This window comes from Melanotaenia boesemani, chromosome 5 (assembly GCF_017639745.1).
Source record: "Melanotaenia boesemani isolate fMelBoe1 chromosome 5, fMelBoe1.pri, whole genome shotgun sequence".
Classification (NCBI taxonomy): domain Eukaryota; kingdom Metazoa; phylum Chordata; class Actinopteri; order Atheriniformes; family Melanotaeniidae; genus Melanotaenia; species Melanotaenia boesemani.
This window is the reverse complement of record NC_055686.1, coordinates 30,785,977-30,930,155: the sequence shown is the minus strand read 5'-3', so window position 1 is coordinate 30,930,155 and position 144,179 is coordinate 30,785,977. Positions and strand designations below refer to the sequence as shown.

The 144,179-nt window shown below is 38.3% G+C and overlaps 5 protein-coding genes and 2 long non-coding RNA genes across 12 annotated transcripts in view; 4 read left to right on the top strand and 3 right to left on the bottom strand.

Moving 5' to 3' along the window:
• Positions 1-781: 781 nt before the first annotated feature.
• LOC121639934 lies at positions 782-2,932 on the top strand. The gene is made up of 3 exons (XR_006010280.1): positions 782-814; positions 2,068-2,325; positions 2,825-2,932. It is a non-coding gene; the product is annotated as an uncharacterized LOC121639934 (long non-coding RNA).
• A 17,422-nt stretch (positions 2,933-20,354) lies between these two features.
• Positions 20,355-20,954, bottom strand: LOC121639923. The gene is made up of 3 exons (XR_006010268.1): positions 20,768-20,954; positions 20,543-20,695; positions 20,355-20,471 (listed from the first exon to the last, which is right to left on the bottom strand). It is a non-coding gene; the product is annotated as an uncharacterized LOC121639923 (long non-coding RNA).
• An 18,694-nt stretch (positions 20,955-39,648) lies between these two features.
• Positions 39,649-43,440, bottom strand: LOC121639868 (E3 SUMO-protein ligase ZBED1-like). 2 transcript variants are annotated; one of them, XM_041985447.1, is made up of 3 exons: positions 43,277-43,440; positions 42,312-42,826; positions 39,649-41,683 (listed from the first exon to the last, which is right to left on the bottom strand). In XM_041985447.1, the coding sequence occupies exons 1-3, from the start codon at positions 43,279-43,281 to the stop codon at positions 40,662-40,664; spliced, it is 1,542 nt and encodes a 513-aa protein (XP_041841381.1). In that variant the 5' UTR covers positions 43,282-43,440; the 3' UTR covers positions 39,649-40,661. The 2 variants fall into 2 exon arrangements, with proteins under 2 accessions (XP_041841381.1, XP_041841380.1); XM_041985446.1 differs by lacking the exon at positions 43,277-43,440 and having other exon boundaries at positions 42,312-43,097.
• A 6,703-nt stretch (positions 43,441-50,143) lies between these two features.
• On the top strand, positions 50,144-54,326 carry LOC121639903 (cartilage intermediate layer protein 2-like). Its single transcript, XM_041985503.1, has 9 exons — positions 50,144-50,243; positions 50,367-50,400; positions 50,503-50,526; positions 50,833-50,853; positions 50,961-51,002; positions 51,154-51,325; positions 51,496-51,605; positions 51,736-51,910; positions 53,999-54,326. Exons 1-9 carry the CDS (start codon positions 50,232-50,234, stop codon positions 54,096-54,098), a joined length of 690 nt encoding a protein of 229 aa, XP_041841437.1. The 5' UTR covers positions 50,144-50,231; the 3' UTR covers positions 54,099-54,326.
• Positions 54,327-70,053: 15,727 nt separating this feature from the next.
• LOC121639857 lies at positions 70,054-133,913 on the top strand. 3 transcript variants are annotated; one of them, XM_041985414.1, is made up of 27 exons: positions 70,054-70,551; positions 84,144-84,201; positions 84,364-84,459; positions 86,494-86,547; positions 88,977-89,155; positions 89,302-89,447; positions 89,960-90,023; positions 90,915-91,153; positions 94,713-94,871; positions 96,364-96,489; positions 96,604-96,747; positions 98,399-98,584; positions 98,730-98,789; positions 98,870-98,954; positions 113,558-115,534; positions 115,723-115,894; positions 122,528-122,694; positions 122,792-122,840; positions 124,572-125,093; positions 125,180-125,216; positions 125,321-125,364; positions 125,466-125,577; positions 125,684-125,783; positions 130,072-130,149; positions 131,258-131,331; positions 131,644-131,758; positions 133,108-133,913. In XM_041985414.1, exons 1-27 carry the CDS (start codon positions 70,448-70,450, stop codon positions 133,199-133,201), a joined length of 5,241 nt encoding a protein of 1,746 aa, XP_041841348.1. In that variant the 5' UTR covers positions 70,054-70,447; the 3' UTR covers positions 133,202-133,913. The 3 variants fall into 3 exon arrangements, with proteins under 3 accessions (XP_041841348.1, XP_041841349.1, XP_041841350.1); XM_041985415.1 differs by lacking the exons at positions 89,960-90,023; positions 90,915-91,153 and having other exon boundaries at positions 70,056-70,551; positions 96,364-96,747; XM_041985416.1 differs by lacking the exons at positions 89,960-90,023; positions 90,915-91,153; positions 94,713-94,871; ... (1 more) ...; positions 96,604-96,747; positions 98,399-98,584 and having other exon boundaries at positions 70,064-70,551.
• LOC121639860 lies at positions 108,093-113,547 on the top strand. Of its 2 annotated transcripts, XM_041985424.1 has the most exons (4): positions 108,093-112,029; positions 112,129-112,177; positions 112,346-112,546; positions 112,689-113,547. In XM_041985424.1, the coding sequence occupies exons 1-4, from the start codon at positions 108,258-108,260 to the stop codon at positions 113,224-113,226; spliced, it is 4,560 nt and encodes a 1,519-aa protein (XP_041841358.1). In that variant the 5' UTR covers positions 108,093-108,257; the 3' UTR covers positions 113,227-113,547. The 2 variants fall into 2 exon arrangements, with proteins under 2 accessions (XP_041841358.1, XP_041841359.1); XM_041985425.1 differs by having other exon boundaries at positions 112,346-113,547.
• A 9,818-nt stretch (positions 133,914-143,731) lies between the features above and the next one.
• The window catches only part of LOC121639883 (zinc finger BED domain-containing protein 4-like), an 18,098-nt gene continuing 17,650 nt past the window's right edge, over positions 143,732-144,179 (bottom strand). For both annotated transcript variants that reach the window (XM_041985471.1, XM_041985470.1), the window contains one exon: positions 143,732-144,179. This exon is cut by the window's right edge and continues 551 nt beyond it. The gene's annotated coding sequence lies outside the window, so the exon portion shown is untranslated.

Below are 144,179 nucleotides of genomic sequence, written 5' to 3'. Positions count from 1 at the left end.
ATAGCTTAAAAAACACACACTGCATCACAGTTTCAGTGAATTACTGTTATACAGTAAGTTGCCATCTTTGTCAGAATTTCACCAAACACAGGTTCAGGTTTTTTTTGTTTTTTTTTTAATGGCAAACACTTTCATCTTCAGAAAACAAACAACGTGAATATCATATATTGGTATTAATGAAACATCTAAGCACTGTTTTTGAGATAACATGTTTGTGGTCAGATTTTACTAACCAATTTACAGCAGTTGTATTTGGAATATGTTTCATTTCTTAGGATATGGGATAACATAAATGTCAACATTTTAGTAAATTGCAATGTTTACTATTCCTAAATTGATGGTGCATCAATCTGTCAGTTAAAAAAAAAAACACATGTATATAAAGCACACACTCTGTGAGAGATGCTAATGATTTGCTAATATGTCACTTTGAAGATTCTTTGGATTATTCTGAAAAATCTCTGAGAGTTATGATTCCAGGCATAGAAATTGTGGCCCAAATTATTTTCGAAGATTGTTTTTGCAAAATCACCTCCTTATTTTATCTATTATCTAGCTCCCAAGAATGCAGAAAACCTTCGACCAGCAGCACAAGACGAGACCAGTATCACTCTGCAGTGGAGTAAAATCAACAACAATGTCAGCTTTGTTCTCCAGTTTAATGGTACAGAGACAAACATCACTGCACCAGATGGAGATGGACCAGTAACTCACACAGTCTCATCTCTCACTGCTGGGACTGAATACACATTCACTCTCTTCTCTGTGTTTAAAAACATTAGAAGCAGTGGACTACAACTTACTGCTGCTACTGGTATGAAATTCAATTTAATACTTTGTTTTTATTTTGGATCGTCAGTGTTTTTTAACAGCAGCCACTTTCATCTTCAGAAGAAATACAACTCGAAAAACAGATGTTAGGTAGTCATAAAATATCTAAGCACTGTTTTTGAGATATCATGTTTTGTGGTCAGATTTACCTAATTTACATCAATTGTATTTGGAATAAATTGGATTTGTTAGGGTATGGAATAACATAAATGTCAACATTTTAGGTAATTGTAAACTTTACTATTTCTAAATTGATGGTGCATCAATCTGTCAGTTTTTATAAGCAAAACAAAAAAACACATGTATATAAAGCACACACTCTGTGAGAGATGCTAATGATTTGCTAATATATGACTTTGACGATTCCTTTAATTATTCTGAAAATTCTCTGAGAGTTATGATTCCAGGCATAGAAATTTAATGTGGCCCAAATTATTTTCCAAGATATTTTTTCCAACATCACCTCTTTATTTTATCTATTATCTAGCTCCCAAGAATGCAGAAAACCTCAGACCAGCAGCACAAAATGAGACCAGTATCACTCTGCAGTGGAGTAAAGTCAACTACAATGTTAGCTTTGTTCTCCAGTTTAATGGTACAGAGACAAACATCACTGCACCAGATGGAGATGGACCAGTAACTCACACAGTCTCATCTCTCACTGCTGGGACTGAATACACATTCACTCTGTTCTCTGTGTTTGAGAACATTAGAAGCAGTGGACTACAACTCACAGCTGTTACTAGTATGAAATTCAATTTAATACTTTGTTTTTATTTTGGATCCTTAGTTTTGTTTTTAACAGCAACCATTTTCAACTTCAGAAAACAACTCGAAAAACATATGTTAGGTAGTCATAAAGTATCTAAGCACTGTTTTTGAGATAACATGTGTTTTGGTCAAATTTACCTAATTTACATCAGTTGTATTTCGAAAAAAAATTGGATTTGTTAGGGTATGGAATGACATAAATGTCAACATTTTAGGTCATTGAAAACTTTACTATTTCTAAATTGATGGTAGGCACCTCAGTCAGTTTTAAATAAATAAAGCATGTATACAAAGCACACACTCTGTGAGAGATGCTAATGATTTGTTAATATGTCACATTGAAGATTCCTTGGATCGTCTGAAAATGTTCTGAGAGTTCTGATTTCAGGCATACAGATTTAGAGTGGCCCAAATTATTTTCCAAGATTGTATTCACATCAACTCTTTCTTTCATCTCTGTCCTAGCTCCCAAGAATGCAGAAAACCTCAGACCAGCAGCACCAAATGAGACCAGTATCACTCTGCAGTGGAGTAAAGTCAACAACAATGTTAGCTTTGTTCTCCAGTTTAATGGTACAGAGACAAACATCACTGCACCAGATGGAGATGGACCAGTTCCTTACACAGTCTCATGTCTCGCTGCTGGAACTGAATACACATTCACTCTCTTCTCTGTGTTTGAGAACATTAGAAGCAGTGGACTACAACTTACAGCTGTTACTGGTATGAAATTTATTTTATTACTTTGTTTTAATTTTGGATCATAAGTTTTTGTTTTTTTTTAACTGCAAACACTTTCATCTTGAGAAAAAATACAACTCAAATAACATATGTTAGGTAGTCATAAAATATCTAAGCACTGTTTTTGAGATAACATGTGCGGTGGTCAGATTTACCTAATTTACAGCAGTTGTATTTGGAATAAATTGGATTTGTTGGGGTATGGAATAACATAAATGTCAACATTTTAGGTAAATCAAAACTTTACTATTTCTAAATTGATGGTAGAGACGTCAGTCAGTTTTAAATAAACAAAACATGTATATAAAGCACACACTAAGTACGATATGCAAATGATTTGCTAATATGTCACATTGAAGATTCCTTGGATCATTCTGAAAATGTTCTGAGAGTTCTGATTTAAGGCATACAAATTTAATGTGGCCTAAATTATTTTCCAGAATTGTATTCACATCAACTCTTTCTTTTATCTCTGTCCTAGCTCCCAAGAATGCTGAAAACCTCAGACCAGAAGCACAAAATGAGACCAGTATCACTCTGCAGTGGAGTAAAGTCAACAACAATGTTAGCTTTGTTCTCCAGTTTAATGGTACAGAGACAAACATCACTGCACCAGATGGAGATGGACCAGTAACTTACACAGTCTCATCTCTCACTGCTGGGACTGAATACACATTCACTCTCTTCTCTGTGTTTGAGAACATTAGAAGCAGTGGACTACAACTTACAGCTGTTACTGGTATGAAATTTATTTTATTACTTTGTTTTACTTTGGATCAGCAGGTTTTTTGTTTGTTTTTGTTTTTTTTAACAGCGAACACTTTCATCTTCAGAAAACAAACAACTCGAATAATGTATGTTAGGTAGTCATAAAATATCTAAGCACTGTTTTTTAGATCTCATGTTTTGTGGTCAGATTTACCTAATTTACAGCAGTTGTATTTGGAATAAATTGGATTTGTTAGGGTATGGAATAACATAAATGTCAACATTTTAGGTAATTGTAAACTTTACTATTTCTAAATTGATGGTGCATCAATCTGTCAGTTTTTAAAAACAAAACAAAAAAACACATGTATGTAAAGCACACACTCTGTGAGAGATGATGATAATTTGCTAATATGTCACTTTGAAGATTCCTTTGATTATTCTGAAAATTCTTTAAGAGTTATATTTCCGGGCATACAAATGTAATGTGACACAATTTATTTTCCAAGATTGTTTTTCCAAAATCATCTCTTTATTTTATCTATTATCTAGCTTCCAAGAATGCAGAAAACCTCAGACCAGCATCACAAAATGAGACCAGTATCACTCTGCAGTGGAGTAAAGTCAACAACAATGTTAGCTTTGTTCTCCAGTTTAATGGTACAGAGACAAACATCACTGCACCAGATGGAGATGGACCAGTAACTCACACAGTCTCATCTCTAACTGCTGGGACTGAATACACATTCACTCTCTTCTCTGTGTTTGAAAACATTAGAAGCAGTGGACTACAACTTACGGCTGTTACTGGTATGAAATTTATTTTATTACGTTGTTTTAATTTTGGATCATCAGTTTTTGTGTTTTACTGCAAACACTTTCATCTTGAGAAAAATACAACTCGAATAACATATGTTAGGTAGTCATAAAATATCTAAGCACTGTTTTTTAGATATCATGTTTTGTGGTCAGATTTATCTAATTTACAGCAGTTGTATTTGGAATAACTTAAATTTGTTAGGGTATGGAATAACATAAATGTCAACATTTTAAGTAATTGCAACCTTTACTATTTCTAAATTGATGGTAGGCACCTCAGTCAGTTTTAAATAAATAAAGCATGTATACAAAGCACACACTCTGTGAGAGATGCTAATGATTTGTTAATATGTCACATTGAAGATTCCCTGGATCGTTCTGAAAATGTTCTGAGAGTTCTGATTTCAGGCATACAGATTTAGAGTGGCCCAAATTATTTTCCAAGATTGTATTCACATCAACTCTTTCTTTCATCTCTGTCCTAGCTCCCAAGAATGCAGAAAACCTCAGACCAGCAGCACAAAATGAGACCAGTATCACTCTGCAGTGGAGTAAAGTCAACAACAATGTTAGCTTTGTTCTCCAGTTTAATGGTACAGAGACAAACATCACTGCACCAGATGGAGATGGACCAGTTCCTTACACAGTCTCATCTCTCGCTGCTGGAACTGAATACACATTCACTCTCTTCTCTGTGTTTGAGAACTTTAGAAGCAGTGGACTACAACTTACTGCTGTTACTGGTATGAAATTTATTTTATTACTTTGTTTTAATTTTGGATCATCAGTTTTTGTTTTTTTTTAACTGCAAACACTTTCATCTTGAGAAAAAATACAACTCAAATAACATATGTTAGGTAGTCATAAAATATCTAAGCACTGTTTTTGAGATAACATGTGCTGTGGTCAGATTTACCTAATTTACAGCAGTTGTATTTGGAATAAATTGGATTTGTTGGGGTATGGAATAACATAAATGTCAACATTTTAGGTAAATCAAAACTTTACTATTTCTAAATTGATGGTAGAGACGTCAGTCAGTTTTAAATAAACAAAACATGTATATAAAGCACACACTCAGTACGATATGCTAATGATTTGCTACTGTGTCATTTTGAAGATTCCTTGAATCATTATGAAATGTTCTGAGAGTTGTGATTTCAGGCATACAGATTTAGTGTGGCCCAAATTATTTTCCAAGATTGTATTCACATCAACACTTTCTTTTTTCTCTGTCCTAGCTCCCAAGAATGCAGAAAACCTCAGACCAGCAACACAAAATGAGACCAGTATCACTCTGCAGTGGAGTAAAGTCAACAACAATGTTAGCTTTGTCCTCCAGTTTAATGGTACAGAGACAAACATCACTGCACCAGATGGAGATGGACCAGTAACTTACACAGTCTCATCTCTCACTGCTGGGACTGAAAACACATTCACTCTCTTCTCTGTGTTTGAGAACATTAGAAGCAGTGGACTACAACTTACAGCTGTTACTGGTATGAAATTCAATTTAATACTTTGTTTTTATTTTGGATCATTAGTATTTTTTTTAACATCAAACACTCGCATCTTCAGAAAAAAAAAAACATTAATATTACATGTTAGGAATTAATGGAATATCTAATCATTGTTTTTGAGACAACATGTTTGTGGTCAGATGATACTAACCAATTTACATCAGTTGTATTTGGAATATCTTTCATTCATTAGGATATGGTATAGCATAAATGTCAACATTTTAGTAAATTGCAATCTTTACTATTCCTAAATTAATGGTGCATCAATCTGTCAGTTAAAAAAAAACACATGTATATAAAGCACACACTCTGTGAGAGATGCTAATGATTTGCTAATATATGACTTTGACGATTCCTTTAATTATTCTGAAAATTCTCTGAGAGTTATGATTCCAGGCATAGAAATTTAATGTGGCCCAAATTATTTTCCAAGATATTTTTTCCAACATCACCTCTTTATTTTATCTATTATCTAGCTCCCAAGAATGCAGAAAACCTCAGACCAGCAGCACAAAATGAGACCAGTATCACTCTGCAGTGGAGTAAAGTCAACTACAATGTTAGCTTTGTTCTCCAGTTTAATGGTACAGAGACAAACATCACTGCACCAGATGGAGATGGACCAGTAACTCACACAGTCTCATCTCTCACTGCTGGGACTGAATACACATTCACTTTGTTCTCTGTGTTTGAGAACATTAGAAGCAGTGGACTACAACTCACAGCTGTTACTAGTATGAAATTCAATTTAATACTTTGTTTTTATTTTGGATCCTTAGTTTTGTTTTTAACAGCAACCATTTTCAACTTCAGAAAACAACTCGAAAAACATATGTTAGGTAGTCATAAAGTATCTAAGCACTGTTTTTGAGATAACATGTGTTTTGGTCAAATTTACCTAATTTACATCAGTTGTATTTCGAAAAAAAATTGGATTTGTTAGGGTATGGAATGACATAAATGTCAACATTTTAGGTCATTGAAAACTTTACTATTTCTAAATTGATGGTAGGCACCTCAGTCAGTTTTAAATAAATAAAGCATGTATACAAAGCACACACTCTGTGAGAGATGCTAATGATTTGTTAATATGTCACATTGAAGATTCCTTGGATCGTTCTGAAAATGTTCTGAGAGTTCTGATTTCAGGCATACAGATTTAGAGTGGCCCAAATTATTTTCCAAGATTGTATTCACATCAACTCTTTCTTTCATCTCTGTCCTAGCTCCCAAGAATGCAGAAAACCTCAGACCAGCAGCACAAAATGAGACCAGTATCACTCTGCAGTGGAGTAAAGTCAACAACAATGTTAGCTTTGTTCTCCAGTTTAATGGTACAGAGACAAACATCACTGCACCAGATGGAGATGGACCAGTTCCTTACACAGTCTCATCTCTCGCTGCTGGAACTGAATACACATTCACTCTCTTCTCTGTGTTTGAGAACTTTAGAAGCAGTGGACTACAACTTACTGCTGTTACTGGTATGAAATTTATTTTATTACTTTGTTTTAATTTTGGATCATCAGTTTTTGTTTTTTTTTAACTGCAAACACTTTCATCTTGAGAAAAAATACAACTCAAATAACATATGTTAGGTAGTCATAAAATATCTAAGCACTGTTTTTGAGATAACATGTGCTGTGGTCAGATTTACCTAATTTACAGCAGTTGTATTTGGAATAAATTGGATTTGTTGGGGTATGGAATAACATAAATGTCAACATTTTAGGTAAATCAAAACTTTACTATTTCTAAATTGATGGTAGAGACGTCAGTCAGTTTTAAATAAACAAAACATGTATATAAAGCACACACTCAGTACGATATGCTAATGATTTGCTACTGTGTCATTTTGAAGATTCCTTGAATCATTATGAAAATGTTCTGAGAGTTGTGATTTCAGGCATACAGATTTAGTGTGGCCCAAATTATTTTCCAAGATTGTATTCACATCAACACTTTCTTTTTTCTCTGTCCTAGCTCCCAAGAATGCAGAAAACCTCAGACCAGCAACACAAAATGAGACCAGTATCACTCTGCAGTGGAGTAAAGTCAACAACAATGTTAGCTTTGTCCTCCAGTTTAATGGTACAGAGACAAACATCACTGCACCAGATGGAGATGGACCAGTAACTTACACAGTCTCATCTCTCACTGCTGGGACTGAAAACACATTCACTCTCTTCTCTGTGTTTGAGAACATTAGAAGCAGTGGACTACAACTTACAGCTGTTACTGGTATGAAACTCAATTTAATACTTTGTTTTTATTTTGGATCATTAGTATTTTTTTTAACATCAAACACTCGCATCTTCAGAAAAAAAAAAACATTAATATTACATGTTAGGAATTAATGGAATATCTAATCATTGTTTTTGAGACAACATGTTTGTGGTCAGATGATACTAACCAATTTACATCAGTTGTATTTGGAATATCTTTCATTCATTAGGATATGGTATAGCATAAATGTCAACATTTTAGTAAATTGCAATCTTTACTATTCCTAAATTAATGGTGCATCAATCTGTCAGTTAAAAAAAAACACATGTATATAAAGCACACACTCTGTGAGAGATGCTAATGATTTGCTAATATATGACTTTGACGATTCCTTTAATTATTCTGAAAATTCTCTGAGAGTTATGATTCCAGGCATAGAAATTTAATGTGGCCCAAATTATTTTCCAAGATATTTTTTCCAACATCACCTCTTTATTTTATCTATTATCTAGCTCCCAAGAATGCAGAAAACCTCAGACCAGCAGCACAAAATGAGACCAGTATCACTCTGCAGTGGAGTAAAGTCAACTACAATGTTAGCTTTGTTCTCCAGTTTAATGGTACAGAGACAAACATCACTGCACCAGATGGAGATGGACCAGTAACTTACACAGTCTCATCTCTCACTGCTGGGACTGAATACACATTCACTCTGTTCTCTGTGTTTGAGAACATTAGAAGCAGTGGACTACAACTCACAGCTGTTACTAGTATGAAATTCAATTTAATACTTTGTTTTTATTTTGGATCCTTAGTTTTGTTTTTAACAGCAACCATTTTCAACTTCAGAAAACAACTCGAAAAACATATGTTAGGTAGTCATAAAGTATCTAAGCACTGTTTTTGAGATAACATGTGTTTTGGTCAAATTTACCTAATTTACATCAGTTGTATTTCGAAAAAAAATTGGATTTGTTAGGGTATGGAATGACATAAATGTCAACATTTTAGGTCATTGAAAACTTTACTATTTCTAAATTGATGGTAGGCACCTCAGTCAGTTTTAAATAAATAAAGCATGTATACAAAGCACACACTCTGTGAGAGATGCTAATGATTTGTTAATATGTCACATTGAAGATTCCTTGGATCGTTCTGTAAATGTTCTGAGAGTTCTGATTTCAGGCATACAGATTTAGAGTGGCCCAAATTATTTTCCAAGATTGTATTCACATCAACTCTTTCTTTCATCTCTGTCCTAGCTCCCAAGAATGCAGAAAACCTCAGACCAGCAGCACAAAATGAGACCAGTATCACTCTGCAGTGGAGTAAAGTCAACAACAATGTTAGCTTTGTTCTCCAGTTTAATGGTACAGAGACAAACATCACTGCACCAGATGGAGATGGACCAGTTCCTTACACAGTCTCATCTCTCGCTGCTGGAACTGAATACACATTCACTCTCTTCTCTGTGTTTGAGAACATTAGAAGCAGTGGACTACAACTTACTGCTGTTACTGGTATGAAATTTATTTTATTACTTTGTTTTAATTTTGGATCATCAGTTTTTGTTTTTTTTTAACTGCAAACACTTTCATCTTGAGAAAAAATACAACTCAAATAACATATGTTAGGTAGTCATAAAATATCTAAGCACTGTTTTTGAGATAACATGTGCTGTGGTCAGATTTACCTAATTTACAGCAGTTGTATTTGGAATAAATTGGATTTGTTGGGGTATGGAATAACATAAATGTCAACATTTTAGGTAAATCAAAACTTTACTATTTCTAAATTGATGGTAGAGACGTCAGTCAGTTTTAAATAAACAAAACATGTATATAAAGCACACACTCAGTACGATATGCTAATGATTTGCTACTGTGTCATTTTGAAGATTCCTTGAATCATTATGAAAATGTTCTGAGAGTTGTGATTTCAGGCATACAGATTTAGTGTCGCCCAAATTATTTTCCAAGATTGTATTCACATCAACACTTTCTTTTTTCTCTGTCCTAGCTCCCAAGAATGCAGAAAACCTCAGACCAGCAACACAAAATGAGACCAGTATCACTCTGCAGTGGAGTAAAGTCAACAACAATGTTAGCTTTGTCCTCCAGTTTAATGGTACAGAGACAAACATCACTGCACCTGATGGAGATGGACCAGTAACTTACACAGTCTCATCTCTCACTGCTGGGACTGAATACACATTCACTCTCTTCTCTGTGTTTGAGAACATTAGAAGCAGTGGACTACAACTTACTGCTGTTACTGGTATGAAATTTATTTTATTACTTTGTTTTAATTTTGGATCATCAGTTTTTTTGTTTTTTTTTTTTAACTGCAAACACTTTCATCTTCAGAAAACAAACAACTTGAATATCATATATTGGGTATTAATTAAATATCTGTTCAGTGTTTTTGAGATAACATGTTTGTGGTCGGATGACACTAACCAGTTTACATCAGTTGCATTTGGAATATCTTTCATTCCTTAGGATATGGACTAACATAAATGTCAACATTTTAGGTAATTGCAAACTTTAAAATTTAAAGTTGTTTTAAAAATAAACACCTGGATGAAGGAGAATTTTCTAAAATTAAATGAAGGCAAAACTAAGGTTATTCTGTTCGGTAGCAAAGAGAAGAGGGTCAGCATTGGTAAACACCTGGAGACTCGGGCTCTTAAAATCACCAACAAAGTTCGTAACCTTGGAGTGTTGATAGACTCAGACCTGACTTTCAGCAGCCACATCAAAGCTGTCACTAAGACAGCTTTTTATCAGCTCAGAAACATCAACAGAATTAAAAGTTTAGTCTCCCAAAAATACCAAGAGAAACTCATCCATGTGTTCATCTCCAGTAGGCTGGATTACTGTAATGGTCTTTTAACAGGACTTCCTAAAAAGAACACTAAACATCTGCAGCTCATCCAAAACGCTGCTGCTAGAGTTTTAACCAGGACTAAGAGATCTGAACACATCACACCAGTTTTGAAATCTTTACACTGGCTTCCAGTCAGTCACAGAATAGATTTTAAAACCCTTCTGCTTGTTTACAAATCCCAGAATGGTTTAGGCCCAGAATATCTCTGTGATATGTTCAGAGAATATAAACCTAGCAGAGCTCTTAGATCCAAAGACTCTGGTCAACTAGTCCAGACCAGAGTCCAGACTAAACATGAAGAAGCAGCATTTAGCTGTTATGCTGCAAACAAGTGGAACAAACTGCCAGTGAAGATTAAACTTTCCCCAAATGTAGACATTTTTAAATCCAGGTTAAAAACATTTCTTTTCTCATGCACCTATGCATGAAATCTGCGCAGAAACTTCTTAACTTATCTTGCTTTTAATCATTTTAATGTAATTTCTTATTTTATTGTCTTTCCCCACACTGGAATTTTATTTCTTGCATTTTATCTGTTTTATTTCATTAATTGCATTTCTTTTAATCTTTTTAATCTTTTTTTTTTCTTTATTATTGCTTTCTGCACTCTGCTGAAATGTTTTATGTAAAGCACTTTGAATTGTCTTGTACATGAAATGTGCTATACAAATAAATTTGCCTTGCCTTGCCTATTCCTAAATTGATGGTGCATCAATCTGTCAGTTTTAAATAAACAACACATGTATATAAAGCACACACTCTGTGAGAGATGCCAATGATTTGCTAACATGTCACTTTGAAGATTCCTTTCATTGTTCTGAAAATTCTCTGAGGGTTATGATTCCAGGCACAGAAATTTAATGTGGCCTAAATTATTCTCCAAGATTGTTTTTCTAACATCACCTCTTTATTTTATCTATTATCTAGCTCCCAAGAATGCAGAAAACCTTGGACCAGCAGAACAAAATGAGACCAGTATCACTCTGCAGTGGAGTAAAGTCAACAACAATGTTCGCTTTGTTCTCCAGTTTAATGGTACAGAGACAAACATCACTGCACCAGATGGAGATGGACCAGTAACTTACACAGTCTCATCTCTAACTGCTGGGACTGAATACACATTCACTCTCTTCTCTGTGTTTGAGAACATTAGAAGCAGTGGATTACAACTTACGGCTGTTACTGGTATGAAATTTATTTTATTACTTTGTTTTAATTTTGCATCATCAGTTTTTTTTTGTTTTTTTTTTTAACTGCAAACACTTTCATCTTCAGAAAAAAACTCGAATAACGTATGTTAGGTAGTCATAAAATATCTAAGCACTGTTTTTGAGATACCATGTTTTGTGGTCAGATTTACCTAGTTTACAGCAGTTGTATTTGGAATCAATTGGATTTGTTAGGGTATGGAATAACATAAATGTCAACATTTTAGGTAAATCAAAACTTTACTATTTCTAAATTGATGGTTATCACGTCAATCAGTTTTAAATAAACAAAGCATGTATATAAAGCACACACTCAGTACGATATGCTAATGATTTGCTAATGTGTCATTTTGAAGATTCCTTGGATCATTCTGTAAATGTTCTGAGAGTTGTGATTTCAGGCATAAAAATTTAATGTGGCCCAAAATATTTTCCAAGATTGTATTCACATCAATTCTTTCTTTTATCTCTGTCCTAGCTCCCAAGAATGCAGAAAACCTCAGACCAGCAGCACAAGACGAGACCAGTATCACTCTGCAGTGGAGTACAGTCAACTACAATGTTAGCTTTGTTCTCCAGTTTAACGGTACAGAGACAAACATCACTGCACCAGATGGAGATGGACCAGTAACTCACACAGTCTCATGTCTCACTGCTGAGACTGAATACACATTCACTCTCTTCTCTCTGTTTGAGAACATTAGAAGCAGTGGACTACAACTTACAGCTGTTACTGGTATGAAATTTATTTTATTACTTTGTTTTACTTTGGATCAGCAGTTTTTGTTTTTTTGTTTTTTTTAACAGCAAACACTTTCATCTTCAGAAAACAAACAACTTGAATAACATATGTTAGGTAGTCATAAAATATCTAAGCACTGTTTTTGAGATATCATGTTTTGTGGTCAGATTTACCTAATTTACAGCAGTTGCATTTGGATTGAATTGGAATTGTTAGGGTATGGAATAACATAAATGTCAACATTTTAGGTAATTGTAAACTTTACTATTTCTAATTGATTGCGCATCAATCTGTCAGTTTTTAAAAACAAAACAAAAAAACACATGTATATAAAGCACACACTCTGTGAGAGATGCTAATAATTTGCTAATATGTCAATTTGAAGATTCCTTGGATCATTCTGAAAAGGCTCTGAGACTGATGATTACAGCTATACCAGTTTAATGTGGCCTAACTTATTTTCCAAGATTGTATTCACATCAACTCTTTCTTTTATCTCTGTCCTAGCTCCCAAGAATGCAGAAAACCTCAGACCAGCAGCACAAAATGAGACCAGTATCACTCTGCAGTGGAGTACAGTCAACAACAATGTTAGCTTTGTTCTCCAGTTTAATGGTACAGAGACAAACATCACTGCACCAGATGGAGATGGACCAGTAACTTACACAGTCTCATCTCTAACTGCTGGGACTGAATACACATTCACTCTCTTCTCTGTGTTTGAAAACATTAGAAGCAGTGGACTACAACTTACGGCTGTTACTGGTATGAAATTTATTTTATTACTTTGTTTTACTATTTCTAAATTGATGGTAGAGACGTCAGTCAGTTTTAAATAAACAAAACATGTATATAAAGCACACACTCAGTACGATATGCTAATGACTTGTTAATGTGTCATTTTGAAGATTCCTTGGATCATTCTGAAAAGGCTCTGGGGCTTATGATTCCAGCTATACCAGTTTAATGTGGCCTAAATTATTTTCCAAGATTGTATTCACATCAACACTTTCTTTTATCTCTGTCCTAGCTCCCAAGAATGCTGAAAACCTCAGACCAGCAGCACAAAGTGAGACCAGTATCACTCTGCAGTGGAAGAAGGTCAACAACAATGTTAGCTTTGTTCTCCAGTTTAATAATACAGAGACAAACATCACTGCACCAGATGGAGATGGACCAGTAACTTACTCAGTGTCATCTCTCACTGCTGAGACTGAATACACATTCACTCTCTTCTCTGTGTTTGAAAACATTAGAAGCAGTGGACTACTACTTACAGCTGTTACTGGTATGAAATTTATTTTATTACTTTGTTTTTATTTTGGATAATCAGGCTTTTTTTTTAACAGCAACCACTTTTATCTTGAGAAAAAATACCACTCAAATAACATATGTTAGGTAGTCATAAAATATCTAAGCGCTGTTTTTGAGATAACATGTGTTGTAGTCAGATTACCTAATTTACAGCTGTTGTATTTGGAATATATTGGATTTGTTAGGGTATGGAATAACATAAATGTCAACATTTTAGGTAATTGTAAACTTTACTATTTCTAAATTGATGGTGCATCAATCTGTCAGTTTTAAGCAAACAAAACATGTATATAAAGCACACACTCTGTGAGATGTGCTAATGATTTGCTAATATGTCACATTGAAGATTCTTTAATTATTCTGAAAATTCTCTAACAGTTATAGTTCCGGGCATGCAAATCTAATGTGGCCCAATTTATTTTCCAAGATTGTTTTTCCTAAATCACCTCTTCATTTTATCTATTATCTAGCTCCCAAGAATGCAGAAAACTTTGGACCAGCAGCACAAAACGAGACCAGTATCACTCTGCAGTGGAGTAAAGTCAACTACAATGTTAGCTTTGTTCTCCAGTTTAATGGTACAGAGACAAACATCACTGCACCAGATGGAGATGGACCAGTAACTTACACAGTCTCATCTCTCACTGCTGGGACTGAATACACATTCACTCTCTTCTCTGTGTTTGAGAACATTAGAAGCAGTGGACTACGACTCACAGCTGTCACTGGTATGAAATTTATTTTATTACTTTGTTTTACTTTGGATCAGCAGGCTTTTTGTTTTTTGCTTTTTTTTTGTTTTTTTTAACAGCGAACACTTTCATCTTCAGAAAACAAACAACTCGAATAACGTATGTTAGGTAGTCATAAAATATCTAAGCACTGTTTTTTAGATCTCATGTTTTGTTGTCAGATTTACCTAATTTACAGCAGTTGTATTTGGAATAAATTGGATTTGTTAGGGTAGGGAATAACATAAATGTCAACATTTTAGGTAATTGTAAACTTTACTATTCCTAAATTGATTGCGCATCAATCTGTCAGTTTTTAAAAACAAAACAAAAAAACAAATGTATATAAAGCACACACTCTGTGAGAGATGCTAATAATTTGCTAATATGTCAATTTGAAGATTCCTTGGATCATTTTGAAAAGGCTCTGAGATTTATGATTCCAGCTATACCAGTTTAATGTGGCCTAAATTATTTTCCAAGATTGTATTCACGTCAACTCTTTCTTTCATCTCTGTCCTAGCTCCCAAGAATGCAGAAAACCTCAGACCAGCAGCACAAAATGAGACCAGTATCACTCTGCAGTGGAGTACAGTCAACAACAATATTAGCTTTGTTCTCCAGTTTAATGGTACAGAGACAAACATCACTGCACCAGATGGAGATGGACCAGTAACTTACACAGTCTCATCTCTAGCTGCTGGGACTGAATACACATTCACTCTCTTCTCTGTGTTTGAAAACATTAGAAGCAGTGGACTACAACTTACGGCTGTTACTGGTATTAAATTTTTTTTTATTACTTTGTTCTAATTTTGGATCATCAGTCTTGTTTTTTTTTTTAACTGGAAACACTTTCATCTTGAGAAAAAATACAACTCGAATAACATATGTTAGGTAGTCATAAAATATCTAAGCACTGTTTTTGAGATAACATGTGCTGTGGTCAGATTTACCTAATTTACAGCAGTTGTATTTGGAATAAATTGGATTTGTTAGGGTATGGAATAACATAAATGTCAACATTTTAGGTAAATCAAAACTTTACTATTTCTAAATTGATGGTAGAGACGTCAGTCAGTTTTAAATAAACAAACATGTATATAAAGCACACACTCAGTACGATATGCTAATGATTTGTTAATGTGTCATTTTGAAGATTCCTTGGATCATTCTGAAAAGGCTCTGGGGCTTATGATTCCAGCTATACCAGTTTAATGTGGCCTAAATTATTTTCCAAGATTGTATTCATATCAACTCTTTCTTTCATCTCTGTCCTAGCTCCCAAGAATGCAGAAAACCTCAGACCAGCAGCACAAAATGAGACCAGTATCACTCTGCAGTGGAGTAAGGTCAACAACAATGTTAGCTTTGTTCTCCAGTTTAATGGTACAGAGACAAACATCACTGCACCTGATGGAGATGGACCAGTAACTTACACAGTCTCATCTCTCACTTCTGGGACTGAATACACATTCACTCTCTTCTCTGTGTTTGAAAACATTAGAAGCAGTGGACTGCAACTTACAGCTGTTACTGGTATGAAATTTATTTTATTACTTTGTTTTACTTTGGATCAGCAGGTTTTTTGTTTTTTTTGTTTTTTTGTTTTTTTTTAAACAGCGAACACTTTCATCTTCAGAAAACAAACAACTCGAATAACGTATGTTAGGTAGTCATAAAATATCTAAGCACTGATTTTTTAGATCTCATGTTTTGTGGTCAGAATTACCTAATTTACAGCAGTTGTATTTGGAATAAACTGGATTTGTTAGGGTATGGAATAACATAAATGTCAACATTTTAGGTAATTCTAAACTTTACTATTTCTAAATTGATGGTAGACACGTCAGTCAGTTTTAAATAAACAAAACATGTATATAAAGCACACACTCAGTAGGATATGCTAATGATTTGCTAATATGTCACATTGAAGATTCCTTGGATTATTCTTAAAAAAGGTTCTGAGAGTTGTGATTAGGGATGAGCCGATCCGATATTCAGCATCGGTATCGGACCGATAATGTACAAAATGCTAGGATCGGATATCTGACAACAAAAATGTAATATGTCCGATCCGATTCATTTGGCCTAACTTTGTTTGGGTAAACTCGGAGAGACGGGCTGGTGAGCGAGCAGGCCGCAGTACCTGTCATGTGACGAGTAGGTAACGCATCATGGGTAGCACCTAGCTAGCGCAGTGTGGACCTACTTTAAGCTTCCTGATGCGGGAAGCAAAACAGCGGATTGCAACCTGTGCAGAACGAGTGTTTCCAGGGGTGGGAGTAGCAAAGCCGATTTCAACACTTCGAACTTGATAAAACATTTACGTAAGCACCACGGAAAGGAGTTTGAAGAATTTACTCAGACAATCAGTGCAAAAAAGAAGAGCGCGCCACAACAACAAACGCTGCAGGAAACATTACAGAGGCGCGAGAAACTTGCATCAGAGAGCAACAAAGCTAAGATGATCACAGAGAAAGTGACTGAATTCATTTTGCTGAATGACCAGTCCATTTCCGTTGTGGAAAATGTTGGGTTTAGACGATTAATGGAACACATGGAGCCACGGTACGCGTTGCCTTCCCGACATTTCATCTCTGACACAGCTATACCAAACAAATACAAACAAGTGTGCGAATTCATCTCAAAGTGCTTAGAACATTGAATGGTGGTGTGACCCTGTAATTGCTGCTAAAAGCTAATAAAAAAGCAGCAGTGTTACAAATCTTTATTTATGGTGTGAGCATTTCTTCCTTTTGGGGATTGAAATATTTGTTTCATAGTTTGATGCATGATTTTTAGATGGCCCGGTTATGTAGTACATCCATAGAACTATATTAACACTTATTTAAAAAGAAGTATCGGATTGGAATTGGTATCGGCAGATGTTCAAATCCAAGTATCCGGACCGGATCGCAAGTGAAAATATTGGGATCGGAACATCCCTAGTTGTGATTTCAGGCATTCGAATTTAATGTTACCCAAACTATTTTCCAAAATTGTATTCCCATCAATTCTTTCTTTTATCTCTGTCCTAGCTCCCAGGAATGCAGAAAACCTCAGACCAGCAGCACAAAATGAGACCAGTATCACTCTGCAGTGGAGTAAAGTCAACAACAATATTAGCTTTGTTCTCCAGTTTAATGGTACAGAGACAAACATCACTGCACCAGATGGAGATGGACCAGTAACTCACACAGTCTCATCTCTCACTGCTGGGACTGAATACACATTCACTCTCTTCTCTGTGTTTGAGAACATTAGAAGCAGTGGACTGCAACTTACAGCTGTTACTGGTATGAAATTTATTTTATTACTTTGTTTTACTTTGGATCAGCAGGTTTTTTGTTTTTTTTTTTTGTTTTTTTTTTAACAGCGAACACTTTCATCTTCAGAAAAAATACAACTCGAATAACACATGTTAGGTAGTCATAAAATATCTAAGCACTGTTTTTGAGATAACATGTGCTGTGGTCAGATTTACCTAATTTACAGCAGTTGTATTTGGAATAAATTGGATTTGTTAGGGTATGGAATAACATAAATGTCAACATTTTAGGTAAATCAAAACTTTACTATTTCTAAATTGATGGTAGAGACGTCAGTCAGTTTTAAATAAACAAAACATGTATATAAAGCACACACTCAGTACGATATGCTAATGATTTGTTAATGTGTCATTTTGAAGATTCCTTGGATCATTCTGAAAAGGCTCTGGGGCTTATGATTCCAGCTATACCAGTTTAATGTGGCCTAAATTATTTTCCAAGATTGTATTCACATCAACACTTTCTTTTATCTCTGTCCTAGCTCCCAAGAATGCTGAAAACCTCAGACCAGCAGCACAAAATGAGACCAGTATCACTCTGCAGTGGAGTAAGGTCAACAACAATGTTAGCTTTGTTCTCCAGTTTAATAATACAGAGACAAACATCACTGCACCAGATGGAGATGGACCAGTAACTTACTCAGTGTCATCTCTCACTGCTGAGACTGAATACACATTCACTCTCTTCTCTGTGTTTGAGAACATTAGAAGCAGTGGACTACGACTTACAGCTGTTACTGGTATTAAATTTATTTTATTACTTTGTTTTTATTTTGGATAATCAGGCTTTTTTTTAACAGCAACCACTTTTATCTTGAGAAAAAATACCACTCGAATAACATATGTTAGGTAGTCATAAAATATCTAAGCACTGTTTTTGAGATAACATGTGTTGTGGTCAGATTTACCTAATTTACAGCTGTTGTATTTGGAATATATTGGATTTGTTAGGGTATGGAATAACATAAATGTCAACATTTTAGGTAATTGTAAACTTTACTATTTCTAAATTGATGGTGTATCAATCTGTCAGTTTTAAGCAAACAAAACATGTATATAAAGCACACACTCTGTGAGATGTGCTAATGATTTGCTAATATGTCACATTGAAGATTCTTTAATTATTCTGAAAATTCTCTAAGAGTTATAGTTCTGGGCATACAAATGTAATGTGGCCCAATTTATTTTCCAAGATTGTTTTTCCAAAATCACGTCTTCATTTTATCTATTATCTAGCTCCCAAGAATGCAGAAAACCTCAGACCAGCAGCACAAAACGAGACCAGTATCACTCTGCAGTGGAGTAAAGTCGACAACAATATTAGCTTTGTTCTCCAGTTTAATGGTACAGAGACAAACATCACTGCACCAGATGGAGATGGACCAGTAACTTACACAGTCTCATCTCTAGCTGCTGGGACTGAATACACATTCACTCTCTTCTCTGTGTTTGAAAACATTAGAAGCAGTGGACTACAACTCACAGCTGTTACTAGTATGAAATTCAATTTAATACTTTGTTTTACTTTGGATCAGCAGGTTTTTTGTTTTTTTTTTTTTGTTTGTTTTTTTTTTAACAGCGAACACTTTCATCTTCAGAAAACAAACAACTCGAATAACGTATGTTAGGTAGTCATAAAATATCTAAGCACTGTTTTTTAGATCTCATGTTTTGTGGTCAGATTTACCTAATTTACAGCAGTTGTATTTGGAATAAACTGGATTTGTTAGGGTATGAAATAACATAAATGTCAACATTTTAGGTAATTGTAAACTTTACTATTCCTAAATTGATTGCGCATCAATCTGTCAGTTTTGAAAAACAAAACAAAAAAACACATGTATATAAAGCACACACTCTGTGAGAGATGCTAATAATTTGCTAATATGTCACTTTGAAGATTCCTTGGATCATTCTGAAAAGGCTCTGAGATTTATGATTCCAGCTATACCAGTTGAAATTGGCCTAAATTATTTTCCAAGATTGTATTCACATCAACTCTTTCTTTTATCTCTGTCCTAGCTCCCAAGAATGCAGAAAACCTCAGACCAGCAGCACAAAATGAGACCAGTATCACTCTGCAGTGGAGTAAAGTCAACAACAATGTTAGCTTTGTTCTCCAGTTTAATGGTACAGAGACAAACATCACTGCACCAGATGGAGATGGACCAGTTCCTTACACAGTCTCATCTCTCGCTGCTGGAACTGAATACACATTCACTCTCTTCTCTGTGTTTGAGAACATTAGAAGCAGTGGACTGCAACTTACAGCTGTTACTGGTATTAAATTTATTTTATTACTTTGTTTTTATTTTGGATCTTCAGTTTTTGTTTTTAACTGCAAACACTTTCATCTTGAGAAAAAATACAACTCGAATAACACATGTTAGGTAGTCATAAAATATCTAAGCACTGTTTTTGAGATAACATGTGCTGTGGTCAGATTTACCTAATTTACAGCTGTTGTATTTGGAATAAATCGGATTTGTTAGGGTATGGAATAACATAAATGACACGGTCGGAGACCGTAGTACCAGGAACCGGACCCAAATGCAGTAACACTCGGAGAGATGAGGTAAGATGCAAACAATATTTATTACAGTGATTGTGAGTGGCAAGGTCCAGGTCCGGTGGGTCTTTCTGTGAAGAGACTGAGGATTAGTGTGGGTCTGACAAAGAGCCTGATGATATCTGTTGTGGCTGCGGCTTACTGAATTCCAGAGAAAGGCTAGAGCTGGAGGGGGTAACCGGGAGGTGGTGAGAGTGTTCGGTTGCAGGCAGGGCGAGCAGGCAGGCAGTCGGCTTGGCAAGCAGTTGGTTAATATCCTGGGTGCTGTGGTTATCCAGGGGATCGAGATCTAGAGCTGAGGAATACAGATATTAAAGAGAGTCTTCACTGAGAACAAGACACAAGACTTGGGAAATGGCCTGGTTACCACGCAGTAAAGTGTGACAATCTGGCGAAGACTGGAGCTCCTGCTTGCCCCTAAATAGCAGGGAGTAGAGTTAGATAATGAGCCTGCTGATGTGAGACAGGTGGCAGCAATTGTGGCTCCAGACTCCGCCCTCAGTCCCCATGGTAACCTGCTCACCCTGACCTGCAAACTCAGACACACACCAAAACATGACAATAAATGTCAACATTTTAGGTAAATCAAAACTTTACTATTTCTAAATTGATGGTAGAGACGTCAGTCAGTTTTAAATAAACAAACATGTATATAAAGCACACAGTCAGTACGATATGCTAATGATTTGTTAATGTGTCATTTTGAAGATTCCTTGGATCATTCTGAAAAGGCTCTGGGGCTTATGATTCCAGCTATACCAGTTTAATGTGGCCTAAATTATTTTCCAAGATTGTATTCACATCAACACTTTCTTTTATCTCTGTCCTAGCTCCCAAGAATGCTGAAAACCTCAGACCAGCAGCACAAAATGAGACCAGTATCACTCTGCAGTGGAGTAAGGTCAACAACAATGTTAGCTTTGTTCTCCAGTTTAATAATACAGAGACAAACATCACTGCACCAGATGGAGATGGACCAGTAACTTACTCAGTGTCATCTCTCACTGCTGAGACTGAATACACATTCACTCTCTTCTCTGTGTTTGAGAACATTAGAAGCAGTGGACTACGACTTACAGCTGTTACTGGTATTAAATTTATTTTATTACTTTGTTTTTATTTTGGATAATCAGGCTTTTTTTTAACAGCAACCACTTTTATCTTGAGAAAAAATACCACTCGAATAACATATGTTAGGTAGTCATAAAATATCTAAGCGCTGTTTTTGAGATAACATGTGTTGTGGTCAGATTTACCTAATTTACAGCTGTTGTATTTGGAATATATTGGATTTGTTAGGGTATGGAATAACATAAATGTCAACATTTTAGGTAATTGTAAACTTTACTATTTCTAAATTGATGGTGTATCAATCTGTCAGTTTTAAGCAAACAAAACATGTACATAAAGCACACACTCTGTGAGATGTGCTAATGATTTGCTGATATGTCACATTGAAGATTCTTTAATTATTCTGAAAATTCTCTAAGAGTTATAGTTCTGGGCATACAAATGTAATGTGGCCCAATTTATTTTCCAAGATTGTTTTTCCAAAATCACCTCTTCATTTTATCTATTATCTAGCTCCCAAGAATGCAGAAAACCTCAGACCAGCAGCACAAAACGAGACCAGTATCACTCTGCAGTGGAGTAAAGTCGACAACAATATTAGCTTTGTTCTCCAGTTTAATGGTACAGAGACAAACATCACTGCACCAGATGGAGATGGACCAGTAACTTACACAGTCTCATCTCTCGCTGCTGGAACTGAATACACATTCACTCTCTTCTCTGTGTTTGAGAACATTAGAAGCAGTGGACTGCAACTTACAGCTGTTACTGGTATGAAATTTATTTTATTACTTTGTTTTTATTTTGGATCATCAGTTTTTGTTTTTAAATGCAAACACTTTCATTTTGAGAAAAAATACAACTCGAATAACATATGTTAGGTAGTCATAAAATATCTAAGCACTGTTTTTGAGATAACATGTGCTGTGGTCAGATTTACCTAATTTACAGCAGTTGTATTTGGAATAAATTGGATTTGTTAGGGTATGGAATAACATAAATGTCAACATTTTAGGTAAATCAAAACTTTACTATTTCTAAATTGATGGTAGAGACGTCAGTCAGTTTTAAATAAACAAACATGTATATAAAGCACACACTCAGTACGATATGCTAATGATTTGTTAATGTGTCATTTTGAAGATTCCTTGGATCATTCTGAAAAGGCTCTGGGGCTTATGATTCCAGCTATACCAGTTTAATGTGGCCTAAATTATTTTCCAAGATTGTATTCATATCAACTCTTTCTTTCATCTCTGTCCTAGCTCCCAAGAATGCAGAAAACCTCAGACCAGCAGCACAAAATGAGACCAGTATCACTCTGCAGTGGAGTAAGGTCAACAACAATGTTAGCTTTGTTCTCCAGTTTAATGGTACAGAGACAAACATCACTGCACCTGATGGAGATGGACCAGTAACTTACACAGTCTCATCTCTCACTTCTGGGACTGAATACACATTCACTCTCTTCTCTGTGTTTGAAAACATTAGAAGCAGTGGACTGCAACTTACAGCTGTTACTGGTATGAAATTTATTTTATTACTTTGTTTTACTTTGGATCAGCAGGTTTTTTGTTTTTTTTGTTTTTTTGTTTTTTTTTAAACAGCGAACACTTTCATCTTCAGAAAACAAACAACTCGAATAACGTATGTTAGGTAGTCATAAAATATCTAAGCACTGATTTTTTAGATCTCATGTTTTGTGGTCAGAATTACCTAATTTACAGCAGTTGTATTTGGAATAAACTGGATTTGTTAGGGTATGGAATAACATAAATGTCAACATTTTAGGTAATTCTAAACTTTACTATTTCTAAATTGATGGTAGACACGTCAGTCAGTTTTAAATAAACAAAACATGTATATAAAGCACACACTCAGTAGGATATGCTAATGATTTGCTAATATGTCACATTGAAGATTCCTTGGATTATTCTTAAAAAAGGTTCTGAGAGTTGTGATTAGGGATGAGCCGATCCGATATTCAGCATCGGTATCGGACCGATAATGTACAAAATGCTAGGATCGGATATCTGACAACAAAAATGTAATATGTCCGATCCGATTCATTTGGCCTAACTTTGTTTGGGTAAACTCGGAGAGACGGGCTGGTGAGCGAGCAGGCCGCAGTACCTGTCATGTGACGAGTAGGTAACGCATCATGGGTAGCACCTAGCTAGCGCAGTGTGGACCTACTTTAAGCTTCCTGATGCGGGAAGCAAAACAGCGGATTGCAACCTGTGCAGAACGAGTGTTTCCAGGGGTGGGAGTAGCAAAGCCGATTTCAACACTTCGAACTTGATAAAACATTTACGTAAGCACCACGGAAAGGAGTTTGAAGAATTTACTCAGACAATCAGTGCAAAAAAGAAGAGCGCGCCACAACAACAAACGCTGCAGGAAACATTACAGAGGCGCGAGAAACTTGCATCAGAGAGCAACAAAGCTAAGATGATCACAGAGAAAGTGACTGAATTCATTTTGCTGAATGACCAGTCCATTTCCGTTGTGGAAAATGTTGGGTTTAGACGATTAATGGAACACATGGAGCCACGGTACGCGTTGCCTTCCCGACATTTCATCTCTGACACAGCTATACCAAACAAATACAAACAAGTGTGCGAATTCATCTCAAAGTGCTTAGAACATTGAATGGTGGTGTGACCCTGTAATTGCTGCTAAAAGCTAATAAAAAAGCAGCAGTGTTACAAATCTTTATTTATGATGTGAGCATTTCTTCCTTTTGGGGATTGAAATATTTGTTTCATAGTTTGATGCATGATTTTTAGATGGCCCGGTTATGTAGTACATCCATAGAACTATATTAACACTTATTTAAAAAGCGGTATCAGATTGGAATTGGTATCGGCAGATGTTCAAATCCAAGTATCCGGATCGGATCGCAAGTCAAAATATTGGGATCGGGACATCCCTAGTTGTGATTTCAGGCATTCGAATTTAATGTTACCCAAACTATTTTCCAAAATTGTATTCCCATCAATTCTTTCTTTTATCTCTGTCCTAGCTCCCAGGAATGCAGAAAACCTCAGACCAGCAGCACAAAATGAGACCAGTATCACTCTGCAGTGGAGTAAAGTCAACAACAATATTAGCTTTGTTCTCCAGTTTAATGGTACAGAGACAAACATCACTGCACCAGATGGAGATGGACCAGTAACTCACACAGTCTCATCTCTCACTGCTGGGACTGAATACACATTCACTCTCTTCTCTGTGTTTGAGAACATTAGAAGCAGTGGACTGCAACTTACAGCTGTTACTGGTATGAAATTTATTTTATTACTTTGTTTTACTTTGGATCAGCAGGTTTTTTGTTTTTTTTTTGTTTTTTTTTTAACAGCGAACACTTTCATCTTCAGAAAACAAACAACTCGAATAACGTATGTTAGGTAGTCATAAAATATCTAAGCACTGTTTTTTAGATCTCATGTTTTGTGGTCAGATTTACCTAATTTACAGCAGTTGTATTTGGAATAAATTGGATTTGTTAGGGTATGAAATAACATAAATGTCAACATTTTAGGTAATTGTAAAATTTACTATTCCTAAATTGATTGCGCATCAATCTGTCAGTTTTTAAAAACAAAACAAAAAAACACATGTATATAAAGCACACACTCTGTGAGAGATGCTAATAATTTGCTAATATGTCACTTTGAAGATTCCTTGGATCATTCTGAAAAGGCTCTGAGACTTATGATTCCAGCTAGACCAGTTTAAAGTGGCCTAAATTATTTTCCAAGATTGTATTCACATCAACTCTTTCTTTTATCTCTGTCCTAGCTCCCAAGAATGCAGAAAACCTCAGACCAGCAGCACAAAATGAGACCAGTATCACTCTGCAGTGGAGTAAAGTCAACAACAATGTTAGCTTTGTTCTCCAGTTTAATGGTACAGAGACAAACATCACTGCACCAGATGGAGATGGACCAGTTCCTTACACAGTCTCATCTCTCGCTGCTGGAACTGAATGCACATTCACTCTCTTCTCTGTGTTTGAGAACATTAGAAGCAGTGGACTACAACTTACTGCTGTTACTGGTATGAAATTTATTTTATTACTTTGTTTTAATTTTGGATCATCAGTTTTTTTGTTTGTTTTTTTTTTAACAGCGACCACTTTCGTCTCATGAAAACATACAAAGTGAGTAACGCATGTTAGGTAGTCATAAAATATCTAAGCCCTGTTTTTGAGATAACATGTTTTGTGGTCAGATTTACCTAATTTACAGCAGTTGTATTTGGAATCAATTGGATTTGTTAGGGTATGGAATAACATAAATGTCAACATTTTAGGTAATTCTAAACTTTACTATTTCTAAATTGATGGTTATCACGTCAGTCAGTTTTAAAAAAACAAAGCATGTATATAAAGCACACACTCAGTACGATGTTCTAATGATTTGCTAATGTGCCATTTTGAAGATTCCTTGGATCATTCTGTAAATGTTCTGAGAGTTGTGATTTCAGGCAATCAAATTTAATGTGGCCCAATTTATTTTCCAAGATTGTTTTTCCAAAATCACCTCTTCATTTTATCTATTATCTAGCTCCCAAGAATGCAGAAAACCACAGACCAGCAGCACAAAATGAGACCAGTATCACTCTGCAGTGGAGTAAAGTCAACAACAATGTTAGCTTTGTTCTCCAGTTTAATGGTACAGAGACAAACATCACTGCACCAGATGGAGATGGACCAGTAACTCACACAGTCTCATCTCTTACTGCTGGCACTATATACACATTCAATCTCTTCTCTGTGTTTGAGAACATTAGAAGCAATGGACTACAACTTACAGCTGTTACTGGTAAGAAATTTATTTTATTACTTTGTTTTTATTTTGGATCGTCAGTTTTTTTAACAGCAAACACTTTCATCTTGAGTAAAAATACAACCCGAATAACATGTTAGGTAGTCATAAAATCTCTAAGCACTGTTTTTTAGATAACATGTCTTGTGGTCAGATTTATCTAATTTACAGCAGTTATATTTGGAATATATTGGATTTGTAAGAGTATGGAATAACATAAATATCAACATTTTAGGTAATTGTATGCTTTACTATTTCTAAAATGATGGTAGACACGTCAGTCAGTTTTAAATAAACAAAACATGTCTATAAAGCACACACTCAGTACGATATGCTAATGATTTGCTACTGTGTCATTTTAAAAATTCCTTGGATCATTCTGTAAATGATCTGAGAGTTGTGATTTCAGGCATTCAAATTTAATGTGGCCCAAACTATTTTCCAAGATTGTATTAACATCAACTCTTTCTTTTATCTCTGTCCTAGCTCCCAAGAATGCAGAAAACCTCAGACCAGCAACACAAAATGAGACCAGTATCACTCTGCAGTGGAGTAAAGTCAACAACAATGTTAGCTTTGTTCTCCAGTTTAATGGTACAGAGACAAACATCACTGCACCAGATGGAGATGGACCAGTAACTTATACAGTCTCATCTCTCGCTGCTGAGACTGAATACACAATCACTCTCTTCTCTGTGTTTGAAAACATTAGAAGCAGTGGACTGCAACTTACAGCTGTTACTGGTATGAATTCACTTTGTAAATGTTTCTTTTTTTCACGTAATCATTATTTACTCCAGACACTTTGATCTTGAGGAAATATACACGAATATTCTAAAAAGAAAAAGGTATTAATGAAAGAGCTTCAAACTGTTTATTAAATAAATGTTTTGTGGTCAGATTTAACAAACCAATTTACAACCATTATATATAGAATATTTTTAATACTGTGATATGGAATACAATATGTATCAAAATTTTCATGAATTGCAATCTTTATGATTTCCTAATACATGGTGGTAATACATCAGTTAGATGGAAATAAAACATGTATAGAAAGGACACAATCGGTGAAATATGCAAATGAATGTATTTGATAAATGGCTAATATGTAATTTTTAAGATTCCTTGGTTCATATTGAGAATGTTCTGACAGTTATAACTCAGGGCATACCAGTTATGTGTGGCCAAATATTTTTTGTCAAGATTGTATTTACAACATCCCCTCTTGCCTTTTTTCTCTGTCCTAGCTCCCAAGAATGCAGAGAACCTCGGACCAGCAGCACAAAATGAGACCAGTATCACTCTTGTTGTAAATATTTTATTTTCTATGCTTTCTTATTGTTGGGCACAAAGTTAAAGTAATTTGTAAGCACAAAACAGCTTAATCATTAGAATTCCTATAGAGTGTCAAACAGATAATTGCTTAAGGAAGAAGCTCCCATAAACATAGGAAACAGCTTTGCACAGCTTTGCACGTATTACATTTAGAAAAGGGCTACTTTGGGAAACAAAGAGAGGAAGTTTGGAAAAAGGTGGGATCCTGAAACTTCTGCTGAGACGTAGTGAAAAACAAATAAGGCAGGAGTCATTTAAAAGCCAACACCTGGGTGTGTGATACTATGACCTAGTGACAAAAATGCAGCAGGGAGGGCTATGTTTACTCAACAGGTCCTGGGAAAGACTGCTGAATGAAAATAGGAACCTTTGACTGAGAGACCAGGCCCTGGGAAGAGAGAGGAGGAGCACCGCCCATGCACAATACACATTCATAACATGCATTCACATAGTCACACGCATTGTAACAGTATAAAGAGGAGGATTATTAATCATAGGCAGGTCTTTTTGGCTGAACCTGAAGACTCTGCATTTCCGTTCGGCAGCTAAGGCTAAACGGACCCCCTCTTAAGAGATATGTATTGCTTTCTTTTTGCTGGCTAAACAAAGAATTGTCAATTCTACTCAATCTCTGGTGTTTTCTGCCTGTTACGTCCCACATCAGGAGCATGACTGGGCGCAACACAAAAATACGCTGTGGCAGGTGTAAAAGTTTAACACAACACATTTTATTGACAAAAACATAAATACGGAATAAAACCTGGAACAAAAAGGTAAAGTGTTGGGGTTAGTGAAACTGCTGAAAAGAAATACAAAAGGTTTAACCTAAAACCATATACAACAACCACCGAGTGAAACGAAGGTGTGTTCATAACTTGGGGTGAAAACTAAACCAAACAAAAAAGCAGCAGTTCCCATAAACTGAGTGACATCCGTCACAAACAAAAGCCTAATCTAGCCCAACACAACATAAACCTAATACTTAACACAAAGATAACAAAATGGCTGAACACAAACGAAAGCATAGCGATGCTTAAACCAATACTGAGCGTAGAACAAAAGGTAGGTCCAAACTAAACTGACCGTTCTACCGTCCCCCACGGGGAACACACGAGCGGGCAGGATTTGTCCTGCTGCACACACTCAAACAGTCCGACATCAAACAGACTACCAACTAGCACAGCAGTCACCCAGTAAAGCATTGCAGCCATTTTCCAGTCAAACACAAAGAGAAGAGGCCACCTGTGCTAATTAGCCTCTCTCATCCAAAATGAGGGGAAGCAGCCTGTGCAGCCCGCTTCTCCCTCCCAACTAAACACTGCAGCGACTCTTTATTTCCTGGCTTGCAACAAGCTGCAGTATGACTGGCTGAGGGTTGAGCCAATCAGATGGAAGGAGGTTGATGGGCATCCAATGCAGCCAGTCCGAAGACACATCAGGGCCCATTCCGACATATATAACCATTTTAGCTCCTGCTCCGAAGCAGGGTCTGAACGGGGTTCTATAGGAACCCTCATGACGTAGGTGTTTCGTGACTGGTAGCTACGCCCCTTGCCAGATTTCCGCATTTTGTGTCCCCGCCACATTTAAAGAACACGGTTGCACATACGGACAAAGCCAACAACAGAGCAAGCGATAAATGGACCGACGAGGAGGTCGAAGCCCTTCTGACCGTCTACGCCACAGAGGATTTTCAGAGAGGTTTTGAAGGTTCGCAGCGAAATATAAAAATATTCCTGACGATCAGCTCTCAGTCAGAGAACGCGGGATAACGTGAAGCAGCGCACGTAGAAAACTCACACAAGACTACAAATAAATTAAGAACCACGACAGCCGGAGTGGGACGAACCGAAAAAACAGTAAATTCGACAGCTTGTACCACCGACATGTCTACTCGGGCAACGCCGCAGCAAATGACTCCTGCTTGCGGCAGGAAAAGCCAGTGTGATATACAGAGCATATACACACAAATAGTTATTTTTGCTCTGCTGTATTCACTATAAAAAAAATAAATGACTTTGTAAAGAGTCTAAAGTATTCAGTTTGTGTCTGTTAGATGTGCTTTGGCCACATCTATAAAATATTAGCTAATAAAAATATTGAGCAGTTTAACTTATTAACTTATCACAGCTATGAAATATTAAATAATCCATCTTTTGTCGCTACATTTTAAGTCTTATCCCTGGGTGTAAATTACATTAGTTTATCAACTTTATAATATGCTCCATATCACAGAACAAAGTTTATCATGTTTAACCAAGATCTGGCATCAAATACTTGTGGAGACAAATTACACACCTGTAAACATTTCACCACCCCTTTTTATATTTTTACCTTCATATACGCTAAATCTGTGTGACTATGTCCTCATAATTCTAAACCATAACTCATTCACAACCAACCCTCCAGTGACGGATTACTCCTTCATCTTCTACTGATGATTCCATAAAACACACAAAGCTTAAAGCAGATGATGAGATCTGTATTTTGCACATAACACACAAAAAAAATGAAAAAAAAATTGAAATGATGCATTTTCTATGGAACATTTTCTCTTTAAATGTGTACATCATGTATACATGTATGTTCTGTCTGTCGAACTTCCAGAACATGATGCTTATTATGAAGAGGTGTGTTGTGATTAGCTGGAAGGCAGGAGGTAAAGCATCCAGGCTGGGCGGCATGGCTCAGCAAGGTAGAGCGGTTGTCTCGTAACCCGAGGGTTGCCGGTTCGATCCTCAGCCAAGTCAGGTTCATGTCGAGGTGTCCTTGGGCAAGACACCGAACCCCTAATTGCTCCTGATGGGCCGTGGTCGAGCGCCTTGCATGGCAGCTTCCGCCATCAGTGTGTGAATGTGTGTGTGAATGGGTGAATGTGATGTATAATGTAAAGCGCTTTGGGTATCATCCCAGGTACAGTAAAGCGCTATATAAAATACGGACCATTTACCATTCTCCATCTCCTTCAGTATCTGCAGCAGGTGGTTGTGTTCATGATCTCCAGTGCAGCTTCAGGCGGCCACAGATGTATTGTAATGTCTCCCTGGACATACACAAATTCTCTATCCACTGCTCATCGGTAAAATTGAGAACAACCTTTTCCCACTAGTTATCAGCTTTGCTCGGGACCAGCCGGATGGTGAGGAGGTTCAATGAGCTGCAGCAACATCTGAAACGCAGAACACGAGTTACAATAAACCCGCCGTCTGAAATATTTACTTATTGTAATCTGCTCAACACAGACAGTAGAAAACCGTCTGAAATGTTTAATAAGTTAAACTTACACGTCGTCTCCTTTGTCTGCGGCGTATCTCCTGCCGCTGGATTCTTCATCTTCTGACTTTCAGGAGCCTTCCAGCCTCGACGTGAGACGCCAGGTTGTATCGTCCATCAGTAACATCTCCATCAAGCAGAGCATGAACACTACGATCTCTTCGTTCTCCATATTAGCTTGCCGTGTTGTTTTGTTTTTAGCGGGTTTTGTTTTGTAGTTATGTGGCGCTAAAGTCACACGCCACTGTCGCAGACGTATGCGTCACATCGGTCCCGCTACCGCCCCCAACTCATGTGCGAAGGCAACATGAAACAGTTCCCCTGGAGAAGGGCCGTTCTTAGAACTAGGACAGTTATTAGAACTGTGTTCTTAGAACTTCTCTGTCGGAATGCGCCTAATGAGAGTGCCTTTGTGACAAGCACCCTGTAGTGCTGTTTGAATAGCTGGTGGCCACATCCAGGACGGGGACTTTCTCTTTGCCACCTGGAAAGTTATCTGCAGTGAAGCTTTATCTATATGACTTTTTGGAGATCTGCAAGTTCTGAACAAGTTTTTGGTTGAATGTGACCTGACATATATCATCTGAAAGAAATTACATCAGTTTCTCTCTTTCAATTTCTTTGGTTTTGCTATTTAACATTATGCGTTGACAATTGTAAGATGTTTTGGGGTTTTTGCTTCAAACTACTGACAACATTTCGGCCAATTCACATTAAATAGATTTCTACAGTTTTTACTTACGGAAAATAAATGACAATAACAAGCAAGCGGAAACTTAAGACTCATGCAAATTAAGATGTTGGCTTTCATTTTTAAATACCACAACATTTTAGTTTCAATTTCTAAAAAGTAAGGAATCAGCATTTGGTGCATAAGTAATGTTTAATTTCAACATTGGTGCGTTTGCTAATGTTTTCCACTGGTTTCTCCTATTGTTGGGTGAATTAATACCTCTAATGGCACAAATGTTGTCATTTACTTTGCTATGTGTATAACAAAACAAAAAGATATATATTATTTCATGTAGCACATGCCCATGACTGGTCTAAGCTGTATACTGTATTATAATTCAGACATTGTAGGTAAAAGTAAAATGTTATTACCGAGACCCCTTTTCACTTGTGTTTGTACAAGTTCGTCAACGGATGGGGGAGGTACAGGCGGAAGTCGACCGAGCTTGCGTGGATCATCTGGCCTCAGTGTCCGTGTTTTTGGCATGCCTTTTTCTGCTTCCAATCTACACTTCACCACCTCAGTCTGCAGCGCTTGAATGTGGATATATGTTTTTGGTGTCTTCAATGCAGGGCAAAGTGAGGGCATATCCTCTTCATCTCCGATGTCCATTTTCTCCCTTTGTATAGGCCTTTCAAGTGGAACGTCATCAGCCCAGTCAATTCTAATGAGATTCACAAAACATTCAGAAAACACAATGTAATTACTAGCACACGTTACAATTCCCCACAATGAAGAAAAATACCAAATTCATACTCAAATGCTATTTCTCAGATCATTGATGGCTCCTTCATCAACATGTTGTTCATCATCAATGCTCATCTCAGTTAGGCTTGAGAAAACATCAATAACATCATTATAAATGAGAAATCATCAAGGGGAGTATTTGGTTAAACTGCCTTTGACAAGACTTTACCTCCATTCAAGTTCAGCTAATCCACGAGGCTTTGTTGTGTCTGCTCTTGCAAGTTCCGATGTTGCCTTGTTTCCTTGCCTTAGGAATTAAAAAATGCAATTATGATACAGTCTATAAACAGTGTGTGCACCTATAACAACTTGCAATTCACATAATATCAAGACTTCGAAAGGCGACTCTGATGGAATATTTCACTTCACAAAATATAAAAAAGAAAAATTAATAAATAAATATATATATATCTATATATATACATATATATATATATATATATATATATATATATATATATATATATATATTAGTGCTGGGCAATGCTTAAAATTTTTAATCGTGATTAATTGCATGACATGCTGCGATTAATCGCGATTAATCGCATCGTTAAGTGCAAAATGTCTCTTTCCTTTAAAAAAAGGCCTACAGCTATAAAAAGAAAATGCAGTAAGTTTTGGTTTACAAACACGACATCAGGGATCGCCAACCTGCAAATCTGGAGCTGCAAGTGTCTCTCTGGACCTGCCACAATGCGTCTAAATACGTGGCTAAAGTATTTTTTTAAATCTATCTTCTTGTCATTAGGTTGGAAACCATGGACTTTTTTTTCTTTCTTTTACATCATTTTCCACACATATCTACCATCCTTAGCAGAAAGTCTATCCTCTTTTTTTTATAGAGGTTTTATGTTTTTCTTTATTTTAAAACCTTAAAAATGGAATTAAAAATGTGGTTCTTCAAAAATAACAAAGATCCTATGGTGGCACTTCATTAAAAATATATATTAACTTGCCTTTTTGAAAAGTCTCGTAACATTTGCGTCTCTAAAGTAGTTTTATTTAGCTGACTGAGGGAAAAATGTCTCTTTGGATTGGAAAGGCTGCAGACCCCTGCACTAAACACATAAACAGGTTTAGCAGCAGTTTTCTCTTTAAACAGCAACAGTTAAAATATTTATTCATATATATTTATAAAATCACTTATTTATGAGAATGAAGGATGAAATGTTCAGGATTTACTAAATAAAAGGTAAAAAGTCAGCAGGATGAATCTGTGAAGCTGCTTCCTTCTAAACACAGAAGGAACAATATGTGATGAATATCAGCATTAGGTGAACAGACAGAAAGCAGGATTAGAATCTCACAGCTTCTAGATGGTGAGGAGAGAGAAATATTCACAATATGCACAATAACTTCCATCCATGCACCTTCAGTGCTTCATTATCCAGGTTTCTGGCCTATAATTTCTCTAAACTTTAATTTTCAGTCTCCGCTAAGGGGTTCCCTAAGGGGTTAACATCTCATTCCAGGTGTAGCGTCAGGTCTGTAGATGTAACTATAAACATGTGTGGTATCCACAGAAAGTCCAGAATCTCAGCTAAACCATCACCATCACCCAGCAAAAAAAAAAAAAAAAAAAAAAAAAAAATTAACGGCCGATTAAAAAATTTAATGGCGTTAATTAAGCGTTACGTTAATGCACGATTAACGCGTTAACGTCCCCAGCACTAATACATAGATAGATAGATAGATAGATAGATAAATAGATAGATAGATAGATAGATAGATAGATAGATAGATAGATAGATAGATAGATAGATAGATAGATAGATAGATAGATAGATAGCACTTAGCAAGGGTGTGGTGTGATAACATGTTTGCAGCCTGGTGACCCCAGACACATTAGCTGCAAACTCTAATCTCTTCCATTTTGGGTCAATGTCTACCTACATGCAATGATTCATCAGTATATGCCCAGTATTAATGGAGAAATTAATTTCACAAACAGATAGACAGGGGTGAAAACATCCTGGTAAATTCAAAATATATGAAGATGATGTACATCTTGTGTTACACTTACTCGTCTGTATCACTTGATCCAATGCTTGATATGGTGTCTGCGTGCCAAACACCTCTCTTCATTGGCATTGATGTTTGAGGATCTTTTTCAAATCATATAAAAAAAAAGGGAAAAAAAAAAAAAAAACAGAAATGACTAACTAAAATTGATTGTCATAACTGAAAATGTGAACAACCAAGCAAGCAAATCGCATTTCTGCCATAAGTAGATGTGAGTGTCAACACGTGCAGTATGAATGTAGCTAAGACATACCTGCTGAGCCTGTGACCCTACGTGTGACGTTTCGCACTAAGCATTTAGGGAAGTGAGATACACAGACCAAACCAAACTTTACTCAGGATGTATCCAGAGAAGGAAAAGGATGTGTGTTCATACAGTGAAAAATAAAGTCCTTTGATCATAAAACATAGACACTGTGTTATGATCAAAACATTGACGGCATGTGATAGATGCTCTCTGTCGCTCTAAGTTCCACCCTGATGCCACACACATGATACGCGCACACACAGATGACCACACTTCCATCAGCTGATAGAGAGCACGTCGGAAAACACTTCAACCAGCCAAAAATTTAAAACGTTTTTTTACACTCTCCCAGGAATATTGAAACAGTAGCGGTCCATCAAGGAGCAGCTCCAGTGTTAGTAGGGAACATCATGTCCATCACGCAAAAGTGCACAGATAAGCTAGCGGAATCTGCCGTCATTGTAATAATTTCTGAGTTGTATTACAGCATAGAATAGATCCAGGTTTCTTATTTGTGGGTTTTTTACATATGTTCCAGACCTGCGTAGTGTTGGATGTATTCATGCTTTTATGAAACTGGTTAGCCACCGCTGAACTTCTGCACGAGACCTGTTCCCGGGCAGTGCAGGTCACGTGACACAGACCGAGGACAGCAGCAGTACAAACATCTTTGCCACTTATCCAGATTTTCTGCTTAATTTTTTTCTGACATATTGAAAAAAATTACATTAATGAAGAAAATAAATGGATAAAGTCCAACATATACCACGTTTTACAATCAGTTCCTGTTTCCTTACTTCTGGTCTGTCATTCTTCGCCATATGAAATGTCTAACCTGCGGGCTCTTAGACCCCCTCCCCCTCCCCGCTTCTCTTGACTTTTTATCAATGTGTTTTTATACTCTGAGCTTGGGTAAGGAGGTAATAATGAAAAAAAATGAATATACAGACAGTCGCACGCAATAAATTGTTGGTCCATGGTCGCACTCTGTTACATGTCATCGTCTTTCTTCGTTGTAGGAGAACTACCTTTGTAGTCATGAGAACGCCTAACACGGCGGCTATTGGTCATATCACCGTTTATCTACAAGTTGAGGGACAATATAAGGTTTGTACTCACAGAACAATGTAACAGCAGGCTATACGACCGAGGAGGACCCATTAACCATAAAACTTAGCATTGCACCATTTAAATTACGACCTCTTGGTTTGTAATGTTTGTAGCAATCTTAATATTGTGTTATATGCTGATGATGCTGTTATCTTTACTGAAGCAAAATCTGTTTTAGAAGCCTCAGTGATGTTAACAAAAGCAATTACCTGTGTAGATAAGTGGCTGACCAAATCAAGTATCCTACTAAATTTAAAAAAAACTGTCTGCATGCTATTTTCCAAATGTCTACCATCAAAGGGTTCTTTAAATGTGTTGCTGAAAGGAGAGGAGCTCCAGTGTGTTAGTGACTTTAACTATCTTGGAGTTATCTTGGATACTACTTTATCCTTTAAAAAACATGTAAAACATATATCAAAAATTGTTAATTTTAATATTCACAATTTTAGGTAAATTCAACCATCTTTGCCAGACAATTCAGCTAAAATGTTTCTGCACAGCATGATTTTTTCTCACATTGAATACTGCATTACTAACTGGTCATTGACAAGTATGACAACCTTAAAGGCAACTGAATCACTTTTTAAAAAAGCTTTAAAAGTACTTGATAGAAAATCGTTATCTGTCCATCATTGTCCAATACTACAGAAATATAGTATTTTTAAGTTTTGCAAATTTTAGAAATTTTAAACTAGCCTGCTCAGTATATAAGGTCTTAAGTGGACTCACTCCACCACCCTTGGGTGAGTTTATTATGGTCAAAACCAGTACTAGTGGTAGGATAACAAGAGCCTCTACCAGAGGTGATTGTGTAATACCCTTTAGATGCACTACTTTCAGCCAGCATGTGTTATCAGTCAAGGGTTCAGAAATTTGGAATAATATCCCAGCTGCAATAAGAGTTTCTACCACTTTAAATACTTTTAAAATTAATTTGAAACGATGGCTCAAGGGGAACCAGATTTGTGATCATTGATGTTGTGCTCTTATGTAAATGTTACTGTTCTATGTCATGATTGTGTCTTATTGGGTTGCTTTTCCCATGTCTTATGAATTGTCGTTAATATTTTGATCTTAGTCTGTATATTGTGCAAAGTTGTAATGTCATATGATGTTTTTATCTCTTTGATCTGCCAGGGACTACGGATGTAAAGTAGCCTTCGGGCTAATTCTGGCATATTTACATTTATATGTTCATGAATATGCATTGTCCCTTTGAAATAAACGAAACTAAAACTCGGAGCAATTATTTGATTTCTTATGTCATTGGCCTTTGTAACAAAGTGATTTAAAAACAGTTCGCAAAGTTCTGTAGATGCATAATTAAAATGACAGGGCTTAGGGTTAGTAATTGAGTCTAAAACCTTAAATAAAACTCTTGGATTGGATTGATTTTTTTGTAATAATATTAGAATATAAAGCTGTCTTTGCTTCTTTGACTGCTTGTTGATAGGGTTTAAGACTTTCTTTCTAAGCGAGATAAAATACATTTAGTCTGGACTTTTTCCATCTTCTCTCATTTTGCCTGCAAATCTTTAAAAATTGGGTGTGTTTATTGAGCCTGAGTTGGGAAATTAAGCTTGGATTTCTCTCTTTAAAAGGAGCAACAATATTTAAAATAGAATTTGAGGTTTGATAAAAAGAGCTAAGGGCCACCTGATTACATACACAGCTCAGCATTAGTAAATGATTACTTACAGCATTAATAATGGTTTATTAGTGCCGATCCAAGTAATGTACACCATATAGGGAAGGATTAGTAGATGCATTAGTTAGCTGTATCACTAAAAATCTACACCATTCATAAACAATTACTTGCGACATTTTTAAGGGCTTAACTGACATTGTAATTAATCCTAAGTAATGCATGCATAATGACAAATAATTACATAATTAAAATTTTTTGTTAACACATACTAATGCATTAAGTAAGGTTGAGTAGTATACATTAATTATCTACTTGTTAATGTATTAATGTAAAAACATCAGTCTTAGTCTTACTGGACCTCAGTGCTGCATTTGATACAGTTGACCACAATGTATTGCTTAAATGACTGGAGAACTGGGTGGGCCTCTCTGGCACTGTGCTACACTGGTTTAAATCTTATTTAGAGAATAGAAAGTACTTTGTGTCAATAGGTAACTTTACATCTGAGCAGACAAAAATTACATGTGGAGTTCCCCAAGGTTCCACCCTGGGGCCTCTTCTGTTTAACATTTACATGCTCCCACTGGCACAGGTCATGAGAAAAAACAAAGTTAGTTACCATAGCTATGCAGATGACACACAGATATATATTACAATGTCACCAGGAGACCGAGACCCCGTACAGGCTCTTAGTAAATGCATTGAGGAGATTAATTAAGCTGGTTCAGGTCCTATTTAGAAGGCCAGAGTTATTTTGTTACGATCGGCAGCTATGAATCTGAGCGAGTGGCCATGACTTGTGGAGTCGCCCAGGGGTCAGTCCTTGGACCTCTTCTGTTCAACTTGTATATGCTCCATTTGGGTCAAATATTACAGAACTATAGCATTAATTATCAAAGTTATGCAGATGATACGCAATTTATGTGTCTTTGCCACCAGATGACTGCAGCCCAATAGACTTATTGTGTCAGTGTCTGGAGCAAATAAACACCTGGATGAAGGAGAATTTCCTACAATTAAATGTAGATAAAACTGAGATTATTCTGTTTGGTAGCAAAGAGAAGAGGGTCAGCATTGGTAAACACCTGGAGACTCGGGCTCTTAAAATCACCAACCAAGTTCGCAACCTGGGAGTGATAGACTCAGACCTGACTTTCAGCAGCCACATCAAAGCTGTCACTAAGAAGCTTTTTACCAGCTCAGAAACATCAACAGAATTAAAAGTCTAGTCTCCCAGAAAACCAAGAGAAACTCATCCATGCATTCATCTCCAGTAGGCTTGATTACTGTAATGGTCTTTTATCAGGACTTCCTAAAAAGAGCATTAAACATCTGCAGCTCATCCAGAACGCTGCTGCTAGAGTTTTAACCAGGACTAAGAGATCTGAACACATCACACCAGTTTTGAAATCTTTACACTGGCTTCCAGTCAGTCACAGAATAGACTTTAAAACCCTTCTGCTTGTTTACAAATCCCAGAATGGTTTAGGCCCAGAATACATCTGTGATATGTTCAGAGAATATAAACCTAGCAGAGCTCTTAGATCCAAAGATTCTGGTCAACTAGTCCAGACCAGAGTCCAGACTAAACATGGAGAAGCAGCATTTAGCTGTTATGCTGCAAACAAATGGAACAAATTGCCAGTTGAGATTAAACTTTCCCCAAATGTAGACATTTTTAAATCCAGGTTAAAAACATTTCTTTTCTCATGCGCCTATGCATGAAATCTGCACGGTAACTTTTTTTTTTAACTTATCTTGCTTTTAATCATTTTAATGTAATTTATTATTTTATTGTGATTATGTGTTGATTATGTGTTGATGCCTTTTACTGTTCTAAATATCTGTAATGTCTTTGTTTTATGTAAAGCACTTTGAATTGTCCTGTACATGAAATGTGCTATACAAATAAACTGCCTTGCCTAAACTGCCCTAATGACTGGATGTGTCTGAACTTTCTTCAGTTAAACAAAAACAAAACTGAGGTGATTGTCTTTGGTGCGAAAGAGAAACGATTAAAGGTCACCACAGAGCTTCAGTCTATACACCTAAAAACCACCAACCAGGCCAGAAATCTGGGTGTACTGATGGACTCAGACCTTAACTTTGAAAAACACATTAAGGGAATTACAAAATCAGCCTACTATCATCTTAAGAATATATCAAGGGTGAAAGCTCTGATGTCTCAACAGGACCTGGAAGAACTAGTCCACGCATTCATCTAGGGCTGGGCGATATACGATTTTTTCATATCACGATATTTATTTTCATTTTAGGCGATATCGATATATATCACGATATAAAACTCAAATCACTATTTGTCAAATTTAAATAATCTGTTGCTCATAACTGAGATGTGAAATCATCAAAAGTGAGAGGATTGTTTTGATTTAAATATTTATTTCCTACAATAGGTACAGCATGACAGATGTACTGAAGGAACCTAATGCAACTGTTTAAAATAACTTAAAAAAAAGGTACATATTACAAACTAAAAGTCAAGGCAGAAGCTTTCAAGCTTCAAAAGAGAACAATAACAAAACAGACCACTAAAGTGTTTGGTCTACTCCATTTAAAAACAAATATTAATTCTAAAAAATAGATTAACGTTTTCAAGTTCGAAAGGAGAACAGACATAAAATGGACAAGCATTTGTCAATATCAAATGAATAAGATAGAAATTAAAATTAAATTCTCAGAATCTTTCCTTGTCCTTATATACAGAAGTCTGTTGGGTTGTTTTTTTTAAATACAAAATAAAAGAAAATAAAATAAAGATTTGTTGAAACCCTTAGTGCAAATTAAAGCAGCCTCCAAAGACAATTAAATAAAATGCAACAATCTGATGCTCTAAGGCAATAAATTAGAGAAAATAAAAATCTAAGGGCTTTTCAACTAAGTATAACAGGGGATGAGACACAAAATGGACATAAACACTTGTCTATCAAATATGACAAACTACAGAAAATGAATCTCTCTCAATGTTTTAAGTTAAAGCTTTAAAAAAAAAAAAAAAAAAAAAAAACAAACAAACAAGGACTGAACATAAAATGGAATAAAAACAAAAACATTCTTATTTAAATCTGCAGTGAGTGCACATTGAAGCAGCTTTTAAAGGCAACATAAACAAAATAGACCTAACTCAAATGTTGTCATCTTATGCTGTTGGGCAGTAAATGGGGGGAGGTGGGCATAACAAATCCCATTTAGTGCTTTCAATGTTTGAAGTCAGACAAGAGCTTACAAGTTGCGGGCCAGGAAGACAAGTCGGTCAACTGCTTCAGGTTTTAAAGCTGCCCTGTGGCAGGTCACAATATTACCCCCTGTGCTAAACACCCTCTCAGAGGGGGTGCTGGTCGCAGGGATGCACAAGTAGCGCTTTGCCAGGCAGCTAAGTCTTGGGAAGGTTTTTTCGTGGACTTTCCACCACTGCAGTGGGTCCATTTCACTGTCTGCATCTGGTGCTACAAGCAAGTAATTTTCAAGCTCCTTTTCAACTACTTCTCTGTCAGTGAGTCCGGTGCTGGTGGGGTGTGATTTCTTGAAGAAACTCCCCAATGACTTTCTCTTTTTCTTCTGGGTTGGTAGCACAGCAGCAGCTCCTCCCTCTTTTTCTGGCTCCTCTGCTCTGGTTGAAGTGGACGGGTCCTCATTTTGCTCAAACATCTCAGACACAGCTCTCATTTTGATGGCATCAACCTTTTCTGCATTAATGTATTTTACCTTGAAGCGTGGATCTACCAAGGTTGCAACATCAAGCAGATCATCAGTAATCTGCTCACCATACTTTTCATCAAGGTATGCCATGACTGCCATCTTAATGTCCTTTGTGAGCTGCATTTCCTCTTCAGATGGTTTCAGAATCTGTGTTCTGAAAAGATGAAGCATCGGCTTGACGTATGACACGCTGACGTAGCATTCTCCAGAAAGTGAATCTGTGAATTCCAGTAGTGGATTCAGGGCCCCATGCACAGACTCTAGCACATCTATATCTTGCCAGGAGGGAACCAGATGCCTGGTCTTCTTATCTGCACCGAGGACCTGAGAGATGGCTTTTTGTTGCTCCAGCATCCTCTCAACCATTTTTTGGCGTGAACCCCACCTGGTGGGTGACTCTGTCACCAACTTGTGCTGGGGTAGGTGAAGTTCTTCCTGAGCAACAGCCAAGTCTCTCTTCTTCTTCCACGAGAAACTGAAGGCAGCCACTGCTTTCTTACACACACCCACAGCTCGCTCCACCCTCTTGTCTTTTCCGGCTTTCTCTGTAGATGAAAGGTAAAACAGCAAAAAGCACAAATTAAACTCAAATCAAATTAAGATTTCTGTGCAGTAACAACTTAAATTCACAGCACTTCATTACTTCTTTGCCATGATGACACTTCCAAAATTTAACACATTTTAAATTGTGCTGACACTTTGACCAATCACTTTAACTTAAGGTTATTAAAAGAGGTGACAGTATGTGGTATTGTCCTTATTATCATCATCTTCACCCCCATAGTTAATTTAGCCATTTTCATCACTTTTCCCCCTTTTGTTTTGAAGTGTCTCATTTGCTGAAATGATCTAATGTTCTGTATGGGCTACAGGAAGAAGAGCTGATGGTCTGCATTAGCTAATTGGAATATACTGTGAAGAGAGTAGTCTAATATTTTATCAACTTTGTAGAGAAGACTGAAAAGAGTAACTAAATGATGCATGTAAACATCACCTCAGTTAAGTAGGCCTACATGACGGAAAAATTCACTATATAATGATGCAAGTTTTTTTTTTTATAATCAGCATGTAGGTGATGCAGATTTCTAGCTCTTATTATATTTACATAGGCCTAAAGTACAATTAAGATTAGTACTTAATGTGATGTAAATGTAATTCAGCCCCCCAACTTACCAACAGCTGAGTGAAGTCGATGTCCAAAGCACTGCAGCCGGGTCCAGTTGTTAAGGGATGCTGCTTTCACAATATTTGTCCCACTGTCTGTTGTGATGCAGACTTGTTTTTCTTCACTCAGTCCCCAGGATGCAAGCGCTTCTGACAGACCTAGAGCAATAACTTCACCTGTATGGTCGTCAGGAAAGTAGGAAGTTTGAAGACATTTGCTTTTCAAATTCCAGTCTTGGTCGATGTAGTGGGCAGTGAGGCTAAGGTAGGGCTCAGACGTGCGACTTGACCACATGTCGGATGTGGTGGCGAAGTACGACACACTTTGCAGCTCCTTCTCAACTATCTCTCGACACTGCGAGTAAAGCTTCGGAAGTGCTGTCTGAGAGAAGTGTTTACGCCCAGGGAGTTGGTAACGAGGATCAATTACTTTAATTAGCTGCCTGAATCCCTGGTTTTCTACTGTGTTGATTGGTAGCATGTCTTTAGCAAGACAGTAAGCTATTGCGTTCGTAATGTCGCTATGTCTCTTCGTTTTTTTGTCATATGGAGTAACGCTGGAGAAAGCCGACTGTATGGATTGTTGCTGCTGGGCAGGCGATCCTCTGGTTGTTTTTGATATAGAATGAGCACTCATTTCAGTTAGAGATTGAGCGTGCTCTAGTGGGTGGCACTGCTTCAGGTGATAAAACATGTTGGTGGTATTTCCAGACTTTGTGGGAACATGCTTTCTGCACAGTTTACAGTGCACGCTACTCTGTTTTTTGTCAGACTTTAAATAACCGAAATACCTCCACACTACCAAACTTTTTGGGCCCTTCCTTTCAACAATTTCTTCGGCATTTGAACGTTGATCCGTGTCCTTTTCAGTGACCTCGTCATCCATGGTTGACGGTTCTCCAGACGAACCACTCATTTTTTTCGGCTGCCGCGTCGGCTAGTCGGCTACTGCAGCTCAAACTACACACGTGCTGCTCATTAGCTTCGCCTGTGCTGTACGTCAACCTAACCTGACCGACTATGTTCCCGGAGTGATTGGTTCCACATGGTGCTTAATTCAGATTCAGCTCTATCGCGATAGTCTCATATTACTATTGAGAAAAAGTTATTTCGCAATACATATCGTTATCGTTTTATTGCCCAGCCCTACATTCATCTTTAGTCGGCTTGATTATTGTAACAGTATTTTTACAGGTCTACCTAAAAAATCAATTAGACACTTGCAGCTGATTCAGAACTCTGCAGCTCGAGTCCTCACCAAGACCAAGAAAGTGGAGCACATCAGTCCAGCTCTGAGGTCTTTACACTGGCTGCCTGTTTGTCAGAGAATAGATTTTAAAGTTCTGCTGCTGGTCTATAAAGCTCTGAATGGTTTAGGACCAAAATACATCAGTGACCTCTTGACCCAATATGAACCTGCCAGAACCCTCAGGTCATCTAGTTCCAGTTTCTTACCAGCTCCCAGAGTCAAAACCAGACATGGACAAGCTGCATTCAGCTTCTATGCTCTACATTTCTGGAACAAACTCCCAGAAAGCCTCAAATCAGTTGAAACACTCAGTTTATTTAAATCAAGGTTAAAGACCCACCTGTTCTCTGCTACATTTCTATAGTTTTTATTTAGAAGTCCAAATCTACATCTGGTTCTTTTAAGCTGGAATCATGTTTTAATATTGCCTTTAACTTTATTTCTTGCACTTTATCTATTTTATTTTAGCATATTCCTTCTGCTTTTATTTCATTAATTGCATTTCTTTTAATATTCTTTTTTTTATTTATTTATTTTAATGCACTTGTCTGCACCCTGCTGTAATGATTTATGTGAAGCATTTTGAATTGTCTTGTACATGAAATGTGCAATACAAATAAATTTGCCTTTGCCTATTAAGTCATGCAGCGATTTAGTGTTATTAAACATTAAAGATGTTCAATAAAATTATTCATTTTAATAATTTCATAAAATTATGAATTATTAGTCAAAATATTATATACCTCGAGGAGCACCACCACATAGATAGCTTTGTCAATCTAATGGCTGTGAGGACACCATTAGAGTACTAACATGAATTCTTAAGTCGAAGGGACCCATAACATGACTCAAAGGAGGAGTTCACAATAATCAGACCAGTTTAGGATGAATATGAAATATTTATTACTAGTCTAATCATGCATAAATGAAAAGGAAATATTTACATAGGACTTCGCATGGGAAAATGAATCAAACATTGTAAAATGCAGAATATGGTGTTCAAACCAGAATCTTATTTCACTGTAATGTGTCAGAATGAATGAATGAAATGTACGTAAGAAATTAAACAAAAGTTAATTAACCTGCTGTGTTAATTAAACTAAGGTTCAGGACTGAAAAAAGGATCTCTGAAGGTGGTTTATTCCACGTGATGGTTCATAGGCTTGGGTCTGGAGGCTCTGTCTGCTGGTACGGTCTGGTACCACGGCTCGGCTGGTGGTATTGATGATTGGCAGTGAATGGTTTGCAGTGGTAGGCAGGAGAGAAAAGTCCAGCTTAGGATCAGTCCAAAAAGAAACTCTGTAGAACTGGTTCTGAAGCATTTGTCAGCCTGCGTTAACCAGTTATCCAAACTAAAGATCAAAATCTAGGATCAACATTAAAAATCCAAAAGATGCAAACATAACTAAAGAAAAGAGAAGTATCAGCTGAAAAAGGAATGAACTAAACGGAGTTAATCAGTAATCAATTTTGCATCTTGAATGAAGGCACAAACTTAGTATCTGTAGTGATGTTCTTCACATCATGGCAAACTTAAATCTCTGGCATCATCTCTCTCTCTCTTTTGCGTTCAGACGAAGTGTCCTAAAAAATCCATGTCTCTAGGACCTCTGAGAAAAATCTAAGTGACTCTGGAAAAGAGCCATGTCTGACGAGGATGTACAACTCCAGGGGAGGTTGAAGACAGACCGACTACCTAAACTCTTTGTTCTGAGTTCCAAAAGTGTTAGTTTGATGACCCGCCCCACGAAAGGATGTGGGACCATTATCTTGATCAATAAACAATCTTGTGAGCTGGTTAGCAGATAGCAGATACAGAGGGCTGGTCTTATCATTTTGTAAAGAGTATCAAATTAAACATTTTGTGAATATATCTGCATGTCCAAGTTATTAAAGTCTTAAATGAAACATCATTAAAATCATCAGTGAATCACTGAAAAGACAATGAAATAGTAAGACACATGTTGATAAAGTTTCAGATCACAAATTAATCAAGCTTGTTAATTAAACCTTGTACAAAAATTGATAATGATTATATGCATGTGCATGGTATCAAGATAAAACACATATGTATATATGTATATATTTAAATGAACATTTTAAAATAATACAAGTAGAGTTTTTACGCTTCATACAAAGTTTTGTCTTGTGTTGGGACACACAGAAAGATGCTTTTATTACCCCTTTGTTATGTAAGATAAACATTTCTTGGGGTGTTTCCAGATGTCCTGGCCCATTACAGCTGAAAGCAGCAGAAAGGCCTTGTCAGTTGAAGAAAAACACAAGTTTAGAGAGGAACAGCTTCAAAGTGGATGTTTTGAATGAGGAGTTGCATCTGGGATCCAGACACATTTTTAGCTGGTTATAAGACAGATTTATGTTGCAGAAGAATTAAGTTCAGAAACTTCCCAGATCTTGTATATAACTTAACAAAGTACTCCCCAGTCCAGAATGGACAGAGTCGACCTTTGTTGACCTGTGGAACTGGAAACCAAGTCATAAATCTGAGTCAGACCCCCACTTTGGGAGTGAGAGACACTGTTTATCTGTAAGGAGAAAAATCCTCAAAAATGTTTAATTCAGTCAGGATTAAACAGAAGTTCCATTCTTTATTTTCCAAGGCCGAATCTGCTACAGTCATATGCAAACTAATACTAAGTAATACGTAATATTAGTTAATAATACTTATTCGACATTTAATAAATCCTTAATAATGTACTAACGTTAATTAAGGAACCCGTTTGGAAAAGTGTTACCGAATTTTCTTCTATATTGGACATGTTTGGTTTGTGGCAACATGTAAAAGAACCGACCTACATTCGAGGTCACATTCTGGACCTGGTTATTTCACAGGGTGTTGATATTTCTTCTGTTGCGGTCACTGACTTGGCGTTGTCTGACCATTTTTGTATGTTGTTTGATTTACTGATTACTCTGTCTAACCAACCTGCTCCTCGGTTAGGAAAAGGTACATAAATGAAAGAACATGTGTTAAGTTTGTGGAGGCCATAGCTATGTTACCAACAGCCAGTGCAGAGCCTCCTGGATCATTTCAATCTGAAAATCTTAAATGTAATGGATGCTGTTGCACCGATAAGAATCAATAGCACCAAAAACACCATGGAGAAACACCACTGTGGTCACCAGCCTAAAAAGAGAATGCAGGAAAAACTGAACAGAAATGGTGGAAAAATAAACTTCAAATTCACTATGAGCTGTACAAACAAAGCCTGTGTAACTATAACAAATGGTAAATAACAATGAGCTGTGCAAGGCCAGAGAGCTGCATTTATCTGAAATGATTAACAGGAATGTCAACAATTCTCGCACTCTGTTTAATATGATTGAAAAACTTACAAATCCTCCTATACAGATAAGCCCAGAGCTCCTTTCCACTGAGAAATGCAAATAGCCAACTTTTTTAGCAAAAAAATTTAAACAATTAGGCAAAATATTAATTCCACACAGTCAAACAAGAAAATTAGTCTGTGTCTAAAACCCAGAAATATTTCTGATGTTATGTCACAATTTAATATGGTTTATCCTACAAGAAATCATATGGCATTTGAAATCAACAACATGCACTCTGAACTCTTTAAAAGCAGTTTTTACCTCAGTAGAAAGCAATCAACTAGTGATAGTTAACAGCTCTAATAGCAAAATGATCCCAAAACTAAAACATAATGTCCACAATCACTGGCAAAAAACACAAAAAAATTAAAAAGAACAATTACAATATCTTGGCTGAGGTCTGCACTCTCTAAGTCCTACAGGTTTCTTTTGAGAAGGAATTTTCCAAAATGAACATTTTCAGTGACCCCACACTGTGTGCACATTGATTATAGAACACAATTTTAAAAAAGAAGAATATGTGTGTAAGTGTGGAGATGCATTATATACCGGTTCGCCCTAACCCATCTGAATTCCCATAAAGACCACATTTGTAAAAAAAAACTGACAAGGTGGTTGACCTACATGATCCTGTTTGACCATGCAAAAATGCAAAAATACAAGTTTTTATGTGACCTTAAAAGAATGCAGGAGCCTTATCTCTAACCATTATCAAGTCATTGTGTAAAAAGAATGTAGGTAGGGCTCCGGTCAAAGAAGTGTTTTCATAAAATGTGAAGTTAAAAGTAATTTAATTTGTCTAAGATTCTCCAAGAGTCTATTCTGGATTTGCCGGTTAAAGACGGTCTTTTTAAATTAATTTGTGTAAGTTTGCTTACCAAAAGATCTTTAACAGAGTTTATTTAACTGATTCAATAGGGTGCTTTACTGTAGAAAATTTATTTTTATTTTTTGTGTAGTTGTATGTTAAGGACCGCCCCATGCCATCTGTCTGAGACTGGTAAGAAGAGAAAGGGTTTTTACATTCATACTGAATTATTCTTGATGTTTTCCCTTTTAAAGCATATAAACTTAACCATAAAGTTACAGAACATTTTACATTTCCTGCAGATGAATTGTTTCAATTAACATGATCACTCTAGTTGGCTGGACACAGTAGTGGGAGATCCTCTCCAGTCTTCGGACAGAGTATCTGGGAAAGATCTGACCCAACCCTGTAGGTTTAGAGGCCAGAATGCTATCTGGATTCAGTGTGGCTGCAGCAGGGGAGCAGATATTTAGGGTGGGCGCCCTTTAATATCCTGGAATGAAATCATTTTTGTGTGTTATATTTTAACATTTTTAATTAATTAATATCATAATAAAAATCAGTTTTCCTGCATGAAGATGCAGAGAGAATGAATTCTGCATTAACAATAATAATGGAATTTCTTTGAGCGCCCATCATCTAAATGATTTAGTTCACAGCACTGGCCTGTTGAATCGAGTTGCACCCAGAGTGCAGCAACACAGCCAGAAGAGAAACTCATGTACTTCCAAAAGAAAGTCAAGTTTGGATACCAGAAAAGGGAGAGAAAAACACACAAGAAAAGATAATTGAGGAGCAGCAGCTTCTTTTTAATATCTTAAATAGGAGAGGTGAGAGCACACGAACTAACACAGGTTGAGCTGATAGCGGCAGTTGTCTGTAGGCAACACATTAGGATTCATTTAGAGACAACACAGACTGGTTGCTTTCAGAAAGTCATCAAGTTTATTAACACAAATCATTTGACTGTTATGGTCCTCACAATAAAAGATAATTTAACTTTAACTTTAGCCCTTTCCCAGTGATCAATTCATTACATATTTGGAGTTGATGAAAAGATCCAGACATGTCAGTTAATGAAAACTTCTTTTTTTTTCTTTTTTTTTTAGTTAATGAAAACTTCTTTTTTCTTTCTTTTTTTCTTTTTTTCTTTTTTTTTTAGTTAATGAAAACTTCTTTACAACAGCGGAGTGAACATTCAACAGGAAGTTGGTAAATTATTGCCCAAGACCACCATAAAGAATAGAAATAATTAGAACAGAAATACTTTAATAACCCTCAAATGGCAAATTTGGTAACATTCCAATGACCAAAAATACAACTTTGTGATAACAAATACAGAGGCTTTGCCGACAGGTGAGTACTATAGATAACCAAACCAAATTAAACTATTCCAAAACCACCTTCAAAAGTCTGAGAAATGCTGGAACATCTTTCTTTGGGTGTAATAAACTAAGAGAAGCTGTAACAGCATCACAGAAGGACCAAAACAATTGAAAAGGCTTGAAATGTTTCACCATTTCAACTCAAGCAGCTATGAAATATGTTTATAGTTAATGTGTCAGAAGGCAGAAACAGCCAGAGGACATTTGACATGTACAGGACTCTTCTTAGATTCAACATGATGCTTAAAAGTAATCTGAACTATATTTCAAAGAACAGATTAACAGTGACCAAATGTTTATTGCAAAAGCAACCCAGTAGTAATAAGGTAAAGAAATTGAATATTCCACAAAGGCCAAACCCACCTCTCCTGATCACAACTCAGCTGAACTGCATTTTCATGCTGAAGATGAATAATTTTATTTTTATAACCAAAACGCCTTAATGATTTCCAAAAAAATTACATAGCTGTTACTTACTCAAAGTACAGGTCCTATTGGTCATTTAAACCTGTTCATACTTTTAAAATGCCAGATGTGGCATGGCAGCTGTTTCAAACTGAAAGATTAGGCCAAATTTCTACCTGGAGTTAGGGATAAGGATGGCTGAGTGGTTTAAGTTGTAATCTACTGTTATGTAAAGGGCAAAAAGGTAAATGAAAATAGTAAAATAATAGTAAAAAAAAAAAGGAGGGTGGGGGATCATCCTACTTACATCACTAAAGCTTGAGGACACCAGACCTTTGTTAGAAAATTTTTTACTCCTTAAACAGGTTTTTCTCTTATCTGATGCAAGCATATCTCTCAAACTAGCATAGTTCTGTGTGAAACAGCAGGTAAACAAGTAATAAAGTGACCAGTAAAGAATGTTTGACATGCAAAACCTGTCTCCAACCATTGTTTTTCAGTCCACAGGAATGCAAGATTTTACTTAAAATTCTCTTGTTGCATTATTATGCAGGACAGATGGGTGGTTCATGCTCATATAAAAAGGCAGAGGTTAAAGGAAGAGCTGCATCATTCTGAGGAGACAATCTCTTGAGTCTGTAGAGAAGAAAATACTTTTTTAATCATTTGCTTCATTTTTCACTCTTTAAACAACCATAGAAGGTGTGAAGAACCTTTCTTCTTAAGCCGCCATGATCAAACTGGTAAAATTTGACTGTTTTAATTTTTTTAAAGAATAGTTTTATTTTAAATATGAGAATTTTTGTCATTAAATGTGGTTTCATGTGGTGATGTCAGTCTTTTTCATCTCCAATTGTCTCCCACAGTTGAGTCTTGCCATCGTAGTTGGATTGTTCTCTGGTAGGTGCATCCCACTTACTACTTTATTTTACTTTACTTGACTTACAGCTTTACTTTCAGCATGTTCTCTGACCAGAGTATCATCATGTTAATCTTTTACAGGCTCAGTAAGAGCAGATGATATTGGTAAGTATGTATTTTTCTGTCCGCATGAACAAACTTTGTAACTTCTTGCAACATGTCAGTAAAATAAAACTTTTCAGCTCTAGCATTTCCTCTTGTGGAAACACTTCTAGATTACTTTTAGTCTTTCGATAAGTTTTTTAGTCTTCATTTTGTACAGAAAAGTCTGGCGCTTTGTTGAGTCTGTGGAATCTACAATTTTTTATATGCTTCTTTAAATATTAAATTTCTGTAGCACAGGAATATATTCTTTCTGATTTGTGTACCATGTTGACCAATGAATAATTGAATTGTTTCTTTGTCCCACAGACGCTCGTCCAATAGCACCAGGTCAGAGATTAGTTAGGGGAAAATTTTGATGCTTAAAAAAAATTAAATCATTTTGAAATTTTAGTGATTTTTTGTAAAGTGTAGAAACTGATATTGCTTTCTTTCAGAACGCAACGAAGGTCTGACATGCTACCATTCCAGTCCTGTCTGTAAGTACATCCTTTTTTTTTTTTTTTTTTTTTTTTGCCTTATTATTTATGTTCCATTTATGTAAGGTTCTGCATAATTTCCATCAGGGTACAAAGTTACACAGCAGTTGCTATACACCTAAATGATCTCAATGTAAATGTTTGGTTCCAGATTGCTGGACAGAGTGGTTTGACAGCGATAATCCATCCAGACAAGGAGACAAGGAAAGCTTTTCCAGACTTCGCAGAAAATATCCTGGAAAGATCTGCCGTGAACCCATCGATATGGAAGCCAAAACTCTGTCTGGCAAGATACCGGAAGAAGCAGGTGATATCATTGAAATGTAAGTACAGATTATTATAATGTGATTCACACAGTTTGGTTCATCCAGTGTGTTTTTGTCTTTTTCTGATAATTTGTGGATGTGATGCAGTCTTGCCCTTTGTTGGACCCCAAAGGTGCTAATAATTAAGCGTTTGCATTCAGGGCTGCTTTTTTATTTTTATCTTTTAGAAATGATAAACGTACAGAATTCATCTGCAAAAAGAAGGACCAACCAGATAGGAAGTGTGAGGACTATAAAGTTCGCTTCAGCTGCCCTCTGCCTTACTGTGCTGAATTCGGTACTATACACATAAAGTTTACACATCTAGTAACAAACTTCAATGTAAATCCTCTTTTCTTTTTGTTGTTTGTCTACAGCAGTGCATATTTTGAGTGCTTATTCTGTTTATCTTTTTCTGTTCACAATAGTCTGTTGGACAGAGTGGTATGACCAAAGCAAACCCAGCAGGTTGGGTGACTGGGAGACCCTGAGTCGGATACATGAAAAATACCCAGGAGAAGTCTGCAAGTATCCTCTGTACATGGAGGTTGTTGACGCTGACACAATGAAGCCAGCTATCAACACAGGGGATAGATTCTACATGTAAGCTACCTTAAAACAAAAACTTTCCAAACAGCACAAACAACTCACCAGCTAACCACTGCTTTTTTTACAACCCTTTTTTTCTTATTAAACTTTGAACTTTGTTAAACTCTTAAACACCAGCTGAAACAACACTAAATAAGAAACTGGTCACACAACTTATTAACAGTACATCCCAACGCCTCTGGGCTTCAGCACAGACATTATAACACACAAAAAAAAAAACAAATGTAGAAAACAAAATACAAACAAATAGAAACTACTTGTTTGCAAAGCAGAAACTCAGTCACCATCAGACTTTATGTAAAACCAAAATAAATCTCAAGGGGAGGTGTCATCTTCTGGCTTTCAATCAGTCAAGAATGCAGGCATCAAAACTTGTCTCAACTATTGCATTTATTCAGTCTTGTGAATCTGGGGTTTTCATAGCTGTTTTTAGTAGCTCACAAATTCAGCAAGTTGTGATCAACTTTACCATGACAACAGAAAATTTGCCTTTTGGGAAACGTTGGGTGTTTTACATGTCCAAGTACAGGCATTTAACTGGGGTCAAGAAAACACCAGAACCAGACCAAGAATTGATCCAGAAACATAAATTCCATCATTTTTATTTTGTGGAGATCGAGAGTTGAATCGTCTATAAATACTCTTGCAATGTGCAAACTGTCCTGCTTGTTTTACATATTTCCCATAGTTTGACAGAATATTCTGCCTTTTCCTGCAGGCATCGAATGGGCCTCTCTTTCATAACAGCTTTATATTACAGGATTAAGTGAATATTGTCAATATGTATTGTCAGGGACCAAACAGTAAGGCAGCAGGACGCAGGAGGTTTTTGTTCAAAAACCTGGGTCTTTTTATTTACCCCAAAAATCTAAGTTTTACAAAAACCAAAAAATTCAGCTAAACAAACTGTTAACAGAGGCCAACTAAATATAACTAGACTCAAATTTAGAACGCAGTAGAACTCAAGCAAGCAAAGAACTGAGTGAATATAACAAACAAACTGACCTCCTGAACAATCAAACAGGTGAACTTAAATACAAGTTGAGCTAAACCAAGAGTACAACACAAAAAGGGGAAATGCATTGACTACTAAAAATTGCACTAACCAAAACCTCAAAATAAATCCCCAAACACCCCTATGACACTGCGGCATGTGGTCAAGTCGAATGGAGCTGGCAGCAGCCTATCAGAATCCTCAGCCCTTGGTCACGCCTTTGCTGCAGTATGAAGGAGAGGTTGAACTCCAGGTAACTCAAAAAAAGAAATAAATATTAATACAAAACAATTTAATCTTACAGTGCCTAGATGTGTTTAACATGAAGAATTATAGTAATTTAGTAAAGAAGTGAAATGAAATGTGTGGTATTTAGACTCAGGGCTGCAAATAAAATTAAAGTAGATCTACACTTGTGGTGAGGTGTGGATATTACCATGTGTGGTTGGCCAGCACATGTATAATTATGAAGCTTTGAGCGTTTCTGTAACATGTTCAAAATGTGATTCACTGATGTCTCAGCGAAATATTAAATTTTATAACTTATAATTCCTTCCAAATATTTAATTTATCTCTTAGATTAAAATATCAAGTTACATCTTTAATTCACCTGAATTTGCCATCAGAATTAGTGCAAAAATTATCTTTATTATTATTATTGTGCACTTCTGTCTTAATGTCTGTGCTGGTTAAATCCAAATGCTTCAAATATATACATGTATTTATTTTTAAAAATGTAGGAAATCTAGTAAATTTACATCTTTATTTTCCATAAACAGCACATACTTGGCATAATTTAATTATTGGTTTAATTTTTTATCCATACAACCTGTTAATAGCGTCATCTTACTTAAAGGTAGTTTTATAATCACCAGCACAATTACTGCATAGCTGAATTTGCTGGTTACTGTTATTTATTGTATTTTATTTTTATTTTTTCCTCAATGAGTGACTTTAATCTACTTCTACCTTTCTAAATTTGATTTCATGTCTTTTGATTACACTCATATAATATCTGGGAATTATCTTAAAATCATAACATAAAACAATGCAGTTTCTTACCAGCTTCCTCTGTTTGCTGTCTGCAGGTACAATCCAATGCAAGGATTTGTTTGCCGCAACATTGACCAAAAACGTGGCAACTGCAAGAACTACAAAGTACGGTTCGGATGCCCGTGTGATAACTGAGGCTTGATTGCAGCAATGACAATGACAGCAGGAGGAGGAAATTCAACTTTGATTTTTATCTGATTTGTTATTTCTAAAACGTTGATTACTTTGATTGGTAAATTTGATAAATGACATAAATATCATTAGCAAATCTGGAAAAACATAAATCTATTTGAGTATGCGGTGGTGTTCTAAATATGTCAGATTAGCAAAGTCTGGTCTCCTCTAAGTTGTGACAATGTGACTATGAGCCACCAGGCAGAAAAATGCTATTGAGATTCCACTATAAGATGTATTCTGTAGGAAAATGGCATGTTATGAACTTAATCTGAATATTTTCTCTTTTTTTTTTTTTTTTTTGAAATGATGAAATCTATATCTATGGGGAAAAATCAACAACAAATAAATGACTAATGACATGCCGATGTCTTTGATTTGCAGATGATTTGGTGTGAGGAATGTAGACATGTTTTTCGACAGATGGTGAGATTTGATTTACAAAATGAAGGAAGAGCTCTGTGAATTTTGACAAAAATGTCAAATTTGTCAAAAATTTGACAAAAATAATAAGTCAGTTAATTAGAAATTTATATCAAAATACCTGCCAACACTCACAAGTACAAGAAACGAGGCTTACTGTAAATAGATACAGGGGCTTGTCCTCCCATTATGGTTCCTCCATTTCATTCTCCTCTAGGTTCCATTGCCTGTGGCATTCACTCGGTGCTTCATCCCTTGGAGACATTTTCCTGATGTATTCATGGATCTTGGATGTTTCATCTTGGACAGTGGTCCTGATGCTCACTAGTCCTCGGCCTCTCTCTTTGTGCTTAGTTTATTCAAGATTCAAGATTCTTTATTTGTCATTATACAAGTGCGGGACACAAGTACAACGGGATGTCTTCCAGTACAACCTGTCCAAGACTAGACAGCAACAATATGTAAGCAAAAACAGGATCAGGCAGACTGAGGCAGCAGCCACAGCACGACGCACCTATATTAGTATTAGATGTAGATTGAAAAGCTAACATGAGGGGAATAAGATGAGGCTAGAAAAAAAGGCATCTCCACGCTGGGCCTAAGGGCCCAGTGTTGAGATACAAAAAAGCACACCTCAGTACATAAAAGCACATAATTCAGATATTCACAACATAAGAAACACATGGCGGGGGGGAGAGGGGTCTTCCATCGCGGCCAAGTGTGGACGCAGCTGAACATAAAACAGGCGTAGGCTCCCCTACGCCTGTTTTCCGTTTCAAATAAATTTGGTCGATAGCTTTTAGGGACCAGCTGATCAAATCCACGGTTCTAGATTCTAGATTCAGAACAGAAATAGCCTCTGGTCACTGGATTTGGGGTGGAACCTTCTATGCATGGTGAACAGCTTCCGTGTTTTAACATCTCTGGCCTGACCTTTCTCCTTTGGCCAGCTTCTTATCCCAGCAGCGTATCCGATCACTGGTACGGCATAGCTGTTAATTGCCTAAATCTTGTTCTTGCCATTGAGCTGACTTCTCAGGACTTGCCTTACTCGTTGCAGATATTTGGCTGTGGCAGCTTTCCTTGTGGCTTCTTTGCAGTTGCCATTTGCTTGTGGTATTCCAAGGTACTTGTAGCTATCCTCAGCATCTGTTATTCTGCCCTCTGGGAGTGCAGTGCCCTCTGTATGGACTATCTTCCCTCTCTTTGTTACTATTCGGCCACATTTCTCCAGTCCAAATGACATTCCAATGTCCATGCTGTAGATCCTGGTGGTGTGGATCAATGAGTCAATGGCCGTTTCTCAATATGCATACTTGTCTGTATTTGTGTTCTTGTGTACTTTTGAAACATCATCAGTTGAGGCCCAAGTACTGTTCCAATTTAAAGAACGCTTCCAGACAAGTACACTCTAAGTTCCTGGATGTGTACTTGCCATGCCCATTTTATCGAGGATGCATCAGAGTTGACTTGTGCAGACTTCTAGCAGCCTGCTATCCCAGAATGCACAGCAGCACAAACAAAAAAGATGGCGGAGGAGAAAGCTCATAACTGTAAGGTCTGTTTAAAATATTACTCTATTTCAGGTAACGTGGGCTTTAATAACTTCTACACAACAATGAATTTTTCCAAGTTAGTTTGTAGTTGTTTTTTTGTTTGTTTGTTTGTTTGTTTTTTGTTTTTTGTTTTATTTTGTTTTGTTTTTTGTGGTTGCTCTATGAAGTTTAAAACTTTTTTAAAGTGGCTTCAGCATTAGCTGAACAGCTAACAGCTGGTCAGGTGGTGCTCAGATAAACTGCCCCATTCACAGCCTCTCAGCAAGTCCTTTTAGTCATAACTGAAATTGTCAAGGCTACTGTAATATGTAAATTAGCAATTTTTTTATTATTTTTTGATTGAATGTCACATTTACACATACTACACTTTTAATAGTATTTTTCTTGTGAATAATAATTAAATTGGTTGCATTATTTTTATGAGTAAAGAAACCAATGAGAGACTTTTCACCGACCACTGCAACTCATGTAAAAGCGGATGGGAGTGAGTATTATTTTAGTGTATCTGTCAGCGGCCTGAAAGCAGTTTTTACATTTAAAATTATGAAAATTATGCTGAAATTGTTATTTTTTTCATTTTGGGGTTTTTCGGGGATTTTGTTGTTAGCACCAGCCTGGCAACAACACCCAAACAGACTAAAGAAAATGGAACAACCTTACAGACAAATACATGGTTGATTATATTCACTTATTCTGCTTATATATTCTCTTCATATTCTTTTTCTAGACATTATATAAATATATGTTCACAAGCTTAATCATTTTCATGTTGGAATAATTTTTTAGGGACTTAGCAATCCTCCAAGAGCCAGAGGGGTGGAGGGTGGTGGAGTGACTGCTGCCACCTGGCAACCCTGCTGAACAAACCAGTTTTATTTTTTCTTTAGAACAGGTAAGATGCTTCTGACATTGTGTTTGTTCAGGAGCTGCTTGACAAGAGGAATGCAATGTGAAGCTTTCCCTCCTTGTGGGGGGGTGTCAGTGATGGTTTATTGTCAGGCCAGCAACCTTCCCCATGATTTTGGATTCTACTGAAACAGACTGAGAGACCATTTAAATCAGGGGTATCAAACTCCGGTGCTTGAGGGCTGGTATCCTGCAGGTTTTCATAGTTTGCCCTGATTTAACACAGAATCATTTTTGAGCCAGAAGAGCCACAAGAGAAACCTTGATGCTCAAAGATGCTCAATAGCATTTAGGTCAGGGCTCATAGAAGGCCCCTTTAGAATAGTCCAGTGTTTTCCTCTTAGCTATTCTTGAGTGTTTTTAGCTGTCTGTTTGGGTCATTGTCCTGTTGTAAGACCCATGACCTGCGACTGAGACCAAGCTTCCTGACACTGGCCAGCACATTTCTCTCTAGAATCTCTTGATAGTCTTGAGATTTCATTGTACCTGCACAGATTCAAGACACCCTGTGCCAGATGCAGCAAAGCAGCCCCAGAAAATAACGGAGCCTCTTCCAATTTTCTCAGTAGGGACAGTGTTCGTTTCTTGATATGCATAATTTTTCCGTCTATAAACATAGAGCTGATGTGCCTTGGCAAAAAGTTCCATTTTTGTCTCATCTGTCTATAGGACATTCTCCCAGAAGCTTTGTGGCTTGTCAACATGTAGTTTGGCAAATTCCAATTAGGCTTTATTATGATTTGTTTTCAACAATGGTGTCCTCCTTGGTTGTCGATCTGACATTGATGTTCCTTGAGCTTGAAGTTCACCTTTAATCTCTTTAGAAGTTTTTCTGGGCTCTTTTGTTACCATTCATATTATCCGTCTCTTTGATTTGTCATCAATTTTCCCCCTGCGGCCATGTCCAGGGAGGTTGGCTACAGTCCCATGGATCTTAAATTTCTGAATAATATGTGCAACTGTAGTCACAGGAACATCAAGCTGCTTGGAGATGGTCTTATAGCCTTTACCTTTAACATGCTTGTCTATAATTTTCTTTTTTAATCTCCTGAGACAACTCTTTCTTTTGCTTCTTCTGGTCCATGTTGAGTGTGGTACACACCATGTCACCAAACAACACAGTGACTACCTGTAGCCCTATATATAGGCCCACTGACTGATTACAAGATTGTAGAAATCTGTGATGCTAATTAGTGGACAAACCTTGGATTAACATGACCCTTTGGTCACATTATTTGCAGTCTTTTCTAGGAGTACCATCATTTTTGTCCAGGCCTGTTTCATGAGTTTATTTTTTTTAAATAATTCTGTTGAAGCATGGTTGAAAAGCAGAGTCTGACTTTCTTTGGTTCAATTTCATAGATTTTTTTTTATTATTACTTTTGTCAGATTCAAGTTATTTCTGTGACCATTGTGAGTTTTTCTTTCATTAACCGAAGGGTACCAACAATTTTGTCCACATGTGTATGATCCACATTAGTCCAGTTTATAATAGCTGTTTTTATATAAACCAGTTCATCTAACAGACTGGATCAAATCTTTGACTCAATCCTCCATCCTGACCTTCACTAGGAGAGCATGTATAAGAAAAAAGCCATCAGAACCAGGACAAAAAACCTCCAACAGAACCAGAACTAGTAAGAAAAAACCCCCAGCAGAAAAAGGACCTGAAGGAAAACCTCCAGTAGAACCAAAACCATGAAGGAAAACCTCCATCAGAACCAGAACCAGGAAGGATGACCTGCTTCCTGGACTGGCTGTGTGTGGGGAGGACAGGAAAGAGGAGTGAACCAGCAGCAGAACTCTAATCCAGGGATTCCTTCTGGGAAAGATGAAGAGAAACACAAATGAATGACAATGTCAGATATTTTACATGCAGAGTAAAGAAAGCAGAGAGGAGCCCAGTGTATCATGGGAAAACCGACTAAACTAACAGAAGTATAAAAACAGGATTTTTGATGGGTCAGCATCATGTTCCAGACTGACCACATGATGGCGTAACCATCTAACATCAGATTCATCTGCAGGTGAGGAAAATAATGATGTGGTGTGTTTCCCTCTGCTCTGCTGGTACCAGTTTCTTTAGAAGTATTGAGTTTTCAGGACCATAAACTAATCTGTCTCCCAGACTTCCTAATGTTCTGGGACTTGGGATTGATGGATTATGAAACAAAGCTGATTCAGTATAGTTCAAACTTAGGGTAGTTTGGAAGTACATGATGCTGCACAAAGCCAGAAAGAAGGGGATCTATAAGGAAACCTTATGTTATCAAATGTATTTCTGTAGTAGTTTTAACCACAGAGTGAAAAAAATAACTTAGTTTGCAGCTGTAGATCAGATGATCTCTGCTGCTGCTTTGTGTCCAACCTCTCTCTCTTTGTCCTTGCTTTCCTCTTCCTCTTTTACTATCTATGTTTATCGCTTGTGCTGCAGAACAAAATTGGAATAAATGTGAATGTTTCTTAAAAGCATTGCAGGATTACTAGGTAAACCAAGATTCAGAAAGTGAATCACCTAAATTTGATTAGTCTGGACGTGTTTGTTATTGTTGGCTCTGGATACAACAACCCAGAATTTTTATCCTCATGTTAGAAAGTTTTTTAGTCTGGATTTTCTCTCAACAAAACCCAAGCAGGCCACAATTAACTTCCATGTAAAACTATTTTACTCCAAAATTTTCAACACTAGAACATTTTAGTCATGTAAAAAAACTCATAATATATATAAATATTAAATAAAAAAATGCTTAAATGAAATAAATTACCTATTAAAAATATATTAAAAAATATTTAAATAATTTAAATTATATTTTAAATACAGAAAAATATTAATAAAAATATAATAGAACTGAAGAACATGTGTGAACATCCCTGTAATATTCCACATATGACTTTGATTATCCCCCAGGATACACGGTTAGTAAACAGGTGTTGCTGTTTGTTTTTGTTTTATAGTTTGTTTTTTGTTTTTTTCTTTCTTTCTTTAAAAGGTGAGGGGGTTGTTGACGATCCTGCAAACAAAAACAAACAAAAAACTTCTAAAGATTTTTGTGTTTTGAAAATGAAACTGCAGGGATGGTGTTGGCGGAGGAGAGGCATCCGGACCACCAGAGGAAAACCAGAGTGACTGAGCTGCGGTTTTTCCATATTTATTTACCACAGTTCCATTTAAACATCTGAATTCCTTGACATTTTGGAGCTGCACAGCTTCAACAGAGGCCTATTGTGGCAGTCTGAGCACAACAGTCATGAAACCAGTACTACCAGTTTGTACCCTCCCTAACCACACACAGCTCTGCTAATGTATGAGGTCATCAGTGCTGTTAGATCAGCTCTGTGAGAAATGACTGCAGATCTTTAGCCTGGTTACTAAAGTGAAACGGTCCAAACATCAGAACTCTGATCCATTAATCTGACCCCGAGACCAGAAGCTCAAATAGCCAGAAAATCAACAATAACAATAATAATTTTTTTTTAAAAAAGCACAGTAAGAGACGTAAGGGTTGATGCACAGAATGAAAGATATTATTAAAATGAAGAAAATGATTGAATGTTCTCTTTGTCCTCTTCCTCCTCCTCCTCCTCCTCAGCAGACTGCTCTGTGTTGACACACAGGTCAGGGATGTGTGTGCATGACAGCCTTATGACAGCTGGTCATCAGACATGCTTGTTTTCTCAGAGCTGCTTCCATCAGCCTCTCTTTCTTCTGATCTTGAGTCAGTCTGAGATCCAGAGGTCACAAGTCATATCAAACAGAAACCACAGTTTAAATCTGCACTATAATACCTGATCAGCCAATCACATGTCAGCAACTCAACTCATCTTGTCCTTTAGACAGGGCCACTGTCAGGGATTTTGCCCCCCCCCCCCCGAAAAGAAACTGAAGTGCTGCAAAACCTAAATACAAAAACGACCTCTTCCATGAAAATGAAATGCATTTATAATCTGTGGAGAAACAAATCAAATCTCAGCTATAACACCATCAAAAACAAAATGGCCGCTCATTTTTTATGATTTCTTGTATTGTAAGTGTTTTCATTGAACATTATCACTGAACAAGAGGCAAGAAAAAATTAATGAATAAAAATAAATAAATAAGTCAAGCCAAAAGCAAATGGTGAAATAAATTAGGTAGGCTCAGAAACAAAAAATACCAGGACTTCAGCTGCTAATATGGGGAGCAAAGTTAGCTAACTTATACGGACAAAGTTTAGAAAAGACAACAAGCTGATGTTCCACAACTTTCCATCAGATGAACAAACTGACCCACCTAGCCTCTGTAAGAACTGGGTGATGGTACTGTTGACCCCTCTGTTCTCTCTCCAGTCTCAGCTTTTTTTTTCTTTTCTTTTTTAACTTCCTGTCATCCACTTGCTAGGTGTGTCCCAATTCAGGGTCTGCACACTTCGAAGTGCGGATTCGTCGGCCACATACGTCATCGCGGTGCGCGAAGTACTGTCCCAATTCACAGAATTTGAAGGACCCTCCAAATCCACCCTTCGAATCCGCACTTCGTTTGGCCTCAAACGAAGGATGCTTGTGATGCATCCTTCACGGCCTCTTTTCTCCCACAATTCGTTGCGCATAGGACGGTGGCGAATCAGCAACCTCACAAGAGTCTTATTAAGTTTAAATAAAGTTTTATTTTAAAAAAAGTTCGTGTTTTTAACTACACTTTAGTATAAACGTTACAAAACCAAGTATATTTAAAGCATGTTTGTTAAATGGTGACATTAAAATTCGGTAATATTTGATATTCAGATACTTTTAAGGGGTTAATGAAGTGTGTACCGGCTGGAAAACAACAGAGCCCCAAACCGTTTTTTTTTTTTTTTTTTTTTTTTTTTTTTTAACTGTCGGTGTTGCCGCTCCGTGTTCAGCGTCTACTGACGTTTCCTACGAGTAATTTCTGAGGTTTAAGTGATTAAACGTCCTGTGTTGTTGCTATGGGAAATTCTTGTGGACTAGGTAGGCTGTCCCATTTCACGAACGTTAAGCAGACTTCGAAGTGTGTAGACTACGGAGGACACTCTGTAGCCTACGTAGTCTGCACACTTCGAAGTGTGCAGACCCTGAATTGGGACACAGCTGCTGTCTGTCTGTGGCGCTGCTTCACAGCTGATGGTGCAGGTGGACTGAACCATTTAAGGAAATATAGAGGGGGGTGGGTATTCAGAAATGTTTCCAAAACAAAGAAACTTAGTGATGCCATTGCACTGTAACTAAAATGTTTGCGTGATTGTAAGTTTATCATAGAATATCAGATAATTTTGTTAGTATTATAATTGCATTGAGGGCCCTTCTGGGCCCCTGTCAATCATGGGCCCCTAGAATCCTTCCCCTTTCCTCCCCTTTTTGGCACCCCAGCCTGGTGAAGATGACCTGCTGAAGTTCAAAATGAGCATCAGAATGAGGAAGAAAGAGGATTTAACGTGGCATGGTTGTTGGTCTGAGTATTTACTGGGTATTTATTTTCACACACAACCATCTTTAGGGTTTACAGAGAATTGCCTGAAGAAGAGAAAATATCCAGTGAGCAGCAGTTATCTGGACCAGAGTGTCTTGCAGACTGGTTGAAGATGATAGAAAGGCAATAGGAAGTTAAATAAGCACTGGTTCTAACCAAGGTATACAGAATAGCATCTCTGAACACATAACATGTTCAACCTGGAAGCAGATGGATTACTTTGGGCCCCTTAGTACCAACGTGGCCTGTTTTAACCACCACAGCCTACCTGAGTATTGTTGCTGACCATGTCCGTCCCTTTATGACCACAGTGTAGAATCTTCTGATGCTACTTCCAGCAGGATAATGCACCATGTCACAAAGCTCAGATCATCTCCACCTGCTTTCTTGATTTACAATGAGTTCACTGGACTCCAATGGCCTCCACAGTCACCAGATCTCAATCCTACAGAGCAGCTTTTTTCAACGTAAATCCTTTGAAGTCTGCAGTGAAATGTTGAACCTCTTCTATCAGCAGTTGTCGCAGGTGCCGTAGTGTTTGCTGTTGTGTTCTGGGGAACTGCATGACGGCCATAGATGGGAAACGGCTCCAGAAACTGGTCAGGAAATGTGTGTCAGTGATGGAAGGAGGTGCAGACTCTGTTAGAGATCGTGTGTAGAAGCACATTAAGAGCAAGATGCAGGCCATCCTCGGGAACAGACAGTTGCATCATGGCTGCTCTCTGACCCATTTAATGTGTTTTTGCTCTTCCTCCTTCCACCCTGGCGATGTCTCTGACAGACAGATCACAGCTGGTAAAGTAAGCCCAGCTATATTTACAAAGGTCATAGATGGAAATGTGGGGCATGGAGCTACAAGGGTCTGATTACTCTGATATGAGTTACTCCATGGAAAGACCTTTACCAGAGACACTAGTTCAGATTGTTTCCTACTCTGTTGGTTAACAGACAAATTAAAAAGGCTTAAAAGAAGTCATTCTGATTTTGATGAAAATTGTTTTATTTAAATATCTTCTCTGCAGTGTATGTGAAACTTTCTGAGTTGAAGTTCACTGAAACTGGAATTAATTCTAATAAAAATTATACCACAGGTCCGGATCAACTGATGACCTGTCCTCTTACAATCAGATCTGGGGACTCATTTATAAAGCTGGCGTGGGTACAAAAACTGGTGTATGCCAAATATAGTCAACTTCTGGGATTTATATAAACCAAACTTAGCGGGAGAATGTTCCTACCTCCATGGAAACTTGGAGACCATGGCGTACGCACAAAATCTGGGAAAACAGGAAACTGCGACATCAATGGTACAGAATAAGATCAAGAGAATGATGAGGTGAAATATTGTTTAACACTAAATAAACTGCTACCAATCTCAGATGTATCTGTACATATTTATTTTATCAATTAAAACAAAAGACTACATTAACAGCATCATTACTGTCATTTAGCAGACGCGTTTCTCCAAAAAAAATTTACTGTGGGTTGTAGCGTCTTGTCTAAGACCCCAACTGAAAGGTGTGACTCTTCACCCCTGTAGGATTTTAACTTTGGTCTCAATTTTGTGAGTTTGGCACATAAAGGGTCAGTTGTTGATTTGATAGATTCAACAAGTTGTTGGAAACATTCTCAGAGATTTTGCTCCATATTGACATGACAGCATTACACAGTTGCTGCACATCCATGATGAGAATCTCCCGTTTCACCACATCCCAAAGCTGCTCTATTGGATTGAGATCTGGTGGCTGTGGAGGCCGTTGGAGTCCAATGAACTCATTGTCATGTTCTAAAAAGCAGGTGGAGATGATCTCAGTTTTGTGACATGGTGCATTATCCTACTGGAAGTAGCATCAGAAGATCCTCCACTGTGGTCATAACCAATAATCAGGTAGGCTGTGCTGGTTAAACCAGACCATGTTGGTACTAAGGAGCCCAAAGTGGTCCAAGAAGATGGATAGATCCATGTTTTCATGATGTTTCCACCAAATTCTGAGCCTAGCATCTGAATGTGGAGCTGAAATGGAGACTCATCTGACCAGCAGTGTTTCTCCATCTTCTATTTTCCAGTGTTGGTGAGTGTGTGTGAATTGTAGCCTCAGTTTCCTGTTCTTAGCTGACAGGAGGCACCTGATGTGGTCTTCTGCTGCATTCTGGTCCAGACAACTACAGCTCACTGGATATTTTCTCTTCTTCAGACCATTCTCTGGAAACCCTTCAGATACTTGTGTGTGAAAATCCCAGTAAACACTCAGACCAACAACCATGCCACGTTCAAAGTCACTTAAATCTGCTTTCTTCCTTATTCTGATGCTCAGTTTGATCTTCAGCAGGTCATCATCACCATCTCTACATGACTGAATGCTGTCATGTGATTGTGTTAGTGAAACTTTGTGGTGGGAACTTCTGCATTTGTTGGTTTTTTCTTGTGTTTTTGTTTTTCTGCAGAGCTAAATCTTTTCATTCCTCTTTGTGTCTTCTTTCTTCCCTAACATCAGACAGTCATTCTCTCTGACTTGATTCTGATTGATTTCAGTCACTAAACACTCAGATTAAATTACTGGATTTGTTTATGTAATTCATCCTGAGATGGTGACAAGTGTGTTTCAATTAAAAGATTTTATTCATCAATCTAGGTTTTCATTCATCATCTGTCACAAACATAGCAGTGATCTGTTCATTTATTTCAATGCAAAACAACAATACTTCCAACTACATACATTAAAAAAATAAATAACTAATTTCCACTGATACTAAATAAAATAGGAGAAATATTTTTGTTGAAGCCTGTTTTAATGGTAATATATTAAAAATGAAGATAACTGACTCAGAATGGATAAAAAATACCAACATTATGTTGGTGAAAAAGAATATTTATTCACTCTATCATGTCTCAGACGCCGTGTGGTTGTTGGCAGTGGATTGTTGTAAGAAATCACCTTGTAAATCTATCATGTCTGATAATGTTCATACAACATGTGTTTAATTACAAATGACACATTCAGTTAGAAAATCCAAATCTTAGATAGACAAACCTCCCCCTGATGGAGTTTAGGCAAAACACAGACTTTAAAAAAAAGTTATTCCCACATGAGATGACAACCTGTCAACTTTATTTTCTCCCACCCAAATCCAGCTGTTTCTGAGAGGGAACAGAGAGAACTGCAGGGAGAAATGGTGGAGAACCAGACCAGGAAGTTTATCAGGATCAGACTGAGGAACTTTGTGGATGAGCAGCTGAGATTTTATCATTCAATCAAATGGAAAAGTATTTAATTATTTATAGAAATTATAATGTAATATTTATTTATTTTTTCTTTAGACATAAATGTGAGTTGTAGTGTTCTGGAGGAAAGAAGAGATTAAAGGTTTATTCACCAGTTAAAAGTTTGATTGTGAAAATGAGCCTGAACATAAAGCAGACGGAATGATGGAGGCTGGATTTAGTGAACAATGTGTTAGGGTGGTACTCCTGCTGCAGGAACGCCAGCGATGATCAGACGGTGGATTGACGGAACGACACCGGACACGACGACAGACGCCATTAAAACAATGTTAATAAGTCAAAGAGACAGACATGAATGAAAGAAAACTGAAAGGAGAGAAAACTTTGGAGCTGTGGTCATCTCAAAATGATAGCTAACACTACTCTGTCTATAAACCAGCATTCTCACCTTTTAACTGGGTTTTAGAAATGTTGTTTTCCAACTTCCTGCGCTGCTCTCTGGACTAAAACATCCATACTCATAGATTTAAAGATCATAAAGTTCACACCGAACCTTTGGCATCATAGATTTGTGTGACTTTCAAACATTATGACCTGAATTACTGAATTTCTTTGTCTTTTACAGCAAATGAAGCAGCGCCCGCCAGAGGAACCTCGTACTGTTGGGATCTAATGAAGAAACATCCAGACAAGCAGATGCATAATGACGAGGAACTGTTATCATTGGGCTTGTGAACAGGAAGTTATCCGTCCCCAGCGTTATATTCCCAGCTGCTCGGTGTGACTGGGACAGATTATAAATAGACTCCGAGCCGAAGTGGAAAAGTCCCTGATGGTCAGCCAGGACTCATGACAGGGGAATGTTTCTGCAAACAGTCAGAGGTAATTTCTGTTTTGCATTCAGTCCCTGATGACACCCTCAACACATCCTCAAATCACTGATTACTGTTTGGCTCCTCTAAGTATACATCCTTAAATCTTTTATGTCCCAGCCCTCATTGTGTCTAACATGTTGCTACAACTTCCTGCTTAAATCAGGACTAAATGCTTGCTTTTATTATTCACAAATAATGATAATTATCTTATCTGTATATGTATCTGAAGACAAAGCAAGCAGCCACATCACTGATGCATTTGTAGAATAACAATGACTGGTTTTATACTTTTTAGCTTTAGCTTTAGCTTTTTACTTTTTAGCTTTAGCATCTTAATAACATCTAACTGTCCTGGCATTATCCTGCAGAAGGAGGGACAGATTTTAACAAAGTCAAGCCAGTCTCAATAAACCGGGATGAAACAGGAAGTGTTTTGATGGTTAAAAGAGTAAAATGTTCAGATGGTAGTTATAAGAAAAGAGGAGACGATCCCAACTTTCAGAAATCAGGTTACTGGAGTTATCTTTGTGTTGTCCTGTGATGGACCGGGGACCTTTCCGGTACCTTCTGTCTTCGTTGATGGCAATGTGGAGCTCAGCTGGATGAAATCACAAATTCATTTCTTTACAAATATGCAAAGCTTGCTACTTGTACAAATATATCAACACATTACTCGGGAGGGGCAAATCAGGAATCATCTTCTTGTAAATCATCCTTCACCCATTCTGAGAAAAAAAAATTCTCCCCATCACAGGTTATGGCGATATAATCTAAAGGACTGCCTCCAAAAACCTTCACACACACACAAAAAGCAGATGTTATCCATTATACTGCAAACAACACTCATCATTGTCCCCTTTACTTGCCTGTTACCTGCTCATCGCTTCATTCCTGCAGGTTATTGCATCACTGGCAAAAACCCTGATTATCTCTGCTCACTCATCTACTGGAACTTAAGTTATTTCACACAGTGATTATTCCTAAAAACAGACCTCTTTAAAAAAAAACAAATAAATAAATAAATAAATAAAACTCCTGCCTTCATCTCACTGTTTACTTTCAATTTTCTATTACAACCAACAGTTTCTGATCAGTTAACTTGCTTCTAATGTGTGTGCTGTACTTGTGTTTCCTTGTTCAGTGTTGGTCTTCCATTTTTACACATGAACAACTCTATTAGATTGTGTAAATATCCTTTTATTAGCTTTTCTTTTTTTTTTTGTATCACGCAGTTTATATGGAGCTCATTTGGTGACATTAGAAAAATACATTTTATTGTATGGCCATGGATTATTAATAAATCAACAACTTCATCAAAACATCAAATACTGTTTTAAGTTTCAAACCGTGCTCCCTAAACCTTAAACAGCCTGACCCACTGTTCCATAGAACAAACTTTTCCATGACTATAATCAGTCTTTTTCAAAATATAGTGGAAATAAACCTGCCTGAGCCGTCTCTTGGTTTACAATTACAAATGTTTGTGGTTATTATCAAATGTAACTATTGTTACTATACTATTAACTGTCAACTCAACCATTTGACCAACTAGTCACAGTTTTGTTATCATTTAGCATTCAACTGATGTGTGACTATGATTTAACTGTCTCATTCGTTTCAGTGATCCGTGGCCACAGATTAAAAGATTCTGTCAATGCTACCAGATGAACTTTGTAGTTTTTAACGAGGTAAAACTGGTGCATTCCTTTCCATAAAACCACAAAGACCTGTTTTAATGTTACTTCCCTTTTCTGAAAAGTGTCATTAACTGCTTCCTCGTTTAGCTAGCAGCCAGTATGTGCTCCCTGCACTGTCCAGATTAGCTTCATTACAGGCTCCAAGTGGGAACCCTGGTGTTGGCCTTTACTTTTTCACACTTCTGCCCAGAGACAGTTTTTAATATAGGCGTAGAGGCCAAACAGCCAGGGTGCAATTCATGTGGAGGTGCACAAGTGAAATATAAATACAAACAATATTTTAAAAAATTAACAAGAATTTTCACGTGTTTATTCTCGAGTTGAGTCAAATAAACACAGATATGTATTCAAAGGGCAAAGAATCAATCAGGTGGCCAGTTTCAGATATAAAAAAAGGCAAGCTGGAGGAAGAGGAGAAACAGAAAAACCATTACATTTAACAAATACATTTGTGCCACATTTTATACATCTACTCAAGAGCCAATCAGATTTCTCTAACTCGTCCTTCTCTAGTCCCTGTAGTTGTAATTAAAATTTGTAGCTAATATACACATAAAATCTTATCTTCCTAATGTAGAGCTATACAGTCACATTGCGGGATGGATGGATGGATGGATGGATGACTTATATACTGCATTTTAACAGAAATTAAATGGTACTTCTGAAATATTTTGTCGCTCCTTCTACCACCAGAGATGACTAACTGGCAGACCGCGATCTGGGTCAAGACCCAGAAGATGTCCCATGTCTACCCAGATGTCCAGCCAAGACAAATTTATGAATTTACTACCTGGCAGAGACTTTCTATTTCAACACGTTCAGCTTTTGTATTTTAGAAGATAAAGAAATGCACTGACCAACTGGATCCTAGTGAAGACATCCCATGTGACACTATTTAGCCAATCAGGTCCGAGCATTCTAGCTGGTAAACATGGCGACTCAGTGCAGACAGGTGGGAGAGCTAGAGGCAAATAACACATGAAAATATGGTAGAAAGACAAAAAAAGATAGCAATGCATGTGGAAAAAAACAAAGGGAGAGAAACAGATGACCATGCTGGAGAAAGCTGAAAAAAGAAGTGTGAGGCGGAGAGAACATAAAAAAGAAATGGTGCTCTCCAGTAATAATAATAATAATAAACAAAACATTTAATCCAGAAACTTTTAATATGAACCAATGTGAAACACCTTTATGAGATAAGAGATCACAGAAATAAGTAGCCTCAGAGCCCAGCATGACCAGTCCACACATTCACTGGGCAGCATCGTGATCATCAGAGTTAATTGGATTATGGGTCAACACAAAAACTAATTTACTGCTGGAAGGATGTCAGAGAATGTTTAGCAGTCGAAACACAACTGGAGGGAAAATAAACTAAATGATTCCAGGATCACCAAAGAGGATGTGTCTGAGAACGGTCCTGAATCCATTCAAGTCCAAGTTTAAAGTCCTGGCAGGATGAACTGGGGCTCAGTTCTTTCAGTCCTCCCTGAGTAGAGTTGAATAAAAGAGCAAAAGGGAGCTTCTGAATCTTTTCAGTTGTTGAGATGTATTAACTATAAAACATTGAACTGTGGATTAAATTAGTGTTTGTTAAAGTCTGAGTGAAATATCTTTATTTTTCTCTTGAAACACCCCCTCCTCCCATATATGTGTAGGGACTGTCCATTAATATCAAAATATTGCATTGCAAAAGGTGTCCACCAGGGGACAGAAGACTAGTATCAGATTGTGTGAAACAGAGTTTTGAGATACAAAAGATCTCAAACTGTATCAATTATAATACATACAGCATGAAAGGGTTCATTCCTAATGGAACAGCCCTGGTGTACAGCTCCAGTCTGGGTATCTGGGAAGTCTTATTTCTTTCCTTGTGTGTGGGTGGCTTTTAGTGGGCCGCCCGGGTCTAAGAGAAGCCTGAACCGCCACTGCAGCCGCATCGTTAGCAAACTGTATCATACAAGGTCTTTACTTCTGAAGTCTCGGTCTCGAGCCTTCCGGGTTGTCCTCGCGAGGTTGATGCTAGCTGACCCCAGTGTGGGGCGTGTGTTTGTTGTGTGTCCTGGTCGCGGAGTGGACACCGGACTCAGCCTTCACCCGGCAGAGGGACCGCAGGAGCCGGGACGGACGTGTCCTCCGCGGACTTGTGTTTTCTGATGAACCATGAGTTCGGTGTGGAAGCGGTTTCAGCGGGTCGGAAAGAGAGCCTCAAAGTTTCAGTTTGCTGCTTCCTTTCAAGAACTGATAGTAGAATGTACTAATAAATGGTAAGTAGAGGTTATTACACATGTTTATCATGTACACGATGCGCGTGTTGCTGATGGACGTAGCGACAACCAGAACTCCATCCAGAAAAACAGCATTTACTGTTTGACACATAAAAACTAAACTTTGTCTGTCAAACTGCCTCCATTAAGAGTTTATTCCACTTCAAACGAAGCTGCTGGTTAAATCGGCGCGCTAAAAACACCTGAAGATGGCGAAAGGGTTTTATAAACTTTGGGTTTTGAGGTCATTTTTCTACGTTTTTCCCTTTACTTGGCACGCAGGATCCAGCGAATATCTAAATATGTGTCAGTCATCGACATGTTTCCCTGCAGAGAGAACACACCCCATCACTTCCGCACTTATTTATTTATTTATTTACATTTGGAGTCAGTGTAGCTCAGCTTCATCACTTCCTGTAATAAAACACCTCTCTGTTATATTTACGGCGCATAGTTTACTCCACAAATGATTAGAGTTTTAAATGGATTTCTGTATATCATACTGTACACGCACTTTAAATGTGAGCTAAGCTAAGTGAGGCGTGGGGTGGAGGAAGCTGCTTTACTCAGGTTGTAACCTGAATTTAAGCCTCCATCAAAAAGACAGCTCAGCATTTAGCTTTAAAAAGAACAACTACTGATCAATCACAGCTGTTCCTCATTTATAACATATAACAGCAACTTTTCTAATTTTTTTTAATCATACAGCTAAATAATACTATAGCATTGTGTGTGTGTGTCTGTATATATATATATATGTGTGTGTGATAAAAAGATTAATCTAATTAAAGGCTTTGTAAGTAATTAGTCTAGATTAATCAATAGCTGCCCAAAAATGGACAAATCTAATAACAGACACAGACCCTGGCTCTGCTACTCCTTTAGACCTCTACATTTTCCTCATCAGGTTAAAATCCACCATTTTGGTTATTAGAAGAAATAAAATAGAAACGATTCCACTTGTTCTGTATGAGTAGTATCTTACGGGGGGATGGATGCAGGATGTGGTGTAGCATCGTCTTGCTGGAGTCTGCAAGGCCTTCCCTGTGAGAGACGTCTGGATGTTAGCAGATGTTGCTCTAAAACCACAGTGGAAACAAATGATTGATTACTGTATCAGTGTTTGATGTTTGCTGTTTGGGTTGCTGCTGTTGGATCATCGATCAATAAATCGATGTATCAACGTATTTGAAGAGGGTGGGGATTGAAAGATGGCTGCTCCAGTATCAGTCAATTGGGGAACATATTTAGGCCTACTTCCTGTCCACAGTTATGCAAACGTCATGTGACCGCTACACTCAGCTGTGAAGTCTTCAGACCTCATCACAGACTCATTTCCCATAAATGGCTGAAACGTAGAGGACAGAAAACTGTCAATCTTGTGAGACGTCCTGATGAAGTGAATTTATGTTTTACTGATTGGAGTCGCCCTAAATATCCTTAAAATTCAGATCTCAGATAATGTGTTGATGTTAATTAGATCTACAAAGAACATTGGATCCATTTTAAGTCGTAATATGAGCCAGAAATTCCTACAATGATGAAGATTCATCTTCCTCAGCTACGTCTCTGTGATGAACACAAAGTTCTCAGCATCTTCACCTCCCTGGGAGAGTTTTAAAAACCTGGATTTCTGTCTGGTTTCCAGCTGGATGAGGACACATGTTGTCCCACATGGTTGGAGTGTGATCACTTGAACTCATGTAGAGAGAAACGAGGAGCTGTGGTAGAAACAAGATCAATAACATCAGACTGTTAAAAAAAAACCCACTAAACTATATTAAAATAAAAAACAATTAGATTTTTTTTTTAAAAATCTTTCGGGCCTAGTCTGCAGCCATGTTTTTATTCTCTTTATTTGAGTTCCTGGTCTGGTAAAAATCAGCAAGGAGCTAATCTGAAGGTTCGTTACTGATAGCAGAATAATTATAGCCTGTAATGAAGGAAGGACCCTTGCTTCATCCACAGCATTGTTTTAAAAATATATTTTTTAACATTCGCATTGGGATGCATCTAAGTAACAACTTTTCCCCACTCCTGCCTCTAATTGGGAAACATTAAGAAGAAATGGCATCAAACGACAAAAATGTCCTGATCTGTCTGAACTTAAAAACGTCTTATTTAGTTCTGCTTCACTTCATCAGAGATAATGTGCCCATGCTGTTCTATGGTTTGATAGAGATGTAGAGCTGCAGCTGCATCATTATGTTAAAATTCATCCTGGAAGTGGTTGCTTTGAGGCAAGCCTGAAACTTCTTTCATTTGTGCCGTGTGCTGTCTTCATTTAGTCTTCACCAATAACACATACACTGATATTTACACATCTTAACTATAACTCTAGTCGTAATAAATAGACCTTGTGGATGCAGATATTTACTCACTGTATTATGGAGATGACATTTAGAGCAGAGGCCTAAAAAGACCTGTAAGGAGAAAATTAATTGTCATAATATTTGCTCTTCATTGTTTTAACGCCTGTATTTTACCGAGTCCAGTAGAGAAAATCTAAATAAACTAAAATCCAGAATAATGGAGTCAGTAGTGAGTGACAGATCAGATTAGCCCTGGGTTTTCCTGTTATTTTGCTATAATACAATGGATTCTTATACTTCCCATGAAGCATTAAGCTGATCTAGAAAGATCTTATTTGATTTAGTTTATTTTATAGAATATTTGTCTCAGGATTCAGCAACTGCGCCGCCCCGGTACAAGTCTGAAGTCATGTGGTAAAGCTTTGTTATAAGTTTGGTTAATTCCTGAGTGTTGACCCTGAAGGAGCTGCTTTAATTCCATTATCAATTCACATGTGCTTCCAATTCTCCGGTCCTGGCTTGTTTAGAGGCTTGTACCTTCTTGCTCCTGTTTGTCACCTCTCAGCCAGCATCATGCGCTCTGACCGGCATCAACATGTTTGTGTTGCAGTCGGGTTCTTTCAACAGTTTGAAATGTGATACAGCTGGCTTGTTCTGTGCTACAGTCATGCACACGGTGTTGACACAGGGGGTTATTTTAATAAATGAAATATGGAAATTTAGAGCTCTTTAACCTTTCAGAGGTTGTCTGAGATGTTTGTTTCTGGCAAAAAGAGTCAGAATTTAATCCAAAGTTAACTTGAAAATGAGTGAAAGCCAAAGGTAAAGTTGTTGATAACATCTTTCATGACATGAAAAGATTAAATTACTTTTATTATTAAAGTAATAGTTTAAAAAAAACCTTGTTTAACTGTAGTGTTACAGCTTCACAACAACAGTTATTACTGTCACACAACTGGCTGGAATTGATGGTGTGAATGAGAGAAATCTGGTGGTTCATTTTACATGAAACTACAACCAAAACCAAACCAGACAACATGTAAGACTAATATCTGGTTCAGATGTGGGTTTAACTGTTACTCCAGTTTCTGTTTCTGATTCGCTTCCTGATGGCGAGAAAAGTAATGAAGAGGCTTTATTAGGGTTTCAGTTGTAGTAAAATACAGAATACGAAAGTAGAGGCAGGATAGAATCTGACAGCTGCTTGACTTTACGTAGAAAGCAAATGTCTTGTGTTCTGAATTTGGGATGTTGCAATCGCAATTATTAATACAAATTCAGCCAAACCTCCTAAATTCTGCACATCCTTGCAATTTTGTCCAATTACCACAACTTTAATGCATCTGGGACCAATCACAGCTCTCCTCCTCGTTACCTGATACATCCGTCATCAGCTTTACTTCATGTTTCTGATTTTTAACATGCAGACATGTGAGGGAGAGGATTTTCATTTTAATGAATTAATATTCTAATAATAAATATAATAAATCATTTTTAAATAAACGTCAGGTGCTTTTCAGGATTTTTTTTTTTTTCAAAAGCCACAAGTTTTGCTGAAAATTTGCATAAAAACTGCCACAAAATGAGGAATTTCAGGTTGCATCACCAGAAATGCTGCCAAATCCTGGAAGGACTAGTTGGTACTTATACATACTTTTTAACACAAGAAATAAAGGTTTTAAGAATGAAAACAAATATTTCCTGAATAATTTTGATGATTCTTGAGCAGCAGATGTTTAAAATGTACATTAACACACATTCATCTTCCAACAATGAAACAAACTAAAGTAAAACTGAGATGGATGATTTAAAACAGTTTAAGAGAAACCACTCTGAAAAAGCATTGATGACAGGAAGAGGTGGAAGGATCAATCAGCATAGCTGGATCCAGGAAAGATGGCCATGACTGGCTGAGGTGAGGAGACAGGAAGAGAGACAGAAATAGACGCGGGTCAGGTGGGTTGGGCCGGAAATGGCAGATACTTGAAAGGTGCAGGGAGAGTGTCGAGAGTAGAGATACCTGTAGATCTCTACAGGTAGAAACACATGAAGAGAGAAAACGTCTGTAGGCTGGTTGAAGGGGTGCTGAGAATGCCTGATGACAGATTAGGAGGATGGCGTGACACTTCTCTTAATGTTTTTAAAACTGTGGACCCTGTAAGGGAACATTTATTAAAGTTAGAAACTTTCTCATGCAGTATCTGGTGTATTTTAGTCAGCTATGTAGTTGGACTCACCTTGATGCACGACTTGGGTTCTGGAACCACTGTCCTCGAGAGGAGCTGGACTCTCCTCCATTCTGGAGTTGCAGCCGGTGAAGGGTGCCGAGCACGTGTGGGCATACTTGTTGCCCCCCAACTTGGTGCCATTACATTGGGTTTACCCCAGTGGACGAGAGGGTAGCCTCCCTCCCAGCCTTCGGATAGGAGGACGGGTCCTGATTGTTGTTTGTGCACCGCACAGCATTTCAGAGAACCCACTGTTTTTGAAGTCCTTGGATGCAGTGTTTGACAGCACTTCTTCTGGGGACTCCTTCTTGGGGATGACAGTAATGTGGACAATGACAGTAAGACCTGAGGCAAACACCCACACCCCCCACGGGTGCAATACCGAAGCCTCATCCTGGCTGATGGTGTACTTGGCCAACTTTCTGATTTCTAATGCCTCCTTTATTCATTGTTTGTGTTTGTGTCTGCAATGATGGGGTTGTTTCCTTTGCAGTATGACTGATTTTAATGGTTCTTCTTCTGCGATTTCTTTTTGAGTTCACATGAGTCATACTGTCTCTTTTTAAAATATCGTTATGGTGTTTTTTCTTTTTTGAGTTAAATGACCCCGCTGTTTCTCCCACATATGTTTTACTGCATGATTTGCACAGTATTTCATCTATTATGTTGCATTGTCTTTCTGTTCAGTTGTGTCTTTGGCACAGACCAGTAACCATTTTAATGTCATGTGTTGTTTTACTGCTGTGTTTATTTTGTATTTTTGATAGCCCATTGTGCTGGTTCCATTATATCACTGATATATGGCATGATCACTATGTCCTTGTTTTTAGGTTGCAATTAGAATCAACCATATCAACCCCCCTCTCCATAACAAAACCTACTGGCGTCATTCTGAGGAGACATCAGCTCCGGTCTTATTGGCCAAGAATTTTACAGCTTTCTCACTAGACAGAAAAGCAATGAACTTTTCTTGTATTTCAATCGTTTCAGTTTAGTTTTTTCACAGTCAAAGTGCAAAGTTTTCTTAAGTCGGGTTATCTTTGTAGTTGTTGGAGCTGGGTCAGATGTCTGTTATGGCTGCATAGTACACAGATTTTTAAAGTATTTTTTAAAGGAGGTATTAAATCAGATAATGCCGTGTATAAATATAAAACATAATGCGGTCAGTAAAATTGCTTTTGTGCATTGTTCCTGCGTTTTTCAGCAGCATTGTCGTCTCATTTTTGCCAGCTCAGCAACTTAATTTTCTTAAAAAACAATGAGCCTTGCATATAGTGTCATCTTAGACTAACTTTGGCTGTGGACGGTTTTGGCTACAGAAGCTCTGTAGTGGGTTTTCCCTGCATCATTTCTCTCAGCCCTACAAAGCTGGAGCTCTCTGTTTACCAAGACTCTAGCTTTCCTGGTTGACTAGCAGCTGCAGCCTAAAGCAGAACATCCACACCCAAATACATTTGGCAATCAGACATTTTATTACATCACACAAGATAAGCATTTTGAAGATGAGCTGAAATGTTAATTAGTAAATAAATACATATGGACATTGAGGGTTCTACACTTTAAAGTTTTTTTTTCTTGTAATTAAGCGGTTTTGAAAAGAGCCACAACTGGAAGTCATCAGAGAAAATCTGTCCAGTCATGGTTTGTGATGTGCTGCAGCATAAGTTTGGTGCAGATGGCAGTTCAAAAAGGGTTTTCTGAAAAAAAGATTTATGCCCACTTTTAATAGTTTTAACCCGTTTTGTTAAAAGAGCTTTTGCACATCAGGGCAGATTTAAATGTAAAAGCAAATTAAGCTGTATTTCCAATGCGGGAACCTTCTTCTGAAGTCTGTTCCAGGGTCTTTCTGGGGATCATTTTCCTGATCCCCTCTGTTTTGACCACTGGAAGTAGGGATTTGGGATTTTGAAGCCACACTACTGAACAGATTTTCTCACTGTGGTGCCCCCTAATGAGAGTGAATCCAACATCATCTTCATCCTGTCTCTTCTCTGAGATCTCCCCAACCAGTATAAATCAGTCTGGTGTTGAGTCTTGTCTTATCTCTTACTCTGTCCCTTTCTGTCTTTCTTGTCCTCTCTTCCTTCGATCAGTCCTTTTCTGTTTCTTTGATGAATTAGCAATGGTGTGCGTCCATAACAGCCAGTGTTGATGTCCAGCTGTCAGCATGTGCTGTGGCTCGTAAAGTGAAATTCTACCGTAAAGTGTTGCACTGGGATAGAAAAAAGAAGTGTGGTTTCTCTGCCTCGCGATGCTGCTTTTCAGGCTTTTTCTTCCTAACATCCGTGATGCTTTAAATGACATTCTGCTTTGGAGCGAGCACTGTCGCTGCAGCTGATAACTGCACATAGCTGAGGCAGCAATAGTCATGATTACAGATTGTTTTAGAGTAAGGCATTTCTGATTTAGTTTAGTAGCTTTTATTCTAAAGAACACAAAAAGACTAAAAAATCCACAAAAGTGTGTAACATGTTGTGTTCATTGCACTAAGGTGAATTTTCTTGTTTTTAGGTATTTAATAATAAAAATGACTTCAACTTGTTTAGGCTAGGAAGCAGAAACGTACAGGTCATTTTTATTCTTTATAAATACGAAAGATGCTTGTAGTTGAACTAGCTGATTAGCTGTATGTGTTCTAGATAAATGTAGCTGAGTGTCATCTGCATAGCAGTGGCAATTTACTTAACCCTTTAAACTCCACTAGATCTTCAGCGCCCCCAAAGATTATCACTTATATCATCAGCAGTGTCTCAGAAAGGGTACTGTGTAGCTCTGTGGGGTAAACTGTGATTTATAGTTTACCCTTTCAGTGATTTACGGATTTTCCAGACATTTATATCCCATACAGAATGTGTACAATCCAGCCCAGGGCTCCAGACTAACTTTTTTTACGAGGAACACAGTGGTCCCTAACTTAAAATTTTAGGAGCACAAGCAGAAAATGTAGGGGCGCACACTGAAATCGCCTTGCATGGCAAATATTCACATTTCCTCTCATTTTCATTGTATTAGTCATAAATACTTGAACAATTAATTAAGAAATTACAATGTTTACAATTCACATTTTATTGCAGTTGACATCACATGAAAAAAAAATTAAATCTTACTGGCCGCAGTAATACAAAACAAATAGACAAAGAACTTGTCGAATCAGATCAGATTTGATGATTTGATTTGATTTTCACTTTGTAGTTGAAGCAGAATGGCCACCATCATCCCCCATAGGGCATGGTATGACTGGTCCATGTATTCCTGGCAATGAACAGCTTCAGGGACTGATACTCCTCTCCAGCCACTGTTCCCACCTCCTCAGTAAGAAAAGTAGCTATTGGCTGTCCTAAAAGTCGCTAATTAGCATAATCAGTCTAGTACATATAGTTGTAATGGATGCTGCCTTAAAGTGGGAAGGGCAAAAATTGCTAAAAAATAAATGAATAAATTAAACTTTTAGAACATCAAAAATAAATAAATAAATAAAATAAAATAATTCTGTTAATATTTTCTTTATTTTTTAGTTCAGTTTTTTAAGTGTATTTTGCTTTTTAATTGGGAGTCTGTAACATGTCCCAACACTTTTAACTTTTTAGATATTTTTGTCCACACTCTTCATTATAGACATTACTCTGACAGTAAGCCAGCGCAGGATCCTCCAGCAGCAGCTTTGTACCTTTCATTTTCAGCCTGGTCATGAAACAGAGGTGAGCGTCACCTGAATGCAGCAGCTGCTGCTGCAAGAAGACCAAGCCTCATATGAAAGGGGTCTGCACAGCACCCGCTTCTCATTGGGAAGAGTAAACTACCTTCATTCACCTCAGTCTCCAAAAGTCTCCAATAATACCAGAAAAACTCGCTAGATTTGTCACTTTTAAAAAAAGCCACTAGAGGGGTCTGAAAACTCACTAAATATAGCGAGAAAAATTCTCCCAAGACCCGCCTTTTTCCACACATAAGCCAATCACAGTGGTCGTTCGTCCTCCGCTCACACGCACATTGGCTGTCGTCTTCTTCGTTGGTGTTTGTCTCCTTTTCTTGTATTGAAGTTAGTTTGAGTCGGCAAACCAGCAGCTAATTTGCGCATTACTGTGAAGAAGAGGGAAGCAGAAGTTTGTTAGCGACTAAATAAATTCAATACAACTACTACAAGAAAAAGACTGGCAAATGTTTTGGTCGCCATTGCGCCAGTAGATTCATTGGCACTGTCTCACATTTTAGTTGCAAAATGCGACCATTTGCTGGCAGTCTGGAGCCCTGCAACCAACAAAATGTGTTTATTCAGAGACTATATGGCAACGATTACTATCACTACTATGTTGTTATGAGACCTTGCAAAAAAGAAAATAGTTTCCGTTGTGTGTTTGTTTCAATGCCAATATTTTTTCTCCTGAAAGCCAAGACTTGAGAGAATGATGTGCAGATGAGAAAAGGCTTGGTCACTGTTGATCTGTGTGTTATTTCTACAAAGTTCTGTTAGTAATAAATTCTGCTTTCTTCTTCTGGCCGGCCTTTATGCTGCTATATCTATTGATACATTAATTTTATATAATTTTAGCCTCATAATCTGGCAACTGAGGCTGTCCTGGAAACATCATGTCTGCATGCTGACTGGGATTAAAGGGGTCCAGCATTAATAGGCAAGGCAAACCAAAAAAACAAACAACAAAACAAACAAAAAAGAACAACTTAGAGTTTTAAAGGTAAATCTGCCTAACAGTAAAACATGTATAAGAGTCAAAAAATGTGAGATTTGATTTACATCAACAAACTTGAATCTAAGTATGATTTAAAGCAGTGTTTCTATATCCAGGTCTTCAGGACCCACTGCCCTGCAAATTTTACATGTGTTCCTACTCACTTGGTTCAGATTAATGAAGTTCCTCATCAAGTTCTTTGCAAGCTGTTTATTTAATATATTATTATTCATGTGTTAAAGTAGGGTTAGCTCTAAAACATGCAGCGTAGAGGGTCCTGAGGACCAGGATTGAGAAACATTGATTTAAAGTGGCCCAATGTGTGGGTAGAAATGACCTGATTAACTTTAATAACTTAAGTCCACGTTGAGCCTGTTTACTGTGCAGAGTCCTGGAAAGGTTCTCAGAAACTGTATCATAAACGTCTTTCATTCCCTCATACGCTGGAAGTGAAAGCGTTCATGCTTTAGACTGACGAAGACGTCAAGTCTGCTGCAGGTGTGTCATGTGAACCGTTTGAGAGATCAGCTCTGAAACTTGTCTGTGATAAATAGTCCAGCAGGTGTAGGATTTCTGTTTAGCATCGGCATGACCATCTGTCTATTTTTGTTTCTCTCTTTCACTCTCACTCCTAACCTTCATACCAACTTACACATTTGTTATCAGAGTAATGAAGGAAACCATCATAAAGAGGACAATATTTATTAAACTGCTTCCTGATTGTAGGATTTCTAAAAGGATATTCCAAATAATTCATCTGCATGGGCATCATTTTATGTGCTTTTTAAACTTTGTGGATCACTTCAATTTACCACCTGTTTGTCTGCCACAAAACAGCACAAAGAATGAAACTTCAGTCCTAATAAATTACCAAAAGTCAAATGTTTGATTATATGAATTATTTGAATTCTTTAAATGCTAATTTGATAACATGATGTGACTATTTATATACTGTAATTGCACCGATTTTGATTTACAAATGATAAATCCTTCAGCCCCACTCTGAACCCAGCGTTTATTTAAAAGACTCCTTTTTTTATTGAAATTTACAGGATGTTCTTAAAACATCCACATTATTCTAAGAAACTAGTTTCATCATGAATTTAAGCTCATTTTAGACCCTGATACATCTAACTGTGAAAACCATTTTTGTCTTTTCTGAGGTTTTGTTGTTTTAACCTTTTTATGTCTTAACTAAGATGTTTTATAGTTTATTTTTATGTTATTTACACGTATTTCAGTTATTTTGTGCTTCATTTTTGCGGTCTGTTGTATTCATTTTTGTAATTTTTGTCCGGGAACGTTTGATTTTCCTGGTTAAATAAAGGTCAGAAAAAATTTAAATAGTCATTTTTTGCATCAATGATTTTGTAGACACAAACTGGTTTAGTGTTACAGTTTAAGTGGATTAGAAATGGAAATTCAGTTCAAAAGCTTGATTTGTCTCCTTGGTGTAATTTATTTATGAGGAAAGAAAACAAATGAAATGGTGGTAGTTGTTTAAACACCACCTGTTCCATCTCAGGACTACGAGCTATATTTAGCTGTATAAATGGTAGCTAACAGCTATTTGAACTGTCTGTGTGCAGGATGTAATAGCTGGTTACCCTGACAACCAACCATTTACTGGGACTGTTTGATTATATGTTTTACCTGCAACCTTTTAGGCTTCTTCAAGTCTTACAATTAAAAAAAGGATTAATCTAGGAAGGTAGTAAAAGTATATTAGTCTTTAATTTTGAAGTATTTTATATTGATTCATTACAACATTGAAGTTATACGTGGACCAACTGTTCTGAGATCAATTTAAAGAAAGCTGTAAATGTTTCTGGTTGTAAAAGGACGGAAGTTGTGGCGGGTTTGTGTGACATGACTGAAGACAGTACAAAGTAGAGGTTTTCTTTTTCCAAACCATTGGTCAAAGAGTAAGAATGCCCATATTGATCTGTGTTCAATTTATTCAGATAAAAATTATAAATGACTCCTCCAACCAGTCATTATGGTATTTTCTATGAATTATTTATACAAATAAATTTCATGCCCTTAAAAGCATAAATGATGGACAATAAAGCATCTGATTAATGCCCATCAGCAGCAGCACCTCTGATTGGTCTTCTTGGTTTGCTGCATTTATACAAAATTCATTCATTAATCCCTCTGTTCCTTCATTAATCTCAGCTAATGTTTTTGCATTTTTTTTTTACCCTTCTCCTTTTGTGGCCCTTATCGCCTTCATGGAAAAACCGCAGACACTAACATTCACTCCTAGGGAGAATTTAGAGAAACCAGTTAACCTAGCATGCATGTCTTTGGACTGCGGGAGGAAGCCAGAGTACCTGGAGAGAACCCACACATACATGGGGGGGAACATGCAAACTCCATAAAGAAAGGCTCCTGTTTAAACCCATCCCTAGCTGAGGTTCGAACCAGCGACTTTCTTTCTGTGAGGCCACAGTGCTAACCAGCAACCACCGTGCAGAAAGGGGTGCAGCAGCCATATTGAACAACTGCATGTGGTGATGGGGTTGTCCTGTTTCCACCTGTTTAACACCAACATTTCCAGGAATTTTTGTTACCCAGGATTTATTTACCAAAATAAAAGAATTCCTGGTTTGCTTTTACACCATGTAGCTGAGTTCTGGAAAATTTATCAGGCAGATACCACTTGTTGGTTTGGCAGTTAGACCCACTTCAGCTGTTCTGGTTTTTTAGCTTCTTTAATCTTGTTTCATTTTCTTTAACTTTACCTGAATGTGTTTCTGTGTGCTTCCAACATTCAGCTCTGCCAGCTCAACATTTGCTTCATTTCCAGTCGCGGACTCAATGTCATCCTCTGTAAATACGCTCCAAAGATCCTGGAACTCATCCTCTGTCCACTTCTCATAGCTCCATTTTTCAAATGATCAAAAGACAGTTCAGTTTATACAAGTAAAATAAATGATGCAGCCACACCTCAGCTTAAACATACGATGAACAGAAGTGCATAATGCTGCAAGTTTGCTCCACTAATCACAGCTCTTGAAAATGGCAGGGAGTCCAGAGGTCGCAAATATAATTCTGTAAGTGAAAAAATAAGGACAGGAAAAGAGTGGATGCTAATGCTGTTGAGAAAAAAAAAGCCAATGAGGATCGTATCTAACACAGGATAGAGTTAAAACGTCTGTTAAATGCTAGTTTTGTAAGGAAGAGTTATAACTTCTTAGTCTAACCCTTAAATATTTGAAACAAAATCTCCTTTAAATTGATTTAACACAGAACTTTCTTCTTCTGCCTGAACTTCATGTCTAAGGACGCCTCAGTAATAAACAGAAATATTTAAGTGCATTTTAAATTAAAACTTTTTTTAATGACGTCTGCCTCTGACCTGTTTGTAGATCAAGCTACGTTTGACACACAGCACGTGTCCACAGATGATGCCAACACAGCTCTGCACAGAGCGTCCAAACATCGAGAAAAAGCTGGCACATAAGCAAGAATGATTTTGTAGACTTCAGTTCTGCATTTACTCTTCAAGCAAGAAGAAATTTCCTCCCACCCTGACTGACCATCTGCAGTCAGTCTGGGTGTCCTGACAGTCAGCACAGCTGCACCCTCTCATATATACATAGTGTCAGTCTGTATAGCAGCACAATCATTGCATTGTGGCTTATTATATTTATATTTATTGTCTTTTTAGTTTATTACCATGTTGTTGTTTTGTTTTTTGATAGTGGTAAATGTGTGTGCACAGGCTCGGAAACATGTACTACTGAATTTCACTGCCATCTTGCACATGACAAATGAACAACTTGAAAATTGAAGCAGTGTTTTCTAGCGTGGGTCGAGAAGACACTTGATCTGTACTGAAATATTTCAGTCTTTCCTGTTCACCAGCAGATTAAGCATGCTGAAGATGGTGCTGACTTCTTGAAAAGAGCTGCTAGAATCTGTATAGACTCCTCATTATTTTTTAGTCTCCACTTTCCAGTTGAGGCTTTGGTGGCATGTATGCAGCTTTTCACTGACAAATAGTGGTAATAATAAGAAAAAAATGATGATGAATCAGAGATTCTCATCACCACACATGTAGAAAACAAGCTCAGGGTCACAGAATAGTTTTGGTTTTAGTCTTAAGAATGAGAGGAAGTATCAGAGGAAGTTATTTCTTAGTGTAACCTGAATGATGATGACATTGATGACATCTGATTTCACTGTAGGACTTTATTTAAACATGAAGTCATAGTGAAGCTGAAACAGAAAAATCCATTCAATCCTATTTGCTTGTGTTACATTGATGTGTTTGAAGTAATGAAAATGGCTGCTATTGATTGTGATGTCTGTTTACTAGTTTAGTTGAACTCTGCAAACGTCCTGTGTGTCTGCAGGCAACCCGACAAACTGAGAGTGGTGTGGATTAGAAGAAACAGACATCACAGCACAAAGGTAATAAACAGATAAATGTGTGAAAGTTCCAGTCTGATTAAAACCGTAGCATTAACATTTTAGTTTTGTTTGTGAAATGTTCACTGCAGAGACTAAATACTGTCCATGGGAAGGTCATTTGACAATGCTGACCCTGAATCTTTGTTTCTGTTCTTCTGTCAGCTCCACAGCTGGCAGCCAGGGATACAAAACCCCTACAGGGGCTTGGTGATTTGGCAGGTTCCAGAGAGTTTGAACATTACCGTCACTCTCTTCAAGGTACGAAGTTAAGTCTGTATGTCATTGTGGTTAGGAGTTAACTTATTTAACTTGTATATCTGGAGCAATATATTCTATTTTTAAACAATTCTGTCTCATGTGAATGCATAACGTGGCCGCGTCTCCATGCTGGTGTTTAAACTGTTCTACTAGGAAGACCTCGCTTTGTAAACTGCAGAACAAATCAGACATAAGACTTTATTTCTTGTAATTCACAATGGAGATCATAAAAACACAAATGAAACAACTCTGCTCTAAGGAGAGGCAGAAATACTATTAATTTCTTCTTGATGAGGCCTGTTTGTCCCAAATTTCCCTGAGGACTCTCCAAAGGGATTAATAAAGTATTTCTATTCTATTTCTATGTTTATTCTGCTTCCTGTCTAAAATAACATCCCCAAAATAAATTAAGTACATCTTCACAACTACAAGGGCTGTTTGTATAATCTTGGTCCTAAAGTAAAGCTGAGACATGAGAGATTGATACAGACGTGTCAGAATCAACATATGTGTTACTGTGTCAGAGTAAATGCACCTGGAACACAGTAAAATCAGTATCTCCTCCTCAAAGAAAACCACATTTCTTTTAGTGATAACCAGAGGACAAATGTCCAGTTCATCTAGGAAAGAGTAAAATAGTACTATGGAATGAGTCAAGTAGTCCTGGTAATGAGTAAAGTAATCCTAGGAACGAATAAATTAATATTAGATTAGATTAGATTCAACTTCATTGTCATTACACATGTACAGATACATGGCAACGAAATGCAGTTTAGCATCTAACCAGAAGTGCAAAAGCAGTAAGTGCAGATATAATAAAATATAATTAAATATAGCATTAGTATAGGCGAGGTGAGGAACTGTGCTGCAGTTAGGTAAACAGTGAACCTGAGCAGGTTTTCAGGTGTTTAAATACAGGTGTTACACAGGTAAATGTCTCCAGAAGCCATCGGCCGATGATGATGATTGACATCTCTATCACTGGTCAGAGTCAGGAGGATCCAGGGATAGCCCCACATTCACCTTAGAAACACCATGAGGATCCAGAAAGAAGTGAAGCCCAAGATAGTCTATGATAGGAAAAGTGAATCCTTCACTATAAAACCTTCTTCATCTCCATGGAAACCAGCAAGACCTTCATGATTAATTTCAAACAAAGGCAAAGTCACAGGAGAACACCTTAGCAGAGTTTTTAGAGCTGGAATCGAACTTTTCACCACAAACCAGCAAAAGTAAGACATGATTTCTGATTCTGGCTGGTAGCTCCCACAGTGATGAGACTGACATCTTTGTAACCATCAGAGTCTCTGCTTTCATGTGACTCCTTGTTTATGTGGTTTGCTTGAAGTGAAGAAATTAGCAGAAGCTCTGAAGTGGACAGAGCTGTTGTCATGGTTTTCTTACAGTCTCATATAACTGCTTGGGGTTTGAACTGTGTTTGGTTTGGATGCCAGCGCTGGTAGTCTTTCACCTGAGTTTCTCCCCGTCAGTTTGCTATGCTACATGCTAGCATTGCTGCTTCCTGGCATCTGCAAACATCTTGTGGACTGCATAGATCTCATGCTGCCCTCTGTATAGGGGCTGAAGTCCAGAAGAGGTTAAGCTGTTCTGGTCTGGAGGGCTCACTGAGCAAATTGCAGAAAAAAAAGCAATAAATCAGACAAATAAGACCGTATTCCTTCAGGGATTCTTCAGTCTGATGGTTTTACTTGATGTAAACTCAGGATCAACTAATTCCATCACACCTGGAAAACTTCAACATGGTCAACTAAACAGCTGCGACACCTAGAAAAAAACAGAAAACATCCTACAGACAATCATCAAGAGCACCTGCATGAAGAATGAAATTATTTCATATATCACCTTATTTTAGTTACAGTTTGTCAGATATGTCTACTTGTGACAAACCCAGTGTCTCACTGGATTTAACTAATGGTTATAATGGCTGCAAATAGATGAAGGAGTCAGTCATGTAGATGTAGATGACGTACATGTATTAGAAAAATCCTAAAAGAGGTTTTTTTTCATTAACAGGAACCTGCTGCAGAAGAGTTTGAAGACAAGGACTGGACGTTTGTCATTGAAAATGTGAGTCTGTTGCCTTTATGTTTTCCTTTCTTACTGTTCCTTTAAGAAGAAACCTTTGAGTCTAAACACTGACTGATATGTTGTGTGTCATTTGTTGTGCTGCCTAAACAACTTCAACCCACCAAGGCCCGAACTCTACCAGACCTCTGAAGGTACCCTGTAGGACTATGATGTTTTCAGTAGATTAGTTAAATCCTGTTGACTTTAAAAGTGGATAAATGGTTCCTCAGTCCACTTTGACCTGTCTCTTCTGCAGCAGGAGATAAACAAAGAGCAACAAGGTTACAAACACAAACACAGTCTGCATTTGTTGTTACTCCGTATATCTTGACATTGCTGTCAAGTGGCAGCAGACCACTACAAAGGGTAGTTGTTCACCCTCAAATCTCTGTAGTGGAGCCTCAGTTTCTACATCACATGGTTGCGGGTACATAGATCCCAAAGAGAACATAGGTAAAGAAAGTCAGACATGTACAGTACATCCTTTGATAAGATTTAAAATACATAAACACTTGATTCTTTCTCACTGTCTTTATTAATTGATCTTTCAATAAACAGAACATTCAGCAACATTTTCATCTAGTCAGAAATTAAAGACACATTTGATATAAAAGAAAATATTCAAAAGAAGAGAAAGTTTTATGTCTGTTGTAGAATAATGTCTTCAGTTGCTGGATGCTGAGCTTGGATCGTCTCCCTGTTTATAAACTTAGCACAAAAAGTAAGGAAATTAGTATTTGGTGGACTATTTCTCCCACTAGCTGGTGTTGTAAGGCAAGGCAAGGCAAGGCAAATTTATTTGTATAGCACATTTCATGTACAAGACAATTTAAAGTGCTTTACATAAAACATTTCAGCAAGGTGCAGAAAGCATTACAAGTGCATTAAAAAAGAAAAAGAAAGATTAAAAGAAATGCAATTAATGAAATAAAAACAGAACAAAGATGCTAAAATAAAATAGATAAAATCCAAGAAATAAAATTCCAGTGGGGGGAAAGAAAATATTAAAACATGATTCCAGCTTAAAAGAACCAGATGTAGATTTTGACTTCTAAATAAAAATTACTGAAATGCAGCAGAGAACAGGAAGGTCTTTAACCTGGATTTAAATAAACTGAGTGTTTCAGCTGATCTGAAGCTTTCTGGGAATTTGTTCCAGACATGTGGAGCAAAGAAGCTGAATGCAGCTTCTCCATGTCTGGTTCTGACTCTGGGAACTGATAAGAAACTGGAACCAGATGGCCTGAGGTTTCTGGCAGGTTCATACTGGGTCAAGAGGTCACTGATGTATTTTGGTCCTAAACCATTCAGAGCTTTATAGACCAGCAGCAGAATCTCTCAGAATCTTGTAATCTACATGGTTGGAAATCCTGATTAGTCACCTTTACAACCAGGTACAACTTGTCATGATGGTGCTTCTGTGGAATGAACTACACAGCTAAACATGTGGTTAGTGCCCCTTGATAATGTACCAAAATCCTCATGTATGTATGACTGACACACGACTGATAGACGGACATATTGGAACCAGACCTCAACCCAACATAACCATCCTGGTTGACCTTTAACAACTCCTGGTTGTGAAATGGGATGCCATCCCACAGCTAAATGTGACCAGAATGGTGACCAGCATGAGGAGGAAGAGCCAGCTGTTGTGGCTGTGTATGGATCTTCATCACTACTGAGGTCCCTACAGTGGAAAATGTTTATTCCCTCTTACTGCGGGAGAGTTCAGTCATGTTCAATTATCATCATCCACCAAGAGACCCAGAACCAGAGTGACACCAACAGGAGAATATTTCTGGGGCACGACCCCCACGATAATAACTAACCAGGCTTTCCAACCATGTAGAGTACAACACCAACTGGGATTATTAAAGAAGAGAAATAACTGAACATCAAGTTATTATGTGAAGGTCACTAATTTCTATCTGCTCATCTGTGGGTGGCTGTTCTGTTTAATTTCAGCATTTTATTTAACTTAACAAGGAATATGTGTTTTGTATAAACTCAATATTTTATCCTTATTTTAGCTTATTTAATTAAACAATCTTTTCATTTGAATTTTATTTGATTTTTTTTGTTTAATTTTATTTCATTGTGTTTTTCTGATTTATATGCATTTTATATGATTTATATTTATCTGCCTCTATTGTTTCCTTGTGTAAATTTCTGAGATTTTTTTTATTTGTATTTATCCTTTTTATAATTTTATTTTATTTTATTTTTAGATATCCTCTATAAAGTTTATGACTTAATGATTTTCCAACTGCTATTATTCTTTTATTCATTATTTCCTCAGATTTTTTTAGATTTTCATCTTTACCTTTTTTAACATTTGCATTTTGTGAAGCTCTTTGTGTAAATTCAGTTTTGCAGATTAAACAAAGTCTGATTTATTGATGTGTCGTTTTTCTGGGTTGGATCAGGAGACAAAAGGCCGCAGGAAGGTGTTGGCTTCAGCTGATGTGAACATGAAGAAGTATGCCAGCGCTACGCAGGCCCAGTATGACGTCACACTGAAGCTTAAACCTCTGTCTGTGAAGGTGGTTGAAGCTACGCTGAAATTCAGCCTGTCCTGTGTCTTTCTGAAGGAGGGCAAAGCCACGTAAGTCCAGGCTGGAACAAACCAGTTGGCTGCCTGTCCTCTGAACTGGAATGTTGCATGATGGGACGTATCCGTGGCTCCTGCAGATGAACTGGAGCTTCTTCAACATGTAGAGGCTGATGAGGACTTTGTATTTTCTCTCTCAGGGATGAAGACATGCAGAGTTTGGCCAGTTTGATGAGTATGAAGCAGAGCGATGTTGGAAACTTGGATGATTTCAATGACAGCGATGATGAGGTCGGCGAGGAGAGAAGGGCCAGCTTTGGAAGTGGACAAACTCTTCATGTTACTGGTAACACTGATCCCACATCTAAAAATCACCATAGGCTGATTAGACTGAACAATATAAGCCACTGGTGTCAGTTAAATCTATGGAAAATATAAGCAAAAAGGCAAAAGAAAAACAGACGAGCTGAGAAATTAAAAAGAATTTAATTAAAATAATCCAAATAATAATGAAGATAAACTTTTATGACTTCTGAAAATGGTTTTCTGAAGCAGTCTGAAGGGAAAAAAAAGCATCTCAACCAACACACGTAAAAAACTTTAAACATTTTTCCAGAAAACCTCTTTTGTTCCCTTCAGTTTCATCATATTTCTGCAGTAAGTGCATAATTTCACTAGAATTGAAATCCCGATGCTCTTGATTCCTCCTCATTTCATTGTTTGCCTAGCTTCTGTTGGCTGGAAGGACAGAGGCCAGCATGCTCCTCCCCAACTTTCTGCTTCTCTTTTATTGATTCATCTAAATCCACTTCCTTTTTCTGTTAATCTCTCTGCCTGCTCTTCCCTTTCCTTTAACAGCCTGTGCTTCCTCTAATGGTAAAGTTCAGGATCTGGCTCGGAGGCCTGAACATGAATCAGACTCCTCAGGTAACTTTCAGTCCTCTGATAGTCTCAGTTTATTTCAGAAATCCACCTCACTCAGCTGTTTCCTCATCTTCTCGGCCGGTTGTTCAAACGTAATCTGATGGGATTCTGGTTAAGCCTGTCTGCATAGTACAGCAACAATAAAACATAACATTAACTCGTCTCCATGAAATAAACCCCGAAGCAGATGTCAACAGCAAAAACAAATATAATCCATGTTTCTGTCATTCATCACCGCATATTCAGGGAAGAAGCTGTCACAAATAATGTCTAACAATTACATCCCTTACTACACATCCAGTCAGTCCTTTCTGACAGAAAGCCGGAGGTCCGGTTCCTGAACATGGGGCTTCGTTGCATAATTAACATTGTCACAGAGAGAGACGTTGCACCTTCGTGAAGACTTTTCCAGAATATCCACAATGTAGTTGTAACGGATTAGTTTTAAATTTGTTGCGGCTCTGATGAGAAGTCATACAATTATACATAGAAGTGGATGTTCATGATTGCTGTGTGTTGCCACCAAGTGGAAATTGCTTAAAGTGACCCCACACCGGCTCTTCTACCTGTTGTTCTTCATATAACCAGAGGCCCACATTGTTTTAAATGCTGATTATCCGGATTTGGTGATCCTGAAAAACAGGATACTGGATGAGGATGATCCAATCCAATGCTGCTTTGAGCAACCGGGATAAAAGTAAGCTGGATTACGTGATCCTCCATTCTGAACAATTGGATTCCTAAATCCAGATTGCCTTTATCTAGATGTAATGTTTTTGAACAACCGGCTCTATGTTACTTCATCTTCCTCTATTTTTACCTCTTCGTATCCCTGCCTACATTTAATCTCTCTGTCCTCGCCTCTAACTTCCATGGTTCACTCGGTGACCTCAGAGATGGATTGGAAAAGGTTCTGCAGCATTTCCCCAACCATCTTGGCAACATCTCATCCTCCTCCTGACCCTGTAGACCCTTCTGGTCCACCATCTTTACTGCAAACACACACACAACCACCTCCAAGCACTTCTCTGCAACATCCACCTTCCCACCATTCCCACTCACTTCCAGCCTTTGTATGTCCTCGACCTCCTGCACTTCCCAGAATCTTCCAGCCAAGAGCCGGATCAGGTACCAGACCACAGAGACTCTTAATCCTCTGACCTCTCCTTTATCTCCAGGCCAGAGGGTTCCTGTCTCTGATTTTTTTTTATAGTAAGCACAAGTATGGGCTGCTTTGAACTCAGACAATAAAATGATCAGTTTTCAGGGCTTCCAGCTAGAAGATTTGTACAACACCAAATTTGAAAAAAAGTTGGGACTGTGTAATTAAAATTATTTCTAAGTCTCATCAACACATATTTTAATTCCAGTAGAAGTTGAACATCATATCAGATGTTGAAGCTGAGACATTTTATCATTTCATGGAAAATATGAGCTCATTTTGAATCTGATGGCAGCAACATGTATGTAAAAAGTTGGAAGAGGAGCAAAGAAAGGCTGGAAAAGTAACAAATCAAAACAACATGAGGAGCATTTGACAACTAATCAGGTTAACTGGCAACAGGTCAGTAACATGACTGGTATAAAAGGAGCATTTCAGGCAGAGTCTCTCAGGTGGAAAGATAGACAGAGGGTCAAAACTGGATGCTGGTGATCTGCATTAAAACCGGACATGATTCTCTACTGGAAACCACTGCATGGACTCAGGAAGACTTCCAGAAATAACTGTCTGAACACAGTTCACCTTGAAATCCACAAATGCAGGTTAAAGCTCCATCATGCAAAGAAGAAGATAGATGTGAACACGATCCAGAACCAGCACCGTCTTCTCTGGACCAAAGTTCATTTAATTTAACATTCTACTGGATGAAAATGGCGTATCCTGCAGACTAAAGAGGAGAGGGAGCATCCAGCTTGTTATCAGTGGACAGGTGAAAAGCTGCATCTCTGATAGTATGGGGCTGCATTAGTGCTCTGTCAGTGCTGAAAAGTACATGGAGGAAAAGGAGCTAATATTTTCCATGAAATGGTAAAATGTCTCAGTTTCAAAATCTCATATGTTGATGATGTATTTTTAAATCAAATTCTGTTTTTATTTACATTTTAAACAGAGTCCCATTTTCTGGAGAAGAGGTTGTACCTTCTGAAGTGTCCACGTCTTCATTATGCCACCTAGTTTTCTGACTTGGATAAAGGAAATGTTTACTTATTGTCTGAAGCTGATAGAAAACTGCAGATCTGTCCAATCAGGCAAATATTAAAACATGAAGGGCCTTTCTGAAAATTTAACCCTCCCTCTCCCACTCTGTTTCCTCCTTTCAGACTTCTCTTTGTTTGCATGTGGGGAAAAAAACAGCTGCCAGCATTCCTTTCCCTTGTGGAAATAAGATTTGATGATGAAATTAGTCATTAACTCTCAGCAACACCCCTTCTATCTTTTAGCATTAACTAGCATAACATAACATAAAAAAAATTTAATTAATTAATTAAAAGAAATAGCGTAACAAACGTCACCCATTGCTCCACGTTAAGCTGGATGGAAACATGGATAGAGAGGATTTAGTGTCAGGTTGACAGCTGTTCACCCAAACTTACCGTTCTGCACAGCAGTGTCATTTCTTTGTTCATCAACCACTGGCCAACCTCGTGTTATACAGGGCGAATTTTTTAGAAGGTCTTTTCTTCTCATTAATTTCTTTCCCCACGACTAATGTTATCTACACTTAATTGATCCAACAGTCAAAGATTGCTATAATATGATCAGCCTTGCATATTTACTAGATTTTATGACAGCAACAGCACAGTAGTCACCTCAACTTTGTAATGCAGAGATATATCACCATAGCATTACCTTGAACACTGATGACAACACTGCATTGATGCGTGGGATGTGAATCCCTGGACTGTTATTCACACTCATGCCAACTTCAACACGTTCAAATGTAATACGACATTCAAACATCCCTGTGTGAGTGCAAACATCTGAGACAGTAAAACTTATAACTCAAATTATTAAGGTAACAATCACATGAAAGTACATTTCTGCCCGATATGCATTTCCCATGAGTCTTTGCAGTTATGCGCCGCTTCAAGTGACCGCTGTACTTGTAGTTAATATCCGTTAGGGGACTACAGTGCTTTAGTCTTGAGGTGTTTTTGCTGAGATGGAGACCCATCAGGATATAATCTAATACAGTGATCTGTGATAAAGAATGTATCTCCATTTGATAACTGATATCTCTAGGATTCTCTAAGCTGTTGCCTCAAATGAAAAATCCAATTTCGGATCTGAGTGCTAGTTATCGTTTTCTTTCCATTTTCATTCTGTGCACAAAATCACAAAATGGTTAACGGTCTGTTGTACGGTTTCCCGTGTTGGAATAGGAACCAAAACAAAGGAAAAAATGGATGGTTGTTCGAATTTCCATTTTTCGTTTTAAATGAACTGCCTAAATGTACATGGACCAACCACAAGGTCTGTTTCAATACTTTTGGATCATATTAATGATGAGTAAATATGAAGATGTGGAATTAAAATGGCACACAGCACAAATGAATGAAAAAGTTTCAGTCAGGCTCACCTAAAATAATTAAAAACAACCCCTTTCAGGATGAATCACGTCTGAACCTGTATCAGATCATAGAACAATATGTGAACATTACCTTTGATAAATAGACGCAGAAGTTAGAGGTGTTTGTACAGACAGCTCAGGAGGTGTCTCCTAGGGAGGGGGGGTGCAGGTTGTGAAAGCTCAAAAGATGCATCCTCCATGACGAATCACTGAAGGTGTTACGACACCTTGACGGGTCGGCCTCAATGGTCATTCTTGAGTTCTGGGTTTTATAACCACATGTCACTGGTTGCTTTCAGGACTTCATCCAGCCTACCATCTACATGAGCATGCTAACAGAGTGTGTAGGGGGAAGGAGTAGAAATCAGTTTCAGAAAGGCCCAGAATCCCTATTTCCTTTGGGTCTGTATTAACCAACAATTTTATAACTGTCAATAAGTACCTGCCAATAATGCTATTATATATATATATATATATTTGATGAGCAAACTGCAAAAAAAAATAAATAAATAAAAATTTTGTATTTCTGAGCAATGCGAAAATACAAAAAATGCATTATTACTTTATCATCTGCATTTATTTTGTTTTCTAAAGCCTTTTTTCCTATGCTTGGCCAGTTAACCAACCAATACCATAACAACATATCACATTATTGGTAACTTATTAATTTATTGCCTGTTCTACATTTAAAACAGATAAATGAACATTATTGACAGGTGTTACATTATTGGTTGCTCCAAGGCCCAAACCTGAAATAGATTTAAAAAACAAACAAAACAAACAAACAAAAAAAAAACTTACAGGGTGTTATCAAATGCTCGTAAACTCTGGCCTTTCCAGAGCAAACACCTGTTGATCATCTTTATAAGATTATTAAATAATATTTATTTTCATTTCGTTGATATTAAAGAGGCATTATCAGTATCAGCTGGATGGCTGGAACCAGACAGTTAAATGTCTCTTATATTTTTCTCAATGCAATCTACTGCTGCTTTCACTTCTTCATGATCATTTATTTATTCTCATTTATTTATTCATGTTTGCTTTTTGTCACTTACCTTTTCTCTGAACGCATATCCTCTTTATTCTTCCCTCTCCTCCTCCTCCACCTCCAGCTCCACGGAGGCCCCATAGCTTCCACAGTGACTCCTTTCCGGCTGAGGCCCTGGCCTTCTCTACACTTGCCCCTCTCAAAGCCCTCTCCACCTCTTCTCTCTCATCTTCCTCTGATCCATCCTTCCATCCTCCCACTTTCTCTGATTCCTCACAAACAGGTTTGTTCAGTTCAAATTTAGGATGGTTTCTCATGAGCAACCTATGCGAATAAAAATGAAGCATATAAGATACCGATCAACCAGCAGCTTAACTCTGGGATCACAGAGACCTGCTGAGAAACAAGAAGAGAAACAGAAATTAATGACAACAATGTCAGATCTTTTTATTTTATTTATTTATTTATTTATTCATGTATGTATAATTTTTTATTTTTCAATCATGTCAGCAGTTACAACATTTAGGTATCACCCTAAACACCCCCCACCCCACCCACTGTATGTACAAACATTACTCTCTACAAATATCCATACTCATAAACACAGAGAAGCAAAGATGCATGAAGTAATAGAATATATAAAGATTATTTAGCCATTATCACTCCAATATGGGTAATCTTTTTTTACTGGGGCAAGATGGATGGAGCATTTAAAATATGGGCGAATAGAGGAATTAGCAAAAAAAAAAAAATAAAGGATAATATTATTATCACGTTTAAGGAAATAATTTCAAGATATAAAATCCCCAAAAAACATTTTTATTAAGTTCTTGCAGGTACAAAACTTTATACATTACATTGAAAGCAGAACTTTCACCAGGATCCCAATAACACACACACTTATACAACTGGTTCGCACCAGGCTCCAGTTAAACTTTAAAAAACAGACTCCAAACATGGTGCAAAGATTAAAAAAAAAATATATATATATATATATATCAATGAATATTAATGGAAATCAATAATCTCTAACTACTAACACCAGATGAAAACTGCTAGAATTTAACATGCTAGATAGATGGATAGATAGATGGATAGATAGATAGATAGATAGACAGACAGACAGAGAGATAGTCTCTGATTGAAATCTAATCTGAAGAGGAGGACATTTTACACAATGTCCAATCTGACTTGTCCTATGTTTTGTGGGAGCCTTTCATTTTGGTCCCAATCTTACCAATCCACCAAGGGTGGAGCTTGACGCACTGCAATCTGCTGATTGGTGGAAAGAATTATTTCCTGTGTGACTCAGCAATAAAAACACAAGAGGAACAGCTCCATGTTTTAATACACAAAGGATTTATTGTTTAAAGCCACATGACAAGAAGCAGGAACACAGACTGCTGGATTGTCCACCATCCTCCTTTGTTTCTGGGTTGCATTTTTCTTCCTTTTAATTCAAGGAAAGTGTCGCACCTCTTTGTCATCACATATCGTTATCCAGCTAATACCCCTCTTACCGGGTAAGGGTACAGTTGCCGTGGAAACACAACAGAGATAATGTTTACCAAACTAAACCACACCAAACGTCCAGTCCTGAATTGGTCTCTAAGCTTAATGACCCAGACCACAAGGTGAAGCCCTAACCCCTGAATGTGCTCTAGAAGGTTTCCATCCAGCCATTTGTCATTCCCTTCCTAGTTTTCTTTCTTTTGCTTTTTCTGCCTCAGCCTGTCCTGTTCCATCCCTTTCCTCTGTCTGCTCCTCACCCTCAGCTCTGCTCAGATCCTTGCCTCCTACATCTTTGGCTCCCAGACAGCCAAAACCTCGCCCCACCTCTTTGGGGGGGTTGGGCTGTGCCCTGACCAGACCCACCAGTCTCCCATCTGCCCCTGAGAGAGGTAAAGGGATATGCTGTAGTCCAGGAAGTATTTTTCATTCTATCCTTTTTCTACTGCTACACCTGTACTGGACTTTTTGTCCTCCCACACCTTTTTCTTGCTCCTTTTTTCCAGCTTCGTGGCAGACTGAATGGAGACCCCCTAAATCTCAAGCCCCTCTATCACAGCCTGCCCTCTCACCCAAGTCCCTACGTCTCTCTGCCAGTGATCCTGGACAACCTGCAGTGCGACAGAAAAAACAGAGACTAGAGATGACATGTAATGATGCACTACCTGGAACCAAACTCAGTCACTGTCTCACTTTTATTAGACACAATCTTTAGTTCAATCAAAATATACACTCACCGTCCATTTTATCAGCTCCACCTGTTCACCTGCTTGTTAACTGCTTGGAAATAACAGAAAGTCAAATAACTGCTAATTAGGCCAAATATAAACTAACTTTTAATTATTGTTGTTCATCATGGCTGCCTCACACTCTTTGCATTTGTTTGAAGTGTTATTTTATTTACATCCTCAGAAATAAAACTATGTATATAAACCTGGAATATGAGAGTAACCAATAGCGCTACAGAGTAGGGACCAGTTTGATCGGACGTAAGGTCACAAAAGAGAAATTAGAGTAATCTTTACGATGTGTCGTTGTTTCACAGTAACAATCGTGCTAGTCAGAGCAGCTGGTGAGAGATCTGTATTATTCTAGAAGTTGACGTGGAGAGAAATCTGAAAGTTTCTACGATACCACTGCTGTCAGTTTTCTCAAAATGAACTGAAAACTAATCTCTTCTATTGTTCACATGTTTATAGTTTTGTTTAAATCCAACAAATTCAGCAACTCTATCAGGTCTGAGTTTTCCAGTGTGCCCCCTAATGGAAAGCTCTGGTAACAAACATAGTACGCAAACGAGTATGTGAACAATTATGCTCACGACAAAGCCAGTTGGCTACACAAGCGTGCTGTTAAAATACAAGTATATTCTCAGCCTTCCAACCAAGGTATGCAGAATAGCATCTCTGAGCACACAAGTCCAACCTTGAAGCAGATGGGCTGCAGCAGCACAAGACCACACCGGGTGCCTCCTGTCAGCTAAGAACAGGAAACTGAGGCTACCATTCACACAGACTCCCCAACACTGGACAATAGAAGATGGAGAAACGTTGCTGGTCTGATGAGTCTCCATTTCAGCTCCACATTCACATGCTAGCCTACCTGAGTATTGCTGCTGACCATGTCCATCCCTTTATGACCACAGTGTAGCATCTTCTGATGGCTACTTCCAGCAGGATAATGCACCATTCACAAAGCTCTGATCATCTCCAGCTGCTTTCTAGAACATGACAGTGAGTTCACTGGACTCCACGGCTTCCACAGTCACCAGATCTCAGTCCAACAGAGCAGCTTTGGGATGTGGAGGAACAGGAGATTCTCATCATGGATGCAGCAACTGTGTGATGCTATCATTTCAATATGGAGCAAAATCTCTGAGGGATGTTTCCAACACCTTGTTGAATCTATTACACCAAGAATTAAGGCAGTTCTGGAGTAAAATGGGCTCCGTACTAGCAAGGTGGACCTGATAAAGTGGATGGTGGGTGTATGTTTATAGTTATAGCTTTGCTTCTAGTTCAGTTTCTACCAGCCTTCAGCATCTTAACTTACTCCATCAAATGAAAACTAAACAGCAAAACTAACTCAAATTTAATGTTCCACTATCAGAGGGATGCTTCTTAAAAACTCCACTGACCAACTGACTCTGGTAAAAGTGAAACTATGACCCATTTGTTCACACTGTGTATTGATAATAAAATCTCTACAGTAGTTACTCCTTCAGACATTTATTCAGGATAATCTTTTCAGTTTCGACTAGCATCTCATTATCTCCTGCTCCTGATTTTTCTCCTCTGTCAGCTCCATCCTCTCCACCCCCTGCTCAGTCTTTGTATCAGAAACAGGGAGAGGCTGGATGTGTTTCCTCCTGGACACCTCATACCACCCCTTCACCCAGCCCTCTTAGTCCGTTATCTGCCCCTCTGCTCTCTGGGGCTTCTACTTTACCCCAAACTGCCTCTGTCTGCCCAAGTAGGCAGGATGCAGGTAAACAAACCATCAAAGGAAAAGAAAAAACAAACAAGCCAAAATATTAAAACCCTTCCCATTTTATTGTACATGTAGTTTGCACATAATCATAAATATATTGAGGAAAGTAACTTTTTTTTTATCAGTTCTTCTTCTCTCCTAGAATTTAAAAGACAGCTGAGCACTCTTAATGAAGAGGACACACAGAGTTCAGCCCCTACAGGTAAACAACAACAACAACACATATTCAGCTCATTTATACCCATAGCAGATATCTTAAATCCAACTTCCTGTATTGCTCAGCTGTTGAGCCCAGAGCCTCGATCAGCCCGAGGATGAAGCTGTCTACATCATCAGAGTGGAGAACTGGGGGCGTCAACACACCAAGGTGAGCAGATTTACCACATCTGACCTTTCTAAACACCTGCTGTGCTTTGTGTGGATATAATGGACCAACTGATCCTCACACAGTCTGACTCTGCTGCTGGTGATGCTGCTACATTCTCATTTATGTCTCACGATTATTATGAGACAGAGATTATAAAGTCTGTTTGTCTAAAGAAATATGGGCTTCATCAAAACCACTTTAGGGTTGGGCCTTTCAGTCATTCAGTCACTGAAAGCAGCAGGTCACCGTGTGATGTGCTGGGGGAGATCTATTTGCTGGTGGGTGTCTGGTTCTTTTCTATCGTCCAGGCCACATCATTGCTGTGTCTTTCAGTGTTTATTAGAAATGTGGATAACTAAGCTTTCATGTTAATGCCTGATGTGTCCATGGTGTCAAAGACTAACTCTGCAGTCCAGGGTTAAAATCCCTACTGAGGCTCTGATGAGACTAATGCACAGCTTTCCTGGTACTGTGGACCATATTTTGGTAATTTTCTCCACATTTCTGCTAAATGGTTTGAAATTCAGCCTGCTTGATTTTTCCTAGGTGACCATGGAAACATCTCTATGCTCTGTCGTGTTTTTATTTTAAGTCTCTGGGATATTGTGGGTCCAGATGAGTTTTCCCTCAGACTTGATGTCTAAAGAACATCTACAAACAGAAACATAAAGAGGTTCAGGTTATGCAAATCAAATCTCATATGTAATCTCTGAAAACCGTTTCCATGTTTTGTCAAAGCGCTACCTCTGTGTCATCATTTAAGCCACCTAACGTTGTGCAAAGTTCAGGTAAAAGAGTGACTTTAGAGGTGAAAATAGCTGCATTTTTTTATAAAGTCAACTGGAAATGTTAGACTGGACTCCCCGGGGTTGTCAGTGTTGCAGAGTTGATGCTGGATGTGTTTCCTGTAGCAACTTGGTAAGATAATAAAACTACAGCTTCTAACAAACCCGGCAGACACTGTACGATCCTTGCCATCTCTAAAGAAAGATGGTCACCATGAAAGAATGGTGGGGATGTCTGTGGTCAAAGATAACCAGAGAAGAAGCTGTTCCAGTCAGAAACCTGGGATGATCCTACTGCAGTTTGCCTGCTGCTACCAATCCCCCAGCATGTCTCAGCTCTTCTTTGTTCCAACCTAAAATTCCTGGTTTCTTTTTTTTTTTTATTATTATTATTATTAATAAAAAAATAAATAAATAAATAAATAAAATAAAATTCCTGGTTTCTGTGCTCAAGGTTGTCGTTACATTGAGCGGTGGTTTCAGTGTTTTTTGTTTCTGTAAAATCATCTGAAACTTTTTAAAAATATTTTTATTGTTTTTATAAATATTAATTAACGAATTTAAATTCCAATTCAGATATTCTTTATTGAAATAAAGACACTAGGAGTGTTTTTCACCATTCAGCAGAGTGAATCTGCAACTTATTGCTCAAACAGTGAGAAGAAAAAACAGAAAAAAAAAAATCTGATTGCCATCAGATTTGGATGTTCTAACATCCATCCTGGTGAATCATCTCAGACATTCTCTGGAGGGGTTTTCCTTTAGAAAAACACTTGTTTGTCTTCCGCTACAACGTTGCAGCTACAAAACTCAGACCTCTGGGAAAGTCATGGATGATGCTTAGTGGTGATTTTAGATGGCTGGGCTCAATCCCAAACCACCACACCGCCCCTACACACCACCCTACATACCACCTCTACACACACCACCCCTTGGGATTAAGTCCTGATGCTTTAGAAGATCCAGATAAGAAGATAATACATTTTATTAGACTTACGAAGCATAAGGAGAGCAGTCATAGAGTCCCCCGGACGTCAGAATGAGGCTCTAATTAAACAGAGGATGTGTCTAACTTTTATCTAGAGGGACTGAGAAAAGAGAGGAAGTTCAAGATGGAAGGAGGGGGAGAATCAAAACTTCTGTGCTCTAGGTCGTCCTTATTTTTGTGCAAAGCAGGTGTTGTCTGAACATTTTGGAATATGCTGCTCTTCTACGTGCAGACTAGTACTGAACATTATCTGTCTGAACTCTGAATAACCTGAACCTGATTGTCTGAACCTCTGCTAATCTAAATAAACTAAGAAATCCACCACATGTTGTAGCCGAGTTTCACTTCACGCCACACGCTAGCAAATGCATACAAACACACCGGTCGCTTTGAACTCACACCGTGACTGATTCAGCAAAGAAATGCAAGAAGACATCATCAGAGGAGAGAGGAAAAGAAAGAGACAGAACAAGAGATTAAACAAGAGTAAATATTTCACTGGCTGGAGGGATTTGACAGTACAGGTAGGATGCAGGATGGATGCAGAAGTAGCCGTCGATAGGAGGTGCCTCACTGAGAAAATCGGTAAGATTCTGTAGTGTCTTTAAAAACAGTTCAAATCTCAAAAGCTTCATGGTATAAACAACAGAGTGGGCTACCTCTGCATCAGACAGTTTACTTCAGTTTACTTTATCACTATGTTTTTTTCTGTCTGTAGCAACACGATCCGCCACAACATGGACCCCTCCACACTTTAACTCTCATTGGTTGACAGTTTATAATTAATAATAATAATAATAATAATGGATTAGATTTATATAGCGCTTTTCAAGGCACCCAAAGCGCTTTACATTGTGTGAATCCATTATTCATCCACTCCTCACTCATACCTGGTGATGGTAAGCTACGTGTGTAGCCACAGCTGCCCTGGGGCAAGCTGACGGAAACGTGGCTGCCAGTCTGCGCCTACGGCCTCTCCGACCATCACTGAACATTCATCCACACATTCATACACCAGCGATGCCAACACTGGAGGCAAGGAGGGTTAAGTGTCTTGCCCAAGGACACAACGACAGATGACTGCGGGAGCGGGAATCGAACCGCCGACCTTCCGATCATTGGACGACCTGCTCTACCGCCTGAGCCACTGCCGCCCCCGATTACTATTACTATTACTATGGAGGCTGGTCAGTGGTGGTGACAGAGACACAAAGTTGATGTAATTTATTCCCCTTACCATGAAATAAAAATTAGATAAAAGGGACACTTCTTGTGTTCCTTTTCTGTAGTTTATGATCTTTAGCTAAAATGTCCCAGAGGACATGCAACAAAGAAAGACAATCTAGTCTTTAACCCCATCCATCAAGTTCACCCTCAGACATGTTTGATCATAAACTTTGAGATGCAAGTAGACTTTATTATCTACGGTGGTTATGGGATGAAACCAAACACAACACAAACTGACAGGACAACACATTTTGAGATTAATATGATAAATGGAGGGTTTGGATACCGGTTCAGACAGACAGAGAGCTGTGTTAGAGAAAATGCTTTTGAGTTTTAAAAGTGCTCTGTGGAGATTTAGTGGATTACTTTTTGAAGTACTTGCTTCTGGATTGTGTTTTCAGAAACTTGCATTGCAGAATGTGGCACTTGCTTCCCGACATGCCATTGTTCTTAACTGTTAGTAAAAGATGGTTGCCTTATGTCTGCAGTGACCTTTTATCATCATCTAATTGGCTCATTCATGGCTAAACTTGTATATATTAAGTGTGTTGTTTGTAATTCTTTAGTTCCCAGATTTACACATTTTTCCATCTGTTTCTCTTGTCAATGTTTTAGCCCCATTAGTGAGACGGATCCTGAAATTGAAGATATTGTTATAAGAGAAACAGATTCTGCTGAAGTCAGCGATGGGCTTTTGTCATTAGATGAGTCAAATAAGACTTTTATGTCAGAGTCAGGGCATGTCTTTGCCACACATCATGATGCTGGAAGTCAAGCTTGCTCCAGATCCAGTGAAACTGGGTAAGTCTGAGCATGGATAACATCCTGGCACTAGATGAAGTGATGTGTGTCGCATGGCTTGAAGTGATTGCATTCTCTGGAGACAGGCTGAATTTTTGTGTGTGGTTGAGTTGTATAAGTGCAGTTTCAGCATGCATTACTCTGCAAAAAAACCAAATACAAACTAATAAAATATATATGTAGTACTCTTCAAATATACATGAAACTGGGTTTACAAGTCGGACAGGAAAACAGACTAAATGGTATCAAGAAGAGTTGCTGAAGAAATCCTTTTCATCTATTTTTCTATCAACCTCTGCAAGTCACCTTGTAAATATTGCCTTTACAGCAATGGCCGCTTTAACACCCACATATCCTCGCTAACTTATTCCTGTTCTGAGTCATGATGGTTGGAGACACCACCTTGTGACAGTCCGTCCTGCCACTTTATCACCAATCTCGTACTCATGCCCAAATAAAAATCACAATTAAACCTAGGGCTGTGCATTGCCACTAATTTCCTGACTTGATTAGATCCAGTTCCCAACAGCCTGATTCGGTTTGGTTTTGATTCATTTACAGATATTTCTGTAACACCAGTTTTTCTTGGACAATAAAGACATTCTCAGATATCTGCTAGTAATCAGCTTACTGTAATAATCTGATCTGACATATCTACATGCACTTCTGAAATACAATATTCAAAAGAATCCTTGTCTACATTTCCCAGTCCATTATCAGATTTATTTCAACAAACAAGTGTTTGTTGAACTTGGCGGCGTCAAGCATTAGCTGCTAATGTGAGAGCTGATAAGCTTTTAAATAGTTTACAGGTGAATCAATTCGATGGTGGATCAAAAAATCTGAATTTGGCATTATCTCTGAGACATATAGAACCCTAATCCACCAGAAACAATTTATCCTCCTTATTTAGGAAGTTTCTGATAGTTTTCCAGCGTTACATGTAGATTTTTTTTATCATTGGCTTTCCAGAAGCTAATTTATTATGAGGGCTTTTTTAAAAAAAATCCTAACTTGGCATTATCTCAGTAAGAGAAGATGATTTTGGAAGGAAGTGACACAGGAAATATTTCAGTTGTATATTTATGCTGAGAGAAGTTCTAATTAAACGTAATGTGGATTGTGTAACGACAGGGAGAACAAGAAAGAAACTTACACAATTTCAACACAAATTTTGAAGCAGGAACCTTCTTCTAAGGCCTGACACCTGACTCAAATTAAATGGATCTAACAGCCAATCAAGTTCTGAACAATGACTAATTAATTTGAGTCAGGTGTGTTGAAGCAGGGATACATGGAAAACCTGCTGGATTGCAGCCCTCGTAGGACCGAATTGAATAGCCCTGTTCTAAGGTGTAGTTGCTCCACTGCAAAGTTCTGCAAAGTTCTGTTTGACAACTGCAGCTGTAGTGGTAGTGCTGTGATATCAAGTGCAGTGGGTTTTGAGTGTATAACATTTGTTGAATTCGCACGCATGGGACTAAAAGATGCAGTTTAAGGGCTCATTTATGCTCAACATTAAACATGCGTATGGACAGAACATTTGGTTGAGTTCAGGTTTACACAAAGTACCTTGAAAATGTATTCTTTAATTTTTTGCTGCATGGTAATTAGTAAAAGAATAAGATATATACAACTTTCAAGTCAGTGAAGTCAAATTAAAATAAAAAATTAAATTTACCTTAAATAGTCAGGTGCTGTACTCATAGAAATATAACTGAGGCACTCAGGAACATGATTAATCAAAAGCATTTATTGTATCATGGCTAATATAATAAAAACATGTCCATGCCAACGCATTTCAACCTAAAAGACCTTCATCAGGGCAAATGGCAAAATGTTTGTCAGTCAGCTCAGTTCATGTTTAAATAAACAATCAATGACAGCTGCTCTGTGTAGGCAGGTAGGTGGTCACATGGTACATGTAACCTGCCAATGGCAAAGATTCTTTAAACGAAATTTTTCACTGCATGATTAAACAAGATTTAAGAAACATATATGTATACATATCAACATGTATCTTCTTATAAGTAGACAGATATTTCCACCTCTGATTGAGTTTTTTGTTTCAGAATCAATTCTTCAAACAGAAAAAATGTACAGCAATGGGAGCCTGTATTGCACCTAATTATTCTAATCTGTTTATGGGAGCATGGGAAGAAAAATTTCTATATTCGGACCTCAACTATATTATATAGTGGGGCAGAGATTTTGATGACATAATCCTATTTTGATCAGGTTCAGAAACAGAACTGCTTTAATTCCATTCATATTTGAACAATACCAATAAGAATCTGAAGCTCAGTCTGTATTTCTCTTCATCTGACATCAACTTTCTAGATCTTTAAATCTCAAAAGATATCAATGGAGATTTACACACGTCCATTTTTAGAAAACCTACAGATCACAATTCTTAGAGATGACAGTTTTCATCCTCCTTGGCTAATAGATAACACTCCTTTTGGTCAGTTTCAGAGGCTGAAACATATATGTGATACAGAAGAAGAGTTTGAAAGAAATGCACAAGACATGAGCCAGAGATTTAAGACAATATGATATAAACAAAAAACTAAACTCAAAGAAAAATTACTTCCTAGAGAACAGTTGTTAGTTCCTAAACAGAAAGATCAACCAAATTCTGATCAAGTATATTTTGTGACACAGTATAGCAATGAAGTAAATCAAATTAAACAAATTGTCAAAAGAAATTGGGACATATTGAAAAGTGACAGTGTTCTTAGGGAAGCTCTCTCAGATTCTCCAATGGTTAGTTTTAGAAAAGCTCCAGCCTTAAACAATAAACTATTTAAAAGTCATCTCGCCCCTATACAACAAAAAATTTGGCTTTCCACCAGAAAGGTAACCACAAGTGTGGACATTGTAACCACTGCAGTAACATTATAAATGTCAACTACTTCACTGATGTTTCATCTGGTCACAAGTTTGACATAAAATCATTTATTAATTGCAGTACCTCATATGTAGTCTATAGACTCGAATGTCCTTGTGATTGCTTTTATATTGGGAGAACGAAGCGTAAACTGAAAGCAAGATTGGATGAACATAAACATGCAATAAGAACTGGCAACCCCCAATATCCTATGGCTGTTCATTATAAAGATGCTAATCATAGCAGTTGTAATTCATTGAAGATATCATGGATAAAGCATATTGAAAACTCAGTCAGAGGTGGAGACAGGCTCAAAAGACTCTTACAAAGAGAGTCCTTTTGGATCTACACATTACCCAGGTTTAAATGGAGAACTAGATTTTTCTCCCCTTTTGTAATTGCTTTGCTGTTTAACTAATAGCTCTGTGGTCTCTTAGAAAAAAGAAAACATTTCAGTCTACTTATAAGATACACTTGTTGATATGTATACATATATGTTTCTTAGATCTTGTTTAATCATGCAGTGAAGATTTTCTTTTAAAGAATCTTTGTCATTTGCAGGTCATACGTACCATGTGACCACCTACCTGCCTACACAGAGCAGCTGTTGTTGATTGTCTATTTAAACATGAACTGAGCTGACTGACAAACATTTTGCATTTGCCCTGATGAAGGCCTTTTAAGGTGAAATGCGTTGGCATGGGCATGTTTTTATTATTTTAGCCATGATACAATAAAGGCCTTTATTCATCATCTTTCTGAGTGCCTCAGTTATCTTTCTATGAGTTTTACGTGAATCCCTGAACTGAAGAGCACCAGAAGAATACTACTTTTTCACATCCAAGTAGCACTCCATCATTATGTTTTTTCATGTTCAGGTGCTGCAATTTATTTCTAAAACCTTTGTGCAAAGTTACTTGCACTGTTTACTTGAGCTACAATTACAGTTCAAACCGGCTATTTTAGTTAACCACTGCCCTTGTCCCAGTCTACATGCACATGGGCTTAATTTAATTATTGACCAAAGCATATCAGCACTGTGCACTGTGGGAAATTAACATTCAAGTCATTCTGCCTCTTCTGCATCCACATTAAAACGCACTGTGGTACAGTCTATGTGCAACGGATCTCACACCACTTGTTCTGACGAAGCAGCACAATTAAATGCAACAACAATGTCCTGAACGTTTGGAAATTGTCTTGACTTTTTTCAGCACAAACCTCATTGTGCTCAAAGTCGTCCATCAACTTAACATTAGATCAGGTTTGGTCTTTGCTGATATATGTAGGTTATTGTATAAATGCATTTTGTAATCCAGACATTAATACCAAGCAATTTCAACACATGTATAATAACTTTAAAATACCTTTACAAATGCACACATTGATCGTTAACTTCAATCTCATTGCAGATCATGAAGCCCACCACCCAGATAGTTTATTTAACTCCTGTATTTACATTTAGAGGTCACAATTGCATTTGTGTGTGTTGACATTTTTAGAATCTAAAAGGTAAACATAGGTCTTTGTGTTGTGATTAAGGCTCAATGGGCTATTGTGTCTACTCCGGCCACAAAGTCTTTCTTAGATCAGAGTAAACACTGAGGAACAAACAAAATAGAACGAATGAATGTGTGAAAGCCAGGCACTTAAGCATACCATTCAGTTTTGGGTTGGTGAGGAGCAGAAAAAAAACTACATATACATGCAAACTAAATATGCACAAATGGAATCTGATTCATGTGCACAGGAAGCTCTTCAGGAAATTATACTATTTGTCTTTTAGTTTACAGTGTGTGCATCTGTATTTATTTACAGACTGCTTTGTCATTTGTGACCATTGTAGGACTAATTTCTATCATAAAACATTACTTTAATGTTAAAGGTCTAGACCTAAATCTTATTGAGAATCTTCAATATGATTTAAAGATTGCTGAACACTAGTGAAACCCATTCAACTTAAAGAAGCCAAAGCAGATTTGCTTGAGAAATGGGAAAATATCTTAATGGCAAAAAGTGTGAATATTTTTTCAAGGCACTGTATGTAAATTGGTTTGAATGTTGCAGTGACGTTTCCACACATGCATCATATTGTGATGAAAGCATGTGGAAGTAGTGTTCATCATGGTTATGCTCTAATTTATGTTATTTTTATTAGCCATTGTCCTTTGTGGGCTGGCCTTATGGCACATGTTGACTGTAACTTTGTATTTACTTTTTCTGCAGAGATAACATGGTTTTACAGCCACCACTCAAGATTGTTACCGATGCAGCAGACCTGTCAAACATAATATCCCAAACCCAAAACCATATTTCTGAGCAGGATTTACAAAAGTACCCAACAAAGACAACTGAAAATTGGCAGAATCCAACAATGACTGGAGAGAAATGCCCTAAAAACGGGGTCATTCAATGGGAGGAGCTGCAGAGGGGCACTACAGAGGAAACCCAAAAAGCAGCAAAGAAGGAGAATCAGTTCACAAAAGGCATAGTTGATACAGCACTTAGTGGTTCCATGATTTCCAACAAAGATGATGATGCGATAATTAAGATGAAGACCGAAGCTGGGATGATAGACTTGTTGTCCGTTAGCCAAGCTTTTAGTTGCACATATGAGGTTCCTACTTCGACCAAACAAACAATTGGATCCGAATAGTAAGCGTTTCTGGGAAAACCAATCAGAGGTTAAAGAAACTTTAACCACTGAGCATTGTAATCACTTAGGACATGTAGATAAAATGGAGGATAAAAACCCATTCTATCCAAGGCTACAATGTGTGTCTGAATTTGACAACAGACTATTCACTTTCTTGGAGTCCTGTTCTGCACTGACAAACATTGCTGGGATGCCATCCAGACTGCTTGTAAATGATGAAAAACCATGGGCAACAGATCAGAAGATAATCTGGAAGAAACAGTTGAAAACAATGAAGGAGATATTACCACAATGGGCATCAGAGGAGGATGAAAAACACAAAAATGAAATGGTTTTACTGTCACTTTCACAAAGTAATGCAGATCCACATAATTGCAAAAACAGGCTAAATATGCTGAAGTTAGTGACATCCTGTCCAAAAGACACCAGAATTTATGGATTTCCTTCTGCATCAAAAAGATCATTCAACACATTTAATTCCAACTTACCTGTTTTACAACCCACATCTACGATGAAACCAAATATGATTGACTTGGTACCTTGCTGCTCTCGTGCTTCATGTATCCAAGGATTTGCATCCTTGACTGAAGTCCCAGCCACAGCATGGGAAAGTGAAACAAAAACAATTCTGATGGAACCTCAGAAGAGGCAAAAACAGACTGTGGCACTAACTGGACAGGAGCATCTATGCCCCTGCAATAAGAAAAATATGCTGAAGTTAGCGACATCCTGTCCAAAAGAGACCAGAATTTATGGTTTTCCTTCTGCACCACAAAGGACCAGATCACTGGACATAGTCAACTTAAACACACCTGTTCCTCTAATAACATCCAAGGTGGAACCCAGTATGATAAGTTTTGTACCTTGCTGCTCTCGCGCCTCACATATCCAAGGATTTGCATCCTTGACTCAAGTCCCTCCCACAGAATGGCAAAGTGAAACAAGAACTTTTCCAATGGAACCTCAGGAGAGACAAGTATTGACCATGGTACATACTGGACAGGAGCAACTACCCCACTGCAACAGGGAAAATATGCTGAAGTTAGTGACATGCTGTCCAAAAGAGACCAGAATTTATGGATTTCCTTCTGTACCAAAAAGATCATTCAACACATTCAATTCCAACATGCCTGATCTTCAACCAACATCTATGATGAAACCAAATATGATTGACTTTGTGCCTTGCTGCTCTCATGCCTCCTGTATCCAAGGATTTGCATCCTTGGCTGAAGTACCAGCCACAGCATGGAAAAGTGAAACAAAAACAATTCTGATGGAACCTCAAGAGAGGCAAAAACAGACTGTGGGACTAACTGGACAAGAGCATCTACGTCACTGCAGCAGAAGAAAAATGCTGAAGTTAGTGACATCCTGTCCAAAAGAGACCAGAATTTATGGTTTTCCTTCTGCACCAAGAAGATCCCTCGACACAATTAATTTGGACATACCTGCTTTTCAGTCCACATCTACGATGGAACCAAATATGATCAATTTTGTACCTTGCTGCTCTCGTGCCTCACATATCCAAGGATTTGCATCCTTGACTGAAGTCCCAGCCACAGCATGGGAAAGTGAAACAAAAACAATTCTGATGGAACCTCAGGAGAGGCAAAAACAGACTGTAGCACTAACTGGACAGGAGCATCTATGCCCCTGCAACAACAAAAAAATGCTGACGTTAGTGACATCCTGTCCAAAAGACACCAGAATTTATGGATTTCCTTCTGCACCAAAAAGATCATTCAACACATTCAATTCCAACATGCCTGTTCTTCAACCAAAATCTATGATGAAACCAAATATGATTGACTTTGTGCCTTGCTGCTCTCGTGCCTCATGTATCCAAGGATTTGCATCCTTGACTGAAGTCCCAGCCACAGCATGGGAAAGTGAAACAAAAACAATTCTGATGGAACCTCAAGAGAGGCAAAAACAGACTGTGGGACTAACTGGACAGAAGCATCTACGTCACTGCAGCAGAAGAAAAATGCTGAAGTTAGTGACATCCTGTCCAAAAGAGACCAGAATTTACGGTTTTCCATCTGCACCACAAAGGACCAGATCACTGGGCCTTGTCAGTTTAGACAAATATATTAGTCTCCCCACAGTAGTACCAAACATGATAAGTTTTGTACCTTGCTGCTCTCATGCCTCACGTATTAGAGGATTTGCATCTTTGACTGAAGTCCCATCCACAGAATGGCAAAGTGAAACAAGAACTTTTTCAATTGAACCTCAGGAGAGACAAATATTGGCCACAGCACTTACTGGACAGGAGCAACTATGCCACTGCGACAGGGAAAATATGCTGAAGTTAGTGACATGCTGTCCAAAAAAGACCAGAATATATGGCTTTCTTTCTGCACAAAAAAGATCACTAGACACTTTAAATTCTGACATACCAGCTCTTCAACCCATATCTACGATGAAACCAAATATGATTGACTTTGTACCTTGCTGCTCTCGTGCCTCCCATATCAGAGGATTTGCATCCTTGGCCGAAGTCCCACCCACAGCATGGGAAAGTGAAACAAAAACAATTCTGATGGAACCTCAGGAGAGGCAAAAACAGACTGTGGCACTAACTGGACAGAAGCATCTATGCCCCTGCAACAAGAAAAATATGCTGAAGTTAGTTACATCCTGCCCAAAAGAGACCAGAATATATGGTTTTCCTTCTGCGCCAGAAAGGACCAGATCACTGTACATGGTCAGTTTAGACACACCTGTTCCAATACCAACATTCAAGGTGGAACCCAATATAATCAGTTTTGTGCCTTGCTGCTCTCGTGCTTCATGTATCAGAGGATTCACATCTTTGGCTGAAGTCCCAACCACAGAATGGCAAAGTGAAAGAAAAGCTTTTCTGATGAAACGTCAGGAGAGGCAAATCCTGGCCACAGCACTTGCTGTACATGAGCAAGTAATTTGCTGCAATGGGAAAGAAATGCTGAAGTTAGTGACATCCTGTCCAAAAGAGACCAGAATATATGGTTTTCCTTCCGCGCCAGAAAGGACCAGATCACTGGACATGGTCAATTTAGACACACCTGTTCCAATACCAACATTCAAGGTGGAACCCAATATAATCAGTTTTGTGCCTTGCTGCTCTCGTGCTTCATGTATCAGAGGATTCGCATCTTTGGCTGAAGTCCCAACCACAGAATGGCAAAGTGAAAGAAAAGCTTTTCTGATGAAACGTCAGGAGAGGCAAATCCTGGCCACAGCACTTGCTGTACATGAGCAAGTAATTTGCTGCAACGGGAAAGAAATGCTGAAGTTAGTGACATCCTGTCCAAAAGAGACCAGAATATATGGTTTTCCTTCCGCCCCAGAAAGGACAAGATCACTGGACATGGTCAATTTACATCCATCTATTCCACATGTTTCATGTGTCCCAGGTTTTCCATCAACAAAAAGCTCTGAATGTAAGCCTACAAAAAATCCACATAAGGTCCTGTTTGAGAAGCGGCTGAATGAAAAGGTTTTTCTTGCAAAATTTCCAGCAAAACAATATAAACAAAATGAAATTAAGAAGATGGTAGCAATGGCTTCATCATGTCCACGTCTTAGTCAAATTCATGGGTTTCCTAGTGTTTTGCCAGTGAACACAATAGAAGAGAAAACAAGGCTCATTCTGGTGCCTTCCTCTACTGAAAAGAGTAAATTACAGGAACTACCTAATGCACAGACATCTGCTTGCAGCCCCGTCACAAAACATGCATATGGTGAGACATTTGCAATGGTATGATCAACAAATGTCATGATAACACAGCTCTTTATTTAACTCATTTTTTTCTGTTCTCATATGTTTGCTTTTATGACAGAAGACAAAGGTGGTACAAAGCAAAGTATAGATGTTTATCTAGATAATGGGTAAGTGGAAAATTACAGTGTGTTTATTTTGCTGTGAAATTGGTTTGGTGCTTGCCTAACATAGATTATGTAGACCAATGCATGCAACCTTTACAGTGCATGGTATTGTCCTGTAAATTCAATTTCAAATTTCATATGAGCTCAATAACCTTCATATTTGGTCCTTAGCAAATCACAGATAGAGAAGATAGCAGCAGAGAAAGCCGTGACATTGAAGAAATGTTTGGATTCAACAGACACAGCAGGTGTCTTTGGATGGGAAGTATTGGAGACAGAGGGAACAGTAACAGAAAACGAAACTGAATATTCTTTGTCAGCAAAAGAGACCTCTGGATTAGTAAAAGCTATTGTTGGTGTTTTCCACAAAGGGTGAGTCTGAGATCAGTTTGAAACTGCAACCATGTGCATGCACCATTGAGTAAGAGATTGTGGCACTTTATTTACTTTGATATTTGACCATTTTTGTAAATACCTACTTGTTTATTTCTTTGTCTTCATCTATTTCTCACAGTTATGAAACAGTAGCGTCCATTCTGGGGCCATCTAACTCTGCTTTAGCTGAAGCTGAACACACTACTGTGGATCTAAAAGATGGGACAATGACCCTTTCAAATGACTTATTTTCACATTTTACTGATACAACTACTCCTATACATAAGATGAAAGGCAGGTCTGAGGACATTCACACAAAACATAACACTGAATATCCAACAAAAATTGAGCCTTACATGTCGGACTTAGTGAATGATCATTCAGCATTTCCACTACCAGCTACTGACATCGATGACAGGTTTTTAGTTTGCTCAAGCATGGAGAAATGGCTACCCCTATCAAGAGCAGATACAAGCAAAATATCAAAAGACGGTGAACAACTGCAGGAAAAAGAGTCCTCTCTTGGTCAAGAGTTCAAAAATGAGAGAGTGACCATAGGGCAAGACTCTGCTCAGATATCAATGAACTCTGAAAGGTTGCTATCAAGACACCAAGCTGAGGTACAACACAATGACATTAGAAAGGTGTTGTCTTCTTCCCAACTGGATTCAGGGTGAGTGCTGGTAGATCATGTTTGGTGGCATGGTGTGTGTTCTACATCTTTGGTATTTTTGGTGATATCCTTTTTGTTGTGGTGTTTATTAGTATATAGTGCTCAGGAAATCATGATTGCAAAGGGTTTTATGAAGTAAACTTTACTTTTGTGCTACTGTACCAATTTAATGTGCATGTAAAACAGATTTTTAAAGTAGTAATTTGTACTTTGAACTGACCAAACTTTGACATCACATGTGCCATTTTGGTCAGAAAATTAATTGAAGATAGGATGCATGGTACAAACTGTGATAAAACAGCCAATTCTGAAGTTTGTCTTCTCTTTTCCTTAAGCCTTGAACAAAGAAGCTTGGAAGAAATGTCTGCTACTTCCTGTCAGCCTGCATCAAATGAATCACTTACAGATGTCAGTAAAAATAAAAAAGAATTGTTGGATGCACCCATGGACACGTCCTCAGATGATCAAAACAATAGTCCTAGTACTACTACTAGTACTACTTGTGAGCTGATTAAGTATACAGTTTTTTATGACAAAGAAAGGGTTAGCAATCAAGCGAGAGTCTACTCAGGTGACCATAAACACAAAGGGGATCCTAAATCTGTACAAATATCCAAGACTGCATCTACTCCACAAAAAATGCCGCCTTATAACCTTCTGCAACATGCTACTGCACAAATACCTGTTCTGTTAACTGATCACCATGAAAATTTAAAAGCCCAAATTGATTCTGCTTTACAAACTGATTTTTTAAGTCCCAAGCCTTGTGAAAGAAGTTCTGATGTCTCAGCTGCTCTTGAATCATTGCTGAACATTGATGAACCAAGTCAAAGAGACACTGAAACAATTCCTTCCCTACTGACAGAGAAAGATCTGACAACCAAACCACAATGTCAAGTCTTGGAGTTAGCTGAAAGTCCATCTCCACAGACAGAGACAGACTATACAAGCTCAAAGGACTTAAGGAAAACCTCTTTTTCTCTTGAATGGCCCAAGAAAGACATCACAACATGTACCCAGGCCTCTTCTTACACAATTTCCCCCTTGGAAACAAAGCCAGAGCCAGATGTGTTACGTGTTGAAGATACAATCATAAAGAGGATTTGTCTCCCACAACACAAAAGCAAATCTGGTGGAGTGAACAGTGACAGGGGAAATTCTGCAGAAAAGTCAAATATTGCCTACAAAGAGTGTGAAAAACCAGTCCAATTTGAGACCGTTGCAACTGGTGATATGGAAGAAACAAGGCAGCCAGCAGTAGTTGGTAACAAATCTGTTATGTTCAGCATCGAATCTCAGAAAACGGAGGCTGCACTGAAGACAGGAGATACAGAGAGAGTCAAACAAACATCAAATCCTGTCCCAAGACCACGTTTGAGGAAACGCATCCCATCTACAGAGATAGCATCTCAGGTTTACTGTGGTGAAGAAGTTCAAACAATAGGGAAAGGTGGCCTTTCATCCTTTCCTCCCGCAGACAAAGAACCATTAGAAGTGGAGAAAAGTAAAGGCCTTCATGTTACTTTAAATGATGGATCTTCATCTACTGAAAAAGGGAGTGGTACATTTACCCTTGAGACCAGTGTTCTTGCAGAGTATGGTGATAATTCCGTAAAGAGAAAGAGACCACAAGTCTTACCTGTACCAAGAGCAAAAATAAAGAAACCTCTCTGTGATTTGTTCCCACGGGACTCTGCTGTTTCTGGATCACCACTTTCCTGCCAGTCAGAGATCATGGCTGACAGTAAACAGCCAACTTTTCCTGTCCCATTACCTCGGATCAAAAAAAATCTGAAAACAACTTATGTAGACAGAGCACCACCTGGAGACAGTATATATCCCAAAGAAAAGCAGTTGTCTGAGACAAACCCTGATGATCCAGCTGTCATGTACAGGGAAGCAAAGGAATGTTCCACATCCCTGGATTCAAGTGTGACCTCCAAAGAAGATTTTGTTGCAAATCAAAGTGAAGATGACAAGTTGTTACTGTTGGAAAGTGAAATGAGAGCAGTGATGCAAGAAGTATGTATTGAGTCACAGACTGTAAAAAATCCAGAATGGTCTCACGATGAAATCACTGAAGGCTGGACTTTCACAAATAAAGCAGTGGACTCAGAGAAGGCTGCAGGAGCAGTCCTGGAAGCAGCAGTCGATAGGTTTACTGTTGAATCTTCCCAGGACAACTGGCTCCATGTTGAGCATGGAAACAGTAAGCTAACAAACAGAAACACAAGGAGTGAAGTGGGGGATGAAGAGTTCGACTTTGGCTTTGTGTCTGTTGATAAGGCTGCTGATTGTTCTGAGAATCACAGGTAGGTTTAGTCAATATTCATTGTAGTTGTGTGTGATTAGTTTGGGTTCTTAACTGAGATATCTATTTTGCTTTCTGCAAACGTTTATTTTACTTATCCAATAATGTTAACTTTTCTTAAAAGTAAATGATACCAGGTGGTTGGTAAGAATGTGAGCAATTTTTTTTGTTCTTTGTGTGTTTTTGTAGGCAGTCGGAAGCAGGAGAATCCTCAGGTCAGCCTGTACCAATTCCTCGAGGGAAGAAGCGCTTAAGCGGTTCGTCGTTAAGCGACCCCAAGTCCCGGCTAGTCGAAGTCCACCAAACCAACGAACCAGCAACCCCTCAGAAAAGACCTGCAGATGGGGCAGCCTCTCTGGATGTAAGTGAAGTTTGAGATAAGTTCTTCCATGTATGTAAAACACTGAAGTGGAAAATCCCATCAACATCTGACATCGACATCTGCACTGATCAACCTGGCTGCCTTTTCAGGTCTTTCAGGTTTATGTAAACGGCAAATTTTTTTCATAAAGTATTCTGTCATTCACATTTTAATGTTCCTCGTTGTGTCATCCAGACGTAGCTGCATATCAGACATAAGATCACACAAGTGTGTAAAACATATGGATGATGATTTATAAATGCCTGATTACATTTATTTGCTAGCTTAATGACTTAACAACCAAAGGTTGAAGTTTTGTCTGTTCAGGAAGGTTTCTGTTCAGTTTCTTTTCTTCGGTAATGTCTCAGGTCTTTAAGCAGATCCAGTTGGTAAAGTCAGCTTTGTCCAGCTTAGGGTGGGTACACACTGCAGGATAAATGGGCCAATTTTTGCCCCCTATCTTCCCCTTACGATCAAAGCGAGTAAAGGCCTGATTGTCTGGTGTTTGCAAAAAATGTGTCTGTTTTTTCCTGTGGTGTGGGGTGTGTTAACACTGATTATGTCCGGTCCGATCCACTAAGAAGGCCTCGGAAGGAGATATTTAAATAATGAACTTGTTTAATATTTGTGTCTAGAAATAAAAATGGTGTGCTCCTAGAGGAGCCAAGTACGCAGAGTCTGTAAAATCACGCCAATGAAGACGTGAAGTAACTTAGCTGATAGAAGAGGAAGTAAAAACAAAGAAAAAAAGCCCCTCGGCTGGACATCTAGGTGGTCTGATGAAAAACAGCTTCAGTTATAGTAACGTGCTGTATTTTTGGCAGTAACAGTAACAGTGTTATATTGATGGAACGAGTGATCAGTTAATGAAAAAAGAACACCGTTAGTAACATCATTATTTATAACGCCGTGATTCCCATCACTGGTAGTTTACAGTCTCTTTTTCAACTTTTTCAATAATCGTTTTTCTTTTTTGTTTTTTGTTTGTTTACACTGAGGTCTGGTTTGACTACGTGATATTTGGAATACGGAGCGTGAAGAACCTGATGCCCTGCTGAAGAATCAGTTACTGCGCTCCGTAGTGCACACTACAAACTATAAGATCAGAAGAGAGAGCTCTTGTGTGATCTGTCTTTTGTAATCATCCAGTGTGCAATCTCTAAATCTGTAAAGTTTGAAGAATCCTTTAATGTGTGCCAGCCTTTAGCGTGGTTACCACGGTGAAGGCTTACCTTTATATATTGGTCGGAATTGATGGTTTTCTCTGCATCATTTACAGATTGTTCAGAATTACACAGCTAGTATTTTAACAGGTTTGAAAAAGCCTGAGCACATCACATTACTGGCTCCCTGGCTGTTTCCGGGTTAATTTTGTTGCTTCTAATGTTGAAAATGGATTGTTTCAATCTATTGTAATTGATCTTTATTAAAAGAGATGGAAACAATCTCTCCCCTGTAAGACCACTGCGATCAACCAGCCTTTGCTTGAAACATCTCGTCACTTGCTGTCATAAAAAGGAAAATCACGTGAATGGATGCAGGTTCAAATCTGATACTGAAAGCTAACATCTATTGATCGAGGTATTACAGGACTGTTCACAGAAGCAGGAGCATCCTTCTCATCAGGATCACTGGTAATATTTCTCTACCTATTAACTAGCTGGTCAACTTTAACAGGATTTCTAAGTAACCTTGTATTTTTTCAAATAAATTACTTTGTATACATGATGTTCTCACTTGTTATATTATTGATGTGAGGACAGAGACATTATTCGTCTTCACTGGAGAGCTCAGATCTAAAACTCTTTCCAAGGTCTATCAACATTAGGGATGTAACGATATCAAAATCTCACGGTACGATACGATTTCGATATTGATCTCACGGTACGATATTTACTGCGATATTGTGGAGGGGCTCACGGTATTGTAAAATTGTTCCTGATATTGTGTTTATGATGAGAATAACAAAAAAACTGACATTTAATCTGCTTTTGCCAGTCACCATGCCATTTATTGTTATATTTATGGATCATGACAACATAAAACACTGATCACGTAATGCTTTTAAAGTGCAAATTCAAGTCAGGAACATTAATACAATGTTTGGTAATACTTGGTCACATAACTGTTTCTTCTTATGTGCTATGTTCAAATTAAATCTAGAACTGTGAACAATAGGAAATTCCCTTTAAGTGCAAACATGTATTCAGCAATGTACCTCGTGATTTCCTGAGCCCTTGCGCTGTTGTGTGGCATAGTTGTTGAAAATGCCTCCTGTAATGTTTTTTGGCCGGACGGGACCTTCTTTGTAAGAGAATCTGTAAACTTTTCGGGATGATGGGTCGTCAAATGACTCCGCATGTTGCTTGTGTTTCCTGTGTTGTATCGCACTGTAGCGTGGCAGTGCTTGCACATGGTCCATTGTCTGTCCGCTACCCTCTCTCCTTTAGCGTTTTGTGACACGGCGAAACCAAAATGCTTCCATACATCGGACTTAAAAGCTGCAGGGGCTTGCACCATCTCAACTTGGGGGTTGTTTTCATCATCGTTCACGTGAGTCGCGCTGTATTCGCCGCTATCCGCCATGCTCGTCTGTTGTATGAACAGCGTGCACTCCTATTGGCTCAACAGCTGTTCGTAAGCGCAAAGGATCATGGTCTATGTAGTTTACAGTGCTTTATTCCAAGGGAGCCTGCTTATTCTTGTTTTTTGACGGATTCCTGGCCTTTAAATATCGTAACATGACCACGACGACATCGAGACACTTTTATTACTGCGATATCGCGATATCGTCAATATCGTTACATCCCTAATCAACATGAGAAAAAACCTGGGGGAAGCAGAGATTTGATGGTTTAAATTTGATGGTAAAACCATATTTATCCGAATGCTAAACTGGGATGGACAGATGTTGAGTTTTTTTCAATATATTCATTCATTCATTCTGTGTACCGCTTAGTCCATTATGGGTCACGGGTAAGCTGGAGCCTATCCCAGCATTAACAGATGAGAGGCAGGTACACCCTGAACAGTTCACCAGTCCATCACAGGGCCAACACATAGGAGATAAACAACCATTCACACTTGCACTCACTCCCAGAGAGAATTTGGAGTCATCAGTTAACCTAACATGCATGTCTTTGGACGGTGGGAGAAAGACGGAGTACCCGGAGAGAACCCACACATACACAGGGAGAACATGCAAACATGCAAGTCCATCACAGAGTACGAGTAAGAAAATCATGTATACAACTTATTTATTTAAAAAATGTCGGGTTACTAAAACATCATGTTTTTGTTTTGTTTTTTTCAACTTGTCCTGTCCAGCATCATAGCAGCAAAATGATAATCTGGTTGCTGTATCGTGCTGAACAAATTTGCTCTGCCAAGGGGAGGCCTATGGGTAAGGCTCCTCTTGATAATCTGATTCATTTATTTATTTATTTACTTTGAATCACCGAATCTATGTAATCTTGCTGGACCTGACCGGAGGGGACTGAAAAAGATGGAAAATAGCAGAAGAGCAAAAGGGAAAGGAGAAAGGAGACAAAAAAGATCACAGACAGAAGGAAACGACCCTTCAATCCACACCATCACCAGACAATAAACTGTTACACCTGTACATGAACACACCAGAAAATTTCCTACAGCTTTTACAAAAACAAAAACACACACACAGAAAAAACAGAGCTGCTAGTCATTAAGAGTTTTTAAATAATAACCAAATCAATAAAGACATAACAGCGACCAGATACTAACTCACAGGAAAAATAAAAAAAAAGAATTATCGCTTAGTTTAAAAACCCACTGGACAACTCAGTAACTGTGTCAGCATGCAGAGCATGAGGAATAAGGAGTGATCAGTGATGAAGAGTGGTGAGTGAGATCGTGCAAATGCGACCAGGCCTCTACAGAGGTCAGAGGCAGACAAGGGCGAGAGACCCGGGTCCTCAATCAAAAGCAGCGCCGGAGCACCAACCCAAGCTACCCCACCACGAAGACAACTCCAGCCCCACCCGAAGGGCGGCAGAGGAGAGCCCCAGCAAGAGCCCCCCCACGGTCTTGGGGCACAGGTCCCAGTGGGCCAAGATCAGCAGCCACCGGCCCCGCTAGGGACCGGCCACCCAGGGCGGACCAGAGGACAGCGAGCCCCCCCCCCCGTCTCAGATTGACTCTCCAGCCATCCTTCTATTTTGGTTTTATTGCTGCTATTGAAGAGAAGCCTTCATTGCAGAGATAAACTTGAGAAAAAAAAAGCTCAGTTGTAAATTGGTTGACATCAGAAATATCTTCATCTACCAGTAGAGGGTGTAAAAGTACCACCAGTGGTACACCGACAACTCAGGGATAGTGGAACTTTTTCATCGGCTGCTGTGGAAAGAAATTTAAATGGTTGAATCCCACCTATGACCGGTTTTAGTCCTAAGTATTTATCTAACTTGCTTTTTATTAACGGACCACCCTCAGGTCTTCGGGGCTGGTCACTTGTTTATTCCTAAGGTGGGAACTAAAACACATGGGAGGCATCTTTTTATGCTCTCCAGCTGTGGAACCACCTTCCAGAGGACCTGATTGCAGCTGGGAGTGTTGATATTTTTACCTTTTTAGTAAAGCTTCACATTAGCAATGAACTTGTTTTATTAGATGGATTTTTTTGTTCAATTTTAATAGCCTTTTTTTACTATTTATTTTCCTTTCCATTTCCTATTGTCTAATTTCATATTATTAGGGTCCGAGCCATACAAAGTATGGCAAGGCCCTATTGTTCCTGAAATGTTTAGTCTTCTCCTTCTAAGCATTTCGACGCCAAATTTGACCCCCTAAACACCCATGAAAAGTTGTGAAACTTGGCACACACCTCAAGTCCCGCGTAACTCGGATATCATAAGGTCCGCATACTATTCAATCCAAAATTGGCTCAACAGCGCCACCTAGAGTCACCAAAAATCACCACATGAATGGGGCCCCGGAAGTCTACTTCAACGTAGGAAGACGAAACTCGGCACACACGTGTACCACCCCGTGTTGACCAAAAAACTCAATGTAACACCTGTCGCCATGGCAACGGGGCGCCCGCCATCTTGGCGTGTGCGGCCATTTTTTCGCCATTTTTTGCACTTTACACACATCGTATTTGAACGAACTAGTCTGAGGGGATTCGTGCGACTGACTCCAAACTTGGTGGGAAGCTTCCTGACAAGTTGGGGACCAAAAATTGTTCAAATCTTTCTAATAGCAGAAAGCATGTTACCGTGGCAACCGACGGAAAATGACCTTCTCGCCATGAAACACGGTTTGCTCATATCTCCATGTAAATACATGGGATCTGCACCAAACTTGACAGTATTCATACTGGTGACACCCCAAGTGCAGCAAAGAAGTCAATCGAACAGCTGTTGCCATGACAACGGCGTGCCCGCCATCTTGGATTTCACTGCCATTTGCACGAACTAGTCTGAGGAGATTCTTGCGACTGACTCCAAACTTGGTGGGAACCTTCCTGACAAGTTGGGGAACAAACGCTATTCAAATCTTTCTAATAGGAAAAAGCCTGTAACCGTGGCAACAGACCGAAAAAGCCTCCTCGCCATGAAACACGGTTGGCTCATATCTCCATAGAAATACACGGGATCTTCACCAAACTTCACAGCATTCATACGTGTCCCACCCCAAGTGCAGCAAAGAAGTCAATCGAACACCTGTTGCCATGGCAACGGTGTACCCGCCATCTGGGATTTCACTGCCATTTGAACGAACTAGTCTGAGGGGATTCGGGCGACCGACTCCAAACTTGGTGGGAACGTTCATGACAAGTTGGGGACCAAACGCTATTCAAATCTTTCTAATAGGAGAAAGCGTGTAACCGTGGCAACCGACGGAAAAAGCCTTCTCGCCATGAAACACGGTTTGCTCATATTTCCACAGAAATAGATGGGATCTGCACCAAACTTGACAGGATCCATACTTGTTGGGTCCCTAACGCATTACATCACCTGTTGTCATGGCAACATAGCATGTTAGCTAGCAGAATTAGCATGCAAGCAAAAAATGCTAACTAAGTATATCAACATTTCAGATTTTCAGCTGGGTGTTTTACCATGTTAAATATGATGTGACCAGGTTACCTACCATGCTAGGAAAAGGTGTATGAGACGGGTGGCGGGGTCCAGGCCGCTCGGACCCGATGGATGCCGCTTGCGGCTTTAATTTTGTTTATTTTATATTATTTTTATCTTTATTTTATTTGGCCTTTTTATTTTTACTTTTTTCACTTTGTGAGCTTAACATCTGTTTCTCGCTGTTTTAAATTCCCCAATGCAGGTGTTGAGGGTTTGGAGAGCGCTGGTCGAGATCATTTACATTTATGTGTGCGTGTGGTTAAATGCATGTTTGGGTATTTGTCATGTGTGACTTGGTTTGTGTTCTTAGGGACTTGATGTTTTTGTTTTTTTGTTTTGTTTTTGTTTTTTTTGTTTTTTTTTTTGTATCGCAGTCTGTTTTGTATGAAAAGTTTTTTATAAATGAAGTTTGATTGATTGATCTAAATTTAAATAATTTGTTTTTTTTATGGTGCTTTCATCTTTTTTGTTTCTGTATCACATAGTTTTATCATCCTTGTTGTGTTGGTTCCAGAGTTTTTCGGCCAGTCCCAGTTTGGTCACATCCTGTCAGTCTCTTCTGGAGTGGTGTCAGGAGGTCACACAGGGTCACAAAGGAGTGAAGATCACCAACTTCAGCACTTCCTGGAGGAGCGGCCTGGCGTTCTGCGCCATCTTACATCACTTCCAGCCTGACAAAATGTAAGCTGCAGCTGACCAACAGTTCCACTTTTACAGCATCTTTACTCATCTTCTTATCTGATTATTCATTTCTTTCTTTTCTGGTTTCCTTTTCTAGAAATTATGAACTCCTGGACCCGTACGACATCAAGTTCAATAACAAAACGGTTATTATAATTTTTTATTATTATTAAATTAGTAGAATTGTATGATATTATAAATATTACAGTCATGATCAAGGGTTAAGTTGTTTTTTTTTCATGATCTTGTTTTTTTTTTGTGCACTCTGGACAAATCCCCTCTCTGGAAACACATTTCTGAAACATACATTATGTGAAACTGACCCCACATAGAGAAGCTTAATAAAATTAAAGGAAATGAAAATGAGAGAAAAGGCAAAACCAAAAAGATGGCTGCAGGCTAATTCATGTTCTGAGATGCTATGTGTGGTCATTTGTGTAATTAGCTTCCATTACCTACCAGTGCTGTTGAACACACCAGCCAGTTTAATGGAGGAAAACTCAAGTCTTGCATTTCAGTTATGATCTAAACATTTTTCCAGACGTAGTTGACCAGCTTGCATTTTTTTATAAAACCAAATTCTTCCTCTCTCTGTCTTTCCAACCAACAGTCCCCCATCAAAACAGCCAAGCTTGTTTTGCTCATGTGAATGAATGAATGACAAATCATTGAGGCAGCTGATTTGCTGGATACAGCCATTAACCCTTAAAACTCCTATAGGTCCCCGATTGCTATCGCTTCTATTATCATCAGTGTCTCAGGAATGTTAGTGTGTAACTCTGTGGGATAATTTGTGATGGATAGCTTACCCTTTAGGTGATCTACAGACGTTTTCCAGACATATCTATCATTCAGTTCAATTCAGTTCAACTTTATTTGTATAATACCAATTAACAACAAAATCATCTCAGGGTACTTTACAGATAAAATCAATTCAAGCCAATTCATTGTGATCCAATCAGAATTTAAACAAGCCAATTCCTAAAAAATAATAGCCTAGCTAAGGAAACAATCTAGCTTTAACATGTTGTGTTTATTCAGAGACTCTTTCTGGTAAATCCACAATGATCCATAATAACAGCATTATTTATCACATGTCCATCATAAAAACATCACTATCACTACTATGTTGGTAATGTTGATACATTTATTTTACCTAATTTTAGCCTCATAATCTGACAACTGGGGCTGTCCTGAAAAGATCATGGCTGCATGCTGACTAGGGTTATGAGATTTTAGCATCTATACATTAATTTGTACATTAAAAAGGAGCCAGATAGCAAGAAAAAAAGGCTTACAGTTTTAATGGTTAACAGAAAATAGACTATGCAGAGGTTTTCTTATGAGTTTTTGATCATAGAGTAACGGCTGTGAGTCAGTTAGGTATTAGGTACCTTTTTTCCCTCATATTCTGCATTGTTCTGTAAATCATGCTAAAAAATCGCTCTACCCCAGCTGGTCCAGGCAGATTTTCACCCTTCCTTTGTTCTAGTTCTCTTTGAGGTTTTTCTTGCTATTAAAGGGGAATCTGTTAGTTTCCATTGCTAGACAATTATTTTTATTAATTGGTTTATATAGCTAATGTGGGTCATATAATGGATTTGATTTAACTGGATTGTTAATGAAATGAAGTGAACTGAACTGTGCCTTATTATGAGTTGGCACTATACAAATAAAGCTAAAATGAACTGAACTGGGACAGTGCTGTCAGGTTCTGGAAAGAGTGGATGACTCAGGGTGGTATTGTTTGCAAACAGCACTAAAAGAAGTGTAGGCCGACTTCCAGACAGCTCCAGCCTAATTTAACCCCTGATCGTAGCATAATTATTGATTGGTTACTTGTAATTATAACCAACCTGTTTATGTGCATACTGCAGGCTTTTGATGGATTTGCCGAGCTTGGTATTACCCGACTGATGGAGCCTTCAGACATGGTCATGCTTGCAGTGCCTGACCGCCTCATCATCATGACCTACCTCAACCAGATCCGCACCCATTTCACAGGCCAGGAGCTCAGTGTTCTTCACTTAGACAAGGATAGCAGCGGGTCCAACTATGCGGTATCAGGAGGCAGAGAGGTCCAAGACGACCCAGAGGCAACTGTTCGCTACTGCACCCAGAGACTACAGGAGGAAGGTATAAGCCTGGACATTATTGGGAATGTAAGCACAGCAGAGAATGAAAGCAAGAGTAGTAAGGACATGGTCCCACCTCCCAGAACCAAACGATTGCAACCTCCCGTGGCAGGGGGTGCTGGTGGGGCTCAGTCTCCAGTGGCACCGCCAAGGACTCATTTCCTTTCCAAGTCAGGCTTTTCTCATGTCAAAGATGCCGATCTGGTCAAGAAGCGCAGGTCACAGCGCAGGAGTGGGTCAGTAGAAGAAGGAGACATATTGGCGGTACGTCCTCCCTTTACCTTCATTCATTCTTTTTATATTGCAAAGTTTCTGGATTTCACAAAGAATATTTTTGTCCATCTCTGTAGGGGGTTTCAGGGCAAGACCGGAGGAAGTCAGACACTGGTTAGATGCTCTCCTGTTTTTTTTTTTTTTGTCTTACTTTTTGCATTTATGCATCTTTTTGTTGTTTTGTTCTTAAATTGTTCATTGTTTAATTTGATGTGCAGAGGGAACTGAGTTTGTAGAAGAAGAGGAGAGGCCTGAAGGCCAGGTAATCAAGAAGCCACTTGTTGGCTTGTATGGACTGACAGATCTATTAATGATATGTTTTTTCTGATTTTCTCACCGATTTCACCCATATTTTATCTATAGGACCCTAACCAGTATGTGTTGAGTCAGATGGAAGCCCTGGAAGCAGAACAAAAACACATTGATAATCGGGCCGGTGTGGTGGAGAGGAAACTCAGACAGTTAATGGAAACAGGTGGAGAACTTCATTGAGCTGCTAGTGGTTGAACAATAAGTCAAATTCTGGGGTATAAATTATCATTACCACAGAAAATGACATACAATTTATTTTTTTCCTGCAGGTAGCGACAAGACAGAGGAAGAGAGGCTGATTCAGGAATGGTTTACACTAGTCAACAAGAAGAACGCTTTAATCCGGAGGCAGGATCATCTGCAGCTCTTGTAAGACCAGAATTTAAAGTACATCATCCCTTACTGATCAAACAGTCCCCCACATGGGCACCACTTAGGTACCACAAAAACTTAAGGCTTGAAGCTTTCTCAATCCTCTGGAAAAAAAGGGAATTTGGATGTCAGTCTAGTATTCAAAGAAGCTTCTGAAAAGATTCAGTTTAACCCCGTCTGTTTTTTTATAGCACCAGTTTACAGAATAAATCCTCTCAGGTTATTTTCAGAGGAAGCAAACTTGTTCAAATTCAAGTCCAATTTTACATCCAATCCAGTTAGATTGATCTGGAGCCAAGATTGTTAGTTAGTGATTAGAAGCTAATGTCCAGGTTGTCCCATAATGATTGTTGGTGGGAACTGAGCCTTGATTCCAAAGCACATATTTACATCATCTCTAAAGAAGTTGAAAAGGATAACAGCTGGCACACCAAGCAAGTGAAAGAAGGACAGAAAGTTGCTATGCTAAGCTAGCAGATATTAGATATACCGATAGATGAGCCAGATATGTTAAAATACCAGAGGATTCCAAGAAAACTGATGGTAGAGAATAATGTCTGTGTTAGAGGGTGAAATACTATACATTACTATGATAGTCTATTCAGAGACACTCAGCAACCCAGGAGGACGTAGCAGTTCAACAGGTCACAAAAAGGGATAAACAAGAGGTGATTTTAACAGGTATTAGCCCTCTAAGGCCAAATCTTCTTTAACACCTTAAAATCCTTCAATATTTGCCTTAAACAGGTTTTTATGGATAAAAGACTTGTTTTATACCAACTGTTTTACTGGGCTCCTTTTACTGGACCCAGGAGGAGAAACAGGAGTGTTTCGGTTGCAGCATCATCTGCTACTGCAGTACAGTATGGCTTCAAAGATAAATTTCATTTGCAACTGGTCGTACATTTACTGAAGTATAGTATTTACTGAATCTACACTATGATTGTAACTTGGAATGGTATACGTCACGAACATCTCAAGACTCTTAGGCCCTGATCTATTAACGCTTTGCGTGTACTAAAACAGGTGCAGACGGCTTTGCTCCGCTAAAATCGGCCCAAGCTTATCTATCAAAGCCGCAAACATGGAACTGCGTCAGTTATCCTGGCAAAACTGCGCCGCTCTTCACTTTGCGTTTCTGAAGCTACTGCATATGCATTATGGGCGTTCCGGCCAGAAAGTGCACATTAGTGGGAGGAGACTATGCAAATAAATCTGGTTTGCGCAGCAGTGGGATTCATGTAGCCCGCAAATAGTTTGCGGTGTTTATGTTTGCTCTAAAAATAGCGTTTCTGAAAAGCAGGTGCTAATTGGCACAACAGTATATGCGCAATGGCTGCAGTAATAATTTTAAGGAGGAGGCACAGACACCATGAAAGGCGACTAAGATAATGCATTTTTTTCTATTATATTAATATATTTAGAATGCCAGAGAAGAGGATTGTGGAGACGATCCAGCGTTGCAATATTAGAATTGCTGGATAAGTTTAAAGACTTTATCATGCCTGTCTTTTATTATTATTATTATTATTATTATTATTATTATTATTATTATTTCTTTATAGCTTTTAAACCTTTATTATTTCTTATTTGTTCCTTGCATGTTTTTATATGTACAATACCTTGGTTCCTAAAGGTTGTTGTTAGTGTGCCTTATAAATAAATTGAACTTGAATATGAAACTATATTGCAGCATTTCTGGTGACATTTAGATTTTTTTCCTCGACTTCCGCAATATTTTTATTTGTCTCCTTTATTTGTCTCAACTTCTATCGGATAAAAGTTAATTTTGCGTTTGCGGTTTCCTTGCTCTCCAGAACCTTACATGACAGAGCAAACAGCGCCGCTAAATCCTCATTTAAATACTGCTGTTTGCTCCGCAAATGATAACAGGAGCAGTCTTAATAGATCAGGCGCTAATCGTAGAAACATAACCAGAGCAAAACTGCGCAGCAAATGTTAAATAGCGCAGCAGTTTTGCCCTCGTCATAACTCAGCCCCTTAGCTTTCCAATGGTGTATAACATGTAGGTACTTGGAAGGGAGATTGAGTAAAACAGATATTTATTTTTCATGTCCCACCCACGGGACATCTGGTATGTCTGAGTTAAACTTGTGCTCATGTTGGCATCAAGCTCCAATTGTCATAATTTTTGCCATAATTTTTATACAGATATTGTGCATTTGCATCATCAATGCACAGAACTGTGGGAATGATCCTCCATGTTGGGGGAACCAGCGTTCTGGTTTCAGCAGTTCAGCAGTGGCTGTCATCTTACTCAGAATTTCTAAAGAGTTTTTCATTTTTTCTCTGAGTTGTGTCCTCAGCTGCAACAATTGCTCTTTAAAGGAAGCAGATTTTCATCCTCTGATTCTAAGTGCAGTGATAAACTCATCCCAGAGACCAGTGGACTTCTGTAGAAACTTCTCCAGCTGATGTGCTTCTGGCTGAGCATGAGTTGGATGTAAATGACAGTTTTGGCTCTGTGTGAGCAGAAGTAAAGATGGCTTCCTTTACAAGGTGTCAGGTAGATGAATGGGATGATGAGAGAACGGCTGAAACCGATCTGGCTGAAACTCCCATGTACAGATGAGAACATCACTTTCAAATATAATACTTTATTCATGCAGTAGACTGGAAAGTTCAGGTGTTACAGCAGCAGGGAGCAGTTGAAAGACTTTGCAAAGTAGAAAAAAGATGTTAAAATGTATGTAAGTACATTACAATAACAATAAATATTCACAGCATAACATTTGCAGTAGAAAGTTACAGTAATAGAATATGACATAACAAAACACATCCCACTGGAATATTGGATAGTCAGAGACTAATTAAATAAAATATAAAGGTAGGATGTTAATCATGCACTGACTAACATAGTCAAAGGACAAGTATACGCTGTTGCGGTTATACAAACTGATATGGTGAAAGAGCATCTGGATGGAAACACTTGTCTGTTATGACAGAGTGTTATTGAACAGTCTGATGGCTGATGGGATCAAAGACTCCTGAAGAGCTCCTTCTAGCATGAGGGTGCAGCAGCCAGTAGCTGGGAGGGACTGAGAGCCAGTTTCACGCAGAAATTGGGAGGTGCTGTCCAGATGCTAGCCTAGCCAACATCCTCCTTTTTCCTACTTCCTCTACAGAGTCCAGTGGACTGTCCAGGACAGGGCTGGCCCTCTTGTTCATTGTGTTTCTGTCCCTCTCAGTGCTCCTACACACTCAGCAGAGTGTTACATAAAACTGCAGAGGCCAGCACAATGTTGTAGAAAATCCTCAGCAGTGTCCTGCACATGCTGAGGGAACCCAATCTCCTCAGTGGATAGAGCCAACTTTGACCCCTCCTGTACAGTCTCTCAGTGTTTTCTAACCAGGCCAATTGTTATTGAGGTGAACACCTAGGTATTTATGTTTCTCAACCACTTCAGTGTTGACTCACTGGTATGGTCTGGTGGGGCTTTCTGTGGAAGTCAACCACCATGTCCTTGTCTTGCTGGCATTTATCTGGAAGAAGTTCTGCTCACACCAGTCCACAAAGTCTGTGATGAGTTCCTGGTTTTTCCCCTCAGACAGTTGTGCAACAACAGCTGAGTTATCAGAGAACTTTGAGGTGGCAACTGTCCATGTTGTGTCGGAAGTCCAATGTGTATAGGGTGAAGAGAGCACCATGCCCTGTGAGGTCCCCTTGCTGCAGAACGCCATATCAGACTCAAAGTCAGAAAGTCTCACTAGGGCCTCTCTGAAGTAGTCGGTGATCCAGCTTGGCCTCTACTCCAGCTTCTAACACCTTCATCTGAGGGAGTGATGGTCATCTGGTGTTAAATGTACATGAGAAGTAAAAAAAAACACGACCCTCCCAGTGTTCCCAGTGGTCTCCAGACCTGCACAGCAGGTAAATTACATCTTTCTCCACACCAATCCCTGATCGATACACAAACTGCAGAGATCCAGTTCTGCTTTCACCAGGGGAAAGCAGAGGGGGTTGAGAATAATCCCCTTCAGGGTCTTCTGCAGTCTGCTGTCTTGGGAACTAGGACCACACAGGAGGTCTTCCACAATGTGAGAACCTTCTGTAGTTGAAGTCTCAAGTTGAAAATGCACTAAAACACGACACTGAGTTGCTCAGCAGAGACCCTGAGCAGCTTGGAGCTGAGACCATCAGCTCCTGTAGCCCAGGGATCCCTAACTTCAGGCCTCTACAGACCTGCCAGGTGTTGCTCCTCTGACAGTGGTTCTCCAGCTTCCTCCTGTAGCTGTCCTTTCCCCTTCTTATCTTTCTCTTCAGGTCTTTCTGGACCCTCTTCAGAGCATCTTTGTCCCCTGATCTGAAGACCCTCTTCTTCTCATTTAGCAGGGCCTTCAGGTCAGTGGTCACCCATGGCTTGTTGTATGAGAAACATCGTACCCTCTTCTTAGGTACCAAGTTCTCTACGCACAAGCTGAAATAGTCAGTGATAGTTCCTCCACCAGAGTGTGATGTTGGTTGTTTTTCTGATTAAAATGAGCTCCGGTGTTGTTCCACACACTTTCAGTCACAACATTCAGGAGTTTTCACTGGTTTCAGACTGGAATTTTTTGTATATTTTATTGTTCTTATAATAAATAAATATACTTCCGCATATTGTTGCTTGCTTTCATATTTTTGCTAATATTGCTTAAAGCAGATGTATTAAATGGGTTAGTTAATCCTGTATATTTAGACATTTGTCTGATGTCATCTGATGCAGATGAACAGATATTTGATTTCAGAATCAAAATGTCTGAATAAACATGTAATGAACATGTAAATAATCAGTGAGATGGTGTAGCTGCAGACGACCGTTTGTAGACTTGCAGTCTACAAACCTCTTCAACCCTCTTCAAACCTCTACCAAAGCCTTGGTAAAGTCAGATGTGTTGTTCCTGTGAGATTCCACAAGAGGGCGTCCCAATCAAATTAGATCATAAAGAACTTGAGAGCTTGCAGGATGTAAATGTCATAAATGAAAGCTGGAGATTCAGAAAAAGGACAACTGTGGCAGAAAACAAAACATTTGTATTATAGATGGTATTCAAGGCTCCTACATCAGGGATGTTACTGTATATGGCTACTTTGGCTCTACAGGATACATTCATGTTGAATTTAGCATACATTTGTGCAATGAATTTATGTGTATCACACACATTTGAATGTTTTCAAGATCTTAAGTAAAGATCTAAAGTAAACTACATGCAATACAAACATCCCAGACTTTCTTTGGTGATGCAAAATTCGTCCCTTGCTTCAGACGTAAGTATTATCTCTGGTGGAACTTCTGTCCAAAAGAGCAAGTATAAAATCCAAACCTGAAACATTAGTTAACATTTGTCCCTGTGAAGATGTTCTGCCCCTAACCTTTGATTTGTCTATATCTAGTTAGCAATGGACGCATCACACTGTGGCTGGATGTGAATATTTATAACCACTGTCCTCCACCTTTTGTTATCAACAGGCTAGAAGAACAAGATTTGGAAAGAAGATTTGAGCTGTTAAACAAAGAGCTGAGAGACATGATGGCAATAGAAGGTAAACGTCTCTGTCTCATATGAACCTCCTCAGAGACACTGCAGCAAACAGTGTTAGCCTAACATGTTCTTGTTGTTGACTATTTATGCAATAGCCTAGTAGTTCTGGCATATAACTGCTTGCATTTGGTTATCCATCTTTATGTCTGATTAATGTCTCAACTCTCTCTACTACATTTCCTTGAAACTGAAACCATTTTAAAACAGCCTCATTAGCAGTGGTGAACTTCTGTCATTCTTCATCTCACCATGGAATCACTCACCTCGGCTTTATTTCTGTTTCTTGGTTTCTTGTGGTTTCTTTGTGCTGCAGAATGGCAGAAGACTCAGGTCCATAAACACCGGGAGCAGCTGCTGCTGCAGGAGCTGGTGTCTCTGGTCAACCAGAGGGACGAGCTGGTCCATAACATAGATGCTAAGGAGAGAGGGTAAGACTCACACATGTAACTGAGCCAGAACGTGATACCTCTGGTTCATACACAAGATCCGAGAATATGTAGAAGATCCTTTTTAAACATGTTTCATCTGCAAATATTTAATTTACATAAATAAAAACCTTTTCCTTTACCCACCCTCCCATCTTCCCTGGGTAAACTTGGTAGCAGTTCACCTCAAGCTCAGGTCCTCTACCAGAGTCCCTGGAGCTTATGCAGTATCTTAACTGTTCCTAGAAATGCGCTCTTCTGGATGGAGATGTCTGATGTTTCTCAAAGGAATCTGTTGGAGCCACGCATCCATCCCTACAGCTTTGCTGCTTATCCATGATCACAAGGTCTGGTTGGTTGGCCACCACCATTTTGTCGGTCTGTATCTGGAAGTCCAATAGGATCTTAGCCCTTGTGGTGTTAGCCAGCATGTGTCAACCAGCCTTTACACTGAAAGAGGTTAGACAGGAAACGGATGTGGTGGAAACGGTTGTTGTGGATGTTCTCTAGCTTAATAAAAAGAGTCCGTGCTTTTCCTCGTTAACTGTCGTACTGTTCCTTTACACAAAACAAGACAGCCCTCTCATTCTCCACCACCTTGGGAAGTGTTTCCCATTGTGACCTAGGGGTCTCTAGTCCTTATTTTGCACAGATGTTTCTGTACACTATGCCAGCCTCTTGGTTATGGCGCTCCATGTATTCTTTTCCTGCCTTGGATGTTTCATCTTGAATAGTGGCCCTGATGCTCACTCGTCCTCGGCCTCCCTCTTTCTGCTTAATGTATAGTCTCTGGACACACCTGACTCAAATTAATGAGTCATTGTGCAGAACTTGATAGGATGTTAGAGCCACTTACCTTGATTCTGGTGTGTTTTGGCATTTTGGCAGGAATACACTGAAAACCTGCAGGATTGCAGCCCTCATAGGACCGAATTGAGTAGCCCTGAGTTTGAGAATGCCTGAATGATTTGATACACAAACACCAACATGTGTTTCTAAGGCAGAAGTTTCACTTATTCATGACAAACTTTGCAAATTTGACATTTTTGAGTAACATCAGAGCATCGTCTTGGTGAAGTTTATATAGATATCTTTTTTCTTCAGTTTTTATCTTTTTTTTTAAAGAAGAGTCTCTTTCATTTTGTTGTCCTTTTCAAAATTTTTGCTTTATAGTAAAATGAGAAATTTAACTTTAAATGGTCTGAGCACACATTTAATGTTCAGTGTTGTTGACACTGTAAACATTCAGATACAGCCCTGTCCTGCTGGAATTAGCTGCAGACATAGAAGTCACAGCGAGTCCATGTGGTTTACAAAAACATCAAGCAAGTCTTCTCTCTTCTGATTCTCAGAGCTCTGGAGGAGGATGAACGCCTGAAGCGTGGCCTGGAGCAGCGAAGGAGAAAGTACACTAAACAGCAGAAAGAAAAATGCATCATGCAGTGACTCCCACCCTTTGCCACCGAATCCTGAAGCATCTCTTTGAAAGAAAGCAGGTCAAGACAAAGAACAGAAAGACACAGTGGCACCCAGTCCTCTTTTAACTTCGGGTGTTTGGTGTGGCTTTAAATCAGCTGTACGAGGGTGTGTCTACCACAATTTGTTCAGGCTCAGTGGAAACTTAAATGCCTTTTGATTTTACCAAATTGTGGCTATGACCTCTGTTTTATGAAACAACGATCACAATCTTTTAGGAAAGGGTTATAGAAAGGCATTATTATTAGGTTCAGTTGAAGGCTGATTTAAAATGGGAGCTGAGAAAGGAGAGTAGGGTGCCACTAAGGAAATGTTTGAGTCAGTTTTATAGATTATACATATTTAATTTAGTTTTCTGATAAAGTGAAGTATAACATAACACAGATGTAGTTGTTTCAGATGAAAATGAAGATTTGAACGTTTCTGTATTAGTAAAGCTTCACATGTCTAAAGATTAATCAGTTAGCAGCTTCTTCATCGCCTTTGCTCTGAAAAGTCTGGACCTGAGATCTTATCCTTGTTAAAATTTGAAGTCCTTCTGTCGCAGGTTGCTGCCACTCGAAGCTCCTTTTTGTAGATTTATTACAGTTTTTGATTTGTTGTTGAAACATTTTTATTTTGTGGCTTTAATATTTAATTTGCACAGTTTGACAAGTTTGGATTTATAAAATATTTGAATGCCTTCACAGTTGTTTTGTCATCCTTTTATAAGTGTTGGATTTGACTGATTTCAGCTTGTCTTTAGTCTCATTAAACAAGGAGATCCTCTGTTACTCAGTGAGAAGACCATATATGTAACCACTTAAGATAAAGATTAATATGGCTTTATTTATAGCCTGTAGTAACTGATCATGTCAAAATAGCCAATAGGGTAATAAGTTTGGCCATATTAAATGCTATGAAGGCAATAATGGAATAACTTCCTGACAATATAATATGTTAATAAGCTGTTGGTTGGTAATTGGCCTAGCAAGACAAAAATCCTTTAAAATGTAAAAACTGCAGTCAGTAATGTAATAATACACAAAACAACAAAGTGAAGAATTAAGCAACACATCCTAGATGCTGGTGAATGAAATATTCCAGTTGAAAATCTTAATTCATTTTATAGTAGCATGTGAAGAGAACAAAATAACATAATGGAAACCTAATCAAGAACCCATAGAGGTCTGGATCCAGAATCAAATGCAAAATTAAACAGGAAAGATCAGCTCACAGTCTGACACAACTTCTATGGAAGCTCCTCAAGACAATACAAAATGAGGTTCAGTAGTGTGTGTGTGGCCTCTAGGTACCTGTATGCACTCCCTACAACAGGGGTGTCCAAAGTCGATTTTTGAGATCCGCTGTCTTGCAGGTTTTGGATGTTTCCTGCTGCAGAACAGAATCGGATTGTGGCCCTCTAGGACTGGAGCTGGACACCCCTGTGCTACAATGTCTGGGCTCCTGCTGAGATGAGGGATGTTCTCCCATGGGATCTCCTAACAGATCTGGATCAGGGCATCAGTCAAGCCCTGGACAGTCTGTGGTATGCGGTGGCGGCGGTGGATGGAACGAGACATGATGTCCCAGAGGTGCTTAATTGGATTCAGGTCTGATGAACGGGCAGACCAGTCCACAGCATCAAACCCTTTGTCATGCAGGAACTGCTGACTTACTCCAGCCACACAATGCAGAGCATTGTCCTGCATCAGATGGAACCTAGATCACCCTGCAGCAGCGTATGGTCTGACAATGGGTCTGAGAACCTCATTACGGTCGCAGTCAAATTACAACTGGCTAGCACATGGAGGTCTATGCGGCCCTCCATGAATATGCCTCCCCAGACCATGATTGGCCCACTGCAAAACTTGTGATGCTGGAGGATGTTGCAGACAGCAGAATGTTCTCCACAGCATCTCCAGACTCTCTAATGTCTGTCTTAAGTGTACATTGTGAAACTGCTCTCATCCATGAAGAGAACAATGAGCCGATCTGCAAATCCTGCTGTACTCTGGCAAATGCCAGACAGGCTGCATGATGTTAGACTGGGAGCACAGGCCCCACTTTTGGATGTTGGGCCCTCATACCACCTTCATGGAGTCTATTTCTGACAGTCTGCGCAGAAACGTGAACATTAGTGGTTGCTGGAGGTGATGTTGTAGGGCTCTGACAGTGTTCCTCCTGCACAAAGCAGCAGAAAGCAGTTCTGCTGCTGGGTTGTTGTCCTCCTACAGCCCCCTCTCCTGGTATACTGGCCCGTCCCCTGGCATACTGGCCCGTCTCCTGGCATACTGGCTGTCTCCTTGTATACTGGCCCGTCCCTTGATATACTGACCCATCTCCTGGGATCTCCTCTATGCTCTCCAGACTGTGCAGGGAGGCACAGCAAACCTTCCTGCCACAGCAATCGTTAAAATGCCATCCTGGATGAGCTGCACTTCTTCTGTGGGTTGGAGACACCGCCTCATGTTCCCTCTAGTGGTGAGGACACTGGTGGTAAAATGCTAGCATGACCAAAGATCAGCCAGAAAGGATGGAGACTTGTAAATGGTCTGTGGCATCCACCTGCAAATCCACACAGGATATCAAACAGTTCGCCCAAGCGAAAGCTCCCAAGCAGGCTGTGTCCCACTGTCCACAGCTGCCCCGAATGACGGGTGATTGTGTTTTTTGAGGCTGGCCCTGCTTCTTGGTTGGACAGCCAATCCCGGAACTGGAGTATTCGCTGGCCAATCATATTGACGGAGAGGAGAGCTTCTGGGAAAAATCCCTACAGAAAATCAATCTGCCAATAATTCAATCAGTCTACAGGCTGGAAGGTCTTAGGGCCGTAACAACTATAAGACAATGCTCCAATGAACTATATGTCAGAGTGGTCAATATGCTGATCAACACCATATTGACTAGAGTAGTGCTGGGCGGTATGACCAAATTTCTATATCACGGTATTTTTAAAAATCATGTCGGTTTCACGGTATTTGACGTTTTTTTCCCCTTGTGCATACTGTGTTAATCATATTATTGTGATAAGAATTACTGCAGTAGAGTGGTTAAGACTATCCGTCTCTTTCAACTGTGCTAATAGGAAGCATGTCTTTAGCAATATGAATTGTTACGGAGTTCGTTATCTCTATCCACCACTTGCTTTTTCTGTCGTATGGCGTACCTTTAGCAAATGCTTCCAAAAGTGACGTCTGACTCGCCTGTCCTCTAGCTTCACTTTTACCTAATGGTATGGAAGACGCTGCTTTTAGTTTAATGCACTCCTGGTACTCCAAAGCATGTTTACGGCTAAGGTGATGCAGCAAATTGCTCATGTTACCACCTCCGGCGACAACTTTAGCTTGACAGCACTTGCAGTAAATTGTTGTCTGGTTCACGTCCGACCTTTTAAACCCGAAGTACCTCCAGACAATAGACACAGCTCCTTTTTTCGGCAAAAGTTCTTCTGGGTCATCATCTTCAACTTCTGGTTCAGAGGCTCCCCTGTTCATTTTCATCACGCTCAACAACGTCACAACTACTTGTGCTCTGTTCCATGTGTGTTTAGCTGCGCAGCAATGAAATACGTTCCCTGTGAAACAATGTACCACCGCGCTGCGTTCCGGACATATTTAGGCTATTTAAACCGGTGTTGCCGGTATATGAAAAATTCATATCATAACAAAATTAAAAACCGGTTTTCGGTGCAAACCGGTATACCGCCCAGCACTAGAGACTCATATGGGTATTGCTGCAGGCTGTGCACTCATCAAGCTGGTGGAACACATGACACTGCTGATTGATGCTGCATGCTGCTTTAACCTGCTTCTGATCGCTCTGTGTTTTGCAGTACTGGTTATTGGCTGCTCCACGACACACCGTGTGGTCCCGGAACGCCTGAATGGGCTACAGCTCAGTCGTGCAGCACCGGATCATTGCCTGCAGAAGACCACTGCAGCTTTGATTTGGAGGACGTTTGCTTTGCTTCAAAGATTTGATTATTCCTGGTGACACAGACACGGTCACCTGATAGCCAGTGTGACTTGACCACCATGAGCGATGATCTGCTACTTTAATGTTTGTGATTGTGTTTGTGCGCATGGGTGAGTGCCTGAATAGTGGTAATTTGATCAGTTTGAGTGGACTTTGTTCCCTAATCCTTTTGGTCCTCCTTTTTTCCTCAGGTGCTGAGCGTGTGGTGGTGGTGCCTCTTTGTATGTTGCGCTATCTGGATTTAAGTTGGTTTGTTTAACTTAATGTGTGGTGTTCCTGGGACCCCCCTTTTCTCCTTTTGTGTGGCCCCCTCCATCAAAGTAGGTCTTAGACCTGATTTACCTTCCTGGTTTCATGGTTATTTACTCTAAGTATTTTAAAGTGGCTGTTTACTGGAACTGCTGTCCCTGGCTCGTGCATAACGAACCTGGGGCCCGGTAGTGAGTGTAACCACATCAATGTATTTCCCTGGGTGAAATTCCCAGGGTGGGTGAAATTTTAAGTTTAGGACCAGATCTTGAAGAAACAATCCCTGATTCAGGGGCATATAAAAAAAATTTAGCAGAAAGAAATCCTTGTGTAGTAAACTATCATTATTAAACAATAATGTTTAGACAAAATATTAATTTTAATAATAAACATAAAATATTATTACTATTAATACTGGAAACCTTGGAGCATGACCAGGCTTTTTCTCTTAATGGAAGCATGGAAAACCATTAAAGTCCTAGATTAATTAATATAATTAAGTATTTAAATTAACTTAAATCAGTTGGTCACAACTAGTTAAATAATGTAAATATTTATTAACTAGGCTATGCTGCATAATATGAAAGAAATAATTCCAAGAGGAAAATGGGAAGCATGGGCAGGAAATTTGCAAGTGTGAAGTTCAAACCAGACTCTTATGTATTGATGATATCGTGACTCTTTGTAAGGGAGACTGTCAGAAATGACAAGACCAGAACAGTTTTTACAAGTCTCTGTGTTACTTTAGTGTGCCTCTGGAAGTTGAACAGCTATAAAAGCACATTAAAGGAGTTTAGTACCCTCCTGCCTAGGTTGGTCATCATAAAACCTAGGGGTCCTACACCAGTGGTGGAGAGTGTTCCCAGATGGTAAAAGGATATATAAAGAATTTTCCTAAGCTAAACGCCAGCTCAACATGTCTGCTGACTGTGTGGGCTCCTGCAGTTGCAGTAAACAGCTGTTTCTTCTCACTAGCCGAGTGTCTGTCGTTCAATTTGAGCTTTTCCCAACATAATGCAATGTAAACTAAATAATTTAATAATGTAGGAAAAAGGAGATAAGAAAGCTGAGATGATTTCTGAATTCTAATTGAGTTAAAGGCATAGTCTATTTAAGATTAAATCCTAAAGGCGGATTTATGCTCGTGCTGTGTCTGCGTGCAGTCGGTTACGGCGTAGCTGACGCTGGTGAGTTTGCTCCTGCACTCGAGCGTAGGGGGTGAGTGTCATTTTGGTGTTGTGTTGCTGTTTCTCCTCCTAATCAGAAGGTGGCAGCAGGGGTGGTATCAGCCGGTAAACTCACCAGGTCGGAGTTCTTTTGATGGTTAACATCAGTTTGGCAGGTGTTTTCTGTTTTAAAACAACAATGGCGTCCAGTGTGTTTCAGTGTCTTTATTAGCTTGTGGAAGATAATGATGAAGTAATTCGATCAGCCTCTCATCAACTTGATCCACTGGTTATTGTTTTAAAAAATGGTGGTTACCATGCAAATTCAGCGAGAAGATTCAGATATCCGGCACCACATGATCCCAAACTGACCAATCACAAGGGAGTACCTCCGCATAGCCGTCTGTGAAGCAGGGGTGCACGTCAGGTCTGGAAGAGGTGTGTGTCGAGCCTCCATGGAGTTATGCCGAGCCTACGGCGGTTACAAACAACTCTGATGCACAGAGGAAGCCTTGCTGGTGGTTGAGTTCCAGCTAAAGCTCCCAGAAGGCTGAAGGTCTGTCACTCTTATTGGTCCGCAGGTTTTGGGTCTGCAGTGGTTCCCTGTCATTCAGGCTTGCCCTGAGACACTGATGGGTAAGAGGTGTCAACAGATGTTGTAATGTACATATAATATAAGGTATTTGCCGCATTACTTTTGGAGTGATAGCAAAAGATCAAAAAAGTCCAGCTTTGAGAGCCAAAAAGGGAAAATTTCTCAGTAAACGGATGCTGCAGCTTAAAAAGCAGGCGGCCTTGATTAGTTACAGAAATATAACAAAGGGAAACAAGAAACTAAACTAGTTTTAACTAGTTACAAAAGAAAAAGAACATAATAAAAATAGGGATTAAGCATGTTTAGAGACAGACTCTGCACCTTGGGTTTGAACATCTTTTTCACCAATTTTATCCTGCCTAAGCAGGCATCTTCATGCATGTTAAAATGCAGGTTCAGCTTAGTTCCCTCATTCTTCATTCTGGCTCTGTTTCTTCAACTCTTTGTGTGAAAAGAGTGAAGAATCACATGACAAGAAAAATTAATAGAAATGTAAAAAGTGAAGAGAAGGAATGTGTGTCTGTGTGCAACTTCTGAGTCCTTTGTCTAACTTTTGCAGGTGGAGCCACACCCACAAGGAAGTGTAGTTTATTTTCTCTAGCCAATGAGCAGGCTCTGTGCAGCTTGGCTGAGCAGTAAAAACTCTGGAGATTCCTTTTATTAACTATGTCAAATTACCATTTGTAAACCCACATGCAAATTATAAGATTTTAAACATTAAATTGATGCACATTGTAATAGAACATTGATCAGTCATTCAAGCAGGATAAATAAACCATAATTGATTGATGTTTTATAACATTGTTGGTACAAAGAACAAGAGAGAATGACAAGGCTCAGAGCATAAATGGATCAATTCCTGATTAAACATTGTACTGATCCTGATGACTTGAATGGTCTGCTTTTTAAGTACATATATACAGGTGCTCATCATAAAATCAGAATATCATGAAAAAGTGGATTTATTTCAGTAATTCCATTCCAAAAGTGAAACTTGTATAATGTAGACATTCATTCCTCACAGACTGACATATTTCAAAGTTTATTTCTTTTAATTTAGATGATTATAACTAATGAAAATCCCAAATTCAATATCCCAGAAAATTAGAATATTGCTTAAGACCAATACAAAAAAAGGATTTCTAGAAATGTTGGTCAACTGAAGTATGTATTTTCTTTTTTTTTTTTTATCTCTGCTGAGAGTTGCACGTGCGCAATAAAGTCCTCCAGGGGAAAAATATGGTGGCGGACTAGGGAGCAAAACGGCGGCAGAGAACGTCAAAAGTCTGGGATAACTTCACGTTAAACTTAAAAAATAAATTAAATACATGTGAGATTTGTAAAGCGGAATTTGTGTACCACAGAAGTACGTCTGAAATGCTCAAAACAACCTAATGCAAGATTTCAAAGCTGAAAGTGAAATGAGATCCATTAATAATAATCATGAGATACATAATCCGATTGGTCGACTAGTCATTTTAATAGTCGATGACTAATCGACCATCAGAATAGTCATTAATAGGGCTGCAAGCCCTATTATGTAGCCAACAGAACTAGACTGACAGACCATTTCAAGGCCTTTGCAGGTGTTTTGGCACCAGGTGTCTTCAATATTGAACCTTTCCACCATATTCTAATTTTCTGATACACTCAATTTGGGGTTTTCATTAATGGTCAGTTATAATCATCAAAATTAAAAGAAATAAACATTTGAAATATGTCAGTCTGTAAGGAATGAATGTCTACATTATACAAGTTTTGCTTTTTGAATGGAATTACTGAAATAAATCAGCTTTTTCATGATATTCTAATTTCATGACGAGCACCTGTATATAGCTTATCAACAGCATATATGAAGTGGACATTATTTAATGGCAAAACCTTTGTTCTTGCTTAGATCTCAGATGAAGAAAGTCTTTTCCTGGTCTCATCAGGGCACTTCTGAGAAAGTGTAGAAAACCCTTTTCAGAGTTTTAGCACCCATCTGGAATGTTAGTTAAAGTTTTTGTTATAAGATCTGCCAAGATCCAAGGATGGTCTGGTCTTTGTCAGTGGGAGATAAACCAGTGAGGGATGAGTTAGCTTATCAGTTTGAGAAATACAAAAAGGATGAGAGTAGGGGGGTGCAGGTCCTCGGTTTCAGACCTACATCTGGAACAGATAAACATTAGAGCAGTTCGAAAGATAGTTTATCATTCCAATAACAGATTTGTGAGTTTGGGGGTTTGTCCAGAATTTCCCAAATACCAAATCGTAATTCAAGCAAAGTCCAACTCTTACTTTTCCTGAGAAAAGTTGACCTGTCGTAAATTCCTGAATATGGATTCAGATTCAGTTTGCTCCTCCCATTGGAAGAAGTTAATCCTTTATCTGTAAGAAAATCCATCCGAGATGTAAGATAATAGAACATTAAAAGTAAAGTTTTTGATGTGTCCTATCTGTTCCTTTCCGTGCAACTGAATACACTACACCTGCTTATTGTTTCGCTTTAAGCAGTAGAGAAAAATGAAATTTTGAATGCTGTTAAAATATGTAAAAACAAACAGTATACTGACTGTAATGACTTGTTATGTCACTGGTTTTTAAAAAAAAAACTGTCACTGAGAGCATTTCTAAACCATTAATATACATCTTTAATTTATTATTTCTTGGACTGGTTCATTTCCAAATAAAATAAAAGGATCAAAAGTCATCCCCCGTTTAAGGCTAGAGACAAACATTTCAATAATTATAGACTTGTCACCTTACTAACACAATTCTCAAAAATACTGGAAAAACTCTTCAACAACAGACTGGACTCAATACTTTATACATAATCAGTATGGGTTTTGTCAAATAGGTCAACATCACTGGCAATAATTGAAGCAACAGAGAAAATTGCAAATGATATATACTACAAGAAATATATATTGTTTAATACAAAAGCTTTCGACAAATCAATCATGAAATATTAATAAAAAAAACTCGAAAGATATATTAAAAGAGAATTCATCCTGACAATCAGCTCCAAAACTGGGTGTGGCCGACAATCGGAAGTATTGAACATGTTCAATATTTACGACCAAAAGAATTAATGTGAGAGGAAAGCAGACATCACCTTAGTTACGACTGGGTGGATGGTGACATGGAATAGAATGCATGTTTTCTGTTAACAATAGTCACAAGACCACCATCATTCCCATATCTTGAATATTCTCTGCTATGCTGGGTGTTGTGTTTTCCAGTTGTTACCATGGTTCTTCTTTGTTTTTCCTGTTGTTGCTCTGTTTATTTTTTGTTTTTGTTAGATCACGTTTGGTCAAGCAAGATTTCTGGCTCAGAAGACTAGATTCTAGATTGGATGCGGGACAGCATCGTTATGTATGTGTTGTTCTGTGTTGAGATTATCAGAGCACATCACACACAAGATCAAAAGATCAAAACTGTTAAATGCCTGATTTTTATCTTAATGTGTGAGGTCTCGAACAGATAAAAAAAAATCGCTTCAGATTTAAAAAATCCTTGTATGTGTACCAGCCTTAAGTGAAGAAAGCAGTTTGTGAAACTGGACATTGTTGGTGGTGTCCCCAGTGGTGAGTGTTAGACCCTAAATTTTTCATTCTACACATTCATAATATAATACTACTGCCATTTATTCTTAAATCAGCATTTTTGAGTATTATTACCAAGTCCTACACAAGCACATCTCATTATAGTCTGGCATAGTGCAACTGCAAATTGAAAGGGAGGACTGCAAACCCATCACTTAAGAACCAGACACTAACATCAAATGACCATCAAACACAGTGGCAAACTGAGTTTGGGTGAAGTGTATAGCAAGAACAGTTGAAAACCGCGCTCGGACAGGCAGAATTGGAGTTATGCAAAACTCACTTAAGTTCATGAGAAGCAAAGACCTCTACTGTCTTTTACTGGACAGTAGAAGTTCTATTCTACTCTATTCTACAGTCATTTGGCAGACACTTTTATCCAAAGCGACTTACATCTGTCAGCCCATGTGATCTATACACTCCCCCTTGCCAAGACACTTTGAAGGATCTTCCTGAGGTAGGACATAAACTATGTAAGGACAGTTCCTGAGATGACAAGCTCAGAGAGAGTGGAGAGGACAATCTGATGGTTGACCGTGTCAAAGGCAGCAGACAGGTCCAGCAGTATAAGGATTGAGGATTGACCAGCAGATCTGGCAAGCCATAGGGAATCAGTAACTGACAGAGGAGCAGTTTAAGCAGAGGGGCCTTGCCCATAGTCAGACTGATATGGATCAAACAGGTTGTTGTCTTGACGGACCACTTGGGGTTTTTCAAGAATGTTTCAGGTTGACCTTAGATATCTAACAGATTGTAAACATGTCTCTACTTTCAGCCGTCATCAAGCCCCTACTGAAAAAGTAAAACCTACACTCGTCTTTCATTAGCAGCTACAGGCGGATATCAAACCTTCCCTTTCTTAGTAAGAAAAAGCGGTCTTTCAACAGCTACACAACATCCTGACTAGGGCTGAACGATTTTAGGAAATTATCTATTTGCAATTTTACTGGCAGATATTGCAATTTCAATTCGATTTACGATTTTTTCAAAGCAAGCTTCAGTACAATGTTCACAGTGTACAGTAGCATTTACAAATATGACAGAAAATGACATTATGCCAAAGCATTAAAAGCTATTACTCTAACACAAGGATGAAAGCTAAAGGTAAGAACTGCTTTCAAATGTGTTTATTAACAAAAACATGAATGCACATTGTTTAAAGTTCTTTACCAATGGCATTTATTACAACTGCAGAACTAAAACAGCCATCTTTGTCTTAACTTAAAAAACTAGTGCAAAAATCCTTAATATTGTTAAGTTAAAAAAAAGTTGAATAAAACACAAAACAATTCAAAAACAATGTTAAATAAATAATTAGAAAAACAAAATTCAACAATTCCAATAAAATAAAAAAACCCAATTATTGCACATCTATTAAGTAAAAAATGGAG

Bases quoted from the DNA above. Each gene is read 5' to 3' on its own strand.
- LOC121639868 (XM_041985446.1), bottom strand. From the start codon at position 42,996: ATGTTTTATCACCTGAAGCAGTGCCACCCACTAGAGCACGCTCAATCT. The intron at 41,684-42,311 runs GTAAGTTGGGGG...TTTCATCTACAG, and splicing joins TCGACTTCACTCAGCTGTTG to AGAAAGCCGGAAAAGACAAG.
- LOC121639903 (XM_041985503.1), top strand. The intron at 51,326-51,495 runs GTAAGTACAGAT...TTTATCTTTTAG, and splicing joins GCAGGTGATATCATTGAAAT to AAATGATAAACGTACAGAAT. The intron at 51,911-53,998 runs GTAAGCTACCTT...TGCTGTCTGCAG, and splicing joins ACAGGGGATAGATTCTACAT to GTACAATCCAATGCAAGGAT.
- LOC121639857 (XM_041985414.1), top strand. From the start codon at position 70,448: ATGAGTTCGGTGTGGAAGCGGTTTCAGCGGGTCGGAAAGAGAGCCTCA. The intron at 91,154-94,712 runs GTACCAGACCAC...CTCCACCTCCAG, and splicing joins CCAGCCAAGAGCCGGATCAG to CTCCACGGAGGCCCCATAGC. The intron at 122,841-124,571 runs GTTATTATAATT...TGCATACTGCAG, and splicing joins TCAAGTTCAATAACAAAACG to GCTTTTGATGGATTTGCCGA.
- LOC121639860 (XM_041985424.1), top strand. From the start codon at position 108,258: ATGAGGTTCCTACTTCGACCAAACAAACAATTGGATCCGAATAGTAAG. The intron at 112,178-112,345 runs GTAAGTGGAAAA...TTTGGTCCTTAG, and splicing joins GATGTTTATCTAGATAATGG to CAAATCACAGATAGAGAAGA. The intron at 112,547-112,688 runs GTGAGTCTGAGA...TATTTCTCACAG, and splicing joins GTTGGTGTTTTCCACAAAGG to TTATGAAACAGTAGCGTCCA.